The sequence below is a fragment of the Myotis nattereri genome (genome assembly GCF_964212035.1).
Source record: "Myotis nattereri genome assembly, chromosome: 1".
Taxonomy (NCBI): Eukaryota; Metazoa; Chordata; class Mammalia; order Chiroptera; family Vespertilionidae; genus Myotis; species Myotis nattereri.
This window is the reverse complement of record NC_138075.1, coordinates 1,718,814-1,852,706: the sequence shown is the minus strand read 5'-3', so window position 1 is coordinate 1,852,706 and position 133,893 is coordinate 1,718,814. Positions and strand designations below refer to the sequence as shown.

Here is a 133,893-nt window from a genome sequence, read left to right as displayed (position 1 = left end):
CGTGGGGGTGAGTGTGTGCACATGGGGGTGAGCGGGGGTCCTAGAGCTCCAGCCTCTCCCCATCGAGACCCCTTTTCGGCTCTCCCCGCTTCACGGGCCCAGGGCCCTGGAGTAGGTGTCGCTGGTGATGGGGGGGGCGGGGGGGGGGCCAGGCCAGGCTCTGGGCCCTGGTGAGCAGGTGAGACCCATTGCAGTGGCTGGGCCGCTGTCCCCTCTGCCGCAAGGCCTCCTGGGGGGATGGCACAGTGCAGCTTTGGGGGGTGACTGGGCGGAGTGTGGGTGCTGAGCCAGCGGCCAGCCGCAGGGCCAGAGCTGAGGAGGACACCCCCCTCCCAGTGCAGAGTGGGCCCTGCGCTCGGGTCCCGGGGGACGGTGGGTGGGAACGGAGAGCGCCAACAGGCCGTGGTGGGTGATGGGCAGCGGGTCAGACGGAGCACGTGGGCTGGGGGCACAAAGATGACCGCCTGCCCGAGAGGAGGAGGAAGCCCAGTGGGTGGCGTCACAGAGCGATGGGCTGGGGTGGAGGCAGGAGAGATGGCAGCTGCACCAGGTGAGAGGCCCCACCTCCTCGCGCCGCCCGGGGGCTGGTGGGAGCGCCGGCTGGTGCAGAGCTGGGCTGGGAAGAGCCAGTGGGCTGCTGTGCCTGCGGCCGCACCGTGGTCACCCGAGGCTTCGAGCCCATGGCGGGCACTAGGCCACACCCCAGGGGATGCGGACGCTTGGCTCGGCCAGACCTCTGCTCCTGGGGGGGGTCAGGAGCCGGAGCTCCCTGTCCACCCAGAGGTGAGGGTGCCTAGGAGGGGAGAGGCCTCCCCAGGCCAGGCCGGGCGGGTGCAGGGGTGACACTCCGCAGGCCTCCGGCCCTGGAGCTATTTTCCACCCGTTATCACCCATCGGTCACGAGCTGGCCCCGAGCAGAGGGCACTCCTGTTACACGGTCCCTGCCAGGGGCCCAGCCAAGCAGAGGCCTGCGGGGGGGGGCGGGGGGCAGGCGGGAGGCAGTGCTGAGAGCACCAGTGGGGAAACCGAGGCCCAGAGCAGGCGCCCCATTGACTCATCCCCTGTGCACATCACACACGTGCACATCACACACGTGCTCACACCTGTGCACATCACACACGTGCACAAACACACGTGCACATCACACACGTGCACATTACACACGTGCTCACACCTGTGCACATCACACACGTGCACAAACACACGTGCACATCACACACGTGCACAAACACGCACGTGCTCACACCTGTGCACATCACACACGTGCACAAACATGCACGTGCTCACACCTGTGCACACGCTCACGTGGCTGGCCCACCATCCCTGGGGCGGACCCGGGAGCCCACGAGGCTGTGCGCCCAGTAGGACTCCACGTCTGGGCGCTGCCGGCAGTGCCCCCGAGGGTCCGGCCCCCGAGGCTGGGGGTCCCGCGCGTCTCAGGCCTGTGGCCTCACCTGGAAGGTCCCCCGGGGGGAGCCCCGCTGCTGAGCCGCTCGGCCCGCAGGCCTCCCTCAACCTCCTCCCCGCTGGTGGCTCCCGCCACGACCCCATTTGCAATAAAACCCCTGAGGCTGCGACAGGAGAAAATTGTTTCCTTTTGAAATAATTGCGTCCGTCCGCGGGTCCGCACAGACATCATTCATGGGCCCTCTGCACTGTGGGGCTCCTGCCGGGGGCTCCACGCTGCGGCCGCTGCTGTCTCCCCGGGAAGATCGCTGGAGGCCCGAGTCACACGCTCTCCCCCAACCCCAGCCCCTCCCTGCATCTCCCGCTCACCCCCAGAGGCAGCCCGTTCCCTGTGGGGCGGCCCCAGCTTCCTCTGGCCTTGATTGACCCACCTGTGAAATGGGTGTATGCCCCCCACCCCCGGCCAGGCACCCAAAGGACTGACGGTCAGCGCCTGGCTTCCTACCCCTGCGGAGGCCCAGTGGGGTCTGCACCGAGCAGGACTGGCGAGGTCCCAACATCAAGGACCCTTCAAAGGATGTGGAAGGAAACTCACCCCAGAGGGGCCAGGGGAGAGAAAGGGGTGCACAGGAGCCTCGCACAACCAGGGGTCACAGATGACGGCGGGTGCCAGGTCACACCGAGTGCATGAGCAGGGAAGGGGAGGACAGAGAGAGCCAGAGCCGGAGCCTCACTCACCCCACCCCATCGTTCACGTCCTGAGCCTCCCCATGAAAGGAGGCAGCAGGTGTTTACTGCAACTTATCTGTGACCTCGAAAAACTGACAAAAAACGCGAACTTCCTGAGTACGGATGATGGAGTGGGGCTGTGAGTGGGTAGCAGCCCGGGAGTATCCACAACCCTGGAGTAGCACCCAGCCCTGGAGTAGCACATCCCTGGAGTAGCACAGCCCTGGAGTAGCTACAACCCTGGAGTAGCACCCAGCCCTGGAGTAGCACCCAGCCCTGGAGTAGCACATCCCTGGAGTAGCACGGCCCTGGAGTAGCTACAACCCTGGAGTAGCACCCAGCCCTGGAGTAGCACGGCCCTGGAGTAGCACCCAGCCCTGGAGTAGCACAGCCCTGGAGTAGCACAGTCTTAGAGTAGCACAGCCCTGGAGTAGCGGCAGCCACTGAACCTGATCATCAAAACCTGGGCATCGGGAAGCGAGGTGGCTTCCTGGGGTATTTCTCTTCCTTTTGCTTTATTCCCGCTCGTGCTGCTGCTGCAGTACGCGGTGTCTTTGCCTCTCTTAGGACCATGTCACAGTAGATGAGGACGGCAGCACAAGCCTTGAGCCCCGACTCCCGGCCAGAGGCACGACATCAGACCAGAAAGAATGTGGCGGCCGCTCCGGGCTCCTCAGTGCCCAGGGCGGGGAAGGTAAGGCAGTCTGAGGGCCGTGGTCCCCGCCCAGGGCCGCCGGGGAAGGGACATTGAGGGGCGACGGGCAGGCCCAGGGAGGACACGTTGGAGGTTAGATCTGGCAGAGAGGGTGGCAGGCCCCAGGGCGGGGCACAGCGGGACCAAGCTGCACGTGCCCATCCTGGGCCACGGGCAAGGCTGCAGCATGCCAGGGAGCGGGTGAGGGCGGACAGAGGAAGCCAGAGGGATGGAGAGGCAGGGGTGCGGTGAGAGGAAGCAGGGGCCGTGGAGGCTCTGGGGCCGGGCAGCGACCGGTCAGGTACCTCTCTGGCGAGCTCACCCTGGCAGGGGGACAGACGGCGGGGACAGGAGGACCAGAGAGGCCGTCAGGAGGCAGCTGGGACAGGTCTCGGCCTGGGACAAGGAGTCAGGACAGGGGGCACTTGGACAGACAGTGGGGACGAGTCCTGGTCCAGCCGCCCAGCTCACGGCCAGGCCGGGCCGGCTGTAGGCACGGAAGTCCCAGGCGAGGGAGGGCACAGCCGTGAGCTGGGCCACACCCAGGACGGTGGGTCTTGCGCCCACGTGAGATGACCACCCCCCGAAGGCCAGCAGCAGGCTCCGTGCGGCCGGAGGCCCCCGCCGGGCACCGTCTCAGCTGTGGCCCCAGCTCACAGGGTGTTCACACTCCACACAGCCCGTTGTCACCATTTTACCGACGAGAACACAGGCTCGGGAGGCCTGGTCACTGCCACTCCACCTTCCAAAGCCACACCAAGCGTGCGGGCGGCAGGCCCTGGCCGGAGGCCTGTGCTCACACCCCTCACCTGGTCCTGGGGGCAGCGACACGGGCCCAGCATGTGACCCAGGGCACTGAGCTGGGACAGGGCGGGCTTGGGCCCAGCCTCCTCCCTGGTGCTGGGGCAGAGGACCGCCCCCCCCCGCCCCCCGCCCGGGGCAGAGACACCCCCACCCCCACCCCGGGGCAGAGGGCTCCAGGATCAGCGGGTCGGTGGGGACAGATGGGGCAGGAAGACGGCCCCCGTGGGTGCCAGTGGCTGCCGTCCTCACCGTCATTGTTGCCATTATTATTGACTCGTAGGAATGGCGAGGATTCGTGGGGGTTGGTGGGGAGAGAGCCTGGGCAGGAGAGGCGGCCCTTCGCGGTCACGGACCACACCTATGGCAGGCCAACACCATCTGATCCTGAGCAGGGCGTGCGGGGGGTGAGGGGGACACAGGCCCAGGGACCCTGCCCCCATCTGGTCCCCACGGCGGGTCTGGCTGCATAAACCCAGAGGAGCTGCAGGGCGCCTGGCAGAACAGCCCGTCTCCAGCCTGCCAAGGCTGGGGTGGGGGGCGGGACCCCATTACCGCCTCTTCCCTCTGCTTCCCGCCTCTCCCAGGAGGGTGACAGGAAGTGCCCCCCCTCCATCCTGAGACGAAGCTCGCTGGAGGGCCGAGGCCGCCGGGCGGAGCCACAGAGGGCCTCGAGGCGCGTGCGGTTCCAGGAGCCCTTGGAGGTGGCCGTCCACTGTAAGGGGGCGCGGGGCGTGAGGCGAGTGGCCGGGGCTCCTGGGGGGCCTCTACTCAGGGCCTCACGGCCGTGTCGGGCTGGTCTCCTCTGAGCTCGGGGTCTGTCCCAGGCCCACGGGGTTGTGTGCAGCTACGGAACTTACAGCTGCCCGCCCTCGAGGCTGGCGGCCGAGCTCCGACCGCCCGACCTTCTCTAACGCTCTCCCCCAATGGGCCTGGCCGCCCGGCACCTGCAGGACCCCTTCCCCTCTGACTCACTCTGTGGGTGAGGGCTGAGTGGCAGCCCCTCCCCTGAGCGGAGGGGACCCCACGAAGGCAAGGGCCCCGGAGGTGAGAATCATGGGGACACCTTAGCTCCTGCCCACCACAGCCCCCCAGGAAGGGCTTCCTGGGTTCCATCAAGTTGTGCATAAAAAGCGGAAGCAGAGACCCCAGATAGGGAACCAGGCCCAGACAGGCCGAGTTCTGGGCCCGAGTGGGTGGGACCGGGTGGGGGTCCCTCCCCAGGTGCCCACCTCCGCTGCCCCGGGCCCAGGCTGCCTGCGGGTCACCACACCCCAACTCCACAGGCCCTGAGAGCAGCACCCAGCATCCTGGGGCCCCACATTCTGGCCCGAACTGGGAGCGGGGAGGCAGGGCAGAGCCGGTGGTGCCGAGCAGACTGGCCGGTGGGGGTCCTCTGGGTGGGCAGAGTGAGACGGGAAGCCCTGGGTGCCTCCTGCCCCAGCCCACCCTCAGCTCTCCTCCCCAGACATCGCCGGCAGGGAGCACGTGCCCGCCACCAAGGGTGAGTTGTGACCCCCTCCCCTTCCCAGGGGTCCCCAGAACCCCCCCCCCCAGTGCCCAGTGCAGCCCCAGCCCCAGGACACCATGGGACATCCCCCCAGAGGCCGGGCAGGGATGGGGCCTCCACACCCACAGGACCCCACCCCATGGGCAGCCAGGGTGCCAGCCCCGCCCCCTCTGCGCCTCCCGCCAGCCCCCAGGGAGGATGGAGTCCCGGATCCTGGGGGTTGGGGGATGGCGAAGGGGCTCACAGCACCTCCCTCGCCCCCAGCGCCCCGCCGGCCCCGGCCCCGGCCCCGCGGCGGCTCCCTGCTCCTGCGGCTGGGCCTGTGCGCGCTGCTGGTGCTGCTGCTGGGCCTGTACTGCGGCCGGACCAAGCCCCTGGCGCTGGCCCTGCAGGACCTGCGGGCCCGGCTGCTCGCCCTCGCCCTGCGCCTGCGGCAGCTGCTCCTCACCGGCTGGCACTGCCTCCTGCAGCTCTGACGCCCGCGCAGCCCGCAGAGGCCCCCGGAGGGGGTGGAGCAGCGAAGGTGAACCTGGGACGAAGGGGGCGGCAGGCGGGGCCCCCAGGGCTGGAGTCAGCACAGCCCCTCCTGGGTCACAGCCCGGGGTCCACTGGGAGCTGTTAGGAAAGGACCCACCACTAAAATCGGGACCACACGCCCGGCCCGGGCTGACCCCCTCGCCCCTCCCTCGTCCCTGGATGGGCTGGGTGTGGCTCCTGGAGGCAGGGACCCTGCCCTGTACCTGGGGTCCCTGGAGAAGGGGAGCGGCCTGTAGCCTCTTAGGGCCTCGGGGCCGGGACCTGGAAACCCTCACAGCTGGGTCCATGGTGGGAGCGCGGCAGCCCCTCCCCAAGCCCCTCACAGGCCCCCACTGAAGCCGCATGGGGTGGGGGCGCCCAGGTCAGACCCTGCCCTGGGCCCAGCCTGGGCTCCTCCATGCCCCAGGGGAGCGTGTCCTCCGCTCCCGCCCGGCCATCGCCGCCTGGGGTGGGTGGGGCTGGGGGCGCCACAGGCCAGGACCCCCACAGCCTCAGACACGTCCCACACCAGCGCGGGGCCCATGGGGCCCAGGACGTTTGTGGACGGCAGACCGAGGGGAGCCACTCGGTGACAAGCTCCTGGACCGTCGGACCGGCCTGGAGTGGGGAGGCCGGAGCACAGCAGGGCGGCCTGCGGTCAGACACCAGGAGGGACAGGCGGAGCCGCCGGGAAAGCCTGCAGACGGATGGGGGTCACCCTGAAAGCATCTGTCCCCACCTCGTACGTGGGGACACTGACTATTAGAACGCTCCATGGCCCTGTCCCCTGCAGCTCACTCAGAGGGGACACGGGGACCCACCGGCCATAGAACCCCCGTCAGGGCTCAGGCCGAGGTGGGGACACTGGGAGGCCAGCAGAGAGGAGCCTTGGCCCAGCGGGGACCCCGGCCTGGTCCTTGGGGACCCTCAGCATCATAGGCCCCTGACCGTGCACCCACCCAGCCCCCAGGAAGTCACTCGCCTCACTGCCCCCCGGAAGAGGAGGGACAGATTGTCGCCCATTTTCCAGATGAGGAACTGAGGCCCGTGGCCAGCCCAGCTCAGCCCTGCAGCCTGCCCGCTGGGGCCGCACTGCAGGGAGGGAGCAGGCCGGTCCTCTCGCCGAGGCCTGGTCACCGCGGCGCCGCAGACGGACCGGCTGGCTCTGCCGGCCACGGACGCTGACCCGGTCTAGGACAAAACTGCCCACAGTGGACACGGTCAGCCGGAGACACGGACACCCGTCCAGCTCACCCGGGGAAGCCCGCTGGGCGCAGGGAGGGAGCCGCCCGGAGGGTGCAGCCGGGCGGGGCGAGGGGATGAAACACTCACACGGCCGAAACCCGCCCACACCGGAGGGGCGGGATTTGTTTTTATTGTGACTTTGAGAAATAAACACATTTAAGTTGAAGAGCCTTTACTTTCGAGTTTAGCCAGAAGTAGAATTAAAGCACGGAATCCGTTATCAAACAGCAGGGAGAAGCGATGGGTGCCCCCCCGCCCCCCGTCGGAGCCCCGGGACCCACCTCCCCTTCCCGTGTGCGGAGTGGGGGGGGCCCTTCCCTGCCCGAGGCGGGGGCACCGCTCCTGTACAGGCCCCGCTCCGGGCCAGCGCCCCTTCCGGGAGGCGCCGGGTGCAGCCGGCGGAGGCGGGACCTGCAGGGAGTGGACCCGGGGCTCTGCGGGCCGATCGAGGGGCCGCCCAGACCCGCTCCAGGACCCACAGGGCTCCCCGAAGCTTGGGCGGACCCGTGGGTTCCCCCTTCCCGCCCAGCTGGCCGCTGCCTGGATGGGGTGCGGGCAGAGCCCCCCGCCCTCTGCCGGGGACAGACGCGGGGCCGCAGGGGCGGGGAAGGGTCCCCATGGCCGGCGCACTAAGGCTGCCAGGCTGGGCCGGGGCCAGAGATCCGCTCGGGGTTCTCAGGTTCTGCCCAAACCCCTCTCCCAGTCCCGCTGCTCCGCCTGGAACCCAAGCCGGCTCTGCCCCCGGGTCCCTCCTCACCTGGCCCCGCCTCCCCGGGACCCTCCTCACCTGGCCCCGCCTCCCCGGGTCCCTCCTCACCTGGCCCCGCTTCCCCGGGACCCTCCTCACCTGGCCCCGCTTCCCGGGACCCTCCCTCACCTGGCCCCGCCTCCCCGGGTCCCTCCTCACCTGGCCCCGCCTCCCCGGGACCCTCCTCACCTGGCCCCACCTCCCCGGGACCCTCCCTCACCTGGCCCCGCCTCCCCGGGACCCTCCCTCACCTGGCCCCGCCTCCCCGGGACCCTCCCTCACCTGGCCCCGCCTCCCCGGGACCCTCCTCACCTGGCCCCGCCTCCCCGAGACCCTCCTCACCTGGCCCCGCCTCCCCGAGACCCTCACCTCCTGGCCCCGCCTCCCCGGGACCCTCCCTCACCTGGCCCCGCCTCCCCGGGACCCTCCCTCACCTGGCCCCGCCCTCCCGGGACACCAGCCAGCGCAGCAGCATCACGGCAGGTGGCCGGCCGGCACTTCCCCAGCCCAGTCTGCACCGCACCCTCTCCGGCCCCTGACCCAGGCCCAGGCCCACGGCTCTGCAGGCCCCGGGCCCCTCGAATGGGAAACAGACCGTCACCGCATCGAGGGCAGGAGTGGGGAGCGGGTCTTGCTGCCGGGGAGGGAGCAGCAGCGAAGCAAGCTTAGCAGCTCGGGGCAGCTGAGGAAGCTGGCGGTGCTTGGAGCCCGGAGTGGGTGCTCTTACCCCGGGTGCCCTCCTGGGCCGGACACGGAGGAGGGTGGAAGGCGGGAAGCCCCTGGAGCAGTTGCTCCACATGCGCTGTGTGGGCGGTGCTGTGTCCTCGGGGGCGGCGCCTCGGATAGGAAGGCAGCCCCCCGCCCCCCCTACCCCCCCCCCCGCCCCAGGGGCATGGGGCTCCCGGGTGGATGGAGATGCAGGGAGCTGCCCAGCGCACCGCACGTCCACACCTGCTCTGGTCTTGCCCCCTCGTCCCGTGCATGCTCACAGGCGCGCACACTGCACACACAGTGCACATGCACACTCACGGGCACACACACTTGTACATGTTCAATGCTCACTGACTCACACGTGTGCACACTGCACACACACAGCAGTGTATGGCACGCTCATACACGCACACTCTTATGTGCACACACTCATGTCATATGTACACTAATATCACATACATGCACAGCCTCACATGCACACGCAGACATGTGCAGCGGCACCTGGCCCCTCCCTCCAGCACAGGCCCAGCCCACACACAGTGAGGCAAATGCTGGGGCCCAGCCACAGGGGCTCCCCACCCCCAACCCGGCACTGCGGCCACCCCCAGGCCATCACCTGAGTCCAGGCCAACATGCCTGTCCCTGCACTTTCAAAGCCGAGACCAGGCCTGGACACCCAGGGGCCCTGGAGCAGGAACAGAGGACACAGCCCTGGGCGGCCGCCGGGGGGTCACAAGGTGGGGCCACATGTGAGCTCCTTCCTGCACTCGCCCGGCTCCAGGTCATGGGGTGCTTGTCCCCCACACCTCTCAGGAGCCATTGGCAAGGGTGTCCTGTGGGCATCAGGGCTGGTGGGGTCGCTCTGGGGCTGCCACGAAGCAAGCAGTCACACCTCCGCGGGGGTGGGGACAGGACCTGGACCTGAGGGTCAGGGGTCTGAGAAGGTGGGCGCTCCCCCGGCCTCGCCAGCCAGGTCTCACTGGGCAGGTCCTCGGAGCCCCGGCCCTCTGTGCTGCCCGCCCCCCCCCCAGTCACAGTCGGTGGGAGTCGGGGCGCTGGGTGAGCAGGGTCTCTCAGATGCACGTGCCGAGGGGAGACATGCAAGGCTGCAGGACTGGCCCGGGGGGGCCCAGGCAGACCCGCCAGCCGCTCCGGGACCGGGAGAGCGCCCCAGGCAGTGGGGGCGCCGCTCCCCCCGCGCCCCCCTCCAGCCTAGATGACTGCGCTCTTCTCCTCCTGCGCCGGGGTGCGCGCGCCCGGCCGGGCCAGCAGCAGCTCCTTCTCGTGGACCAGGCTGTCCAGCAGGTCCTGCTGGCGGTAGTTGTGGTAGACTTTGACGAAGGCCAGGACGGTGATGGCCAGCCAGGCCAGCCACGAGGCCCAGAGGCCGAACTGCAGAGCCGGAGGCCAGCGTCAGGGGCCGGCCCCCACCGCGCTGGCACCCCGCCCCCAGCCCCTGGGAGAAGGACGGACCTGCTGGGAGGGCGCAGGGACACTTTGGGGTGAGGACAGGGACAAGCTGGGGTGCGGCCTTTTGCTTCCTTCCCCACGACCATCACTCTCCAGCCCACGCGGGGCGGGCGCTTAGGGAACCGCCCTCACCCCAGGCTGGCGCCCCGGTCCCTCAGGCGGGCAGTGGCCGGGTGGCCGCCCAGCGCCCAGGACAGCCGGTCCCTCACGAAGCCTCTGCAGTTGCCACAACAAACACCTTCCTCTGCTGTCCCCAGGCCGTTGAAAGAGGAGCCGCGGACTCGGCCGGGCCTGGGCGTGTCCCGGGACCCCACTCGAGGGGTCTGCCATCAGGACCCCCCAATCTACTCGCCGGGAACTGGGGCTGAAGCCCTCCCTCTAGGTGCCTTGGAAAGCATCCCCGCGGGGTCCGCTCCTCTCGGCAAAGAACCTTCACCCTCCGATGCCCAGACCCCCAGGCCTCCCCCGAGAGAGTCCTCAGGTTGCCCGGCCTGCGCGGCCAGCCTGGGTCCGAAGGGGACCCGGATGCTGGGGAGCCCTGCTCGGGGCTAGAAGGAGCCGCCCCCACCTGGCGGCCCTCGTCAGGGTCCTCAGTGTCCTCCGCTGGGAGGGATGCACATAGTGAGGGACAGGCCATCACTGACCACCACCCTGTCCCCAGATGCCTGGGTTCCAGCAAATCCCCCAGAATCCACCACGGCCTCCAGGTGGGCAGGGCTGGCCCCCCATTCTGCCTAGAAGCCCCGCCTACCCAGAAGCCCCACCCACTTGGGAGCCCTGCCTATCCAGAAGCCCCGCCCACCTGGAGGCCCTGTCTGTGGGGAGCCCCGCTCGCCTGGAAGCCCCGCTCGCCTGGAAGCCCCGCCCACCAGAGGCCCTGCCTGCCTCGAAGCCCCGCCCGCCCATCTGGAAGCTCCGCCCACCGGAGGCTCTGTCTGTGGGGAGCCCCGCCCGCCTGGAAGCCCCGCCCACCTGGGCAATGGCAAACTGGTCATAGAAGGCAGAGTTGTCCAGGTTCAGCTCCAAGTCGATGTCCTGGAGCTCCTCACAGCTGAAATGGCAGCACACGGGGGGCGTGACTCCAGGCCACGGAGCCCAGAAAGCAGCTGCAGCAGCCGAGGGGCAGGGGCTGTCCTCAGGGCGGGGGAGGGGGGCCCACAGGGACCTAATGCCTCCTCTGCAGCCGAGACCTGCAGGCCGCCCCGCCTGGCCCTGGACGGTGGGGGACACCACGCCAGCCTCTGTGGTCAGGGAGACTGTCCCTGCCCCACTGCCCGCCAACGCGGGACCAGCGGGATCCACCACAGGCCTGTGACGGCCACACACCCCATGATGGGCAGCCGGCCGGGCTTGGCCTCAGGGAACGGGGTGAGCCAGGCGGGGCCTCCAGGGCCCGGGGCCTCCTGAGATGTCAGGACAGTGAACCGGAGCGTGAAGCCCCAAGAGAGGGAGGCCAGAGGCCTGGGCGCGCCCTGGAGGGGCTGGGGGAGAAGGGCTGGAATTGGTGTTTGTGAGGGAAGAGAGAGCCCCGATGACCACACCCGCCGGGCCCGCCCCTCGGCTGCGTGGACACACCCAGCTGCCGGACCTGGAGCCCACCCGTCCGGTCAGTCACCCACCCACACGCCAGCGGGCTGAGGCCGCGGGAAGCTCAGAGCCGCCCCAGGTGGGGGTCCTGCTCCGAGTGAAGCTGCAGGCTCCCTTCGGGAGGGGCAGGGACCTCCAGGGGCCGGTCGGTCCTGAGAAGGGGGGCAGGTGCGTGCAGGTGCGGCGTGGGGATGAGCACAGCCGTGGGCGCGGGTGGCGGGCGCACCTGTGGGGCACCGAGCCCTTCTCGGTGACGGCGTCGCACCACATGGTGAAGCCCACGCTCACGATGGTGCTGGCGATGAAGACGAGGAAGACGATGAAGGCGCTGACCAGCAGGTTCAGGAAGGCGTAGAGGAAGGAGCTGCAGGAGGGATGGGAGGGGCGTCACTGCACCCCCCAGGTTCCGCCCACCGCCATCGGGGCGGCCAGTGGGAGGGCACCCCCACCCTCAGGTTTCCAGCTGGGCCGAGTGGGGGTTGCCAGGGGCCACCTCCCTCACCAACAGGCTCTGGTGCTGGCCCCGGGCGGCCCACGCTGTCCGCCCAGCGACCCAGACCTGGGAACCTTGGTCACCCCGTCTCCCAGAAGGGCAGGCCAGACCTCAGCCCCAGGCCACGTGGACCAGCAGCACAGGCGCCGGGAAGACAGGACACCCTTCCAGTCCGTGACCCGCGTGGCCCCCAGTGCAGGCAGTCGGGGCCCATGTCGGGGGCGTGCCCAGGGCCCTGCTCTGCCCTCTCCACTGAAACCTAAAGGCTGAGCTGTGCCCAGGTGGGCGGGAGACCCAGGAGGCAGGGCCCTGAGGGCGGCTCTCGCTCAGGGCCAGTGGCACTACCCGATGGGCAAGGGCCTCCCAGGGTCCCCCCAGACACGGCCCCCTCCCCAGGATGCTGTCACGGCACCGATGGCCAGGGCAGCGGTTGGGACGGACGCTGCACACACAGGGTTAACACCGTCTTTCTCCCGAAGCCTCTCCGGGTGCCCTGCCTGGATGTGCCGTCTCCATGGTGACAGCATCCCGGGAAGCCCTGGGAGGCCCTGGCAGGCAGATGGGTCGTTTTAACCCGGTGCTCCCCAGCCGTCAATCACAAGCCACTGCCACCTGGACGCTCTCGGGGCTCCGCTCAACAAAGCTGCCCAGGCCCCCTGGCCGCCTCCCCCCCCCCCCCCCCCCCGGCCCGTCCATCTGCCCTGAACAGCACAAGAGCCCCGGAAGCCACAGGTGCCAGATCCACACGCCGATTCCTCCAGTCACAGCCAGGGTGCCCCGTGCAGAAAGCTGCCCCTTCAGTCCTGGGCACGAGCTGCCAGGCCCCGGCTCTGCACGGACACACCCCACACGAGGTGGTGGCTGGCACCATGGACACCGCCTGCCCCACAAGCTCAGGGCCTGGCCAGGAGCCCAGCACTCGGCCCAGAGGGTGGGCTCTGCCTTGGTCTCGGTGGGGACCCCGGGTTGTCTGTGAGGTTGGCCTCCGGAGAATCGTGTGTGCACTGACCCTGAGCACGTGGGCCTCTCAGACCCGAGTGTGGTGGGCAGTGGTGCTTTGGGGCCAGACATGAAGGCTGCCGATGGCCCCGAGAGCCGCGTCCATCCCAGAGAGCTCACTCTGATGGCCCCTCTGGCCGCCTGGCTCTCCCGCGCTCCCGGCTGGCCCAGCTTTGCCCGCCTGGTCAATCGTAGACCAGTGGTCGGCAAACTGCAGTCCCTTGAGTGTGGCTCTTCCACAAAATACCACGTGTGGGCGCGCACATACAGTGCGATTGAAACTTTGTGGCCACACTCAAGGGGCCAAAGAGCCGCATGTGGCTCGCGAGCCGCAGTTTGCCGACCACTGGCATAGACTAACCAGCCGCGGGGCAGGAGCTGGCTTCTCTGGTTGACCGTCTTGCCTGTGGCTGGACGAAGCCGACCCCCTTCCCGGGGGCCCAGGGCTCGCGCACACAGCAAGCCTGGAGGCTTGGCCCGAGCCGGCCTGTGAGTCTGGGGCGACATGGGGCCAGTGCATGGCGGGAAGCAGCAGGTCTCAGGCGCAGGCAGCTCTGTCCTTCACTCGACAGACACTGACTCGGTGACTCCCGGTGCCCGGAGCACACGGAGATGAGCAAGGTGCACGCCCCCGGGGGTCGGCCCAGCCCAGGCCCCTCCGAGGGACGGCCGCACCTGGACGCCAGGAGAGCCCCGACCGGGCCCACACCCGGAACTAAGAGGGGCAGCTGGCACGTGGCGCCGACGCCACGCGACTCACTGCCTGCCGACAGGGCCGCGTGGGCGACGGCGGGCAGGCGGCCGCACGGGCACGGGGCCTTGGGCAGCAACTCCTGCGGCCGAGGAGGACTCCGCACAGACGTCTCTGGAGAAGAGAGCAGCCCAGACTTCGCTGCCACACTCGAGGCCTGGACGGAGGTCGCTGGTGGGACAGGAGGGCCCCCAGGACTGACACAAAGGGGCGCAAGACCCAGAATGATCCTCCGCCCAGGCCACATCCCGGAGGACCAGCGCCCGGGGCCTGGGCCGATGAGCGCAGCGACGAGCGCGGGGGGCACAGGCCCCAGCTTTCCGCCTTTATCACGGGGGTGGGGATGACGGCTGCACAGAGCCAACCGCCCCTTTGTATAAGGTGACAAGGACGGCCCGGCCGGCGTGGCTCAGGGGTTGAGCGTCGGCCTATGAACCAGGAGGTCACGGTTCATTCCCAGTCAGGACACAGGCCCGGGTTGTGGGCTTGATCGCCAGTGTGGGGCGTGCAGGGGCAGCCGATCCATGAGTCTCTCTCATCAGTGCTGCTTCTCTCTCTCCGTCTCCCTTCCTCTCTGAGATCAATAAAAATATTTTTAAAAAGAAGAAAAATATTTAAAAAAAAAAAGATGGCAAAGGACGGAGCTGACGTTCTGAATCCCCCGGGTTTGCTGCCAGTTTGCGTGAGGAGGGCAGTCTCTCCCCCCCCCCCCCCCCCGGACTCCGTGACCCGGACTCCTGTCTGCTCCTCGCTCCCCGCCTGCCCCAGGCCCTGGAGGCCGGTGCCAGCTCTGAATCCCCTCACCCTGAGCCGCATGGCCAGGCGCCCTGGACAGCTGCTGCGTCCTCATCAACTGGACCCTGAATGCCTGAGGCCACGCGTCCTGTGGGGACAAGCTGGCATGATGGGCATGAGCTGAGGGCCAAACTGTGGCCCCCACACGGCCTGTGCCCACCGCCCTCAGCTTCACACTGAAGGGGCCTCAACCCGCCCACCCTGCTGACCGCCCCAGCCTCCTCAGACCCCAGCTCGTACTCAGAGACGCATCCCTGCCCCACCCAGGAGGACGCCACCTGGGTGACACCTGAGCCTGGCGGTGAAGGTGCAGGTGACGTCTCAAACGTGTCCTCAGGGCAGGACACCCCCCAGGGACTGGCCTGGGCTCACCTTGGGCCGAGCCCCAGCCTCACAGCCCCTGGAGGCCTCCCCAGGCTGACGTGTGACTCCCTGCACACCCCAAATCCAGAACCTTCATGTCGAGGGCTGAATCGTGTCCCCAGCAACATGTGTCCAGTCCTCACCCCGGCACCTGTGAATGCGACCTTATTTGGAAATAGGGCCCTGTGGCTGTCATTAAGCCAAACATCCCCTAACGGTGGCCTCCTGGGTTTAGGGGGGCTCTGAGCCCAGGGAGGGGTGTCGCTATGAGACTATGAACGACGGAGAGGGAGGCCATGTGCAGACAGACCCGGGGCCTGGAGTGAGCAGCCCTAGGTGAGGACCGGCCGCCAGAGCTAGAACGCGTGGGGCAGGGGCGGGGTCTCCATCCGAGGGAGCCGGCCTTGACCCCTCGACTGTGGACTCCCGGCCTCAGGACTGTAAGAGCGGGTGGCCTTTGTCCCGGCAGCCCCGGGAACCAGATGGGGGCTGCTAGGCTTTCACCCCTCCTCCAGCTGTCTCCCCCACCCCAGGGGAACTGCATCCCACCTGATTCCAGCATAGTGCCCAGCAGGAGGCGGCAAGGAGGAGGCAGGGAGGCTGGAGTTGGGGAGGAGGAGGCAGGAGGTGGGGAGTAAGGGAGGCTGGAATTGGGGAGGAGGAGGCAGGGAGGCTGGAGGCAGGGAGGAGGAGGCAGGAGGTGGGGAGGAATGGGGGCTGGAGGTGGGGAGGAGGAGGCTGGAGGTGGGAAGGAGGACGCAGGAGGTGGGGAGAAGGAGGGAGGGAGTCTGGAGGTGGGGAGGCAGGGAGGCAGGAGGTGGGGAGACAGGGAGGCTGGAGGTGGGGAGAAGGAGGGAGGGAGGCTGGAGGTGGGGAGGCAGGGAGGCAGGAGGTGGGGAGACAGGGAGGCTGGAGGTGGGGAGAAGGAGGGAGGGAGGCTGGAGGTGGGGAGGCAGGGAGGCTGGAGGTGGGGAGACAGGGAGGCTTGTGGAGACAAAGCAGGACCCTCGCACACCTGTCCGCGCCCTCGCACCCCCACCAAGGCCTCCAGGGGTTCCCTCCAGACCCCCTCCGCCAGCCGCCTTCCCAGGACAAAGGGGATGAGGGGAGGGCTCCCAAGTGGCCAGTGTCACAGCGCCTGGCCTGGTCCCAGAGCGCAGGCCCCAGACCAGGGCGTGGCGCTGCCCGCGGTGCTGACGGGTGCGCCCTGGCTGCCCCAGCGCGGGAGGCCCAGGGATGACGGTGCTACACCTACAGCGGGGAGGGGGTGGGGGAGTAAAGGCCCGGAAGCGGCAGGTGAGGCACCTCTGCGGAGGGGCGCACTGGCTCCCGAGGAGGATGCGTGAGCCCGCGGCCCTGGCTCTGCGTGTAGACAAAGGGCCGTGCGCGTGGAAGCGCTGAGGGTCCAGCGCGGACGTGGTCGGGCCTCCGAGCGCCCGGGGAGGGGAGCGCTGTGGGCTCGGGAGGGGCGCCGCGGGGCGAGGGCCGCGTCCCCCACTCACCCCTCGTGGCCCTTGCAGAGGAAGAAGAGCGCGCGCCAGGCGAGCGCGGCGGCGAGCAGCAGCGAGAGGAGGCCGGCGAGCAGGCCGAAGCGGCAGGCGGCCGGCGGGCCCCACTCCTGCACCGTGAAGCGCTCGCGCGCCTGCACCGTCAGGTTGGCGCTGAGCCACAGGCCCTCGGCGAAGAGCAGGCAGCGGCCGCGGAAGTCGTGGCCGTTCTCCGCCAGCGGCACCACCGCCACGAAGCTGAACAGGAAGGCCAAGAGGTAGCAGGCGCACTGCGCGAGCAGGAACTGGTTGAGCGCCATGGCGAGGCGCGGCGCGGCCGGTGGGAGCCGGGAGCCGGGAGCCAGGAGTCGGGAGCCGGGAGCGGGGCGCGCGGGAGGCTGCGCAGTGGCGGCGCCGGGTCCTGCGCGCCCCGCCCGGGACGCGTGCGCAGCGGCCGAGCAAGGGCCGCGCCTGCGGTCAGCACCACGGACAGCTCCCGGGGCGGGCGGCCGCACAGGGGACCAGGGTGCCCCAGGCCCCTGAGAAAGGGGCCAGAGGGGGATATTGGTAGGTCGGCCACCCAGCACCGTCAGAGGCCCCGGGAGCCTGTGTGGCCTCGCCTCCGCTGGTGCTGTGTCCCCAGCTCCCCATCCGCTCAAGGAAAGGAGGCTGGGCCCCCCCGCGTGGCTCCGGGGTTGAGCATCCGCTTATGAACCAGGAGGTCAGGGTTCGATTCCCGGTCAGGGCACAGGCCTGAGTTGCAGGCTCCATCTTCAGTGTGGGGTGTGCAGAAGGCAGCCGATCAATGATCCTCTCATCATTGATGTTTCTATCTCTCTCTCCCTCTCCCTTTCTCTCTGAAATCAATAAAAATTTTTGAAAGAGAGAGAGAGAGAGAGAGAGAGAGAGAGAGGGAGAGAAGGAAGGAAGGAAGGAAGGAAGGAAGGAAGGAAGGAAGGAAGGAAGGAAGGAAAGGAGGCTGGGAGAGAGAGATCCCGGGGTGGGGGGCTGTGCAAGGTGCCACAGTGCCTGTGGGAGTGGGGTTTGCAGTCCCGCGGGCATGATTCTCTGCGGGAGTCCGGGAATGAGAAGGATGGGGCACGCCCTGGACAGTGTTGCTCAGTGGATAGAGCATCGACCTGTGGACGGAAGGGTCCCCGTTCGATTCTGGTCAAGGGCATGTACCTCGGTTGCAGGCTCCACCCCGGCCCGGGCCCAAGTCAGGGCATGTGCAGGAGGCAACCCATCGATGTGTCTCTCTCACATCGTGTTTCTCTCTGTCTCTCCCTCTCTCTTAAAAATCAGTGGGAAATACCCTCGGGTGAGGATTCACAAGAGAGAGAGAGGAGGAGGGAGGAGGGAGAACAGCAGGGGAGCTGGGGCTGGGGGGATGGCTCAGAGGCCGTCCGCGGGGAGGCCGGGCGGTGAGGCCTGGGTGAGCACAGGGGAGGAGGGGGAGCGGGTCCGAGCTCTTTGTGCTTCTGCAGCACGAGCCCTCGGCAGGGACATCTGTTCCACCGCCTGACACCCGCCTGGCCGGAGCCGGCATCTGTAAGATAAACAGTGGCTGCCCGCACCTCATCACACAGCCTGCGGCGGGCCTGCTGGCGCATTCGTTAATGGGATTAGTGCCTTTCCTAATTCCCTTGAAGGCGAAGGCGCACTGAGCCCAATTCCCAGGGCGCGGAGGCCGCGGCGTGGCTCCGTCTGAAAGAAACGGCCGAGCGGTTTAAAACCGCATCAGCGTTCCTGCGGCAAGCGGCGAAGCCAGGTTTCCCTGTTACTGCCCCGCAACACATGCTCCTTTTTTAAATCAAGCCACACGCAGATGTGTGGGATCAAAAGCAAAGTCTTTCTCGTCCCACACCCGCCCCGCCCCCCCCCCGCCCCTTCCTGGGGGCCACTTTGGACAGCCTGGCATCGACCTCTCCAGCCACACGTGCACACCCACCACTTACACGCATGCCTCCCGCCGCACAGGTGGGGCCTTTTATCCACAGCACGTCGCGGACCTGGTCATCCCTGCCTGCACCCAACTTGATGTTGTTGTCCTTAGTGACTGCCTGGCGCACCCAACGGCGGTGACTCCCCATCGGCCGCCCTGGTCCTCCCTGAGGGGGTGCCCGGTGTCTCGGCATTTGCTATGCTCGATGCTCCGGTGTGAACCTCCCAACAGCTGCGCTCGGGCACTGGGGCCGGTGTTTCTTAGAAGAGAATCGCTGGGTCCCGGGGTAGCACCACTGAAGGTTAACAGAGAAGCAGCCGCCCAGCTGGTATCCAAAGATGTTGTGCAAGCCCAGCGGGCGGCGTGGCTCCGTGGTGGAGCGTGGACCTACGAACCAGGAGGCCACGGCTCAATCCCCAGTCAGGGCACAGGCCCAGGTTGTGGGCTCCATCCCCAGTGGGGGGCGTGCAGGAGGCAGCCGATCCATGATTCTCTCTCATCATTGATGCTTCTATCTCTCTCTCCCTCTCCTTGCTCTCTGAGATCAATAAAAATATATTTTTTTAAAGAAGAAGAAATAAAGATGTTGTACCAGTTTAGCTTCATATGGGGCGCAACTGCAGTGTTTGGCCAGGTTCAAGCCTCGGACTAATGAGAGGACAGGGTCCTCTCGTGGCCACATGCAAGTCCCAGCTGGAGGGCAGGGCCCTCCCAGCACCATCATAGCCAACAGCTGTGGTTGTGAGCTTGAACCTGTGGTCCGAACACGTGGCCCCACGTGCCTTGTGCTAGAGTTCAGGTGCATGTAGTTGAGTGGGGTTGGAACTCACGAGAATGCTGTAAACAACGTGATCACGCCCCTACTTTGCCTCGTGGCATCTGCTATAAAATAAAGACACGGCTTGTGGGCGCTGGCTCCTCATCAGGGAGCAGCGTCCCACCGAGACTCAGCTTCCATTCTCTTGTCTATCTTTTCTTAATCCTTCACCCCCCGACTCAGGGTCACCTTGGGCCGTAACAGCTTCACTGCAAAACGGAGACTCTCCGTGGCTTTAAAAGTCTATCATCTCACGCGGAGCAAAGTTCCCCGCGGTGTGTGCACGTGGGTTTCCCTCCTCGTGGCGCCGCGTGTCCCCTCTGATGCTCGTCCCCGTGGATGGCACATTCTGTCTGCGGTCGCTTCAGAGAGGACACGGACGCAGCCCCGCGCTTGGGAAAACACGCGGACACCACTGCTGGGTGCCCCACCCGACCAAAGGGGAGCCACCTGGGAGACGGGGACCCACCTCGGGCAGGAATGGACGTCTGTCCGACCGTCATGCAGAGGTTGACGGGTCTGAGCATTTTGAGGGCGTTACCTGAGGGTTTGGCCAACACAAAAAGACGCCTCGACCACTGAGAAGGAAGTGCCCTGTGGGGAGACCACAGAATAAGACGGGGAGATCCGTGAACGTCCAGGCCACCCCGAGACTCGCCTTCACCCTCAAACGTCAGGGAAGGCCCTGACCTTGAAATAATTCCAGTCTATGAGAAGAGATGTAAAACTCCAAAATTCCTTTTTTAAAAGTCAGCATTACATGAATGCCTAAGCCTCACCAAAACAGCCCTGGCCTGTGTGGCTCGGTGGATAGAGCGTCGGCCTGCGGACTGAAGGGTCCCAGGTTCGATTCCAGTCAAGGGCACGTACCTTGGTAGCAGGGTCCTCCCCCTCTCCCCTCCGCCCCCCCGCCCCGGGCCCTGGTCGGCCGGTTGGTGTGTTTCTCTCACATCGATGTGTTTCTCTCTGTCTTTCCCTCTCTCCCACTCTCCCTAAAAAGCAATGGAAAAATATCCTCAGGATTAAAGAGAAAGAACCCAGCAAGGCCGTGTGGACTAGTACACGTCTTCTCTCTTTGTCGCGGGGAGGTGGGCCCTGGGCTGCGGGTGGGCCCTGGGGTGCGGGTGGCGGGCTGCGCTCCTGCCTGGACCTGCCCTGCCCTGGGAATGAAGGTCCCGCGTCATTGGTCCAGGTGTAGGCAGACCTGCCCAGTGAGCAGGCGTCACTCACCTGTGGGCATTGATTTTTTTTAAGGTGTTTTTTTTAAATCCTCAACTGAGGATATTTTTCCGTTGATTTTTAGAGAGAGTGGGAGGTGGAGAGACAGAGAGAAACATCGATGTGAGAGAGACATGTCGATTGGCTGCCTCCTGCGTGCACCCACACCAGGGCCCAGGCCGGGGAAGAGCCCGCAACCAAGGTACCTGCCCTTGACCAGAATCGAACCCGGGACCCTTCAGTCCGCAGGCTGACGCTCTATCCACTGAGCCGCTGTCGGGCTGTGCACTGATATTTTAAAAGGTGAAGGGAACAGCTGTCCAGGTGAGGAGGGGAGCCTGGGGGAGAGGGAGTGGGAGGGGGGCTGCACCCAGAGGGGCAGGTGTCCCAGGAAGGGGTGTAAGGCTGAGCGGGGGGAACGCAGCCCCCACGCCCTGCACTGAGCCGCTGTGCCTCCTGCACCCTGAGCTCGCCTGGTTAGCTACCTGCACCCGCTCCCCAGGGGGGCCCCTCGGCGCCCACTCGCTGTTCTCAGGGCAGAGGCCACAGGGGGACACGCGCCTGCAGAGCTCCTCCCCGCGGGCCCCTCCCCTTCATGAGGAGAAACCTGTCCCAGGAAACGAGGAGCAGAGCCAGGCCAGCGTCCAGGCAGCCGGCACAGGGCAGCGTCGGGGCAGCCGGCACAGGGCAGCGTCCGGGCAGCCGGCACAGGGCAGCGGCCGGGCAGCCGGCACAGGGCAGCGTCCGGGCAGCCGGCACAGGGCAGCCGGCACAGGGCAGCGTCCAGGCAGCCGGCACAGGGCAGCGTCCGGGCAGCCGGCACAGGGCAGCGTCGGGGCAGCCGGCACAGGGCAGCGTCCGGGCAGCCGGCACAGGCCAGCGTCCGGGCAGCCGGCACAGGGCAGCATCTGGGCAGCCGGCACAGGGCAGCGGCCGGGCAGCCGGCACAGGCCAGCGTCCGGGCAGCCGGCACAGGGCAGCGGCCGGGCAGCCGGCACAGGCCAGCGTCGGGGCAGCCGGCACAGGGCAGCGGCCGGGCAGCCGGCACAGGGCAGCCGGCACAGGGCAGCGTCCAGGCAGCCGGCACAGGGCAGCGTCCGGGCAGCCGGCACAGGCCAGCGTCCGGGCAGCCGGCACAGGGCAGCGTCCGGGCAGCCGGCACAGGCCAGCGTCCGGGCAGCCGGCACAGGGCAGCATCTGGGCAGCCGGCACAGGGCAGCGTCCGGGCAGCCGGCACAGGCCAGCGTCGGGGCAGCCGGCACAGGGCAGCGGCCGGGCAGCCGGCACAGGGCAGCGGCCGGGCAGCCGGCACAGGGCAGCCGGCACAGGGCAGCGTCCAGGCAGCCGGCACAGGGCAGAGGCCGGGCAGCTGAAGTGTGTACCAGACGAAGAAATCAAAGACATCGTTGCTGGGAAAGTGCAAATGGCGACTTGCCTGCATGTAAATGAGCTGCTAATTGCTCTTCCCAAACAGTATTCATGCAAATGGCCCCACCCTGGGGCTGCACAGATGAGGCCCTCAGCTCCCAGGGGTCACTCCTTCCTTTCATCTCTGAGAGGAGCGGGAGCCCCCCCACCCCCCCCAGCCTCCCGTCCCCTCGGCCCCCCTCTGCCCCACGCTCCCCAGGAGACAGCTGGCCCCTGCGTCCCGCCTTCCACACGGGCGTCCCGTCCTCGGGTCCCCTCCGGCCCCACAGGGTGGTAGAGACCCACCGCCCGCCCCGGACGGGACCTGTGGCCCGGCCGCCGCAATCCGGACAGAAAGACTCCAACACAGAAGGGCCACACGTCGAAGAACCCGGTGGAGCAAGAGGAGAGATTATGGAAAATCAGTCCAATGCAGCCTTGGCACAGTGAGCAGGGGGTCAACCGCTCGGCAAGGAAACGGGCACTAATGCCACCCTCCGCGTGGCACGGGGGGGGGGGAGCATCCTGGGTGAGTGCGTCCTGTGGGCGAGGGGTGGATTCCAGGTCCTGCGCATCCCCAGGTGGTGGTTCGAGCCCCAGTCGGCCTGTGTGGGAGGCAGCGCATCGATGCTTGGCTCTCACATCGGTGTCCCTCTCTCTCTGGATCAGTGAAGGCCTGTCCGTGGTGAGGGTGCTCTCACTGTAACCGCCTGAGCGGGTGCCCACACCAGCACTGGCCCGAGTGACCACAGGGCCCGAGTGACCACGGGGCCCGAGATGCAGAGCGAAGGATCAAACCCCACAAGCAGGAGACTGGAGCCCCACCCCAGAGAGCTGCCCTGACAAAGGACGAGGAAGTGGACAGTAATCCCAGCAGGGGGCCCCACCCTCTTTAGAGAGGGGGGGAGAGAGAGGGACAGAGACAGACAGAGAGGGAGGGAGGCACCCAGGAGTCACTGGGCGGGCGGCAAGGAGAGGGAGGGTGGCGAGCCAGGGAACTGTCCCGGAACCGGACAGCAGCCCTGAGTGCGAGCACGGCCCACGGGAGCCGATGGGCCATCGCTGACCACAGGGCCCAAAAGCACGCGCATTCACGGTGGAGCCTTCGAAAAGCAAAACTTCAGAAGCAAAAAGCAGAAAAGGAAGGAAGCAGCCCGCCCTCCGGGAACCAGGCAGCAAAGGCGAAAGGCGTGAGGGGGCTCGGGACCTGTTGGGAAAAGGACCCGAAACTAGCAGGACACACGGCCCCCCACACCCACCACCCCCACCAAGTCGATCATTAAGACGCTAGACCTGCCCAGGAACCAGGAGGTCAGGGTTCGATTCCCGTCAGGGCACAGGCCTGGTTGCGGGCTCCATCCCCAGTGTGGGGCGTGCAGGAGGCAGCCGGTCCATGACTCTCATCGCTGATGTTTCTCTCCTTCTCCCTTCCTCTCTGAGATCAATAAATATATATATTTTTAAATGATAGTGAAGCCACTGCCTATCGGGCCCTGGGATAGAGGCGGTGACAGGGAGAACCCTTCCTCTGACGCTTCCGTCCACAACGTCCGAGTGAGAGGAGCAGGGCCCCCCCCCCCCCCCCCCCCAGCCAGAGAGGGAAGCACAGGCCAGGCCGCAGGCGCACAGGCCGGACACGGACACGATAGAGACAAACGCAGGAGGGGAGAGGGCGGCGAGCAGAAACCCGGCCTCACTGATAACTCAAACCCTGAACTTCTTAATTAACAAAACAGGCAAACCGCTAGGCGACCTCATTATGAACGGAGAACGCTCACACACACAGCGAAGGAAAGGAGAGAGGAAAACCGCTGGGCAGAAGGGACGCCGAGGTCACGGGCTGGTGCCAATGAGATGTGAAGCCTCGATGCTGTGGTTACATGTGCTCCCTGTGAAAGGGGGAGGGAGGGGACGGGGGAGGAGGGAGGGGAGAGGAAGAGGGGAGGGAGAGAGAGATTTGTTGAGGTCCCAACCCGGAGCCCGGAATAGGACCTAATCTGCAAATAGCGTTTTCGCTGAGACCAAGAGCAGGGCCCACTCAGCCCAGCCACGGAGGCCACGGAGGCCCAGGGATGTGTCCACACGGGGACGCCCATGGGGGGGGGCAGCTGGGCCCCGCGGCAGGCAGGGACCCTCTCCCCGTCCCCACGTCCCACTCACGCATCCAGACGACCTCGGCAGAGGCGGGGCTGATGGGGCCGCTGTGGGTGGCTGAGGCCAGCACCCTGATACCCTCAGTGGACCCCATGGCTTCCCATCTCCAAGGACGGCCTTGGGGGGAGGGGTGGGCGTCTGTGCCGCGCTCAGCACGGCCAGGGGCGACCCTGAGAGGGGGCGGTGAAGGGTTAGAAAAGACAGACCCCTGAGAGGGGGCGGTGAAGGGTTAGGAAAGACAGACGAGAGAAGAAAGCTGGGCCCAGGCGGGCTCTGCCCTCTCTGATGGAGACAGCGCCACGGCCTGCGAGCCGAGTCTTTATTTCACAGCAGATTCCACGAGGCACAGTAAGGGCGTGGTCACAACGTTCTCGCGGGTTTTGAATCCACTCAATTACAGGCACCGGGTCCAGCTCTGTTTCCTTGCTGCACCTCCCGCCGCCCACGCCACTCAGCCACGTGGGACCACAGGTGCGGACCAGGAGGTCAAGCTCACAGCCATAGCCTTTGGCTGTAACTGTGCTGGGACTTGCACGTGCCCTCTCATTAGTCCCAGGCTTGAACCTGTCCAGACGCTGTAGCCGCTCTCCCCAGGCGTCCACCTAGGAGCCTGGAGGAGTTCCACCCTCGCCCTCCCGCCCAGTGCCTCTGTGGCACAGCATGGCCCCAGGTGGCCAGCCGCCCGGCACCGCGGGCAGGGAAGCAGGTGGGAGCCCGCGTGCCCCGGGCACACCCACCCGGCACCTGGCACCCAGCACCCAGCAGGACGGACCCCCACACAGGCCACGGGCAAGCGGACCACACAGGAGGGCAGCCCAATGCTGGGGGTTCCCCAGACACCCCACCAGGGACACCCCACTGGGACCTCCAGCCGCTCCCACAGCTGCCACGCACGACCCTGGAGCCCGTGGCCCTGGCCGCACACCTCCACCAGGTGGCCCTCCTGGGGCCCCATCCACCCAGCCGTGGCTGCCTCCTTCTGGGGTGCACGGGGCTCCCAGGGCGGCTGCTCGGTCCACCTGCACCACAGGGAAGGGAACTGCGGCCGAGTCGGGGTCACAGCCTGGCAAGGGGCCCGCCCGCTGCCCCTCCCGCCCACCCGACAGCCAGGACGGAGCCCGCCCGCCCGGGACTCTGAGTGTCACGGCTCACGCGGCTCTCTCGGAGCTGCGCCTTTTGCTTTACGGCTAAATGACTATTATACACACGGAGCCCACGGAGGGGAGGGAGGGCGCCCCCGGGAGCGGGAGTGATGGCCGGGCAGGAGTGTAAATTCCCTGCTGGGCCCCCGTCTCCCCGACCTTTATTCCCGCCCCACACACAGCCCAGCAATTTGCAAGTTCAGCAGAGACAGGCTTCATAACTTTTATATGCAAATCAGTGAAAAGCCTTCGCTATCTCATTTAAATCACTGAATAATTAACCAGGCTGCCCCCCCTCCCAGTTCTCAGCTGACCCCTGGATGTGAGGGGGTAGCCCGGCCGGGAGAGCGGCCCGACCCCCGGGAGTGGCGGCCCTGGGGGTGCTGCCTCCTCACCCGCCGCCTGGTCTGACCCCGACGACGAGGAAAGCGTGACCGATCGACCCGCGGCTGGAACGGGTGCGAGTCACACGCTGAACCACAGGAATCACCGCCTGGCCCTGTGCCAGCGACAGCGCCCGGGAACGCGCCCCGACCCCGGGCAGCACGGCCGGAGCCAGGCGGGGCCCGCAGAGCCCAGAACGCTGCTGCCGGGATGGCGGCTCCTGGGCCGGTGTGCGGGACCCGGCCAGCACCGCCCAGTGTCCTCAGGTTGGTCTGGATTCTCTTCGCCAGCCCAGGTCCCCGCAGGCGTGTCAGGAAACTCGCCGACCCCATCCCAACACGTGGTCCCGGAGGGAGGACCTGCTTTTCTAAAAGGCAGAGAGAGGGAGGGCCCTGACCGGTGTGGCTCAGTGGATAGACCGTCGGCCTGCGGACTGAAGGGTCCCGGGTTCGATTCTGGTCAAGGGCATGTACCTTGGTTGCGGGCACATCCCCAGTGGGGAGTGTGCAGGAGGCAGCTGGTCAATGTTTCTAACTCTCTGTCTCTCTCCCTTCCTCTCTGTGAAAAATCAATAAAATATTATTTTAAAAAATAAAATAAAAAAATAAAAGGCAGAGGAAGGGCCCAAAGCCCCGAGGAAGACCAGCCAGACGGCCATGGCCACGACCAGTGAAAGGGGAGGCGGGCCAGTGCGGGCCGATGGCGGAGCCCGGGGGCCTCGCAGGACTCGGGGCAGGGGGCACCGCTGGGCGCTGTGACCTGGGGAGAGAGGGCTGGACCCAGAAGGAGTGAAGGCGGAAACCGGCAGGAAGATGGGAGCCCTGGGCAGTGTGCTCAGTGGTTAGACCTCTGGCCCATGCACCAAAGAATCCAGGACACATACATGGGCTGCAGGTTCGATCCCCCAGCCCAGTCGGGGCCTGTGCAGGAAGCAGTTAATCAACCTCTCTCTCCTCCCTCCCTCCCTCCCTCTCTAAGCATCCCTGGGGGAGGCATCCCTGGGGGAGGAATAACAAAACGGAAGAACCTGTGGGAGGAGAGAGCGAGCGGCCTGCCTGGGACCGACTCTGACCGTCAGCTCACACAGAGCCCACTGTCCGCTGGTGGTCATGGGAGAAACACGGGGGCCCCGCATCCCCTCTCCCCCCTCTCCCGACGGGTGCCCCCAGATGCAGGCGGGGTCTGGGGGAGGGGCTGTGTGCAGGGCTGGGGGCCGGGGCATCGCACTCTCAAGAGCAGCAGGGCCAGCCCCACCCCTTGCCACCCATCCCCGGGCAGCGGAGGCAGGGGCTCGGGACCCCCCTCGGAAGTGCCCCTGGAGCCCTTCAGACACAGTCCGCTCCCCACCGCCTCACCCCCACCCCCACCTCCCACCTCCCCACCCCCACCCCCGCCCCCTCCCACCCCCGCCCCCCCTCCCACCTCCCCACCCCCACCCACCACTCCCACCTCCCCACCCCCACCCCTGCCCCCCCTCCCACCCCCGCCCCCCCTCCCACCTCCCCACCCCCACCCCCCACTCCCACCCCCCACCCCCACCCCCGCCCCCCTCCCACCCCCCACCCCCCCACTCCCACCTCCCCAACCCCGCACCCCGCCCCCGCTCGCCCGCTAAATCTGAGGCTGGTGACAGAGTCACAGACATGGGCTTTGCAGCCGGACGCAGGACACAGGACACAGGACACAGGACGCAGGACGCAGGACGCAGGACACAGGACACAGGACGCAGGACGCAGGACACAGGACACAGGACACAGGACGCAGGACGCAGGACGCAGGGCAGCTGCACAGCCCGGGACGTTGCAGGGGCCGCTCTGCGGGGCTGGCTGGGCCCCGGACGGAGGTGCTGCTCCAGCCCGGGCCTCCCTGGGGACCCGCTCCGCCCCCACCACCACCTCCCGCTCCAAACAGGTCTTCGTGGGGAGAGGCGATCTGCGCCCCATCAATGTTTAATTGAGATTAATATTCATGAGGCTCCCGGAGGCCGGGCTGCGGCTAATAAATATTCACGAGGACGCGGCTCCCCATCCGCGTTAATGCCTCTGTTTGTGCAGCATCCATTATTCAGCCCAGCCGGGGAGGGGGCTGCCCTGGGGTTCCCGGGGGCTGTGGGGGGGCTGCCCTGGGGTTCCCGGGGGCTGTGTGGGGGCTGCCCTGGGGTTCCCGGGGGCTGTGGGGGGGCTGCCCTGGGGTCCCCGGGGGCTGTGGGGGGCTGCCCTGGGGTTCCCGGGGGCTGTGGGGGGGCTGCCCTGGGGTTCCCGGGGGCTGTGGGGGGCTGCCCTGGGGTTCCGGGGGCTGTGGGGGGCTGCCCTGGGGTTCCGGGGGCTGTGGGGGGCTGCCCTGGGGTCCCTGGGGGCTGTGGGGGGGGCTGCCCCGGGGTTCCCGGGGGCTGTGGGGGGGCTGCCCCGGGGTTCCGGGGGCTGTGGAGGGGCTGCCCCGGGGTTCCCGGGGGCTGTGGAGGGGCTGCCCTGGGGTTCCCGGGGGCTGTGGAGGGGCTGCCCTGGGGTTCCCGGGGGCTGTGGAGGGGCTGCCCTGGGGTTCCCGGGGGCTGTGGGGGGCTGCCCTGGGGTTCCCGGGGGCTGTGGGGGGGCTGCCCTGGGGTTCCCGGGGGCTGTGGGTGGGCTGCCCTGGGGTTCCCGGGGGCTGTGGGTGGGCTGCCCTGGGGTTCCGGGGGCTGTGGAGGGGCTGCCCTGGGGTTCCTGGGGGCTGTGGGGGGCTGCCCTGGGGTTCCCGGGGGCTGTGGGGGGGCTGCCCCGGGGTTCCGGGGGCTGTGGGGGGGCTGCCCTGGGGTTCCGGGGGCTGTGGGGGGGCTTCCCTGGGGTTCCCGGGGGCTGTGGGGGGGCTTCCCTGGGGTTCCTGGGGGGGAGAGGGGCTTGGGTCTGCTCCGCCGCTGGCCACCTCTCCGCGCGCGGGGCTGCGCTCTGCCCACCCACGGCCGGTCCCTCCAAGCACCGCACCACCCACCACCCACCACCCACAGACACCCGCCTCGCAGCCGCCGCGCCCCAGCCCCTGCGGGCCGCTGCCTGCGATGCCGCCTCCCCCAGGAAGCCCTCCAGGCCTCCTCCCTCTGGCCGGCTGGGCTCCTCTCCATCCGCCAGCGAGGGGACCGCGCCGGCCGCTACCCCCGCCCAGCAAGGCCCGGGGCCTTAGAGGACCCCGTTCTCTGATGGGAGGAGTCCCGGGACCCCCAGCCCTGCCGCCTGCACGCCTCGCCGGCCCGGACGCTGTGGCGGAGCTCGCGCGCCCCCGCGTGGCCAGTGCTGGCCCGGCACTGCCTCCCCGAGGGTGGGGCTGGGCGCGGGGACGCAGCAGAAATCAGTCACCAGCCCTGGCCAGGCAGCGCGGTGGTTAGAGCATCGTCCCCATGCCATGGTTGCGGGTCCCCTCCCGGTCCGGGCACAGACAGACTCACCGCCGAAGCGTGAGTGGACAACAAGTCAGTGTTTCTCTCTCTCCAGCCACTATCGCCACCTCCATCGCTCCCTCTAAAACGGCGGTTCTCAACCTGTGGGTCGCGACCCCTTTGGGCGTCGAACGACCCTTTCACAGGGGTCGCCTAAGACCATCGGAAAACACATCTATAATTACATATTGTTTCTGTGAGTAATCACTATGCTTTCATTATGTTCAATTTGTAACCATGAAACTGGGGGTCACCACAACATGAGGAGCTGTATTAAAGGGTCGCGGCATTAGGAAGGTTGAGAACCACTGCTCTAAAAGTATCAATAAAAAGATAAAAAACACACGGACAGCAGTGCGGGGGTCGCCAGAGGGAGGGGGAGATGGGCGGGGCCTCGGCTGTGGGTGGTGAGGGCTCCGTGCAGTGGGCAGACTCGGTGTCACCCCCATACGCTCAACTAACAAATATGCCGAGACTAACAAACCGCACTCCTCGCCCCCCTTCCTGGAGGAACGGGCACTCACACACCAGCAAGTAAATTCACGAAGGTCAGGGGCTGAGCCTCGACCTATGAGCCAGGAGGCCAGGGTTCGATTCCTGGTCAGGGCACAGGCCCGGGCTGCGGGCTCCATCCCCAGTGTGGGGTGTGCAGGAGGCAGCCGATCCATGATTCCCTCTCATCATGGATGTTTCCATCTCTCTCTCCCTCTCCCTTCCTCTCTGACATCAATAGAAATACATATTTTTTAAATATATTTTGTTGATTTTTTACAGAGAGGAAGGGAGAGGGATAGAGAGTTAGAAACATCGATGAGAGAGAAGCATCGATCAGCTGCCTCCTGCACACTCCCTACTGGGGATGTGCCCACAACCAAGGTACATGCCCCTGACTGGAATCGAACCCAGGACCTTTGAGTCCACAGGCCAGTGCTCTATCCACTGAGCCACACCAGTCAGGGCGACATACATACTTTTTTTTTTTTTTTTAAATATATTTTATTGATTTTTTACAGAGAGGAAGGGAGAGAGATAGAGAGTTAGAAACATCAATCAGCTGCCTCCTGCACATCCCCCACTGGGGATATGCCCGCAACCAAGGTACATGCCCTTGACCGGAATCGAACCTGGGACCTTTCAGTCCGCAGGCCGACGCTCTATCCACTGAGCCACACCGGTCAGGGCGACATACATACTTTTTAAGTTCACACAGAAAGTTAAGCATCACAAGGACCCAGCCTGCCGTCCATCCCACACGTAACGGGCTCAGCGCCGGGCTCGGGGTCTGGGTAGCTCACCCGGTGCCTGTGCCTCTCGGGACGACAGAGACGAAGCTGCTCACAGCCGCCTGTGGCCGAGGTGGCCCTGTCCCCGAGGTGCCAGGGCTGCGGGCACGGCATGCCCTCCCTCCGCCGGGGATGCTGCCCAATCCGAGGCTCACAAGACACAGCCCGCGGCAGCCCCGCCCAGGGGACCCCCACGGCCACAGCCCCGGCGGGGACGCAGGCGCCTGGACTCGGCAGCTGCGAGCACCGGAGGCATCGGGTCCGAGTCCCGGCCCCACGGGGTTGGGGACAAGAGGTCCCTGCGGATTATCTGGGACCAGCGCCCCTGGGGCCGGCCCGAGGACAGCCCCACCCGCCGGCATTGGCCCTACTGCTTCCCGGTCTCGAGTCTTCCCACGGGGTGATGGGTCTGTTCTCTGACATCTGAAGGAGAAAGTCCCGCACAGTCTCGTAGGAAATGCGGTTTAGAAAATAGATGCTGGGCTGGCAGAGACGCGCGGAGCCCCACAGGCCGGACTGACGCGGCCGTGAGACCGCCTCGCAGCTTTGACCTCTCGCTCGGAGCAGATGGCGAGAAGCTGCTGGAGGCCCATGGCGAGAAGCTGCTGGAGGCCCGACAGCTGCCCCACGACAGGCACAGCGGGAGCCCCACACGCCTCCCGCACAACCGCCAGGTCCGAGAGTAGAGGGAGGGCAACCACAGGCAGGACAGCTCGGCGCGGGAACGAACAGGCAGGAAGGAGGAAGTGCAGTCCTCTCCGATGCCAACCCACAAACAGAGCGCATGGGGAGCCCCCAGAAAATCTCCTTCGGTTCCCGACAGGCGGAAGCGGCAGGCAGCATCCCGGCACGTTCAACACTCACTCACCCCAGAGAGCCTTCTAAAGTGCCAGCCTCTTATCGCCTGGGCAGAGCAGTGCTCCTCAGACCCGTGCGGCCACCTACGGGCTGGCTGGTCTGCTTCCTCACCTGGGAGGGTCCACGCTGTCACCTGCACATCCTGTGTTCTGACGATGAAACGGGATCCAGCACCAAGAACACGCAGCACACAGACCTCGCGCAGTGCGTGTCGGTGCCCATCACCGGGGCAGCCGGAGCCACACACATTCTTCTGGTTAAAGAGGAAAGGAAGCATCCACTTAAAGACGCTCTTGACGAATTTGATGATGAGGGTGCTGCATTTCAGTGCAGCCAAAGTGGCTCTCTGAGGACAATGGATAGCCTGGAGTGATTTTGATACAAGTTGGGAAGGAGTGAAGCTATGCTTTCCTTGAAGTAGATGTAAAAGGAAAACAAGGTCCCGCCCTCTCTCTCCCCGACCCTTTTGAGTGGCATTTGAGTGACACACTTGTTACCCTGTTGTTAGGGTTTTTATAAGGAACCTGTGTTACTTCTAAACCAGCGGTTCTCAACCTTCTGGCCCTTTAAATACAGTTCCCCATGTGGTGACCCAACCATAAAATCATTTTCGTTGCTACTTCATCACTGTCATGTTGCTACTGTTATGAATCGTCATGCAAATATCCGATATGCAGGATGGTCTTAGGCGACCCCTGTGAAAGGGTCGTTCGACCGGCAAAGGGGTCGTGACCCACAGGTTGAGAACCGCTGTACTAAACTATAAAAGAGCAGAAAGGGACCAGGCGGCGGAACCACTCCAGCGTCTGCAGCCCAGGGCTCCCTCCACCAGGCTCTTCAGACAGCGTCCTCGTCCATTTATGAGGGAGAGTTCCAAGCACACAGCAACGCTGACGGAGCTGCTAGGGCCCCACCGCTGCCCCGAGCCCCCGCCCACGGTGCCGGGCTGTCCCCCCCACCTCCCCGTCTCTCAGCTCCTGTTTTATATTTTCAGTCCTCTTCCGGGGACACGCTTTTCATTGATTTGAGAGAGAGAGAAAGGGAGAGGGAGAGGGAGAGAAACACCGATGTGAGAGAGGAACAGCAGTCCGTTGCCTCCCACGCATGCCCCGACCAGGGATCGAACCCGCAGCCTGGGTATGTGCCCTGACCAGGAATGAACCCATGACCCTTTGGTGTCCAGGACGACGCTCCAGCCACCTGAGCCGCCCCGGCCGGGGCTGGCCTGTCGTTTACCACATTTCAAGTTGCGACATGGGCCCCCCCAGCCCTTCAGCCGGGTCATTACTTAGGGTCCGACGTTGGCTTTGAGTCCGCTGTGTCTTCGAGAGAAAATGTGCACCCAGTGTGTGTCCTGCGCCCTGAGGGGGCGTCCAGCACTGACCCCGGGGCGGAGCCTGAGGCCGGAGGGAAAGGCGCCGGGCGCCGGGGAGCGCCGTGTGGGGCCCGTGCACGGGACACCCAGCCAGGGCCGGACGCAGGCTGTCCCAGTGCCCCCAGGGGTCACGCCGCCAAAGGGGAAGGTGCCCGGGTGAGGCTCCAGGTATGAGGCGGGAGGGGGTGGGGTGCCCCTCTAGGTGAGCCACCACCGTCATCACAGGCCATCCCCTCACGGCGCCCAGTGGGTCCCTGTCCCCCTCACCCCGGCCCGGGACAGGCTTCGGCCGCACAGGCCGCTTGCACCTGCTCAGGGCGCCACACACAGGCCTCCTGCAGAACTCAGGCTTGTGTGTAGGGCTTCCCAGTGCACCCACTCCTGCTGGTTAAACTGAGGATGAAAGATAGAGTGAGCCCTGACCGGTGTGGCTCAGTGGATAGAGCGTCGGCCTGCGGACTGGGGGGTCCCGGGTTCGATTCCGGTCAAGGGCATGTACCTTGGTTGCAGGCACATCCCCAGTGAGGGGTGTGCAGGAGGCAGCTGATCGATGTTTCTCTCTCATCGATGTTTCTAACTATCTATCTCTCTCCCTTCCTCTCTGTGAAAAATCAACAAAATATATATTTTTTAAAAAAGATAAAGTGAGAGGCAACAAGTGTTTATTTGAGACCAGTCAGAACATTCCGGAAGCACTGATTCAGCAGAAGCCCAAAGAGTGTCCAATTGGGAGGCGAAAACCCAGGGGTGATGATGCGAGAGGGAGCGGACAGTGACGCCCACCGAGGGCGGCTGCTGCGGTGCAGGCAGGGGACACAGGGCCCCTCACCTGGGAAGCTGTGCCGTCTCGGTCCAGGCCTGGAATCACCGTGTCTGCTCACTGGTCGCCTTTGCAACGTGTGCGAGCAGCTGCTGGAGAGACGGGGCTGCCCCGGGCCCCGGCCGCAGGCTACTGGCCGCTTAACATCCCAAAGGCCGGAGCCTCAGGTGGGCAAGGCCGCTCCCCTGGGGGCAGCTCCAGATTCGCTTGTTTGATATCTATTTGTATTGATTCCAGCGAGGAAGGGAGAGAGAAACATCAGTGATGAGAGAGAATCATGGGCCAGCTGCCTCCTGCACACACACACACACACACACACGCGCGCGCGCGCACACACACCCCTGGGGATCGAGCCCACAACCCAGGCCTGTGCCCCGACCTCCTGGCTCCTAGGCCGATGCTCAACCATCGAGCACACCGGCCCGGCCAGCTTCATTTTCACGTGGCTCCATTCATATTATTTGTACGCATAGGGCAGCAGTTAAGTTTGGTAATACCTCTTGGGTTGGTCTTTTAAATACATCCAACAAAACCCAGATATCATGGTGGCTTAATACTCAGCACCATCATCTTTAAAAAAGAGAATTCTCTCGCAGGCGAACGTCCCCTTTACCTGTCTCTCCGCCCGCTCTGCCCACAGGGTCTAGTACATTCCGTGCTTAAGAGACTTCCGTCGACCACCCACCACACTTTCCTGCGTGAAACGCGGCCAGGAGCTAATTTACTCTTCGCTTTGGGGGCTCTCCCTTATCCTCAAACGCTTCTCGGATCCCGTCTTTTTACCATTATTAGCTCACGATTCATCCAAGCCACAGAGCTGGATGTCAGTAACTTAAACATTTTGATTAAAAAGCCGTCGGGAGCCGAGACCGGTTTGGCTCAGTGGATAGAGCGTCGGCCTGCGGACTCAAGGGTCCCAGGTTCGATTCCGGTCAAGGGCGTGTACCTTGGTTGCAGGCACATCCCCAGTGGAAGATGTGCGGGAGGCAGCTGATCGATGTTTCTCTCTCATCGATGTTTCTAACTCTCTGTCTCTCTCCCTTCCTCTCTGTGAAAAATCAATAAAATATATTTTTAAAAAATAAATAAATAAATAAATAAAATAAATAAAATAAAAAGCCGTCGGGAAAGCGCATCTCCGCGGGAAGCGCATCTCTCCACGGAACGCATGGCTTGTCCCGTCCGGCCCCTGTCCGGGGTGAGTTTCACTCGCTAAAAGCTCGCAGTGTCCGCGGGGCCGGCTGGCTCGGTGGCTGAGGTCGGCCTATGAACCGGAGGTCAGGTTGCTGGCTCCGTCCCCGGTGGGGGGCGGGCAGGAGGCAGCCAATGATGCTCTCCCATCGGGGATGTTTCTGTCTCTCTCTCCCTCTCCCTTCCTCTCTGACATCAATAAAAATATCTGTTTTTTAAAACGCAGCGTCCAGCCCCAGGCTGACTCCCACTTGGGGGTTTGACGCTGTTCGCGGGAAGCGACTGCGCTGCCCAAGTCAGGGCGCGGGACAGGGAGTTTGTTACGGCGACTGCAGGGCTCGCTCAGATGCGGTACCAACCGGACCTCCGCGCAGCCACCCGCCGCGGAGCCGGGGCGATGCTCCAGGTGCGAGGCAGTGGGGTGCCCTCCATCACGGATGGCCGGGTGCTGGGCTTCATTCCCCCCAAAACCGCGAACGCCCGCCCAGCCCTGGGCGCCCCGAGTTTGGAGACACTCACACACCCGCGCCCTGATTAGGGACCACAGGTCCGCGGAGACAAAGGAGGTGATGCCGGCTCTCGCCACCAGAGGGCGCGCCTCGCCCCCAAACGGACCGGCCCAGCGGCCAGGGAGCTCCCTGCACCTGCCCGCCTGGGTGTGGGGCGCCCGAGCGGGTGGGATCCCGAGCCGGTGGCGTCTCAGGGCCACAGGACCGCCCAGCCGCCCCCGCCCCCCTCCTGGTTGAGAGGCAGGAAAGGGAAGCCGGGCCTGGCAGAGGACCCCCAGGGTGGAGGGGTCGTGCCCACCTGTCCCCCCTCGGATGCTCTGCGAAGCCCGAGCCCCCACCTCCACCTGACCCCGCGGGACCCCACGCCGGCCCCAGCCTGGACCTGGGGCTGGGCACAGCTGTGGCAGGTCCTGCCCCATCGCCCCTCAGGAGCAGGGGGAGGTGGAGAAGCCCTCAGGGGCGATCAGGGCCGGCAGCCGGGCACAGCAGCAGGTGAGAGCGCCAGGCAGGACCGCGGCGCACGGGAGCAAAGAATTTTCAGTAACCACCAGAGGCTCGCCCTGATGACAGCGACCAGCGGGCCCCCACCCCCCACCTGCTCCACCATCCCGCCAGGCCCACGCCCGCCATGTTCTGCACGCCCCCTGGTGGTCAGCGCACGTCATAGCGACCAGTTGTTCGGTTGTTGGGTTGCTCTGCCGTTGGGTCTATTTGCATATTAGCCTTTTATCATATAGGATAACGGTAGCTGGTCCCCAGTATCCTGTTTCCGCCCCAACAGGAAGGCTGGCCGGGATGGAAGGTTCTGGCGAGGGGAGAGCAAGACTTAGGAGTTGGCGCCAGGTGGGGAGGGTCTTACCAGCCTCCTGGGAAGCCAGACCCCGGGAGGGAGGCAGCCACCTCCTTCTACCTGCGGAGGCGAGGGTCGGCCGGGGAGGGTGCTCAGAGGACAGCTGAGGCCCAGTCCCCCCAGCGCTCACCCACGGGGTGTGGCCTGGGCCCCCTCGGCGTGGTGCCTGTGGCTTCCTGACTGTCCAGAGCTGTGGGAGCTGTCAGGTCCGGAATCGGCCATTTCTCCGCTGTCAGCGGGGATGCTCGCGGCTTCCTGTTGCTCAGCCTGCAGACCACAGAGAACAACCAAGATAACCCGTCAGCCCCAGCCGGCGGCTCCTGGTCAGGGTGTCGGCCCACACACCCCCGGGTCTCAGGTTCGATACCGGTCAGGGGCACGTGCCTGGGTTGCAGGTCCGATCCCAGCCGTGCTCGGGGCCTGTGCGGGAGACGCCCACTCACTGTCTCTCTCACGTCGGGGTCCCTCCTCCCTCCCCCAGCTCCTTCCTTCCACTCTCTGAAAATCAGCGAGAAAATACCCGCGGTGAGAGCTCACGGCTTGTCTGTCACACTGCGGAGCTCCGTGCAGAGGGCCCTCCCCCTGCCCCCCGCCCCCCGCCCACGGCGAACCCAGGTCGCCTTTCTGCTTTATCGTTCTGGCTCACCTTGACAGCTCTGGGGAGACTCTGCGATGTCCCGATTACATCCCAGCCGGGAGGCGGCGGGAGACAGGGCAGGCTCCTCGGTGAATCGCCGTGAGCAGAAGGCAGCCGGACCGATACGTTCCCGAATGTGGGTTGGAACTGGGTTTTCGCAACGAGCGAGATAAGAATGACCGCCAGCCGGCCGCATCCTGCCTGCGTGACCTCTGACTGGCCCACACTCCCCGGGCAGACGCTCCTCCTCGGGCCGCACGTACCCGCCTCACCTCGTCTGCTCCTCCCCTACAGCCAGTGTCCATGCTCTCAAACAACTCACATCTGTCTGCCCTGGCTGGTGAGCTCAGTGGTTAGAGCGCCGCCTGCACACGGAAGGGTCCCGGGTTCCATTCCTGGTCAAGGACAGGCACCTGGGTTGCAAGTTCAATCCCCGGCCCAGTCGCTCGGGCCACATGTGGGAGGCCACCAATCGGCGTGCCTCTCTCACACCCATGTGTCTCTCTCTGTCTCCCCCTCACCCCTCCCTTCCGCTCTCTCTAAAAATCAATGGGAAAAAATCCTCGAGGGAGGATTAGCAAACACGCAAAGAAGCTGACATCTTTCTCCCCAAAACGTTTGCTAAAAAGAGCCCATGAGCTCCAGGGGGGGGTGTCTGCCCCGCCTGGTCCTGCTGCTGGCGGTTTGGCCCTCGAGCCGTGACCTCCGGGTTCAGAGGCGGGAGCTCCACCCCCAGCCCAGCCCTGCAACCCGCCACCGAGTGACCGAGTGACCAGCTGTTCTCACCCTCAGCGGGTGCTGGGCGCCCCAGGCAGGGGGAGTGCGGGCGGGCGGCCTGCTGCCCTGGCCACTCCCCTCCCGGAGCCTCCCACCCCGGGTCCGCCTGCAGCTCCCACTGCGCTTCCTATGAAATCGTCCCGCTCCGGAATGGGCCGAGGGCCGCGCCCCGTTTCCCGCCGCCGGGGGGTCCGCAGTCGGGGCCGGGGTGGGGGTGGGGGATCTGTGTTTCCCGTTTGGGTCTAACCCGCACCTGACCCCTCGGAGCTCCAGGTCCCTCGGGCGCTGACCCTGCCTTCGCTGGAGATCCTGCCGCCTGTTCTGTCCTCAGGCCCAGATGCCCCAGCTGCTTCCCGCTTCCCCTGCTCCGAGGTCACAGCTCTGCTAGCGGGGGGCCTTCCTGCCCTGGACACCTGGCGGGTCTGGGAGGCACGTGGCAGATGGGGGGCACCTGGCGGGTCTGGGAGGCACGTGGTAGATGGGGGGCACCTGGCGGGTCTGGGGCACCTGGCGGGTCTGGGAGGCACGTGGCAGATGGGGGGGCACCTGGCGGGTCTGGGGGCACCTCGCTGCTCTGTGCGCGCTGGCCGGGGTTTGGCTTTGCCATCTTGGTGCAGGCGTCGCACACTGTCCGTGTGAAGGTGATAAAAGCTAACCCACACCCCTCCCACCAGGATGTGGACGGAGGGGGGGGAGGGGGGGGTCCTTGGCCACTCGGTCCTGGAGCTCTGGCCCCAGCGGCCCCCGCGGTTTCTCTCACATAAAACAAAGGCAGAGAGCGGCAGGCACACGCTCAGGTGGAGGCCGCTTCCCAGAAAGGCACATCGTGTTGGCTGTGCCGTGAGAAGCGCCCGACTAACGCGTTGAGGCCCAGCGCGGGCGAGTGCCCGTGGCAACACCGCAGGGTCCCCCGCCCCGGGCCTGGCGGCTTCACCGGGGAGCTTAGGACGGGAGCCGTGAGGATAAAGAGTGACTGTTCGCCCCGGCCGGTGTGGCCCCGTGGACAGAGCGCCAGCCTGCGGACCGAAAGGTCCCGGGTTCGATTCCGGTCAAGGGCACGGACCTCGGTTGCAGGCTCCGCCCCGGCCCTGGCCCTGGTCAGGCGCGTGCAGGAGGCAACCCATCGATGTGTCTCTCTCACGTCGATGTTTCTCTCTGTCGCTCCCTCTCTCTTCCACGCTCCCTAAAAACCAACGGAAAAATATCCTCAGTGAGGATTAACCAAGAAAAAAAAGAGTGACTGTCCACACCCCGGACCCTGAGCACAGGCGAGGTCACAGCTTCTCGGGGGGCTCCTGTGGGGGACACTCCTTCCCCCCTTCCCGGCTGCCGAGTGGGGGCTGGGCCAGACACCCACTGCTATGTTTTTTAAAATATATTTTTATTGACTTCTGAGAGGAAGGGAGAGGGAGAGAGAGAGAAACATCAGTGATGAGCGAGAATCATGGATCGGCTGCCTCCTGCACGCCCCCCACTGGGGATGGAGCCCCGCAGCCCCGCACATGCCCTGACCGGGAATCAAACCCGGGACCCTGCAGTCCGCAGGCCGACGCTCTATCCACTGAGCCACACCGGCCAGGGCTGCGATGCCTTGGTGTGCAGCCTGCGCTGACGGAAACCCCACACTGGAGGCCCCCAGCCCCGCGGCGTCCCCAGGTGCCGGCTGTGCCCACCCGGGCTGCCCAGGACGCTGGTGGGCGGTGCCACCACATGGCCGCTGAGGCCCCGGCCGGTGCCCAGATCTGGGACACTCAGCCGGCAGCTGGGAAAGAAAAGCCTTGTGTCCTGGGGCTCCGCCCAGGAATGCAGCCCGCCCCCTCCCACCCCGCACAGAGCAGATGACTCCCAGGACAAAGGCCTTCTGTCCCTCTGGCCAGGTGACCGGGTGACATGGGAGCTGAGAATTGGCAGCCTCGGCGGGTGGGCGGTCACAGCAGCTCCCAGGGCCCCCACTCCCCCTGCACCCAGCCAGAGGCACCTGTGGAGGGGACAGGGCGGCCCCTGGCTGCAGGGCCCGCTGATGAGAATGACCGGGCACAGCCAAGCTGGGACGCCTCTCCTCTAGCTTCAACATTCATCTCTCTGACCATTAGTCTCGACCAAAAAGGGGCACAAGGGGACCTTCTGATGTGGTAGAAATGTCCTCCATATTGTTCGGGATGTGAGTGAGTGAGTGAATGGATGATTGTATGGATGGTAGATGGATGAATGAGTGATGGATGGGTGGGTGGATGTTGATGGATGGATGGATGGTGGATGGATGGATGAATGATGGATGGATGATGGGTGATGGGTGGATGGATGATGAATGGATGAATGAGTGATGGATGGGTGGGTGGATGTTGATGGATGGATAGATGATGAATGTTGGGTGGATGGATGGATGAATGGGTGCATGAGTGGTGGATAGATGGATGATGGATGGATGGTGGATGGATGATGGATGGATGGATAGCTGATGGATGAATGAATGATGGTGGATGATGGACAGATGATAGATGATGGATGGATGGATGGATGGATGGATGAATGAATGATGGATGAATGGATGGATGAATGGATATTGGGTGGATGGATGATGGATGGGTGGATGGATGGATGAATGATGGATGATGGATGGATGGATAGCTGATGGATGAATGAATGATGATGGATGATGGACAGATGATGGATGGATGGATGGATGAATGATGGATGAATGGATGGATGGATGGATGGATGGATGATGGATGGATGGATGGATGGATGATGGATGGATGATGGATGGATGGATAGCTGATGGATGAATGAATGATGATGGATGATGGACGGATGAAGGATTATGGACGGATGATAGATGATGGATGGATGGATGGATGGATGGATGGATGTTGGATGAAGGAATGATGATGGATTATGGATGGATGATAGATGATAGATGATAGATGATGGATGGATGGATGGATGGATGGATGTTGGATGAAGGAATGATGATGGATTGTGGATGGATGATAGATGATAGATGATGGATGGATGGATGGATGGATGGATGGATGGATGTTGACAGAGCCTGGTGGGAGCAAAGGAAGTGCCGACTGCTGGGAAGACAGCCACCACCCCCAGCTCTGACCCATCTCACTGTCTCGCTCGGTCTGTGTCTGTAAACAGGAAGGCTCTGTTGTGCCCCAGATAAGAGGCAGCTCAGTGCACTGGGCACGGGCTCTGGGCCCCTGACCTGGGCCGGGGGGCAGGGCTTGCCGCAGGCCAGGCCCTGTGGGATCCCTGACTTCACAGGAAGGAAGACGGAGGGTGATGGCCAGGAGAAAGGGTGACCTCTCCACCCCAGCACCAAGGAGCTGCCCTGACAGCTGACCACCCCATGGCCAAGCTCAAGCCTCGGGCTGCCCTTCAGAGGCCGCGCAGCCCTGGCAGCCTGTCGGGTGCCCCGCTCCCGCCGGGGGTCCGGAGCCATGGGAAGCCCAGGCCTGACCAGCGTGCCCACCCCCCTGCAGGGAAGGGCTGGGGCCGAGAGCACCTCAGACACAAGCCCGCAGCTCCCAGCCCCTCCCCTGGACACCTGCCCGCCTGGTGGAACGAAGGTCTTCCCTCCCTAGCACCTCACTCCCCTGGCCCTCCGCCACAGAGACGGTGCAGAGGCGGGGGTGGGACCCTGAGTGTCCATGGGAGTGCCCCCCGCCACTCCTCCTGGGGCCGGGGCGTCTCAGCATCATGCCACCTTCCCCCAGACCCCCGGGAGCAGTGAGCCGGCAGGTGTGGGCAGGACGAGGCTGAGACCGAGGGGAGAGGCTGTGCTGACCGGCCCCTGCCACCTCCTCCGGCCATCAATTCCTCCTCCTCGCCCCACCCCCACCCCCAGGCTGGGCTTCTGGCTCCTGCACCAAAGGCTCTGGACTTCCTCCTCGCTGGGCAGGACCCGGGGCTGCCCTCACCAGGACGGGCCGGCCTACAGCGCCTCCACCGCTGACTTCCTGGCCTTGACCTTGACACGGGTCAGGCGCGGCCAGGGTCACCCGCAGCCCCATTGTAGACCAGGAACCCACACCTAGGAAGGTGCTCAAGGGGCGTGCGCGAGGCCAGGCCAGGCTCCGCGATTCGCTAGCGTCTGGACACACCTTCACCCTGGTCAGTGGTTCTCAACCTTCTGGCCCTTTAATACAGTTCCTCATGCTGTGACCCAACCATAAAATTATTTTCGTTGCTACTTCATCACTGTCATGTTGCTGCTGTTATGAATCATCATGTAAATATCTGATATGCAGGATGGTCTTAGGCGACCCCTGTGAAGGGGTCGCGACCCACAGGTTGAGATCCGCTGCCCTGGATGGAAGCTCCTTTAGTGGAGACATGCCCAGTGCTCCCCTCACTGGGGCGCTGGGAGGTGCTGGGAGGCGATGGGAGGCAATGGGAGGCGCTGGGAGGCAATGGGAGGCGCTGGGAGGCCCTGGGAGGTGCTGGGAGGCGCTGGGAGGCGCTGGGAGGCACTGGGAGGCACAGGCCCAGCTGGGAGGGGCCTCAGCTGCCCCATCGAACAGCTCACAGAGGGGGATCTTAGTCAGAGGCTGGGAGGCAGCACAGCCTGGGGTTGCCCCAGCCAGAGGGCACCCCTGCACCCACCCAGCCGTGGAGGGGGCGGGGCTGGAGCCCTGACCAGAGCCCGCAGTGGCCCCATGGCCCCCCAGGGGCAGGTTCTCAGGGGCTGGGAATGGGGGTGGGGCAACAGCTCCAAGGACACTGTGCCAGGGCCGGGGACTTCCCGCTCACACACGTGCACACACACGTGCACACGCAGAGGATATCTGAGCCACTAGGACACGTGACGTGACGGGCAGTGCTGTGCTGGGGTCCCTGACCGGGGCGAGGGGGTCCCTAGAGGCGCCCCCAGGAGCCGCTATGCGGAGCCTGGGGACCGCTCCCCGTGCCTGTGGGCCCCACAGGAAGGAGACCCCACCCCCACCCCACTCAGCCAGCAGGAGGCACGGCCCTGCAGTCGCCCTCTGCCCTCCCGGCTTCCCCTCCTCCTCTTCCCAGGACACAGATGGTGGTGGAAACAGCCTTCTTCATTCTCCGGAGCGTGACTCAGCCCTCAGCTACCTCCTCAGCCCATAGGCTGCAGCCTGACCGCACCCCCGCCCCCAGGCCTCTGAGCCTCCTCCCGCATGGCAGGGCGGAGGGGCGGGCAGCTCTGCCAGGACCCCGCACCCCGTCTGCCCTGAAGCCTGGCCCACCCTGAGGAGGCCCCCCACTTCCTGCCTCCTGGCATCAGCACCCACAGTGAACAGCAGGGGGACAGAGTGTCCAGGGGCTCCCCACGGGGTCCTGGGTGGGGGGGCAGTGAAGGGCCCTGGCCTGGTGCCAGGCTGAGTCCTGGTCCAGGAGCTCTCCGTGGCTCCTAGCAGAGGCTGGTCGCTGGGCCTGCGTCTCAGGTCGGGCACCTCCCGCCCCGATGTGGCCGCGGAGATGAGGGAGCACAGACGCGCCCAGGGCCAGGCCAGGGCCCGTGGCCTTCCCGTGGGATTCTCCCTCCGGGTCCTGAGCCCCAGGACCTCGCAGCTCCCTGGGCCTGGAGAAGCCTGGCCCCCATGCCAGCCTCTCAGAGCCGACTCCCGCCCCAGGCATTGCCTCGTGTTGTCTGTTACGATCACTGGGGTAAGAATCAGCGTCTCAGTGTCAGGTGCCCACAAACCTGGGCTGTGAAGTGACAGTGCTGGGATCGCTCATATCCAGGACGGACACAGCAAGCACAACTGTAAAGTCATTTCGGTAATGACCAGAGCCACTTACAGAAAGCCGAAGGTAAAGGTGTTTGCAACAAATACCAAGGCGTTGTTTAAAGTCCTACTCCCAGCTCCAGGCCGGGCTCTCTGCAGTTTCCACGGGAGAGCTTCCCTACACGCCCTCCGGGGGGCGCCCTGCCCCTGTGGCCAGCGTGGGCGTTCGGTCCCCTGGGCAGGATCTGCACTGGCCCTGCACCTGAAGGACAGTCCTCGGGAGTATTTTGTTCGGTTGTTCCATGGGCTGTGGACATCGTCTCTCAGTGCTCCAGGCGCCCCTGGGCGTGGGGCTGGGGGGCGGGGGCTCTGCCCAGCCCTGGTCTCTGAAAGCTTCAGTCGCCCCGAAGGCCCTGCAGCTCTGCAAGTCCTGGCCAGCCTCTGTCTAATAAGGCGTGTGACGTGCTTCCAGGGTAACAGCACCAGAAATAACACTCCTTAGCGAGCATTCAGATTTGCCTGGAAAAGTCCCCGTTGCCCTCAGACGAGAGCAAGCATGTCAAGCTCACAGCCCGCGGGCGGCACAGCGCGTTCATTCGGCCCCTGTTAGCCTCCGGGTTTGACAGGCTTGGACTAGAGCCTCAAATGCTGCAGACCAAGGTCACTGAGACGCATCTTCGTTCCATGGTACTTGTTTGAAATGCAGTCACTTCCTTTTGTTTCCAGTGATCAATCGCTCGGTTTTCCGTTGGAGACTTGGAAAATTTTCTACTGATTTTAAATATTAACCCTGCCATATATTTTGCAAATGGTTTCCCCTTTTTCTCTGATTGCTTTTGTAAATATTATTTTTATATTCAAAGTTTAACATTTTTATATAATCAAATCGATTGACCTTTTCCTTTCCTATGTTCCCATTAATTCATGTTTCTAGGGGTTTTCCTCGTTGAGTGTAAAAGTCTTTATTCTCACTGACTGTGATCACACAGACACAGAGCTGAAGTCCTGCGTCCTGAGCCACCTCCTCTGGACCAGGTAGACGCATTTCTAACGATTCGTCTTTCTCCTCACGCAGGTGTGGCGGCCCCAGGCTGTGACCCTGGGGGTGACCTCCGAAACCACCATTCTCTGTGACATCTCCCAAGGCCTCTCCTAAGCCAGAGCCTCACCAACTCCGCGGGGTGGCCGGTGCCCCTGCCTCCTGCCATCAGCACCCACAGGCAGACCTTCACTGTCCCCCACTTCTTCCTGGAACCGGGACCGACACTGCGCTGGCTCAGGTGGGCAGCAGCTGGAGATGGCACCTGCCCAGGCCCATGCTCCCTTCCCAGCAGCCTCAGAGACCCTGGGACCCGGCCCGGCCCAGAGGAGGGTTCTCTTAAATCCCTGGCATTCCTTTAAGGCCGTGATATGTTTGGGGTTAGAAAGGGAGCTTAAGCAGGGTAAGCTAAACAAAATCAACACCATGGGAAAATGTACTGTCGGCAGAGAGGTTACAAACCAGGGAATAGCTGGGTGTTCTATGTCCCCAGACCCAGAACCCCAGCTTCATATTAACACACACGGAGGGAAAATGCTTCTGCTCCTGCACCCCAGCCCCTCTGTCCCCAGTGGGCCTGCTGCTCCCAGACCCCAGCCCCTCTGTCCCCAGTGGGCCTCCTGCTCCCAGACCCCAGCCCCTCTGTCCCCAGTGGGCCTCCTGCTCCTGTGCCCCAGCCCCTCTGTCCCCAGTGGGCCTGCTGCTCCTGTGCCCCAGCCCCTCTGTCCCCAGTGGGCCTGCTGCTCCCAGACCCAGCCCCTCTGTCCCCAGTGGGCCTGCTGCTCCCAGACCCAGCCCCTCTGTCCCCAGTGGGCCTGCTGCTCCTGTGCCCCAGCCCCTCTGTCCCCAGTGGGCCTCCTGCTCCCAGACCCAGCCCCTCTGTCCCCAGTGGGCCTCCTGCTCCCAGACCCCAGCCCCTCTGTCCCCAGTGGGCCTCCTGCTCCCAGACCCAGCCCCTCTGTCCCCAGTGGGCCTGCTGCTCCTGTGCCCCAGCCCCTCTGGCCCCAGTGGGCCTGCTGCTCCCAGACCCAGCCCCTCTGTCCCCAGTGGGCCTCCTGCTCCCAGACCCAGCCCCTCTGTCCCCAGTGGGCCTCCTGCTCCCAGACCCCAGCCCCTCTGTCCCCAGTGGGCCTCCTGCTCCCAGACCCCAGCCCCTCTGTCCCCAGTGGGCCTCCTGCTCCCAGACCCAGCCCCTCTGTCCCCAGTGGGCCTGCTGCTCCTGTGCCCCAGCCCCTCTGTCCCCAGTGGGCCTGCTGCTCCCAGACCCAGCCCCTCTGTCCCCAGTGGGCCTGCTGCTCCCAGACCCAGCCCCTCTGGCCCCAGTGGGCCTGCTGCTCCTGTGCCCCAGCCCCTCTGTCCCCAGTGGGCCTCCTGCTCCCAGACCCAGCCCCTCTGTCCCCAGTGGGCCTCCTGCTCCCAGACCCCAGCCCCTCTGTCCCCAGTGGGCCTCCTGCTCCCAGACCCCAGCCCCTCTGTCCCCAGTGGGCCTCCTGCTCCCAGACCCAGCCCCTCTGTCCCCAGTGGGCCTGCTGCTCCTGTGCCCCAGCCCCTCTGTCCCCAGTGGGCCTGCTGCTCCCAGACCCAGCCCCTCTGTCCCCAGTGGGCCTGCTGCTCCCAGACCCAGCCCCTCTGTCCCCAGTGGGCCTGCTGCTCCTGTGCCCCAGCCCCTCTGTCCCCAGTGGGCCTCCTGCTCCCAGACCCAGCCCCTCTGTCCCCAGTGGGCCTCCTGCTCCCAGACTCCAGCCCCTCTGGCCCCAGTGGGCCTGCTGCTCCTGTGCCCCAGCCCCTCTGTCCCCAGTGGGCCTCCTGCTCCTGTACCCCAGCCCCTCTGTCCCCAGTGGGCCTGCTGCTCCTGTGCCCCAGCCCCTCTGGCCCCAGTGGGCCTCCTGCTCCCAGACCCAGCCCCTCTGTCCCCAGTGGGCCTCCTGCTCCTGCACCCCAGCCCCTCTGTCCCCAGTGGGCCTCCTGCTCCCAGACCCCAGCCCCTCTGTCCCCAGTGGGCCTCCTGCTCCTGTACCCCAGCCCCTCTGTCCCCAGTGGGCCTCCTGCTCCTGCACCCCAGCCCCTCTGTCCCCAGTGGGCCTCCTGCTCCCAGACCCCAGCCCCTCTGTCCCCAGTGGGCCTCCTGCTCCTGTGCCCCAGCCCCTCTGTCCCCAGTGGGCCTGCTGCTCCCAGACCCCAGCCCCTCTGTCCCCAATGGGCCTCCTGCTCCCAGACCCAGCCCCTCTGGCCCCAGTGGGCCTGCTGCTCCTGTAGCCCAGGGAGGGAGGACCTGGGAGGGAGCCCCAAGGGAAGAGAAGTTTCCAGAAGCAGAAGGTCCTGCTGCAGGAGCCAGGAGACCAGCCTCCCCAAGGACAGTGTGGCCAGAGGCCCAGCAGGGCGCACCCCAGGGGTCCCCGGGGCACCAACGCCGGACCCACCAACTCGGGGCCTTGCTCTGAGCCCCTCTCCCCTCACACCCACCCCCTGGCAGCCCCCAAAGACACTCTCCACTTGGCCAGCACCCTGGCCACCCCCCTCCCTCTCCCCCTCCTGCTGGGCCATGGGCACTGAGCTGCCCCCTGCTGGGGTCCAACCCCAGCAGGTCCAGGGGTCCCCAAAGGTGTGGACAGAGTCGGTGAAGAAGGAATGACACGGAAACAGCGTTCAGTTGATCAGCAGCCTAGCCAGGATCTCTAGCCAAGTTCTGGTCAGGATCTCCAGCAAAGTTCTGGTTAGGATCTCCAGCCAGGTTCTGTAGCCATGTTTCCTCACTAGGTTCTCCAGCCAGGTTCTGTCCAGGTTCTCCAACCAAGTTCTGTAGCCAGGTTCTGTCCAGGATCTTTTGCCATGTTCTCTCCAGCGAAGTTCTTCTGTTGCTAGGTTCTGTGTAGGTTCTGTGTCTATGTTCTGTGTCTAGGTTCTATGTAGGTTCTGTTCTCCAGGTTCTGTGTGTCCTGTTGTCTTGTTACATCTGTATTTATACCAGTTGATTCCAATCCTATCAATCTCTATTCCAAAGGTTAGGGCGTTTCTTATCTCCATTCCAGGGAGTAAAGATTATGTAGCTTAAGCGTGATTGTTCGTAGTTAAAGTGATTAACTACCCGCCTGGCACTTAGTTAAGGGTTTTTATTCCCTCCCTAACTTCAGGGGAAAATCCCTACCTGGGGAAACAACCTTTCTCAGAGAGGTGACCTTGGTTAAAACACATAGTGCCAAGAAGGTGAGCAAACATATTAAGAACAGTATGCCATATATGCCAGGTCCCTTGAAACAGCAAGGATGGACCAGCTCCCGGCAGCCCCCCAGGACACAGACACACACACATGGACAGACACACATGTGCACACATGTGCATGCACAGATAGACATGTGTGTGCACACGTGCACATATGTGTGTGCACACAGGCACGATGGGAGAGACAGGCTCCTGAGTGTCCCCACCTTTTAAATTGCCAGCTGCCCCATAAGCCTAAGTTGCCCTCCTCCTGAGCTAATGCCCCAGGGGCCTGGCTGCCCTCACGGCCGGGCACGTGCCTCCCACGGTCGTCCCCACAGCAGGTGGTGGCCTGCGCTCCCCTTGCAGAGACCAAAGGCTGACTTTCGACATGTGCACGCGTGCACACACACACACACACACACGTATGCACATCCTCACACTCTTAACCCTCAGCACCGCCTCGCTCACACTCACACATGCACTCACACACTAACACACGCATACTCGAGTCCAACCACCATCGCAGCCTCACTGCCCCCCGCCTTTCCCCCTCCCCCCCACCCCCCCCCGGGTCAGGGGTCTCCCCTCCCTCCCTCGGCGTGTCCAGGGAGCTGCCCTGCCCCCCAGGGTACAGCACCCCCCCCGCCCTGCACTTCAGCTGGTCATTGAGGGTCGGTTGGCGGCCTGGCCTCGTCTCTGGAGGACCTGGTGGTCACTTTCACAGGCACAGACCCGACCAGGCGGCTTCCCACACACCCCCCGGCCCCCCAGCGGCCCTGGGCGGACGTCCTGTCCACCCCACTCCCCAGGGGCCAGCTCCTTGCAGCCAAGGGCCTGCGGGCGGCCGCTCAGCGCAGAGCAGGGCCGGCGGCAGCTCCAGGGCCCGGCTGCTCCCGGCCACGCTGCCCACGGCCCATAGGGCGCACCAGCCTCTCCTGGGGCCTCCCCGGCGGCCGGGCCCATGGCTCTGGGTTGTGGCCCGTGGGTGGCGCTCCCTGCCCGCACAGGGCCCTGCTGGGTGGGGCCAGGCTGCACCTTGGGACTCCTGCCCCCCCCACCCCCCCACCCCGTCCTGGCCACACCCTCTGTCACACCCCAGGATGGTGGCGATGACTCAGGCCTCCCGTCAGCAGCTTAGGGAGGATGCCACCATCCCTGTGCCAATACGGGGGGGGGGGGGGGGCGGGGGGAGGGGTGCAGAAGGGCCCAGGCTCCGCCAGCCGGGTCAGCAGGGACCCCTGGCCAGGACTGAGCCCACACCCCCCGCTGGGGCGCTGGGGCACTGGGGCGGGACGTCTCCTCTCGGGGAAACGCACACAAAACCCACCTCAGGGAGCCGGGGGGGGGGGGGGCAGCCCAGCTGGTGGGAGAGACCCACAGTGAGGTGGGGTCCCCGGGCTGCACCCCGCGTGCCCCCAGCAGGCACGGAGCTACCTGCCAACTCCGCACCCACGCCCACTGCGCCTCAGCCAGGCCCCGCCCTCCCCCCCCCCCCCCCCAGCCAGGCCTGTGCAACCCGACCCCCAGCCAGGCCTGTGCCCCCCCCCGACCCCCAGCCAGGCCTGTGCCCCCCCCAACCCCCAGCCAGGCCTGCACGGTGCCCCCCCCCCCCAGGCCTCACGGACCCACAGAGCCCAGCTGCACCTTATGCTGCTCTGCTCTCCAATCAGAGCTGGGTTTCCAGAGAATTCCACACGCGGCCCAGTGACAGGAGGGGAGGGGAGAGGGCGGTCGCCAGAGGGCCTCCCGGGGAAGGCGTCCTGAGGGCCTAGTGCTGGGCACCCGTGGGGACAGTGGGGTTCATGCTGGCACTCTGGGTAGAGCTCATCCCCACCCCTCTCACCCACGCCCACACCTCATCCCCCACCCCTCACCCCCCACCCCCAACCCTCACCCCCCACCCCCACCCCTCACCCTCACTCCTCACCCCCACCCCTCACCCCCACCCCCACCCCTCACCTCACCCCCACCCCACCCCTCACCTCACCCTCACTCCCACCCCCATCCCCCACCCCCACCCTCACCCCCACCCCTACCCCTCACCCCTCACCCCCACCCCCACCCCCACCCCCACCCCCATGGCTCCTCCCAGGACTGACCTTTGCCAGCCTGGGCCTAGAAGTCGCAGTGTGACCTGGGAAAGAGATGTCGCAACACACAGCCCGGGCCAGGAGAGCCGGGTCAGAGTTCAGGGGGACCCAGGGCAGATGAGATCCTTCGGGGGGGGGGGGGGGGGCAGTGGGAGGAGGGGTCTCCCTGCGGCCAGAGCCCAAGTGTGGCTGCTGTGTTTCTGGGTAGAAACCCCTCTCCGCTGAGTCCTTAACACTGAGCTCAGGGCCTGCCCGGCTCCGGGGGAAGCTGACCTGGGGAGCTCCACCCCCAGACCCCGGCACTGCCGCCTGTACCCCAAGTGCAAACACAGCACCAAGCAGGTCAGGGGAGGACCTGGGCGAGGGCGAGGGGAGGGCAAGGGCCAGGGCGACGGTTAGGGTGAGGGTGAGGGTGAGGGTTAAGGTTAGGGTTCGGATTGGGTTAGGGTTGGGTGAGGGTTGTTGGGTGTCAGCTGGCGTCTCTGACTGCTGCTCTGCACATGTCCACAAGTGGCAGCAGAGCGAGTATTGATTTCAGGGTTTTAAATACATTTTATCGAGTTTGTTAAAAACAAAATCTGCAAGTGAGAGAACCTCCCGTAAGATGATAGTCAGATGGAGAGGCTACCGCCCGCCCCCTGCCTGCCCCCCCCCCCCGCCCCTCCCAGAGCAGCGAGGAGCCGGCTGACCCTCCTTCCGGGCACCGGCAGGCAGAGGCCGGCCCCCAGGGGCAGCAGGGAGAGTCTGGGAAGCCAAAAGCCACCATGAGGGTCGACCAGGCCCCGCGGCCAAGCTGCCGGGACCCAGAGCAAAGGGCTGAGGAGAGGCCGGGGTGTGGGCGGGCGGGCCAGGCCAGGCCAGGATCACAGCTGATGGAGGGGAATGGCTGCCCCAGGTTCCAGAGCTGCTCAGGCAGGGCTGCTGCCCCAGCTCTCACTCCCCAGGTGCAGCTGACCCTGGAGTGCGAGGGAGGGTGTGGGGGGGTCCGTGGGGGGGTTGGGGGGGTGAGTTGATGAGTAGGTGGGTGGGTGGGTGGGTGGGTGGATGGGTGGGTGAGGGGTGGGTGGGTGGGTGAGTGAGGGGTGAGGGGTGGGTGGGTGGATGGGTGGATGGGTGGGTGAAGGGTGGGCGGGTAGGTGAGGGGGGCGGCCACGCTCTCGCTGACTTCATTCTGTAGCAGCACTGGAGGTTGTCCCAGGGCATCCGTGTGGGACACAAAAGGGAAAATGTTTTAGAGGAAAAAGGTGTCGGGTGAGGAACTGATCAAACCGATAAATGAAATGAAACCCTCTCATGGGAAGTGCCTGCCCCCACCCGGTCGCCCTGGCATCACCTCATCTCCTCGCCTCGAAGGCCGCGCTGGGAAGGCCTTTCTCTCTGAGAAGTGCCCACGCCGCCGCCGCCGGCAGGGCTCAGGCTGGCAGTGCCGCCCCCGGCAGGGCTCAGGCTGGCAGTGCCGCCCCCGGCAGGGCTCAGGCTGGCAGTGCCGCCCCCGGCAGGAGGCAGGAGGCAGTGAGAAGCTCCCCCGGCTCACTGAGGCCGGGCCGTGCCCTGTGGGTGGGTGTGGGTGGTGACCTGCCCCCTCAGGGTCCAGGCAGCTGTGCCTCCTCTGGGGCAGGTTCCCAGGCAGTGGCCGGACGGTCTCAGGCTGAAGCTCGAGGTCTGTTTGCTCCCAGGCCCAGGAGGCTGGGCTCAGGGCAGAGGCCCACCCCCAGCAGGACCGTCCTCGCGCCCAGACCAGGCCGGAAGGTCACCCCGTCCTCCCCGGGTCAGCAAGCCACCTACCGACCCACCTACCGACCCACCTACCGACCCACCTACCGACCCACCTACCGACCCACCACAGCCGGCAGCCGGGCGCCAGCGGCCGGGAGGAGTCAGCTGGCCGAGCCTCCCATCCCACTTCCTGGTGCTGCCAGAACAGGGGCCCTGGGGCCAGGCAGAGGCTGGGGCCAGGCAGAGGCCGGAGCCAGCGGGGAGGGCGGGGAGGGGAGCTCAGAAAGGCCGGAGCTGGGGGAGGGCTGGCGGCTCTCCTGGCAGGGGCAGCCCGCACATTCTAAGAACCTGAGTCCCGTCCAGACCGGAGCCACGCTCGCACATCCCGGCTGGAGGGCGTCCCCGAGGCAGCAGCACCTCCTCCGCCGCTTTCCTGGGCACAGCCCTCGCCCTCCATCAGCCTGGCCTGTTGCCAGGCACGGCTCCTGCGCTGGCAGAGACGCTGGCCTTGTTTACAGATGGGGAAACTGAGGCCCGCCGGAGCTGAGAGCCGAGCGCAGCCCTCAGGGCAGGCCTGAACCTCCCCCAGACGGCACCGGGCAGGGGCCCTGGCGAGCGGCCGGGCCGGGCGCAGCTGCTCAGGGAGCCAGTGCCTGCGGGTGCGGTGCCGGCAGGGCTCGGGGCTCGGGGCTCGGGGCTCTCTCCAGCCCCTCCGGAGGGGAGCCCAGGCTGGGCAAGGTGGGGGCACGGACAGGGCGCCCACCAGGTTTGGCAGGACAGGAAGAGTGACAGGGAACAAGGCTCAGGGCTCAGGGCTGGGGGAGGGGGGGCGGGCAGCTCCCCCAGACCTTCTGCCTACACCCCCTCCCCCCAGTCCATCCGGCCCAGAGACCAGAGCCGCCGGGCAGTCAGGGAGGGCTGCGCGGAGGAGGCTGCGGGGCAGGCCTGGGTGACCTGGATGCTCCCCAGCCCAGAAGCCCACGAAGAGCCATCTGCCAGGAGGAAGCCGTGGGAGCTCGCGATCAGCGGCCTGAGCAGGTCCCGCGTGGGGACAGAGGGCGGTGCGCGCCGGGGGGAAGCGGGGCGGCGCAGGGGACCAGGAAGGGCGGGCGGATAACCAGGTGCGTCCGCCCCCCGCGTCCCCCAGGATCCGGCCCGCGGCTGGGCAGGCGCGGAGCCAGCGGGAAGCGGGCGGGCGTTTACAGGCGCGGGGATCCCCGCGCACCCCGAGGCCCGCCGCGACCCCCTCCCGGCTCCGCCCCCGGCCCGCGCCTGCTCCCCACGTGGCGGCGGGCGGGGCGGGGCAGGGCGGCGCCGGGCGGCGCCTCCCCTTCCTCCCGAGCCCAGCCCGAGCCGCCGGAACCCGAGCCCGCGCCGAACCCGAACCGGCCGAGCCGAACCGCGCGGAGCCCGCGGGGGGCCGCTGTCCGCCGCCCCCGCCCCCTCGGACTGAGCGCGGCCGCACCCCGGACCCCTGGCGCCGCCCCCGCCCAGTAAGTTCGCGCCCTCTGGGCCCCCAGGGGCCGGGGGGAAACTGAGTCCGAGAAAGGGAGGGGAGGGGAGGGGAGGGGGCCTGGGCTGTGGGACGGGGTAGGACCAGCGACGCGTGCGCCCCATGCGCGCCCCCCATGCGCCCCCCAATGCGCGCCGCCTGTGGGTGGCGGGTCGGGCCGCCGGGCTGGGCTGGGACTCCGCCCGGTGCCGGTGCCGCAAACTTCCCCGCCTCGCGGCCGCCACATCCTGGCGGTGAATCAGCCGCAGTTGGGAAAATAAACTTGCACTCGGGGTTCGCCGCCTCTGGGCCCGCGAGGCGCGCAGCCTGGGGTCCCCCTGGCCTGTGCTGGGTCCGGGCGCCTCGGAGCAGGTGGGCGCACGCGCAGCCCGGCGCCCCCACAGGTGCCCGCGGAGCAGGCTCCGGGGTGGGGCTGGCGGGCGGGGTGACCGGCTGGCCTGTGCTCCCAGCCCCCCGCCCCCCTCTCTGAGGACCCAGGAGGGACTGGCCCTCAGGAGCGAGGCTGGGGTGGCCGCCGGGGGAGGCTGTGGCCCAGGCCCCGGGCGGCGTGGTGGCCCCCGCAGTTGGGACCCCAGCCTATGGCCCCGAACCAACCCGCCAGGGAGACGAGGACCCCCGCCGTCTGGCACCCCCACGTGGAGCCTGAGTCCTCCAGCAGGCCCCGAGGGCCTGGCCAGGACGCTTGCCTCAGTTTCCCCGCAGGGGCTCCGGCGGGCCCTCCTCCCTGAGACCTGAGCAGGGCAGGGCCATGGGGCGCCTTCAGCGATCGGGGGCTGCAGGCCTGGGGCTGACGATTCGGGGTCTGGGTCTGAGGCGTCTCCCTGTCCCCACCCCTCACAGGTCAGCAGTCGGTGCAGTAGGTGTCCCCGACCGACCGCTGACCAGGCCCTGCCCTCCCACCCGCTCCCTGCCAGCCCCCTGCTCGGGGCTGCCGGCCAGACCGGTCATGAGGGCGCAGGCGGGAGGCGGAGTGCTGGGTAGTGGACTGAGGTGGGCAGGTGGCTGCCTTCCTGCAACTGCAACCACCCAGGCCGCCTGTCTGCCCCCAGCCCCGCCCCCTCACAGCAGCGGGGCGCTTTGTGGAGGTGCTGATGGGCTGTCGACCTAATTGCACACGCCTCACCCCGCACCTAATTGCACACGCCTCACCCCGCATTCCATTCCGGGACCTGGGAGCTCCCGCCTTAAATAGACTGCGCGCCTCTCATCAGAGAGCAGTCTGTTCCAGGTGGAAGTTCGCGCTGGGAAAGGCTCGGGAGGGGTGCAGATGACTGGGGCGCGCCTGTGGGTGCCGCCTGTGGGCGTGGGTGCCGCCTGTGGGTGCAGGGCGCCATGCAGCCAGCCCGGGGGAGTCCCTCTCCTGGCCAGTGGCCTGAGTCCGGACCTGGAGGTGGGCTCAGTCCCTGACTTTTGAGGGGATCCAGAGGAGGATCGGAGAGACTGAGGGGTGAGGCCTGACTCCTCTGCCCGGCCCCTCCCCCACTGCAGTGTGGCACACAGCAGGCGTCTAATGGTTGCATGGCTCAAGGCCCATGGACACAGTGCGTGTGGAGGCCACACTTACCTGTTTCAGGACGGTGGTCAGGAGTGTGTCTGGGGGGACAGGCCAGGGGACGGGGGGCGGTTCAGGCCAAGCAGGAGCCAGTCTGCAGGGCTGTCCCCAGAGGGTGGAGCCAGGCCTGGGGACCCCGAGGTCCAGGCTGAGCAGGCGGCTTCATCCCTTTAGATTCAGTGATTCTCAACCTTCCTAACGCCGCGACCCTTTAACACAGCTCCTCATGCTGTGGTGACCCCCGACCATAAAATTACTTTCGTTGCTACTTCATAACTGTCATGTTGCTACTGTTATGAATCGTCGTGTAAATATCTGATACTCGGGATGTATTTTCATTGTTACACATTGAACATAATTAAAGCATAGTGATGAATCACAAAAACAGTATGTTTTCCGATGGTCTTACGCGACCCCTGTGAAAGGGCCGTTTGACCCCCAAAGGGGTCGCGACCCCCAGGTTGAGAACCGCTGCTTTAGAAGGAGGGAGTGCATGGTAGGGGGTGAGCTCCCGGTCCCCGGAGGTGAGCTCAGCATCCAACCCTCGGTTTCCCGTTAGGGGGGCCCCGCTCCCGCCAGCCTCACCTGTAAGGAGGGTCCTGCCCAGGCCGCCTCTGCACGCCACTCGGCTGCCCTGAGGCCGCCAGGTCTGTGGGCACAGCTGTCCCCGCTGCCCGGCCCAGAGGCCACGTGGTGAGGGGAGCTCCCTGGTGACCGCAGCTGCCTCCCCCGCCCTGAGGGGCCACAGCTGTCCTCTCAGCGCCTCCTGAGGTGTGACAGCCTGGAGCCTGGTCTGTCCCCATCGGCATTCCCACCCTGCCCCCTGAGCAGGCCCCGAACTGAATGAGAGCGTGCGTGAAGGAATGAGTGAACCTGCCTGCAGTCGGCCCCGCGCCCGCCCTCACGCCTGCCGCCGCCAAGGGTCGGGTATGGCGATTGTCACGTCTCACGGGTGACCTGTAACCTGGGGGGCCGGGTTACAGAATCGGCGCCACTGTCTTGCAAGAGGCATTTATAAAGCCCCTACTGTGTGCATAGGCCTTTGCAACTGGGCTAGAGGGTGGAGGGTGGAGGACACCACGCTGGCAGACAGAAGGCGCTTGCCCGGGACCAGGTGAGAACTGGCTGGCCGGCTACCCCTCCCTTGTCACCACTGTAGTGCCCAGGGCCCTGGGTGGAAGGAGGGCCTCGGGGAACCCGCCCTGGGGGGGGGGGCAGACTGTTCCCTTTCTCCAGTGGGTGCCGCTGAGCGCCTCACATCGAAGCCCAGTGCGGAGGCTCACCAAGGGCACGGGGTCCGAGGGGAGGGCCAGGCGGCCGGGTGTCCCTGCGCGGCCCTGGGCCTGCCCTCGGCTGCCCTGGGCTGAGCCCAGCCCCTCCCTGTGCCCAGCCAGTGCCCCACACGCACAGGGAGTCCCCGCAGACCTGGCCCGTGGGGCAGGGTCCTCCCGTCCTGGGCTTGATCTTGGCCCTTGCCAAGTGCTGGTGGGCCCCGGCCAGCGTGTGAGGGCCTCAGTCTCCCCGCCTGTGCCCGGCCCCCGCTCCCCGCTCCCCGCTCCCCGCTCCCCGCTCCCCGATGTGGCCTCGGTGTGCAGCCTGCCTCCCCCGCCATCCGCATCCCGTCCTGCTTTTGCTCCAAGTACAGCTCGGCCCGGCCGCCCGCCCGCGCACAGCAGCAGAGGCAGACATCTGCTCCTCCCCCCGTGTGGGCTGGCTGCTCCCGGTGCGCAGCCCTGAGCAGCCTGAGAAGGGAGCCCCGAGCTCAGATCGGACCCGCCCACTTTGAAGGCACCCTGCCCACCGGGCACTGCCAGGCTGTCCCCTCTGAGAGGAAGTGGGGGAGCAGCCAGGGAGGGGCCGTGCTGGTGATACAGGCTCAACCCACTCAGGCTCCCTGGAGTAGAACACCGTGACCATTTTACAGATGAGGAAAGCGAGTCTGAAATGGGCCTGCTGGCCCCCCCCCACCCCCCCGCCGGCCACCCAGCAAGGAATGCCACCAGCATCCTGAGCCAGATGCCAAGGACCTTGCTGGCCCGGTTGGGTCAGGCTCCTGGCGCTGCCCACGTGGGCGGGGGGTGGGGTCGGCACCCACATGCTCATGCCCCTTGGAGGATGGGATCAGGGCCCGCAGAGCCTGGTCTGACCCAGAACCTGAGCTGCCCCCTGCCCGGCCCAGCCCGGCCCTGGCCACAGCCCCTGGCAGTGCCAGGTTGTGCGGCCCGGCCCCTCCTCCACCCTCAATCTGCTGCTTTGTTTTCTCTGCTCGGGGCGGGCAGCCTGGGGCTGGGGCACAGGACCCGGCTGGGGGCAGGGGCTGCCAGGTCCCACCCGGCCCGGAGGCCTAGACCGCACACCGCAGAGCCCCCCTCGGCCAGTCCCTCTCCCCGGCACTGAGAGTCCTGCGGGACCAGGAGGCACGCGGCGCTGGGCGAGGCGCTGCAGAGCTGCTTGTGGTCGGGGAGAGGGACCCAGCAGCGCGCGCGTCCTTCCTGTGCCCTCGGAGCCTGTGGTGGAAGCTGTGGACGGTCAAACGCTGCCCCTGTGGCCGCCCGGTCCGCCCTGCCCACCCCCCACCATGGTCTGCACACATCATCCCTCCAGTGTCCATGTGGGAACTGACTCAGCCACAGCCGAGCCGGCGGCCACCGCCACCCTTGGCCCCGTGCTGCTCCCCAGGCTGGGCGGCCAGGCTCTGCCCCAAGGGTGTTGGAGGTGCCAGGCCCTCAGGAACTCGCTCCTGCCCTGCTCCTGTGCAGCTGGGGAGGCGAGGGCAGAGGTCGCTGCCAGCCCTGGGTGCAGGTGGAAGCGAAAGCCGGGCTTCCTGGCGAGGCGCCTCCACCCTTCCTGTCCTCCCACTGCCGGGCTTGGCCAGCCGCGGGGGGAGGGGGGGCGCTCCCAGCCCATTCCCAGGAGACAGTGCCGGCCTCGGACTGCGCTGGGAGGACCCCCTGCACGGGGCAGGCCCGTGGTGGCGCTGCCCACCCCTCCCGTAGGTGTTTCCTGTTTGCCCAAGTCCTTTGCCCACCTCTCTGTGCCTTCCACCTGCTCTACCCCTAACCCAGGAGGGTGGGTGCTTGGAGGACGTGGCCGGGCCAGGCCTGGGCACAGCGTGTCTGCCTGCTCCCACATCCTGGGGACACAGTGGTCCAAGCCCTGGCCTGGCTCCCTGACCCACCCCATGCCCCAGCTCTTGGCCCCGCCAGCCCCTACCCCGGCCCGTCTCCCTGTCTGTGCCGTGGAGACCCAGCTCCGGGCTCTTCCCTTGCTCGCTGAGCTGGGGCAGCCACGCGGGAGATGTGTGGGTCCTCTTCGCTCTGTCTTCTCTCTCGTTCTAATTATGAGAGCGGCCATATTCACCCGATGCAACCTCGGTCAGTATTCGTGTGTGTGTGTGTGTGTGTGTGTGTGTGTGTGACGTCATAGTCCCCGCAGCGTGCTGCCCAGCTCGTGCCCTGCTCCTCGTCTCCGTGGTAACAGCACTGCGCCCACGACCCCCCACCTGGGATGAGCCTCTCGGGTGACCCACGGGGCAGTGAGGGCTCGCTCAGGCCTGGTCGGGGAGATGACACGGGTGCCAGAGCTCAGGAGCAGGGATGGTGGGAGGGGAGGAACGGGGTCGTGGCGAGGCTGTCTCCGCCGCAGGGCCTGGGCTGCCCCTGAGCGCCAAGAGCTTCCAGGAACGAAATCCAAGGGTTGCCAGGCAGTGGAAAAATTTGGGTTCCTGGAGGAGCTAAGAATAGAGTGGCAGCCCCTGCTCCCCGATCCGGAATCCCGGCCTGCCATCTGCCCGCCCACCCGGGGAAGACAGGCTTGCTCTGCACCCACCCCGCTGGCCCGGGGCCTAGAGGCACCCAGTGCTGTGAGCACGCTGGCAGGGCCATCCGAAGCTGCCTCCCACCCCAGCAGCCCCCCACCCCCACCCCCGTCCCCTGAGCCCCTCTGCCAACACTGGCAGGGATCCAGAGACAGGAGGCAACACCCCCTTCTCAAGGGGCCATCCTCTGGCCGGGAGGCGGCTTCCCCATCCCACCAGGCTGCCCACAGCGAGGTAGGTCTGTGCCCAGGACACAGCTCCGTGCCTGGTGCCAGCCTCAGAGGCTCACCGCATGACTCAGTTTCTCCATCTGCACAGCAGGGCCCGGGTAGCTGGTCTCTGAAGTCTGGGGGCCCTGTCTCTCCCCCCCTCGGCCACACATACACATACACTCAGCTTGACAGACAACCGCCAGGCAGGGCGGCGCCCTCTGGCTTCCCAGGAGCCCCGCCGCTGCCCAGGCATGTGGGCTCCCAGGTATGTGAGTGACATATGGAGGTGCCCGCATCGCCGCGAGGGCCCCGTGTCCCAGGAGGCGGCTAAGAGGCCCTGGGGCCAGTGTCCTGTCCCGGCTCCTCCAAGCCCAGCCTCTGTCTGGCTCCTGGGCACTGGGCCCCGCCTCAGGACAGCCAGGCCAGCGGGTGACCCAGCACAGCCCGGAGGAAGGCCCTGCCTTCAGGATCCCCCGCTGAAGGGGAGGCACGACCCCACGTTATCGGTAGAAAAAGGTGAACCATCCCACTCGGGTCAGCCTCACAGCATCCACATAGTCCCCCCGAGGTTCCAGGGTGCAGGGGCGGGGTGCCTGCCTAGCGGGCAAGTGGGGGCACTGCAGCGCCGCGGGGTGCTGGGAGCCCCGAGGGCCCGGATGGCCCTGCTCCGCCTGCTTCACCCAGGGGTGCTGGCGCCCAAAGCTCGTGAACGTGAATTCCTGTGCAGGCCCCGCCCGCAGCCGGGGAGCGCTGAGAACAGCCGCATTCCTGAGCTGGGCCCCGCCCCGCCCGCGGGAGGCCACGCCCCTGGGCCCCGCCCCTAGCAGGCTGCCACGCCCCCTGGAGGCCACGCCCCGCCGCTGGGGGAGCGCCGAGAACAGCCGCATTCCTGAGCTGGGCCCCGCCCCGCCCGCTGGAGGCCACGCCCTCGGGGGAGGCCACGCCCCGCCTCGTGAGAGGGAGCCGGGAAAGTCCCTGAGGCCGCCGTCTGGGCGCCAGGCCCAGCTGGGAGCGGACACAGCCCGCAGGCAGGGCCGGGCCGGCCGGGGAAGCGGGTGGAGGCCCAGCGTCCACAGACCCAGCGCAGCCCTGAGCACCTCGCCCACCCGTCCAGTTGCTCCCCCGACACCCTGCTGTCACCCTGGGGGACGCTCGCTGTCAGTCTGCAGAGGGAGAGCCGAGTGGTCCCTTCCAGGGGCCTGCCCGGGAGCCCGGGATTGAGCCCTTCTCCCAGGAGCTGCCTCCAGCGCCGGGCGTGGTCAGGAAGGGCGTTGCCCAGCCCTGCCCCCTGAGCAGCGCAAGCAGTGCCTTAGGGTGCGAGGCCTGGCCTGGGCCGGCTCAGCTCCCGGCCCCCCACCCCCCACCCGGAGGCCTGGCCTGGGCTGGTTCAGCTCTGCCCACTCAGCCCTACCCCCTGCCACCCAGATCCCCAGCTGCTGCGGCCAGGAGTCGCCTCCAGGGCAGGCAGGAGAGGGAGGGCGCTCTGTAGTATTATTGCCTGTATGTATGTTAATTGTTACTATGTACACACAATCACATGCATGTAATATATGTACACGTTACATTATACAGGTGGATAGGTTAAAATACAGAAACAGAAGGGGTGCCCTGAGGGGGCTGGGGTGTCCTGTGTGGCAGTTCGGGGAGCACATTTGGCTGTCCCTGGCGGGTCCTGAGCTGGAGGAGGGGACAGAACTCCGGAAGCCCCGCCAGTGACCCATCAGCCAGGGCGTTGCCCCTGGAGACGGAGGCCTGACTTCCTGCAGGTCCCCTGGAGCGCCGCTTCCGGGTCTGGTTCCTGCCGATGGGGGCCCGCTTCCTGGCGGCCGCGGGTCCGAGCGCTATCTGGACATGTGGCCTGGCCCCACTCCATTTCCAGCTCAGTCTCATCCTGGAAACCGGCGGAACGCTTCTAGCGGGGCGTGCTCTGCCCGGGACCTGCCGGTGGGCACCCCAGCGGGAGAAAGGCTGCCCCCACCCAGCCCGGGTCCCCATGAGCTCACTGACCTGCCTGGACACCCGTCCACACCAGACCCGGCCAGCACTCCCCCTCGGTGTCCGATGGGCTTGGCCAGCGGTGCAATCAGCTCCAGGACGCAGAGCACAGGGTCTTTATGGGCAGATGGGATCGGTCACCTCCCCGCCAGACCAAAGGGACCCCCTAAGTGGGGTCTTTCCACGGAGGGAGCCGTGTCCGGGGACAGGGTCACTGGGCAGGGCCGGTGGGCGGGTCGAGGCGACACTGGCCAGCTTTTCTGCACCCAGGGACCCCTGGGGCTCTCAGCTGGGCAGGTCACTCAGGAGGCCAGCAGTCTGGCCTGGGAGAGTTCTGTGTCCACTCAGCCTGTGCCAAGGAAGCAGGGACTTGGGCCAATGGGAGCCGGGAGGGGAGGGCCAGTTCTGGGCGCCTCTTTAAGCAGCAGCACCCCAGGGGGTGGCCGTGTGCACGCTGGGCCCGTCTGCCGTGCTCTCATGGTGCTGGGAGCGGCCCTTCCCTGCCACCGAGAGGCCGCCGGGAGGGCCCGGGACTGCAGCCATGAGGAGCCAGGAGAGCGTGCGGGGCAGCCCGCGGCCGGGCCCGGGATGGGTGGGCAGAGGCAGCCGGAAGGTCTTGCGCATCTGGGTGAGTGGATGGTGCGGGGCCAAGAGGGCTGGGCCTGGGAGGGGGTGTTATGAGCACCCCAACACCCCCTTTGCTGCCTGTCGGATGCTTCCAGCCGGCTGGTGCCAGAGGTGCAGGGGAGGAAATGAGGCTCAGACGGGGCAGTGACGTGGCCAAAGTCTGTTGGCAAGGGCCAGGGCTGGGCGCCCACCCAGGTCAGCCAGGCCGCCTCCTGGGAGGACCCCGGGGGTCCCAAAGAGGAGGTGACAGGGGTGGGGGGGGCGAGGAGGCGGGGTGCCTCCTGGGAGGACCCACAGCAAACAGGAAGGAGCCGAGGTGCCGGGCCCCCAGGCTGTGGTCTGTGTTCCCAGCAGGCCCCGGGGCGGGCTCCAGGAGCCCAAGGGAGGACACCCACCACCCTCACCCAGGAAGGGGGCAGCGGGGCCTCCTGGAGGGGCAGGCACCTGGGCTCTTGTCCCGGCTCAGCCCCAGTGCCTGCCTGACCTCGGACGGCCCCTGCTCTCCCCTCTGAGCTCCCTGGTGCAGCAGCTATAGAGCCAGGGGGGCCTGGCCGCTCCAGGGCCCCCTGGGGTCCAGGCTCACTTGGCTCTGCCATGTCCAACTCTGGGGCGGTGGGCACATGGCCTGGCTTCTCTGGTGCCCCCTCGAACCCCCTCCTGTAGAGTGGGGTGTACGCTCCTGCCTCCGGGTGGTGGAGGCTGAGGGCTGGGCGTGTGGCCCAGTGGCGTCGCCATGCCGGCCCTTGGGCTCAACCCCAGCGGCTCCACACGGCCCTTCTCAGCCGCTAAATATAAGACCCGAGCCATACATGGCTGCAGCAGAGCGTGGGCCGCCCTGCCCTTTGGGGCCAGTTCCCAGGGGCTGTGGTTGAGGAGCGTCACTGCCGGGGAGGGGGCGGGGTGGTGGTGATGGCACAGAGGCACGTGCTGGGCAGGGTCACACCTGTTGCAGCAGATCCGGGTGGACCTCCGAGAGCCGAGGGGCACCCGGCCCTCCACCCGCCGCAGGTGACACACAGACCCACAGAACCAGGCCTGGCAGGGCTGCTCCCCGCAGGGCCCTGGTCTTGCCCAGAACCGGATGGGCATTGGGCATGACCCTCCCGGCCCACTCACGCACATCGGGCAGCCTGGAGTGCCAGGGCCCGGAATCATCGTGCCCATCTGGCCCATCCAGTGGGCAGGGGCTGTGCCCTGGGGAGATAAGGGCGTCCCAGACACAACACGCTTGTTGCATTGTCACTACTGGTCCGGGGCGTTGCTGCCCGGGTGGCTGTGGGGTCGAGGTGCACATAGCAGGGCAGTGCTGCCGCCTCTGGTTAGGGGTGGGTGCGGGAGCGCCGGGCTCGGGGAGCCTGCACCACGTGCTGCAGGGTGCCCTGGAAGCGCTGGGAACACGTTTGGTGGGTGGGGGTACCAGGCGGAGGACCGAGCCCTGGCTGGGCCCTGGCTGACCCCCGCTACCCTCTGGCCCCGCAGTTCGGCAAGATGTCGGTGAAGGAGGGCGCGCAGCGCAAGTGGGCGGCGCTGAAGGAGAGGCTGGGGCCGCAGGACGCCGACCCCACCGAGGCCAACCTGGAGAACGCGGACCCCGAGCTCTGCATCCGGCTGCTGCAGATGCCCTCGGTGGTCAACTACTCGGGCCTGCGCAAGCGGCTGGAGGGCAGCGATGGGGGCTGGATGGTGCAGTTCCTGGAGCAGAGCGGCCTGGACCTGCTGCTGGAGGCCCTGGCGCGCCTGTCGGGCCGCGGCGTCGCCCGCATCTCGGACGCCCTGCTGCAGCTCACCTGCATCAGCTGCGTGCGCGCCGTCATGAACTCGCAGCAGGGCATGGAATACATCCTCAGCAACCAGGCCTACGTGCGCCAGCTCTCCCAGGGTGAGCCACTGGGCGCCGGGGCGGCGGGCCGCGGACAGGAAGGCCGGCCTCAGCAACTCCGTGTGAGGCTCGCGGCCATGCCAGGCGGCGGGAGGGCTAGGCGCACAGGAGGAGACAGCGGGGCTGGGCAGGCAGGGAGGGCTTCCTGGAGGAGGTGCCAGTTTCCCATTTGCTCCAAGTCTGAGACACCCCTCCCCCCAGCCAGGTCACCTTGGAGCCCTGGTCCCTCCACCAGCTGCACCGAGTTGCCCCCTCTGTTTATGGCTTTGCCCCAATTCTCCACCCAGCCTGTTGCTGGTTCAGGCTCCACTCTGCCTCCCCCCACCTCCCCCATCCACACTGTGGCAGCTGGAGTCACTGGGTCAAAAACAAAAGTGCACCCAAGTGATCCTACACTCCACCTGGCTCCGAGCCCCCGGCCCTAGCCTGCCGGAGCCCTTCAGGTCTGGCCGGCACTGCTGGCGGCATCGTCCACTCCCCCTGGCCCTGCCCCTGCCCCTGGGGGCTTCTGGAATGCGGGCCCCAGGCTCCACCTCCATACCAGGCTGCTCTCCGCTTTGTGTCTGCACAGTCCTGCTCCCCCTGTAAGTTCCAGCTCACTGCCACCTCCTCCAGTGAGTCTCAGGGGTAGTCCTCAGCCCTCGGGACACCCCCAGGTCATTGTGTCCCTGGCCCAGCAGGCCTGCTGCCCCACGGGGTGACCGAGTCCTGCTTGGGGCTCCGGGGGCGGCCGTGAGGGGCGGGTGCCTGTGTGGGTGAGCGAGAGAGCGGTCACCTCATTCCTGTCTGACCCCGTCCAGGCCTGGCCGTGCCCAGCTGTAGAGTCCTCTGTGATGTGCTCTCAGCCGGGCCAGGCGAGGGGCACCCCCAAACTTTCTGGCTCAGGGGATGAGGTGGAAGGCAGGCGGTAGGGTTCAGAGAAGACTCTGTGGGCGGTGGGTGGGTGCAGAGCGCCCCCTGGTGTTTGCCTGCTGCCCCGCGTTCCTGGCTGAAGTGTGGCAGTCCTGGGCAGAGGGGGAGGCCTGGCCTGGATGCCCGGGCCTCCCCCTGAGACACCCCTTCCCCACCCCTTCCCCCGGCCCTCGGCAGCTCTGGACACATCCAACGTGATGGTCAAGAAGCAGGTGTTTGAGCTGCTGGCCGCCCTGTGCATCTACTCGCCCGAGGGCCACGCCCTGGCCCTGGACGCCCTGGACCACTACAAGGTGAGCGGCGGGCGGGCGGGCGGGCGGGCGGGGCGGGGGCAGGGCCTGGGCGCAGGCTGACCCCGCCCCCCCGCAGACGGTGTGCAGCCAGCAGTACCGCTTCAGCGTCGTCATGACGGAGCTGTCCGGCAGCGACAACCTGCCCTACGTGGCCACCCTGCTCAGCGTGGTCAACGCCATCATCCTGGGCCCCGAGGACCTGCGCACCCGCACCCAGCTGCGCGGCGAGTTCATCGGTCAGCCGCCTGCCTGCCTGCGTCCCCCCCCCGGTGGATGCCCAGCGCCCCGACCACCCACCCCCCGGGCCCCCGAGGAAGGCTCCGTTCCGGGCCCTGGAAGCAGCCTGACCCCCCACCCCAGCTGCTCCCTGCGTGGACAGGGGCCTCGGGACCCCGGGCCTGAGCCCTGGAGGCTCTCGGTGGGAGGCAGGGTCCTGCCCCCAGTCCATTGGTGACAGGGACCCCTGGACGGTCACCACGAGTGTCCCCCGAGATGTCTCCCTCTGAGCTTCCTGTCCGGGTGCCCTGTGGGAATGGCAGGGTCCCTCCCACTGCACGCTGGTCTCGGGGTGTCGGGAGGGGCCCAGGGGAAGGATCAGAAGGTACAGTGACTGGAGGATGGGGCCGCTGACCGTCCGTCCCTCCCCAGGGCTGCAGCTGCTGGACGTCCTGACACGGCTTCGGTGAGTCCCCCCTGCTGCTCCTGCTCTGCCCCCCGCCCCAGCTCCCACGCAGCGCCTCTAGGGGGGTAGGGGGCCCAGGGCCCAGCGAGAGCCCAGCCGTTGCTTCCCTGCCCTGGGGGCTGGGCAGCTGCCCTAGAGCTAGGGCTGCCACATGCAGACAGGACACGAGTTGAACTGACTTTAAACAGACAGCGTTGCTGTCGTATAAGCACATCCCAGAGGTGCATGGGACGTACTTACGCTCAAAACCATTCATTGTTTCTCTCTTTTATATAATTGATCTCAGAGAGGGAGGGAGAGGGAGAGAGAAACATCAATGATGAGAGAGAATCGTGGATTGGCTGCCTCCTGCACACCCCCTACTGGGGATCAAGCCTGCAACCCAGGCCTGTGCCCTGACTGGGAATTGAACCGTGACCTCCTGGTTCATAGGTCAACGCTCAACCATTGAGCCCGGCTGGCTGGGCCTGAAATTCAGTTTTAATTGGGTACCTGGGAACCCACATAGCTGAGAACCTCCATCCGTGGCCTCACAGGACCACTTTCCGGGGTGTCCGCTTTGGCTGGGGGGACCCCAGGAGGAAGGGGCGACGCTGGTGTGACTGATGCTGAACTGGGGTGCTGAGAGGGCCTGCCCTGCCGCTGAATGCACAGCTCATTGGCCAGACTAAGATGACTGGCAGGTCCTGGGCCCAATGAACAATCAAGCCCCCCCCCCCGCCCTGCTCTGCCCCAAGTGCCACCCCCCACGGTAACCCCCCCACATCCCTCAGGTGAGGTCTGGTTGCTGACCTCCCAGCCCCCATCCATGAGCCTCAGCCCCGACCGTGCAGCCCAGCCCCACAGACCAGCGGGCCCCTGGCTGCTGTGGCCCTTGCCCTGCTCGGGCGTGGGGGAGGCTGGTGGGGCTCCGGCTCAGCCGCCCGGCCCCCCATCGCAGGGACCTGGAGGACGCAGACGTGCTGATCCAGCTCGAGGCCTTCGAGGAGGCCAAGGCGGAGGACGAGGAGGAGCTGCTGCAGGCGTGCGGGGGCGTGGACATGAGCAGCCACCAGGAGGTCTTCAACTCCCTGTTCCACAAGGTGGGCCCTCCGTGACGCAGCGGGGCCAGGCCTGGAGCCAACCCGGGGAGCAGCCAGGGCTCCAGGATGACAGGACCAGGAGGCCAGGGGGCCGAGGCCAGGGCTGCCCGAGGAGGCTGGGCGGTCCCGGGCCCAGCAGGCTGCCGCCAGGAGGGGCGGGGGACACCTGTGCACCAGGAGGCAGAGTTCTGGTCCAGCCCAGGCCTCTCTGGCGGGTCACCGTCCTCCACGGCAGCCGGTGGTTCTCCGACCCGGGCCCGTGTCCCCAGCGGCCGCCGGAAACGTCTGGAGACTTTGGGTTGTCCCAAGTGGGCAGGGATGCGGCTCCACGTCCCACAGTGCACAGCGCAGCCCCACCCAGAGAGCTGGCCGGCCCTCATGCCACGCGGGAACCCAGGCCCCTGGAGGCACAGACGGTCGTGGGGTGGACACTCAGGCAAACTTGAGGCCGGGGGTGTGAGCCCGCCCCCGGGAGGCCGTGGCCGCTGACCGCACGCCTCTGCCCGCCAGGTGAGCCGCTCCCCGGCGTCCGCCCAGCTGCTGGCCGTGCTGCAGGGCCTCCTGCACCTGGACCCCGGGCTGCGCTCCAGCCAGCTGCTCTGGGAGGCGCTGGAGCGCCTGGTGGACCGGGCCGTGCTCCTGGCCAGCGACGGTGAGCGGCTGCCTTCCTGCCCGCCTCGGGGCACGCACGGGGGTCTGAGATCGTGGGGGTGCCCCTCCTTGACCCCTAACCTGCGACCTGCCGGAGGGAGGGGCCACGCCTTTTCGTCGGCCTCCACCTGCCCCCGCTGACCCCAGCGGTCCCCACCGCAGCCCAGGAATGCACCCTGGACGAGATGGTCGAGCGGCTCGTGTCCGTCAAGAGGCGGCCCCGCCCGAGCTCCCTGGACAAGGCCCACAAGGGCGTCCAGGCCGACCTAGGCCAGAGCCGGAAGGGCAGCTCCCCCCAGAACACGGGCGCCCCGAAGGCAGGGGTGGAGGACCAGCTGCCCGCCGTGACCCCCGCTGGCCTGCGGGCCGTCATCGTCCAGAGTTCCAGCGGCGAGCAGCCAGCAGCCCTGGAACAGCAGATGCCCACCCCGCCCCTGCCAGCACCCAGCTCCCCCAGCTCCACAGCCCAGCCCCCTCCCCCTCCCCCACCACCTCCACCCCCACCCCCACCTCTCCCCGGTCCAGCAACCTCATTCCCCCCACCTCCCCCACCCCCACCCCTGCCAGGTCCAGCGACCTCATTCCCCCCTCCACCCCCGCCGCCCCTACCCCCACCCCTGCCAGGCCTGGGGACCTCGTTCCCCCCACCCCCTCCACCCCCACCCCTGCCTGGCCTGAGCGGGACCCTACCCCCCGCCCCTCCACCACCCCCGGGCATGGGGTGCCCGCCCCCGCCCCCGCCCCTGCCGGGCTTCGCTGCCCCCCCTGCCGTGGGCGGCGTGGAGGAGATCATTGTGGCCCACGTGGACCACAGCCTGGGCTCCGCCCAGGTCCCCAGCCACCGGCGGGTCAACCCCCCGACGCTGCGCATGAAGAAGCTGAACTGGCAGAAGCTGCCGTCCCACGTGGCACAAGGTGAGGACCGGCTCCTTCCGGGCGGGCTGGGGCCACTGGCAGCGTGGCAGTGGTACTTGTGGCACGTGTACTGCCCTGGCCCCTGGGCAGGGCAGTCTGTCCCTGCTCTCCGCTCAGCCCCGGGTGGTCCAGGGCGGGTGGGAGCAGGAGCCGCCCTCCCAGGCACCTTTGAAGCTGGTCTGATGTCACAGCCCTGCCCTGCTCAGGCCCCGGGTGCGCGTCATCCTGGGGGCCAGGGTGCTGTGTGCTCAGAGGTGACAGCCAAGGTCAGCCAGAGGTCGGGCTGCCTGCTGCCTGGACAGGGCGAGGCCAGGGCGGAGCTGACGGGCCTCCCCCGCAGAGCACAGCTCCATGTGGGCCGCGCTGGGCAGCCTGGGCGCCGAGGCGGTGGAGCCCGACTTCTCCAGCATCGAGCAGCTCTTCTCCTTCCCCGTGGCCAAGCCCAAGGAGCCGGCGGCCGCCCCGGCCAGGAAGGAGCCCAAGGAGGTGGGCCGGGGCCTGGGATCGGGAGTGCCCGCTTCTGCCCCCCACCCCCACCCTCGGGGACGCTGACGGGGGTGTTTCCCAGATCACCTTCCTGGACTCCAAGAAGAGCCTGAACCTCAACATCTTCCTGAAGCAGTTCAAGTGGTGAGCCGGGTCAGCCCTCCTGGCGGCCGCCGCCCGCTGTTCGCCTGGGGCTCGGCAGCGCCCTCTGCAGGCCGCCCTGGGCGGTGCACAGCCCGGCTCCGCCGACAGTGGGGTGATAGCCAGACTGTCCCGCTGGGTCCCGAGACCCCCACCCCGTCCAGGCTCCGGGGGGAGGAGACCCGGAAGCCCGCCCCGCCCCCTGTCCCCCCGCAGGAGCCCACGGGCCCTGCGCCTGGTCCCGAGCGGCCGCCCAGGGGGGAAGGAGGGCGCCCTGCCCGGCGTGGGTTTCTCAGCTCCGCCTCTGCTGTGTGACCCGGCGGGTGGTCACCTTCTCGGTGCCCAGACCTCACGGTGGGGGAGGAGCCCGGTGTGACCAGCAGAGGTGTCTGGGCCGAGGGCCGCCCCGCCTGCCTGGCAGGGTCTCTCTTCCACCTCCAACCCCGTCCTCTCGGCCCCCAGCTCCAACGAGGAGGTCACCGCCATGATCCGAGCGGGGGACACGGCCAGGTTTGACGTGGAGGTGCTCAAGCAGCTGCTCAAACTCCTGCCCGAGAAGCACGAGGTCAGGGGGCGGGGCTGCCGATAGGGGGCGGGGCTTCTGGAATGGGCGGGGCTTCCGGAGCTGCCGGGGGCGGGGGCTGCTGGGAGGGGCGGGCTTCTGTGGTGGGCGGGGCTGCCGGAGCTGCTGGGGGCGGGGACTGCCGGGAGGGGCGGGCTTCTGTGGTGGGCGGGGCTGCCGGGGGCGGAGGCTGCCGGGAGGGGCGGGCTTCTGTGGAGGGCGGGGCTGCCGGAGCTGCTGGGGGCGGGGGCTGCCGGGAGGGGCGGGCTTCTGTGGTGGGCGGGGCTGCCGGGGGCGGGGCTGCCGGGAGGGGCGGGCTTCTGTGGTGGGCGGGGCTGCTGGAGCTGCTGGGGGCGGGGGCTGCCGGGAGGGGCGGGCCGGCCCCACTGGCAGCCGCACCCACGCGTGGGCCTCCTTCGCAGATTGAAAACCTGCGCTCCTTCGCGGAGGACCGCGCCAAGCTGGCCAGCGCCGACCAGTTCTACCTCCTGCTGCTGGGGATCCCCTGGTGAGCTGGGCCCAGCCTGCGGGGGTGCAGGGGTAGGGGGGCGTGCGGACCATCCCCGGCTCCCTGCCCACCTCACTCATGCACCCCCTGCCGTGGGACCTCCCAGGACACCTGAGGGGTCAGCAACGCGGGGGACAGGCGGTGGGCAGGGCCCCTGCGGCCTCCCTGAGAGACCCCAGCCATTCTAAGAGGGAGGGATGCCCCCAGGGAGGCCATCGCGCCTCGGCACTGGGTGCTGGTCCGACCCGCCCCTTCCTGGGCCCCGCCCGGACCTGCTGAGGCCTGGCCGAGTGTGACCTGGAGCTGGGGCGGGCGCGGGACCCCCAGCTGTGCCCAGCGGACTGCGGGCCTCACCCCCACACTGCGGGCCAGGGCAGGGGTGTGTCAGGCAGGGCCCTGACCGCCGCTCTGCCCCTAGCTACCAGCTGCGGGTGGAGTGCATGCTGCTGTGTGAGGGCACGGCCGTGGTGCTGGACATGGTGCGGCCCAAGGCCCAGCTGATGCTCAGCGCCTGCGAGAGTGAGTGGCCCGGAGCCCTGGGGGCCACACAGGTGGGGCCCGTCCAGCCCCTGCACCCCAGCACCCAGACTCCCCGAGCGCCTGTGGGTGCTGAGCTTCCTCGTGTCACAGACCGCCCCCTCCCTGGCTCTGAGGCAAACTGCATGTACTTGCGGGCACGCACAGACACATGCCTGTGCACAGACACACGTGCAGACAGGTGTGTGCACGCAGACTTGCATACACAGACACACACACACACACGGGCACACACCACCCCTCTGAGTGAGGAGTCGCGGGGACCTGCCGCAGCCCTGGCCCCCTGGGATGCCGCTCACTCCTGCTGGGGACGCAGCAGTGGATGCCCACGCCCATCTTGGAGACAGGGTCAGAAGGGACACCCTCTGGGAGCCCCCGGGATGGTTTGCTGAGAACCAGGGCAGCCACAGGTTCTGGAAGGTTCTGCTCCGCGTCCTCCCCCTCGGCTGTGGGCTGAGATGGGCAAGCACCAGGGGACCCACCTCCCGAGCCCTCACCTCCCTGAGCCGCCCCCCACCCCCCAGGCCTGCTCTCCAGCCGCCAGCTGCCCGTCTTCTGCCAGCTGATCCTGAAGATCGGAAACTTCCTCAACTACGTGAGCAGCCGCCCCTGCCCCCACCCCCACCCCACCCCACCTCACCCTGCCCCACCGGGAGGCAGGGAGACTCACTCCGTCCTCCCCCCTCGCAGGGCAGCCACACGGGGAACGCCGACGGCTTCAAGATCAGCACGCTGCTGAAGCTCACGGAGACCAAGTCCCAGCAGAGCCGCGTGACGCTGCTGCACCACGTGCTGGAGGTGGGCACGGCCGGCCACGCGTCCCGGCCTCGGGGGGTCCGCACCCCTCACTGCCCCAGCCCCGCTCGGGAGCCTCCCACTCAGGCCCCTGCCTCCCCGCCCCCTCCTCCGGTCCTGAGGTCCAGGCCAGGACCTTCCAGGGGAAGGGTGGAGGCGTGGGCTCGGGCATCCCCAGGGCGGGGCGGCCACGGCCACCTCCCTGGACCCGGCTGTTGCAGGAGGTGGAGAGGAGCCACCCGGACCTCCTGCAGCTGCCCCGAGAGCTGGAGCAGCCCGCCCAGGCGGCAGGGTAGGTGTCTCCTGCCCGCACAGCGTGAGCCCAGCCCGGCTCCGTCCCCACCAGTGAGGGCCGGACCAGGCGGGTCTCAGGCTGCGGCATCCCCGGGGCCCCCAGGAACGGCTGCCCCCCATGCCTGTCCACCGTGACTTAGAGGGAAACTGAGGCCTGAAGAAGCAGGGAATGGCCGGCCATGGTCACACTGGAGGCTAGGCTAACCCCTGAGCAACCTGCATCCCTGCCACCACCCTGTCCAGACGGGGGCCAGGGAGAGGGGCACTTCGGGGGTCCCACCGCCCACAGGGGCAGCTCTGGGAGCAGCGGGCTGTCCAGCTGTGCGTCCGCTGCTGCGGCAGGTCCTGTGGTCCTAGCACTGCAGGCCCAGCACCTGCTGAGGCAGGCACCCGCCCCCCACCTTCCCCCAGCCCGCCCGCCCAGCCCGGAGCTCCGACTGCTTCTGGCAGCCTCGGGTGCAGGGCCAGGGCCCCTCTGTCCGGCGAGGCTGGACATCAGCTGTCACCTGACCCCGCCCGGCCTTTCAGGATCAACCTTGAGATCATCCGCTCCGAGTCCAGCGGCAACCTGAAGAGGCTGCTGGAGATGGAGCGGAAGGTGGCGGCCTCCCAGGAGCCTGAAGTGCGGGAGCAGTACGCCCAGCGCCTGCAGGCAAGTGCTGCGGCCAGGGAGGGGCTTGGCGCTGAGTGTGGCCTCTGGACGGCAGTCCTCCGGTCTGCTGTCTGCCTGCCTGGGGTGCGTTAGGGAGAGGAGAGCCCGGGCAGGGCAGGTGAGGGTGGGGAGAGCCCGGGTGGGATCCCCACAGCAGGTCAGGACCCCTCCTGAGCCCCAGGCCCAGCATCCAGATCCCCAGTCCTGCACAGGGACCACTGTCTGCAGGCCTGGCCCTCATCCTCCCACAACCACGGGCCTGACTCAGGGGTCCTATCTGGGCCGTCGCCCTATGCCCGTGGGTCACCTGCCGTGGGCCTCCCGGGCCCTGACCGTGCGGTGCCCACACCCCCAGGCCAGCATCGAGGCCTCCCAGGCACTGGAGCAGGTGTTCGAGGCCGTGGAGCAGAAGAAGTTGGCGTTGGCCAACTACCTGTGCGAGGACGCCCAGCAGCTGAGCCTGGAGGACACGTTCAGCACCATGAAGACCTTCCGGGACCTCTTCCTCCGCGCCCTGAAGGTGGGCCCCGCCCCTGCAGCCTGGGGGCGTCGGGGGGGGGGGCGGGAGGGCCTGTGGGGTGGTGGGGGGGATCACCGGCTCCGTGTCTGCCCCGCAGGAGAACAAGGACCGGCAGGAGCAGGCGGCCAAGGCCGAGAGGAGGAAGCGGCAGCTGGCGGAGGAGGAGGCGCGGAGGCCGCGGGGCGAGGACGGGCAGCCTGGTGAGGCCGGGCGGCGGCTGCGGGGCTGGGCCGGCCGGGTGGGCTCTGGCCCTGCGAGCCGTGCCTGAGGGTCCTGGCCTCTCAGTCAGGAAGGGAGGCAAGAAGCAGCAGGAGGAGGTGTGTGTCATCGACGCGCTGCTGGCCGACATCAGAAAGGGCTTCCAGCTGCGCAAGACGGCGCGCGGCCGCGGCGACGGGGACGGGGGCAGCCGGGGAGCAGCCGCAGGCCCCCCGCGGGATGCTGCGCCCGGTGAGACCCTCCTCCCTCCTCCGCGTCCCTCCCGCCTTCCCTGCCTGTGCGATCCTTCGGGCCGCACCCCCTTCCTCCGGGAAGCCCTCCCTGGCCTCCCGGGGGAGCCCTCCTCTCCCCTGGCTGCCCTGAGAGGGGACGGCCGTGAGGTGGGGCTGGAGGCCGCTTGCCTGACAGCGGTCCCCCGTGTCTCTGCTGCTGTGACAGCCACCTACCCAGCCCCGGGCTGGGCCCATGACAGCTGCCCTATGGGAGCCGAGGCTTGGAGGCCACCAGGGAAGGCCCCCGGGGGGGGGTCCATTCGGGGGGGGGGAGCTGAGCTGGAGGGGGACCCCCGCTCAGACTGTTCCCAAGGAGGGTGCCACCAGGATGGCTGGGAGCGCCCTGCCCTCCGCCTACACGTGCTCCATCCACAGTGGCCTCCAGCGGCCCCCCAGGAGGCTCCAGGGTTGGCACCAGCAGCCCGGTCTCTGGGTCTGGTCTCGACGTGGTCGACGCCGAGGCAGCCAGGCCGCCCCAGGACTGGGACCTCGCGGACGCCACGGCCCCCAGCCCGAAGCCCCCTGCGGACCCATCGGAGGAGGCCGGCCCCCGGCCCCAGGAGAGGCGGTCCTCCTGGTACGTGGACGCCAGCGATGTCCTGCCCACGGAGGACCCCCTGAGCTCCCAGCCGCCGGCAGCGGCCTGGCCCGTGGTGCTGGGGGACGCGCGGGCCCTGGAGCCCCTCCCGTTCTCCAGTGAGCAGCCCCCCGGGGCCCTGGGCTCGAGCCGGGACGCTGAGGACCCCACAGCCCCCGGGGGCGTCGTCTGGGCCGAAGCTGACAGCACAGGAGAGGGGCCGGCGGCCACGGCTGCCCTCGGCCGAGGAGCCGGCCCTCCCGCCGCAGCGCCCGGCGGGGACGAGGACCCGGAGGACGCCGCCCCCGATTCCGCGCTGGACACGTCCCTGGACAGGTCCTTCTCCGAGGACTCGGTGGCCGACTCCTCGGGGTCCGGCACCCTCCCCAGGGCCCAGGGCCGGGCCTCGAAGGGGACGGGCAGGCGGAGGAAGAAGCACCGGACTCGGGTTCAAGAAGGTAAGGGGGGCCTCCACCTCGTCCCCAGCAGGACCGGGAGAGCGGGTCCACGGGGCTCCGGGCTCCGGGGTGGGGTCCGCTGATCCATTCATGCCAGGACCTGGCCTCTCCCTGCAGCCGGAGGTCCCCCTGCCTCTGAGATGGGGGGCTCCCAGGTCCCCGAGCTGTGCAGGTGAGGGGTCAGTGGCGCCTCCGCCCTGGGAGGGGCAGGTGTGGGGCACCGCCTGCTCGCTGCACCCTAACCCACTCAGTCCAGGGAGGCTGCCCGGCGGGGGGCGGGGCGCAGCCACGCCACAGCTCAGCGTCCACGCCACAGCGCTGTATCCACACAGCCCCGGCTCCGCTCAGGGCCTCGGGGGGACCAGCGGTTGAGTGTGTTTCTTTTATTTAAAAGCAGAGGTTGCCCCCGACTCTGACGATAGTAAACCCAAAAGGTTCTGTGTGATCCAGTAAGGTAGGTCCGCGCCTGGCCTCGCACTAACGCTGGTGGCAGTGGTGGTGGCGCTGGTGGCAGCGGGGACGGCCCTGCCCGGCCCCCCAGACACTAACGAACCCGCTTCAGCCCTCGGCAGCAGCCCCCCCCGCCCCCCCTCCCCCCGCCTGGGCCGCTTGAGTGGGCGTCACCCCACCATCCCCGGGAGGGCAGGAGCCATGCGCGAGGCTGGTGTCCCTCTGCTGTGGCTGGTGCGGCCTCGGAGCTGCCTGCTGGGCAAACAGCCTGAGAGGCGGGTGGACGGGGCTACCTGGGTGCCTCCGGGAGCAAGGCTCCTGGGCCTGGTGTGGGGGGGTGCGGGGCCTCCTGGGCCTGGCGCACAGGCTGAGGTTGCCCCGGGCCTAACCTACCTAATCCTGGGCTTTACTGCCCCCCGTGTCCCCCGGGTGCCACCTTCACTCTGGGTCATCCGCAGGGCACACCCAGCCCCCTCGGCCCTGGTGCTGGCCACCCCTGTCTGCGGGGAGGCCGTGAGGGACAGGACAGCCCCGGGGACAGGCTGCCAGGCACCTGGGGGGGGTCTGCAGCACCCCTCCTGGAGGCCGGTTGTCGGCTGAGAGCTGGGGCCTCCCTAGACCCCCCACCCCTCCCCCTCCGGACAGGCAGGGGCTTTGCCGTGGCCCCAGAGGCTCCCAGGTGCAGCCACACCGACGGGCAGGTCCCTGCCACGTCCTGGCCTTGCCAGGTGGGGACACCCAATGCAGGGGACCCCGCCCCTGCCCCACCTGAGCTCAGGGCCGTCTGTTCCCCACGCGCCTCCAGCTGAGGGGCCCGGGCACAGAGGTGAGGCCCCGCGGGTGCCAGGGAGTGGGAGCAGGGGCGAGGCGAGTGCACCTCTGCCCGACTTGGCTCTGGGGCCACACACCTCGTGCCTCGCAGCAGCGCCTGGCCTGCCCCTTAGGGGCCAGGGGCAGCCTTGTGGCCCCCGGCTGCGGGCTCTGGGTGTGGGGACGGGGGGTCTGGGCTGGCAGCCACGGGTGGCCACTGCCCAGCGAAAGGTCAGTGCGCCCCGGCGGGCCTGTGCCCCCCAGCACTGCTGGCCAGGCGTGCCCCCAGGCTGCGGGTGCGAGGGTTAGGGGAGCCTCCCCTACCACCTCCCCGCCTACCACCCCGTGGCCGAGGGAGGAGGAAGGAACCCCGCTTTTTATTGATGTCAGAGAAGAAGGGAGAGGGAGAGAGAGAGAAACATCCATGGTGAGAGAGACGCATTGATTGGCTGCTCCTGCACGCCCCCCAGGGGGTCGAGCCTTCAAACCATGACCTCCTGGCTCATAGGTCAACGCTCAACCACTGAGCCCCCGCGGCCAGAATCCCTTTTTATTTGGAAAAACTTCAACCCGACAGGAAATTAGCAAGGAGATGAAAATGAGCAGCCCCTGCCTTTCACCTGGAACGGCCCAAACCTGCAAAATACAGCAAACTGTTCCTTTTGGTGCCCGCCCCCCCCCCCCCCCCCCACACACACACACTTTATTGAACGACCTCACAGCTACTTGTAGGCATCACGGAGCTGCCCCAGTGTGTCTCCCAAGCACAAGGCCATGTCCCTGGACCAGAGAGAGCCACGGGTAGTGACGGGCAGTGAGGGGCAGGGGCCAGGTGGGCAGGTGGGTGGGGGGCAGGTGCCAGGGGCCCTCAGGCCCCAGCTGAGGAAGAGGGGAAGGAGGCATTGGCCGGGGCCAGGTGCCTGAGGGAGCCCGGGGGGAGGTGGCCATGGACCGATGGGCGTGGACGGGCAGCCTGGGTCTAGGCAGGGAGGGTAGGACACAGGACCCCACGCCCTCAGGGGAGACGCAGCCTAGACGGGGGCGGGCGCTGCCAGAGGAAGGGCCGGGCCCCGGGACACAGCTCAGCCCCTGGGGCAGTGGCGACAGAAAGCTGGGACCTGGGATCCAGCCGCGGGCGCCCTGGCGCTGCCCAGCAAGGCAGCTCCTCACGGTTCCTGTCCCTCCCACAGGCCTCAGGCCCAAGCCCAGAGCCAAGTGACGCCCCGAGGGCCGGCCTCCACGCAGCAGGGCCTGGGTGTGCTGCTGAGCCAGGAGCCGGGAGCCGGGAGCACCCAGGGCCGGGCTGGGACTGGGCCCTGGGACAACAGAGCTCGTGCCTTACCCAGCCAGGGGTCTCGGGGGCACGGTGGCCGCCTGGCACCCCTGGACTGCCCGCCTGGCACCTTGGATTGCCTGCCTGACACCCTGGACTGCCCTCCTGGCACCCTGGACTGCCCCTCTGGACCCCTGGACTGCCTGCCTGGCACCCTAGACTTTCCGCCTGGCACCCTGGACTGCCTGCCTGGTATCCCTGGACTGTCCACCTGGCACCCTGGACTGCCTGCCTGACACCCCTGGACTGCCCGCCTGGCACCTTGGACTGTCCGCCTGGCAACCTGGACTGACTGCCTGACACCCCCGGACTGCCCACCTGGCACCTTGGACTGTCCGCCTGGCACCCTGGATTGCCCGCACGCCTGGTCTTTGTGGTCCGGCTCTCACGCTGGTGCCGCCCCGCATGCACCTGGCACCCACCCGAGGAGGGTCCTGGCGCGTCCTCAGGCACCTCAGCTTGCACCTACTTTCCAGTGACCTGGCACCCGGATTCCTCTGGGGACGGCCCGTTACAGACCCCCAAACCACGGGAGCCAGGCAGGCTGGAGCCCCGATGCCCGTTCTTGCTCCCCAGCTCGGCCCCTGCGTGCTCGGCTGGGCTGGAACAGGGATTTTAACACAAATGGAACTGTGCATTTTTCATTGTGTGGTGCCTCGGTGGGGTGGGGGGTGAAAGGGCTCTGGGGCCCCGGAGGAGCAGGCTGGCGGGCACTGCTTGGGGCAGGACAGGGCCCCTTGCTCAGCAGAGGGGTGGGGGGCCCCATGGAGTGTCCCCCCCCCCAGTGTGTCTAGGCCTGAGGGTGGGAGGTGCCTGCCCACCCCGGAGCCCGGACCTGGCATCTTGTCCACAGAACCACCCACCCCCTGCTCCTGGGGCCGCTTCCCCTCTGGACAGAGGAGGCCGGGGGACCGGGAGGATGCGGCTGGGGGTTGGGGGCCGCTGCCTGTGCTGACGGCTCTGCCCGTTGTGGCTGGAAGCGCAGGGATGTGGACCAGGCCATCCCAGAGCCGGCGGGGCGGGGCGGGGGCGGGGGCGGGGGCGGGGCGTGCGGTGCTCAGAAGCTGCGGGTGAACGTGGTGGGGCCTGGCCCCGGTGGGTGGGTGATGGGCTGGCGGACAGACAGGCGGAGGGAGGGAGGGCTGGGTCAGCAGGTGGGTGGGGAGGAGGGACTGAGGGTTGGGCCGGAGCCGCTCAGTGCCGTGGACAGGGCAGAGCAGATGGCACATGGCCCACATCAGCCCTCTGGGGCACAATTCACACCCATAAGCTCCCCATCGTGACCTCTGCAGGTGTACAAGGTCGTGAAATTCTAGCCGTGGTCCAGGCTTAAGATATTCCCATCAGCCCTAGCGGGTTGGCTCCGCCGATGATAGAGCATCAGCCCGCAGCCTGAAGGCTCCCGGGTGCGACTCTGGCAGAGCATGTGCCTCGATTGTGGGCTCGATGCCCGGCCCTAGGGGGGGGGCGCGTGGGGGGCAACCGATCGATGTTTCTGTCTCTCCCTCCCTCCCTCCCTCTCTCCCTAAAAGCCAAGGGGAACATACCCTCAGGTGAGGAGTGACCAAAACAATGAAAAGGTACTTCCACCCTCTGCAAGCAGCCATTCCCCGCACCGCGGCCCTCCTCCCCCCCCGCACCCTCCCCCCCGCCCTGTCTGTCCATCTGCTTTCTGGACGCTTCCGTGGCCTTCACCACCCTTCATTCTGCGTGTTTTCCAAGCTCTGTGCCCTGCTGGAGGGTCCCTCGAGCCTCCTGCGAGGTTGGGGGGGGGGGGGCGGGAGGGGCCGGCCGCTCAGTGAGGCTCTGGGAGAGGCTGTGGCCCTGCTCGCTGGCCTTCGCGGCTCCTGTGGTCGGTTCTTGGGGATTCAGGCAGGGGGTCAGAGGCTACGTTTATGTTTAACTATTTTTATTGATTTCAGAGAAGAAGGGAGAGGGAGAGAGATCAAAACATCAATGAAGAGAGAGAATCATGGATGGGCTGCCTCTTGCACGCCCCCCACTGGGGATTGAGCCCACAACCCGGGCCTGTGCCCTGACAGGGAGTCGAACCTGGGACCCTTCCGTCCGCAGTCCAACGCTCTATCCACTGAGCCACACTGGCCAGGGCTGCCAAAGCGGCCACACCCTTCATTCCCGCACATGTTCCAGGTTCCAGGTGCAGGCGGGTGCGGGCTCTGTGTCCTGGTCGCCAGAGGCGATGCCCCACGTGAGCTGTGGCCCCCTAGTGGCCGCGCCCACTTGCTCCCTGACAGCAGCTGGGGATCACAAAGCCAGGCCAGGGGTCACACAGCCATGGGGAGGGGGGGTCACACAGCGGGCCCCAAGCTCCGGGGCCTGTAGTGCCTCGCCCCCCCCCCCCAACCCCAGCCGCCGCAGGGCCGTGGGGGGGGCAGGGAGGGTCTAATTCAGGCTGAGCGTGTGACGACCAGCTGCTGGCGCCAGGGCTGTTTACAGGCCAGGCTCCCGCTGCTATTTATAGACACAGCCTGGGGCCCTGCTGAGCAGTCAAACCCTCTGTTCCCTGGTCCCCGCCTGGGTCTCCCTCAGGGACGGCTCAGCGCCAGCGCCCCCCCCCCCCACCCCCCGTGGGTGGGCGGAGGGAAGCGCCCCTCAGCTGCCACGACCCCAGCAGATCCCTTTTTGCGGCCCTGGGCAGGATGCAAAGCCCAGCTTCTTTCCTCCGGAAACAAGCAAACAGAACCCTCCGGAACTCGGGGTCCCCCCTGCTAAACCCAGCCCCTTCCTCGTCCACACAGCCAGCTATTGCGCCCAAACTCCCTCCCCCCTGAGCCCCGGCCCTGGCACAGCCCCCTGGGCCTCCTCCTCACCCGCTCGGCCTCTGGTGGCGTTCAGAGCCTCACGCGCCCCCTCCGGCCCTGCTCCTGCCCCAGGGCTGGTCCCGGGACCCCACCCTGCCCGTCACCAGGAAGTTGTGGACATGATGCCCGCACCCACACAGTGTGGTGTTTATCCCCCACGGTGCTGAGGGACGGGAACTGTTGGTGTCCCCATGCCCTCAGAGGGCTGGGCCCCGAGGGGCCAGGGGCCGAGTGACCAGCCCAGGGTCAGAGCCCGCTCCCACCTGGAGGAGGAGGGAGGGGAGGAGAGGCGCAGGGCAGCACAGCCCTGGGGCTGGCCCTTACGCTCCGTGATGGCCGGGGTGGCAAGCCCGGTCCACTCCCTTCTTCCTGGGAGTGCCGTCCCCCGTCCAGCCTGGGAGCACCAGGAGCCCCCCCCCTCGGCTCTCCGAGCCCTGGCCAGGGTCAGTGCACGGGCTCTGGGCCCCTCTGCAGCGCAGACCCCAGGGAGGGGAGAGGGGCCCAGGGTGTCCCCCGGGACCCATCGCTGGCCCCTTCTCCAGACCCAAGCAAGAGTCCATTTGGGGCCCTGATCGGTTTGGCTCAGTGGATAGAGCGTCGGCCTGGGGACTGAAGGGTCCCGGGTTCGATTCCAGTCAAGGGCATGTACCTTGGTTGCGGGCACATCCCCAGTAGGGAGTGTGCAGGAGGCAGCTGATCGATGTTTCTCTCTCATCGATGTTTCTGACTCTCTATCCCTCTCCCTTCCTCTCTGTAAAAAAATCAATAAAATATATATATATTTTAAAGAGTCCATTTGGAGCCCGGCCGTCGTGGCTCCGTGGTTGAGCGACGACCTATGAACCAGGAGGTCACGTTCGATTCCCGGTCAGGACACAGGCGGGGGTTGCGGGCTCGATCCCCAGTGGGGGGCGTGCAGGAGGCGGCCGATCCATGATTCTCTCATCGTTGATGTTTCTCTCTCTCTCCCTCCCTTCCTCTCTGAAATCAGTAAAAACATGTTTTTTAAAGAGTCCCTTGGGGAGTGGGGGTGGGGGTCGGGGGTGGCCCAGGCAGGGCACCCAGCTCGGAACTCCTCCGACGGTCCACAGCCTGTGCGGGCACCCAGTCCCTCCACAGGCCGGAGCGGGAAGGAGATCTGGCCTGGGGCACCAGACTCCCTGGCCCTGCGCATCCCGGCTGCCCCCCAGCCCCCCTGCCCCGCCAGGCTGCCCTGCGAGCACCGGTCGGAGGACCAAGGGCAGCCCGCTCTCTCCCGGATGGAGCCCACGAGTGATACCCACAGTGTGTCCTGCGCTGGACGCCTGGCCCGCGCGTGGAGGGGACGCTGTCCTCTCCGCGGCCACCAGAGGGCGCGCGCCAGTCCAGGGGCCGGGCTCGCCGCGGGCGGGCAGGTGCGCGCCCCCAGCCCGGGAGGCGGACCCGCCAGGTGGGGCGCAGGGACCAGGCTCTCCGTCTGCAGCCGCACCCACCCCGCGCTGGAGGGGACACCGCCCGCCGCTTCTGGGTCCCCCCGGTCCCGCTCCGTGGGGGGGGCTCGCAGCGCCCAGGCCTGCCCGGGGCCGGGGGAGCGGACGCCCTGATGACATTCCCGGGGCGCCGGGCCAGGCCCGCGGGAGGGACCCCGCCGCGCGCCGCCTGTCCGTGCGCGCCGTCCGTCCGTGCGCCCCGAGGTGCCCGCGGGCCAACCCGACTCCTGGCGGCGGCGGGGGCGGGACCGGGGCCGGAGGTCACGAGCGTCACGGGGCCCGCCCCCCGCCCGGGGCGGCGCCTTTTAACGGCGGGCGGGCGGCCCTCGGGCGGGCGGGCTCTCGGGCAGCCCAGCGCCAGCGCCGGACGCGCCCCGCCAGCGGCATGGCTGCGACCCGCGCCTCCAACGACCGGCCCCCGGGCGCCGGCGGCGTGAAGCGGGGGCGGCTGCAGCAGGAGGCGGCGGCGAGCGGCTCCCGCGTGACGGTGGTGCTGGGCGCGCAGTGGGGGGACGAGGGCAAAGGCAAGGTGGTGGACCTGCTGGCCACGGACGCCGACATCATCAGCCGCTGCCAGGTGCGCGGGCTCCCCCTCCGCCCCCGCGGGCCCCCCACGACCCAGACTCCGGGCCGGGGGACGGAGCCCTTCCCCCCAGCGCCACCCCCACCCGCCCACACGCGCACTCGGCACCCTCGCAGGCGCTCACGCTCCCCTTCCTGCGCGGACACCCCTTCCCCAGGGACCCCGCCTTCCCACCAGCCCCACCCCCACCCGGCGGACGGGGCAGAGCTATAAATACAAGCCCTGCTGAGTTGGGGACACCGGATCCTCAGGGGGTGGGGTGTGCCCTGGGCATGCCGCTAGCCCTGGGGGGGGCGGGGGACGGAGGCGGGACCCCAGCTCCTGGGTGGTTTGAGGACAACTGGAGACACCCCATTCCTCATTCCGTCTGGGTCTGGGATTGGGCTGGCTGACCCCACACAGGGGTCATGACACGGAGGGGGCTGGGTGCTGGGAAGCCCAGGGGAGAAGCCAGCAAGGAGGGGGTGACCTGGGCCAGGAGGGGGGGGCAGGCCTGGGGGAGGCCCTGAGGAAGGCAGGGCATGGAGGGGAGGGTCTGGCCGGACAGAGGGAGTGGGAGGAGCCACGGACGGCTGGCCTGGGTGGCCAGCGGCTGGCAGTGCCACCGGGAGGCCAGAGCAGGCTTCGTCCCCTGAGCGCCCGGGCGGGGCCTGTGTGCTACTGGGTGACGGACGCGGGGCACGCCCTAGGGCACTGCCGCCGGCCGCGTGCCTGCCTCCTGCTGGGGCTGGCAGGTCAGGGCGCAGGGGGGCCACACTGGCGCTGCCGGGTTTGGAGCCACCGGCCAGGAGGCTGTCGCAAAGGGGAAGGGGCGCCCGCTCCTCCCGGCCTGTGCCTCTCCTGAGCCCCCAGAGGCACCAGCGCCCGCCCGTCACCACCGCTCCCGGGACAGCTGGGCTGGGCTGGGCCTGAGCCGCTGCAAGGGGCGCCCGCCTTTCCTGAGCGCCCGCCTGGAGGCTGGGCTCCGCGCTGAGAGGGGCGGCCTGGTGCTCCGGAGTCAGGGCACCCCACCAGCTGGACCACCTCTGTGAGGCCGACAGTGGACGCCTGGAGCTCCCGGGCCCTGGGAGGTCCCCTCCCTCTCTGTCCTAAGCCATGGGGAGCAAGCCCCCCTCCCCCCCATTCCCAGGCCCCTCCCCCCAGTCCCTGCTGTGTGAGCCAGGAGCCAGGTCCCTCTGTAGCCTAGCAGGGGTGTGGCCTGTGGGCTGCTCCTCCCTCCGGCTCCAGCACAGGGCACCCCTCCAGGGCACCCCTCCTCCTGCTCCAGTGACACGGGGGCGGGGTCTGTCCCTCCTGTCGACACCCTCCTCTTGGCGCCGTGGGGCTCTCCCACCAGCTGCAGAGATGGCTCTGGAACGGAGCTGGGTCTGCAGGCCGAGCCCGCCCACGCCCCTCACTTCCAAGTGCCCCCTGGACAGACCAACCACCGGCCACGCGGGCTGGAGCCAGAGTCTGTCTGGGCGGCTCCTGAAAGGGCGACAGCAGGCAGGCCCCAGGGACTGTGACCAGGTCACCTGGCCTGTCCCTGGGTTGGGCCTTCCCTTGCGGCAACTGCATCCCCACAGCTGTACCCCCACAGCTGCATCCCCACAGCTGCATCCCCCACAGCTGCATCCTCCACATCTGGGTCCCCCACAGCTGGGCCCCCACATCTGGATTCCCCACAGCTGCACCCCCACATCTGGGTCCCCAATCTGCATCCCCACAGCTGTGTCCCCCACAGCTGCACCCCCACATCTTGGCCCCCACAGCTGCATCCCCACATCTGGATTCCCCATAGCTGCACCCCCATATCTGGGTCCCCCACATCTGCATCCCCACAGCTGCATCCCCACATCTGGATTCCCCATAGCTGCACCCCCACATCTGGGTCCCCCACATCTGCATCCCCACAGCTGTATCCCCACATCTGGGTCCCACGGCTGCGCGTTTCGCTCTCATCTCAGTTGTCTGGGGCCTGTGGTCCTGCCTCAGCCTGGGCTCCTCCCGGGCTTTCTTCGCCTCCGGGACTTGTTCCGGGTGGCCTCCCCTCTCCCTGGCCCGAAGGCCTGATGGCCTGCGTCCCTGTGGCCTCCTTCGTCCCAGGCCTTGCTCCAGGGCCTGGCGGGAGGAGAGCGGCTCTTGGTTGGGGTCGAATGAATGAATGAATGGAACCTGCCAGCGGGCCCCACACGAGAGAAGCCTTGCATAGGTGGGGGCTCCCCGCTTCCCCCAGACCCAGGTCACCTGTCCCCACCTGAGCGCCCGCCCTGCTGGGTGGTGTTTGCCGTCTGGTAAACCCGCTGCCGCCCCAACCCAGCAGTCTCCCCGACCAGGGCCACGGCCGCGGCCACGCCGGGCTGGCGGCTGCTCAGACTGGGGAGCTGTCGGCGGGCGCCCCGCCCCCGCCCCCTGCTCACCTCTCGCCTCCCTCTGTCCACTCGTCCTGCACACGGGCCAGGGCTGGGGGTGCACACAGGCTGGAGAGTGGCTCCTGTCCGAGTGAGTGGTGCTGACATCGGGGTGGGGCAGGGGCTGCATCCCAGGGAGACAGGCCAGGCTGGCGCCTCCCGGGAACCTGGGCCAAGTGGGCACTTTGTGGGCTAAGTCACCGTCCAGACATCGCGGAGACCTGTGTGCTGGTCAGAGGAGGATGGTGGGGACGGGCCGCTGAGGGCGGGGGGAGCCTGGTAGGTCAGAGGAGGCCTCCAGCCGATTGTGGGGTACGCAGGGCCAAGACAGACACGAGGGAGCAAGGCTGGGGGCACGGGTGGGGGACAAGACTCGCAGTGCGGCTCCGTCCAGGGACCCCCCCATGTGGAACATGGGGTGAGGAGGGGTGTGGCGCGGTGCCCCCAGCAGGGACATCAGGGCTGGGTGTCAGGGCTGCATGAGCCTTGGGGTGCCAAGGAGGGTGGCAGAGGCCACACAGGGCGGGTAGATGCAGGGGAGGGGGGCGCCTGGGGCCTGGCCCAGAGTCACCAGGCTGCTCCCTGGGGACAGGCTGTGCCGGCCGGATGCCTGCAGGCCCGGGAAAGGTCAGGCTGGTCAGGTTCCTTGGCCCTGGCCCTGGCCTGGTCCCAGGTCTGAGAGTGAGCGGCCCCTTTCCTAGATCCCTGACGCCAGGGAGGCAGCTGTGTCCGTGGGGACTGTGAGCGGCAGGGGCAGGGGGCGTGGCTGAGAGCTGAGCCTGGCCCGGCTCCGCCCCCGGGAGCCTGGAGGAGGCGGGGCCTGAGGGGCCAGGCTGAGTGCCAGTCCCCAGAGGGAAGGTGGGGAGGCAGGACCAGGGCGCCGCTGAGCCGGGTGAGGTCAGGTGAGGGAAGCCCCAGGTCCCGGGTGGTCCGGCTCACCGGCTGGGACAGGAGAGCGGCCCTGGAGGCCAGGCTGGGCCCGGGCCGGCATCACCTGCCCTCCTGCGGGCCCTGGGCAGGCCACCCTCTCCCCGTGGCTTTCTCAGCCGAGCGGCCCTGGCTCCTGCCCTCGGGCGGGGCTGCGAGTGATGCTGCCTGCAGCTGGCAGGGTCGCCCGATGCCCTGGTCCTCAGCAGGGCCTGTGCCTGGGCCTGTGTTTACCCCAAACAAAGGGGTGGGTGCTCAGAGGCGGGCAGGCGGTCACGTGGGCACTGGGCAGGGAGGGAGGGGCGTGCCCTGGGCCTCTGCCAGCTCCCTTCCCTGGGGACCTGTTTCCCCATCTGTCCCTGGGGACCACGCCCCCCCCAGCTGCCCCTCCTTGGGTAGCAGAGCTGACTGTGGGTGTGGCCTCGTGCGCAGAGATGCCCACTGAGGGGGTGACTGCCCCTGTGGGGAGACAGGGCCGAGCAAGGACGCACCCCTGGAAGGTATAGGGACCCCACGACCGGGGTCTGTCAGTCACGGGGGGCTGGTCTGAACTGCCAGCCCCCCCACTCCGGGGGACGGAACCAGCACCCCAGGCCAGGACCCCCGCCGCTGGAAGGCCCATCCCCCGGGGGGGTTCTGATGGTCGGAGCCCATCTCACCCCCTGGCCCCCCTCCTGGCATCTGCATCTCCCCCCCCCCCAGTCCCCTAAGAGGCTCATCCAGTTCCCCTCCCAACACGGGCTCCACCCTGAGCCCCCAAGGCCTGGCATCCTGTCCGCTCTCACTCAGACCCTCCTCGGCCCCAGGCCACCAGCACCCCCTCTCCCTTCCCCTCCCCTCCCCTCCCCTGCACATGCACGGTCCCCGCAGCCAGCACCTGGGAGTCCCAGGGACACTCAGGGCCCGGGGCTGAGCTGTGGGACGGGCAGGGCCCGGGGCGCACACCTGGACATTTTTGCTGACCTGGGAAGGTCACGTCACGGGGGGAAGCCCAGCCCCCACGCCCGGGGTCCCTGCGGGATGGGCTTCTGGCCAGTGGAGGGCTAGGGCTCCAGCCACTTCATTCAGTGGTTCGGGGACTGTCTCCCGTCTGCCCCTCACGGCCCCCAGTTGCCCCCCCCCCCATGTTGGAGGAACTTTGAGACGGGCCAGGAAAGCCAGTGAGCTCCCCCCCCTGCTGGGCCCTGCACGGGGCGGGCGGGGGGGCTGATGCGGGGGCCTCGTAGTCTCAGCCCATGGCCCCCTCCGCCAGAGAGCGTGTGGAGCGGGCCCACGATAAACCCGATAAACCCGTTTTGGGGAGATGGAGGCAGGAGGTGGGGCCCGCTGGGCTCAGGGTCCTGGGGACGGAGTGGACACAGGGACACGTCACGGGCTGGGCACCAGCGGGCCTGTGTCCCTCCCTGGGCTCTGCTCATCCCTGTGGGGACCCAGGAGGCAGGGGCAGCCGGGAGGGGCCCCCCACCCAGGCCCTGGGGACCGAGGAGCCCTCCAGTGGCAGGACAGGGGGCTGCGGCCTGCGTCCCAGAACAGGGCTGGCCGTGAACGGCCTTTTTCTTTTATTCTGCAGTGGATGGAGGGTGTGGACGCTCCAGGGTCCCTGCTGAGGGAAGGCACTGGCCCGGGTGTCACCGTCCCCTCCCCCGTGCACGGCCGTCTGGGCGGCGGGGGCTGAGCCTGGAGTGGGAAGGCTGGGCGCTCCTTTCTCACGAGGGGGCCCCAGCGCCAGGGCTGCACTGAGACGCCTCCTGGGGCAGCAGGGCTGGGCACAGCCGGGTGCCCCGGGCAGGGCTGGTGTGAGACGGGCTCTCCGGGTGGCCCAAGCCCCGAGGCCCTGTGCACTCAGCGGGTTTCCGTCCCCAGGGGGGCAACAACGCTGGCCACACCGTGGTGGTGGACGGCAAAGAGTACGACTTCCACCTGCTGCCCAGCGGCATCATCAACACCAAGGCCGTGTCCTTCATCGGTGAGTGCCCGCCGCCCAGGGGCGCCGTCAGCCCCGGGCTGACCAGGGGGCTGGGCCTCGGCTGTGCCTGCACCACCTGCTCAGCCAGGCCGCGGCCCAGGTCCCGGTCACCCCCAGGGGCCCCGCCGAGTGTCTGACCCAGGAGCCTGCCTTCAGCCTCAGGGGCGGGGGGCGGCCAGGACGCGGCCAGCCTGGCCAGAGGGCGCGAGGGTGCCGGCTCCCTGAGCTCCCCGACTCCCCAGGTGCTGAGCAAGCCCATGTGCATGCCTGGGCATGTGTGTGTGCGTGTGCACGCCCGCGATGGAGCATGCCTGCTCAGGTGTGCGTGTGTGTGAGTGTGCGTGTGTGCACACCCGCGATGGAGCATACCTGCTCAGGTGTGCGTGTGTGAGTGTGCATGGGTGTGTGTGTGCGTGTGCACACCCGTGATGGAGCATGCCTGCTCAGGTGTGTGTGAGTGCGCACGTGTGTGTGTGCGCGCGCCCGTGATGGAGCATGCCTGCTCAGGTGTGCGTGTGTGTGTGTGTGTGTGTGTGCGTGTGCACGCCCGTGATGGAGCATGCCTGCTCAGGTGTGCGTGTGTGTGAGTGTGCGTGTGTGCACGCCCGTGATGGAGCATACCTGCTCAGGTGTGCGTGTGTGAGTGTGCATGGGTGTGTGTGTGCGTGTGCACGCCCGTGATGGAGCATGCCTGCTCAGGTGTGCGTGTGTGTGTGTGTGTGTGTGAGTGTGCATGTGCACGCCGGTGATGGAGCATGCCTGCTCAGGTGTGTGTGTGTGTGCGCGTGTGTGTGTGAGTGTGTGTGTGTGTGTGCGCGTGTGCGCGTACAGGCCTGGCTTCCTGCTGTGGTGGAGCTGAGCCGTGCAGGGAGGCTGAGCTCCGCCTGGCCCTGCGGGAGGTCTGTGCTGCCCAGCGCACTCCTCGCTCCCCCTGCAGTTTCCTGCCCCCCCCCCCAGCCCCTTGCCCTCCCTGCAGCCGCCCTGCCCTTTCAGTGCCCCCGAGAGACAGAGCCGCCTCCAGGACCCTGTGGCTCTCCCCTCCTCCCCTGGTGTCTCCCGCTCTCTGTCCCTCTCGCTCACCCCTCCCTCACCCTGAGCTCCCAGTACTTTTCCTTCCGGCTCCTTCTGTGACTGAGCCACTCTGGTGACTCACTGCTCCCACCCTCCCCGTCAGGAAGTGGGGGAGCTGCAGCAGGCACGTCCCAGCATGGCACGGGGTGGCCCCTGGAAGGGAAGGGGTGGCTGTGAGCAGGGGGCGGAGCAGGAGGTCGCCAGGCCCCGCACGCGGGTGCAGGCTCAGGCCCAGCCTGCGCCCCAGCCTTTCCTGATGGGGCCCCTGCCGGAAGCCCTCTCAGCACCAGCCCGCCCCCCGCCCCACGCCCCCTCGGCAGGAAGCAAGGCCAAGGAGGCGCCCTGGATGGGTGGAGGCGCTCGGTCAGGGCGACACGGTCCGGGGAGGGGGCAGGGCGGCGCCAACAGGGCCAGCTGTCCGTCAGCGTCAGCGTCAGCGTCAGCGTGCGCCCAGACTCACACTCAGCCAGGGCCCAGGGCGCGGGGTCACACTGTCCCGCAGCTTGCGACACCCCAGGCCCTGCCACCTGGCATTTAGGTGACCTTCGTGCTCCGTGCGGCCTGCGTCTGAGTCACTCCCACCTGCACCCACGCCCTGTCTCCCTCGCTGAGCCCCGGCCACTGCCCACCCCGGGGGGGGGGGGGGGGCCGCGCACCGGAGACGGTGTCCTGGCCCAGGGCCTGGGGTCCCGGAGGAAGGGGCAGCGTCCGGCTTCACCTGGACCCCACGGGCCCGTGTGACCGGGGCCGCCTGCTCTGCTGGGAAGCTGGGCTCCGCGCGCCGGCCGACCCTGGAGGGTTCGGGCCCAAGGCCCCGTTTCCGGATTATTAAATAACCCGCGGCGTCCGAGGTCTCATGTGTGCGCCGTGCGTGCCCCGGCGACACCCCAATCAAGAACACTTGTCACCCCAGAAGTTCCCCTGCTGCCTGCTGCCCCCCCCCCCCGCCCCTGCCACTCTGCTGTCGCTGCAAATGCTTCGGGCTGGGCTTGTGTGTATTTGTGTGTGGTTTTTAAAATGTGTTCGTGTTGATGTCAGAGAGGAAGGAGAGGGAGAGAGAAACATCCACGATGAGAGGAATCTGATCGGCTGCCTCCTGCACGCCCCCTCCTGGCCTGCATCCCGGACACGTGCCCTGACGGGAATCCAACCGTGACCTCCTGGTTCATAGGCTGACGCTCACCCCCGGGCCGGCCGGGCTGGGCCTGCTGTGTTTGTACATAAAATGCAGACAGATTAACGTGCCGTCTCAGCCCCTGTGCGTGCGGGTCAGGGGGGGGGCGTGCGTCCGCAGCGCGTGCAGCCCTCCCGCCGTCGTCCCCAGGGCTTTCCCATCTTCCCCGGAGCCTCTGTCCCATTAACCCCCCTCCCCAGCCCCGGCCCCACCATCGCTGTCTGTCCCCGCAGGTCCGGCTCCTCCGGGCCTGTGCGAGGGGTCCCACAGCGCAGTGTCTGTATCGTCACTCACACGACGTCCTCACGTCCATCCGTTCACACGTCCACCCGTCCTCACGTCCATCCATCCTCACATCCACCCGTCCTCCCGTCCATCCGTCCTCACGTCCACCCGTCTTCACGTCCACCCGTCCTCACGTCCATCCGTCCTCACATCCATCCGTCCTCACGTCCATCCGTCCTCACGTACACCCGTCTTCACGTCCATCCGTCCTCCCGTCCATCCGTCCTCACGTCCACCCGTCTTCACGTCCACCCGTCCTCACGTCCATCCGTCCTCACATCCATCCGTCCTCACGTCCATCCGTCCTCACGTACACCCGTCTTCACGTCCATCCGTCCTCCCGTCCATCCGTCCTCACGTACACCCGTCCTCACGTACACCCGTCCTCACGTCCATCGCGTTGTAGCAGGTGTCCGACGTCTGTCCTCTTCGAGGCTGAGTGACGTTCCACGGCGTGGAGGGGCCACGTCAGGGGACGGCTCCGCGTGCGGACACTGGGCTGTGTCCACGTCCCAGCGGCCGTGCCGTTGCCCTGTGAACGGGGCCGTGCCCATCTCTTTCTCTTTTTTAAATATATTTGTGTTGATTTCAGAGAGCTGGGGAGAGAGAGAAACTTCCCTGATGGGAGACTCGTGGATCGGCTGCCTCCTGCCGGCCCCCCCCCCCCCCCCCCCCGGGGATCAAGCCCACAACCGGGCCTGTGCCCCGACCGGGAATCGGCCGCCTGGGTCAGAGGTCGACGCTCAGCCGCTGCGCCCCGGGGGCGGGGGCGATTTCAGGCCATGGCAGCCCGAGTCCCGGCGCCCGTCTCAGCCCGTGTCCGTGTGTTGCAGGCAACGGGGTGGTTGTCCACTTGCCGGGCCTGTTTGAAGAAGCAGAAAAGAATGAGAAGAAAGGTAGGTCGACCCCGCAGACCACCCGGTCCCGGCGCCCGCGGGTCCCTAGCGGCCGTGCTGGCTGGCGCCTCCCGTGGGTTTTCCCTGGTGGCGGCCACGCCTTCAGGGAGAGCTGTGGCTCCTGGGGGCCCCTTGGGGACCGCGGCCGGTGGGCAGTGCCGGGGCCACAGCCAGGGCGTCTGGCGAGGGAGCCCGGTGAGGGCGTCTAGGGGCAGCCTGACCAGGGCGCAGCCGCCCTGAGGCCCGAGAGGGTCAGGAAGGAAGCAGAGCCTGGGCCTCGGGCTCAAGGTCAGGCCTCAAGGTCAGGGCAGGTGCAACACGGCTCGCGGGAACCTGACCCCAGGCCTCCGGCGACAGGAGGTGCCAGAGGAAGGCCTGTGGGGAGGCAGGTGCCGGCGGCGGTGGGTGGGCGTCCCCTGGGGGTGCGGCCTGGGACCCAGCAGGCGGAGAGACCATGAGGGAGGGCCCGTCACTGGCCGAGCACCGGAGACGCTGCTGGTGGCTCTGGCGGGGCGGGGGGTGCGTGGAGGGGCGCGGGGGTGCGGGAGAGCCAGCCCTCAGCCCCGCTCGCCCGCAGGCCTCAGGGACTGGGAGAAGAGGCTCATCATCTCCGACCGGGCCCACCTCGGTGAGTGACGCCCCCCACGCAGCCTCCCAGAGCTCAGGGCGGCCGGGCTCATGGCCCTGGGCAGGTGGGGAGACCAAACCCGGGGGCCCACGGTCCCACAGTCAGGAGTGGAGGCCGGTTCCAAGTTGACCCCTGTCTTTTTTCTAATCCTCACCCGAGGGTCTGTTTTTATTGATTTGAGAGAGTGAAGTGTCGATGGGGTGCCTCCTGTACACGCCCCAATCAGGGATTGAACCTGCAACCTGGGTGTGTGCCGGTCCGGGAGTCGAACCCAAGACCCTTGGGTGCCCTGGGCGATGCTCCAACCACCTGAGCCACACTAGCCAGGGTCCCAGGTGCCCCTTTCATACTGGACGCCACCTTCCCATGGAGGCAGGCGCTGTTGGGGGGCAGTAGGGCCTGTGGGGGAGAGCGGGTCCTGGGGGGGACAGCGGGGCCTGTGGGGGGCAGCGGGGCCTGTGGGGGGCAGCGGGGTCTGTGGGGGGCAGCGGGGTCTGTGGGGGACAGCGGGGTCTGTGGGGGGCAGTAGGGTCTGTGGGGGGCAGTGGGGTCTGTGGGGGGCAGTAGGGTCTGTGGGGGGCAGTGGGGTCTGTGGGGACAGCGGGGTCTGTGGGGGGCAGCGGGGTCTGTGGGGGGCAGTGGGGTCTGTGGGGGGCAGCGGGGTCTGTGGGGGGCAGTGGGGTCTGTGGGGGGCAGTGGGGTCTGTGGGGGCAGCGGGTGCGGCTCTGACTCCGGGCCTGTTGCCTGCCCGGTGCCCCCGCAGTGTTCGACTTCCACCAGGCCGTGGACGGGCTGCAGGAGGTGCAGCGCCAGGCGCAGGAGGGGAAGAAGTGAGTGCGGGCGGCTCCCGGGCGCGGCCACGGGCTGGGTGCTGGGCGCGTCCTGGGCAGCGCGACAGGTGGGGAACCTGGACCCAGAGCCCCTGGGGAGCAGCCCCCTTGGCTCCCCCCGGCCTCTGTCTGGGTCCCGCACTGGCTGCCACCCCGAGGCGGGCACCTGCTGTCCCCATGTCACTGGGCCCCGCGGCCTGGACCCCACACACAGGCCCCGCCCCGCCCGCGCCTGGGCTGTGGAGGCGTCCTCCACAGACACTGTTAGGAGGAGGCGGGACTGGTTCTCAGGTTCGCACACACATGAACACATGTGAACACACATGTGAGAACACACACGCTGACATACGTGCACACACAAGGACACACACAGCCTGGCGGACGCAGGTGGCAGGGCGGGGCTGGGCCCGGGAGGGTGCAGGCGGGCTGAGGGGGGGGGTGGCGCCGGGCCCCAGGGCGAAGCCGGGGGTGAGGGCGTCGCTGGGGCTCAGCTGCCTGCCCAGCCCCGCCCTGCCTCCCAGCCTGAGGCCCTTCCATGGCATCGGGTGGAAATGGGTCGGGGTGCGGGCAGGGACCCCGCGTTCCAGGCGGGCCGCCCCCCCGCCCCCTGCTCATGCTGCCCCCTCCCCCCAGCATCGGCACCACCCGGAAAGGGATCGGACCGGCCTACGCATCCAAGGCAGCCCGCACGGGCCTGCGCATCTGCGACCTGCTGGCCGACTTTGACGAGTTTTCCGCCAGGTACGCGGCCGCCCCCGCCCCGGGGTGGGGGGCCGGCGAGTGGGGGCTCGGGGACCCAGCAGGGCCCAGGGGACCCGTCGCTGTGGCCTCTGCAGGTTCAAGAACCTGGCCCACCAGCACCAGTCCATGTTCCCCACCTTGGAGATCGACGTCGACGGGCAGCTCAAGAAGCTCAAGGTAGAGCGGGGGCCGGGCGGCTCGCGGCTCGGACTCACCTCGCGGGGTGCACCGTTTCGGGGTCATACTGGGGCGGCGGGCCTTCTGGGCCCACAGCCGCCGGTGGGAGCCCCCGGCCGGGCTGGGCCCACGGCCTCTCTGGGGACCCGCCCAGGACACGCTGGGTGGGAGGTGGCGCTGTCCCAGCCGAGGCGGGAGGGGCAGTGGCCCCCTGCTCACTCTGAGAGGGCGGGGGTGGGGGCAGGAAGGCGTCAGCACAAAGCCCTTCTGGAAGTTTCCAGCTGGGATCCCGCTCCTCCCACTGCGTCTGGGCCAAATGAGGACCGAGCGGAGAGCGTAGGGACGCGGTTCTGCTGGATTAGGGCCCCCCCCCCCGACCTCACTTGAGCTTTAATCACCCCCAGCACAGCCCCATCCTGAGGTCCTGGGAGTCAGGCTCCAGCGGATGAACTGGGGGACGCACCTCCCCCCATAGTCACCAAGACCCCCGGCCAGGGTGGGGGGCTGTTGGGGTGAGCCAGGTGGGAGAGCTGGGAGCTGGGGGGCGGCCCGGGCCCCACAGCCGCATCCCCCCCCCACCCCGTGCAGGGCTTTGCCGAGAGGATCCGGCCCATGGTCCGCGACGGCGTGTACTTCATGTACGAGGCGCTGCACGGCCCCCCCAAGAAGATCCTGGTGGAAGGCGCCAACGCCGCCCTGCTGGACATCGACTTCGGTGCGGCCCCCGCGCCCCAACGCACCGCGCTGTCGTGTCTGGGGGGACGGGGCATGGCCTTCATCCTGCCTCGGACTGACCCCCGTGCCCTCCCCCTAACTTAGCCGAGAGGGGGAGGCGGCTGGAGATGAGAGGCCGAGGGCCCAGAGACCAGGACGGGGTGGGGGTGGTTAGAGCCTCGCCCGACAACCTCCCTCCCCGCCCCCCGGGCTCCCAGCGCGGAGGCACCTGCTGCAGAGCGACCTCCCCCTCCCGACCCCCAGACCCTGCGGGGGCCACTCCCCCAGGACGGCCCCTGAGGCCCCACTGAGGGGCTGTGGGGGGCTCACCACCACCGCCCTCCACCCAGAGGGCCCTGGGGGGTGACCTGTGGGGCCCTGACCAGCCGTTTTGCAGGGACCTACCCCTTTGTGACGTCATCCAACTGCACGGTGGGCGGCGTGTGCACGGGGCTGGGCATCCCGCCCCAGAACGTGGGCGACGTGTACGGCGTGGTGAAGGCCTACACCACACGCGTGGGCATCGGCGCCTTCCCCACCGAGCAGATCAACGTGAGTGCCTGCGCCGACGGGACGCGGAGGGAGGCCGTGCCCTGGGTGTGCGCCAGCCTGTGAGGCTGTGGGCCCTGCAGCGAGGCGCCTGGTGGCCTGGTGCTGAGGGCGGGCGGTGCACACGCGTGTCCACGGGGTGCTGCAGGCAGGCGAGTGGGGTCAGGGCCCCCCTTGGCCCAGAAAGGGGTCCTCAGGGTGCCCCAGCCTGCCTTTGTCAGCCTGGCCTTGTGTCTGGTGGCCGCGAGGACAGGAGGCCTCTGTCCTGAGCTGGTGTGTGAGGACGCGGGGGGAGGGGGGGGGCGGGAAGGTGCCGCGTCCGGAAGAATCTCGCAGCTTTGACGGGGCAGGGGACCCAGGGAGAAGTCACCTCACACCGCAGGCCCCAGCTGAGCGACAGGCCAGGCCCCTCACGCCCTGCGCCTGGGCACTAAGGGGGGAGGTGCGCTGGCCGCTGCCTCTCCAGAGGCCTCCGACCCGCTGCCAGCAGGCCGAGCCTCCGCTGGGGCACGTGGCCTGGGAGGAGGGCGTCTGTAGGGGGTGCAGCTTCTCCCGTGGCCCCGGGCCGGTGGGGGGGCGGGCTGAGGGAAGGGCCCCCAGAGGCGGCCAGGCTCCCGTCCTCACGCAGGAGATCGGCGACCTGCTGCAGAACCGTGGCCACGAGTGGGGGGTGACCACCGGCCGCAAGAGGCGCTGCGGCTGGCTGGACCTGATGATCCTGCGATTCGCCCACATGGTCAACGGCTTTACCGCGTGAGCATCCGTTACCGCGTGGCCACGCGGGTGCCATCTACGCCGGGGCCCCCGGGCTCCCAGACCCCGCTGGGTCCCCAGGATCCCAGACCCCACTGGGGCAACCACAGCTGGGCGTGGGGCTCAGGGCCAGTCTCCCCAGCGGGTGTCACTGCACCCAGACCCTCCCTCACGGCGGGGCCACAGTGGGCGGCGAGGCCGAGTCCTGCCCGGGGCTGATGGGGGGAAGGAAAGGGAGCAGCTGGTGTGAGGTCAGGGTGAGGCCTGGTGGGAGGAAGATCCATGAAGTCGGGTGCCACTTGGCATTGGGGGTGCAGGGCTGGGTCTGCATGGGCAGCCCGGCAGGGGGCAGAGCAGGCGAATGAGCCTGGGCACGGGCTCCGGGCTGAGACCCCAGATAAGGCAGCTGAGGGCAGGAGGGCAGTGCTGCCGGGCGCTGAGTGTGCCCGCCTGCCCGCTGCGCTGCCCTTGGCTTGCTGCCCCCCGAGGCGGGGGTGGGCGTGGAGGAGGCCGACAGCGCGAGCACTTGGCCCACAGCCTCTCCACTGTGTCCTCTGGCTCCGACAGGCTGGCCCTGACAAAGCTGGACATCCTGGATGCCCTGGATGAGATCAAGGTCGGCATCGCCTACAAGCTGAACGGGAAAAGGATCCCCTATTTCCCAGGTACGAGGGGAGGTGGCTTCCCGCCCTGGCAGCTGCACTGGCACCTATCAGACGTGCCCGGGGCCCGGCGAGCGTAGAAGCAGCGCTTGTCTGACCTCTGGCCACCCAGGTCCGCGGCTGAGGGCGCGGCCGGGTCTCGGGTGGCTGCAGGGGCGTCCCACGCGTTGGGCAGGGCTCAGAGGGACTGGCCTGGCGGCAGGTGGGAGGCAACTGGGCACCAACCCCGGGCCCTGGGGATCCGCGGGCACCAAAGCCCCGCTCCTGTTAGCAGAGGTGAACCTAAAACTCTGCAAATGGCAAGATGAAAGTGCGACCTAAGAAAACCCTTCAGGTGGCCGTGCGAGGCTCGCTGGGCTCCCACCGCCACACCCCTCCCCTGGGAAGCTGGGGTTCCTGACTTCACACCCAGGCCCAGCGCACCAGCGGCTTCCGCCCTCGCCGGCCGAGGGCGCTGCCCCCTCCCCCGTCTGTGTAGACCCACCAGCGACTCCAGGGTCCCCGACTCGCCCTGCTGGCCCTGACCTTTGAGAGGGCGCAGCACAAGTGTGGCGTGACCCCAGGGTCAGGGTCGGGGTGGCCGCTTGTCCCAGCATCTTCCATCAGTAGCGGATGGCTGGCATCTGTGAGCCCCAGGGTCCCGTCCAGTGGGGCCCCTGCCAGGGGAGGGGCGGGCATAGCTCCTTCAGGATGTCTTAACACGTTAAATCTCAGAGCCAGCTCAGCTGAGCGTCGACCTGTGAGCCAGGAGGTCACGGTTTGATTCCCGGTCAGTGCACAGGCCCCGGTTGCAGGCTCGATCCCCAGTAGGGGGCCTGCAGGAGGCAGCCATCACTGATCCTCTCCGTGCCTCTATTGCTCTCTCCCTCTCCCTTCCTCTCTGAGATCAATAAGAACATGTCTTAAAAAAAAAAAAATAAACAAAATCTCAGAGCCACCGAGCCGCACCGGCCGGGCGCCCGTTCGAATTTCCGAGCAGCGTCCCGGCCTCCTCGCTGAGTCCCGGGGTTGCCCAGCAGAGCCCACGGGAATCCGCGTGGGTGGATGTGGCCCCGTGTGGAGGGGGTCCAGCCAGTGTCCCAGAGCCCCTCTCGGGCCCTGAAAACCAAGTGGGGCAACGGGCCGCTGAGCCCCCAGGGAGGCAGGCCCCGGGCAGGGGTCCCAGCCCCCCGGCCTCTGCCCGCGCTGGATCGAATCCTGAGGGGCACGACCACCCGTGTCCCCAGCGAACCAGGAGATCCTGCAGAAGGTGGAGGTGGAGTACGAGACGCTGCCCGGCTGGAAGGCGGACACCACGGGCGCCAGGAAGTGGGAGGACCTGCCCCCGCAGGCCCAGAGCTACGTGCGGTTCGTGGAGAATCACGTGGGCGTGGCAGGTGGGTGCCCCGCACCCCGCGCCCTCCCCTCCCAGTGGGCCCCCTCCCCGCCCTGCGCCCAGCCTGACCGGCCTTTCCCTTGCAGTGAAATGGGTTGGTGTCGGCAAGTCCCGGGACTCGATCATCCAGCTGTTTTAGGCGGCAGCGGCGCAGGCAGCGGGTCCTGGGCCCTCGGAGGCAATGCCGATGCCCGAGAAGAAGAGACCTGAGGCGGTTTGGTGGACTCTCCTGTTTCCCCGAGGCTGTGGGCGCGACCACTGCTCACTGCAACGCCGGGAGCCAGCCTCGCGCAGCCGCGCGCCCCTGCTGTTTGGAACGAGCCCGGGGCGGGCGGACGGACCGTGGTGGTTCCTCTCTGTCCCGCCTTGTGTCCGGTCGGAGCCGGTCAGCAATAAACATCCGAAGCCGCTGAGCGGGAGTGGTCACGCGAGCTCTGCTCTCACTGTGTCATTTTTTTAAAAAATATATATTTTATTGATTTTTTACAGAGAGGGAGGGAGAGGGACAGAGAGTCAGAAACATCGATGAGAGAGAAACATCGATCAGCTGCCTCCTGCACATGCCCCACTGGGGATGTGCCCACAACCAAGGTACATGCCCTTGACCGGAATCGAACCTGGGACCCTTCAGTCCCCAGGCCGACCCTCTGTCCACTGAGCCAAACCAGCTAGGCTGCTAGGGCCTCGCTGTGTCTTTTATGTTTTTTTAAAAATACATTTTTATTGATTTCAGAGAGGAAGGGAGAGATAGAAACATCAGTGATGGGAGAGAATCATGGATCGGCTGCCCCTGCACAACCCACACTGGGGATGGAGCCCACAACCCCACCATGTGCTCTGGTGGGGAATTGAACCTTGACCTCCTGGGTCATAGGTCGACCCTCAACCCCCGAGCCACGCAGGTCCGGCTGACTCAGTCGTTTTGTGTTGACTTTTAAACACTCGAAGTCACCAGCCATGCTTTGCCGTGACAGTGGTTTCTGGGTGACACCAAGCCAGGCGGTTTATGTGCTCAGAACCAGCCCGTGTAAGAGAGGCCACGGCAGTGAATGTGTTTCCCAAACATTTAAAGGGCTTCGCTCTAGAGCCCGCCCCGCCCGGCCGTCGGTGTCAGCGGGTCCTGCCTGGCCCCTGGGTCTGGGCAGATGGCCGGAGCTGGTCATGGGCCTGTCTCCACTGTGCCCCCCTCGCCTGGCTGCGCAGCCTCCGTCACAGCTCTGCAGGGTTTGGGGGACATTGAGAGCCACACCTGCCCTCTCGCGTCAGGCAGAGAGGAAAGGGTTTCGGTGGAGCAGCCGGAGTCAGCCAGGGTGAGCTGGGTCCTCTGGGCGGGTCCGAGCCTCCGGCCAGCTCCCCCACTGGCCCCGCCCCCACTGGCCCCGCCCCCACTGGCCCCGCCCCCACTGGCCCCGCCCCCACTGGCCCCGCCCCTACTGGCCCCGCCCCTACTGGCCCCGCCCCTACTGGCCCCGCCCCTACTGGCCCCGCCCCTACTGGCCCCGCCCCTACTGGCCCCGCCCCTACTGGCCCCGCCCCTACTGGCCCCGCCCCTAGCTCCTGCCCTAAGCCCTGGGTCCCACCTTCTACTCTGCTTCTGGGTTCCATGACTTCAGACGCCACTTGTAAGTGGTTAAGTTTTAGAAAGGCCATACGGGTGGGTCCTAAGCAGGCTGATGGGTGACCTTATAAGACGAGGAGATGGGACACAGACAGGCAGAGGGGCGGCCTTGTGAGGACCCAGGAGAAGGTGGCCGTCCAACGCCCAGGAGAGAGGCCTCGGGAGCCCGCCTGCGAGACCTGCTCTGGGGCCCACACCTGCTCGGGACTCCGGCCCCAGCACCGGGGACAGGGCCCTGTGAGCCCTCCCTGCAGGCCAGGCGAGAGCTGGCAACGCACCCAGTGGACAAATACGTCTTAAAGTTAGACTGACATGTAGGAGCGGAACTCCCTCTTTAATCAAGTGTATTGGGGTGACATTGGCTAATGGGGTCACATGAGTTCCGAGTCTACTGCGGTATCACTTATTACAACACATCACCCATGTTACACACTGCGCGCCCGGGTGGAGACCCGGCGGACGTGACGTCACGCGTGACGTGCACTCAGACCAAAGCGGCAGCTCGTCACCGGAAGTGCATGACGGAGGAGCCCGACGGAGCGGCTGTGGGGAGGCACTTCCGGATCAGAGCCCCGTGAGGCCGCGCGCGCGCCTCGTGGCTCCGTCGGGACAGCCGCGCCGGCGTCGCAGGGCCGGACGTCCCGGGCGTGTACACGTCACTCTCCACTTCCGTGACTCCGACGAAGTGAAAATTAGGAGAAAGGGAGTCACCCTCTAACTCTGGTGACGTAAACAAGGAAATATTGTTTACCAACAAAATGAAGAGCTGACATCCTGCCCCTGAGGTCGCCTCTGCCCTATCACGCGCCGCGCCTCTCGCGAGTCCCGCCCCCAAGTCTCCTTCGGCCTATCCCGCGCCGCGTGCTCACGACACCGCCCTCTCCCAGCCCCGGCGCGCCCACTCGCCCAGCTTTTTCCCGCGCCGCGCACCAGCCCCGCCCCCTGTACTTCACCGGCCTATCCCGCGCCGTGCTGCACCAGAGCCCCGCCCCTTCCCTCACTCTGGGCCTATCCTGCGCAGCGCCGCAAGAGAACCCCGCCCCCGCCGCGCGCGAGGGTTGGCGCGCGTCTGTGACGTGAGGAGGGCGGCCAGGCGCGGACGCGAACTCGCTGGCCCGTGGCGATGCCCAAGCGGGGCTGCCCCTTCGGGGTCGCGGCCCCGCTGCAGCTCAAAGTCCGCGTGGGCTGGAAGGAGCTGGGCCGCGGCGTGTGCTCCGAGCGTTACTCGCGGGAGATCTACGGTGAGTGCGGAGTGGGGCTTCCTCCCTACGACGCGGGGCTGGGGCCGGCGGTTCCACCGGCCGCGGGGGGGCGGGGGGGCCGGGGGGCCGGAGGTTGGAGCATCGAGCGGGACGGCAATGCGCCCCCGTCCACCGGCGGTGGCCACAGCCCGTACGCCGAGTCCCTGCCTCCCCAGACGAACGGCTTCTGCGAGGTGCGCCCCTGCTCGGCCCTGCGGGAGGCGGGGCTCGCGCACCAGCAGGTCTGCCGGGCCTGGGGGCCCCTCGGGCCCAGCGAGCGGTCAGGGAGTGGACGCCCCGGGGCCCTGAGCGCACAGAACCGCCCGTTCTAACCGGGAGGTGTCTGAGGAGCGCACCCGGGGGCCCCGCCAGGCCCTGCGCTGCGCGGGGCGCCGCCTCCGGGGCTCGGGCTCGGGGAGCGCAGGTGACCGGGCGGCGCTGGTCCCGCAGGGGAGGGGGGCGGGCGGGGGCAGCGGAGGGGGGTCAGCAGGACTTGGCGCGGCCAGAGGGTCCAGTTCAGGGGGGTCTCCGGGGCCGCGAGCCGTCGGAGGCCCTGTCCCGGCGCCGGTGCCGAGGCTGTGGACCGTCTGTTTGGGGGGTGACGGTGCGGGGCGGCGACAGCGTGGCGCTTGCCTTGCCGAGAGGTCGGGCCGGGCACCGTGTACCCGCTGAGCAGCCGGGAGGGGCCGCCCGGGAGGGGCCTGTGTGGCCGAGCGGGAGAGGCCGCCGGTTCCCCGGCCCCAGCTGCTCCGCCCTCCGCCCGGGGCTCGGGCTGTGAACACCGCTGCTTTCCAGGCCGAGGCCGCCCATGCGGTGCAGGGGCCACAGGAGAGCCGGTGGCAGCCCCTGCATCTGAGTCCCCGGTAACGGTGGTCAATTCCATGAGAGCCCCCGCTTCCCGCAGTCGGCCGGCTCTAGGGCCACGGGAGGAAGGGCAGGCCTGGGGGGCTGGCACCTGGCGCCTGGTCGTGTGAAAGCCCCTGGGGCCTGGCGCGTGGCCTGATGGACAGCCCTGCTCCCGCGCTGAGCAGCCACTTCAGCTGGGGATGGGGGTCCAGGGCCCCCAGAGGCCTCTGTCAGGAGTCGCTGCTGCCAGGACTTGGCCTGCCGCTCTGCAGGGGGTGCAGGGGGTGCACACGGCCAGGCTATGGGGGTGGGCTCCATAGCAGGAGCTGGGCCAGTGCTGCAGGGGGCTGGGGCGCTGGGAGGAGGGGAGCAGCACAGCGGCGCCTCTGCCTGGCCTGCGGGGGGCGGTGCAAGGCCCCGGGCTGGACGGGTCATCGGAGGGCTCTGTCTCCCCAGAGCGGACCAGGCAGCTCCTGTTCCGCGGGGCCAAGGCCTGCACGGACCACGCGTGGGAGGAAGGCTGCGCCGTGGTGGACCTGCCAGAGTCCCCGAAGCCGGGCCCCATGGAGGCCCCCCGGGCCACGCGCGGGCAGATGCTGATCGGACCGGACGGCCGCCTGACCCGGAGGGGAGCCCCGGCCTTCGAAGCTGGTGAGTGAGGCCGGCCGCGGCCAGGGACTGAACAGCCTCCCTGCAGGGGCAGGAGCAGACCCCGGGGGCCCGCGAGCCCCCCTGCTCCCCTGCGGCTCCGAGGCCTGTCTGCGTGGGCACAGCCTGGCCGCCTGTCTGTGCGTCTCGGGCTGACACCCCGGGCCGGGCGGGACCCAGGAGCTCTGTTCATCTGTGCCGTGGGCCACACAGTGAGACGCCGGACGAAGGCCGAGACCCGCAGTGCAAGCAGGGCCAGCTGGCCCCCCAGCACAGGCACCCAGAGCTGGGGTTCGGTAGCAGGAGCCCAAACCCCCGGGCCTCCCTCGCGGAGCGGGGCTGTGTGGGGATCTGCTCAGGTGGCCGGGAGGGTCCAGGGCGGTCAGGGCGTGAGGAGGTCGGCCTGCCCTCGGGGAGGCAGTGCCCGGCCCCCAGCGCTGCAGCCCCGCCCGCTGACCGCTGGCACTTCTTCCCACAGACACGCCTGGGGCCACGCGCCGAGCCTGCTCCTCGTGTGTGCGCGCGGCGGACGGCGCGGCCTGCGGCCAGTGTGAGCGCGCCCTGTGCGGGCTCTGCGTGCGCACCTGCGGCAGCTGCGGGGCCGTGGCCTGCGCCCTGTGCGCGCTCGTGGAGTAAGTGTTGGGTGTTGGGGGGGGCAGGGGGGCACAGCGGGGTTGGGCGTGTGAAGACCGTGGTCCTGGTCCGTCACCGGGAAACCGACATCACGGTGGCCGGCTTGTCCCAGTGCAGCCTGGGTCTGAGGCCGCGGGGTTGGTCCTCCAGCCCGGCATGAGGACTGCGCGGCTCCCACGCGGGCTCTCCCCGCTGAGCGCCCCGACCCTGGGCAGCAGGTGCGCGGTGCTTGCCGCCGCCTCTAGGGCGTGGGCTGCGGAGCAGGACGTGGAGTGTGTGAATGCGGGAGTGTCCCGTCGTTGTCCCCGTCCCCCCCCCCCCCCCCCCCCCCCGCGGCTGTGCGGTGAGAAGACACGTCCCCGTCTCGGAGCAGGTCTGTAGGCCTATGAGTAGCTTCGGCCGACAGCCTTGAAGCCAGCCTCGGGGAGTCAGGCTGTCTGACGGCTCAGAAAGCCGGGGTGGCCCCAGGGCAGCTCCCAGGGACAGGACCAGAGACTGGGGCCCTCGCTGGTGTGGCTCAGTGGATAGAGCGTCGGCCTGCGGACTGAAGGGTCCCGGGATCGATTCTGGCCAAGGGCACATGCCTGGGTTGCAGGCTCGATCCCCAGTGTGGGGCGTGCAGGAGGCAGCCGATCCATGATTCTCTCATCATTGATGTTTCTCTCCTCCCTTTCTCTCTGAAAAAAATAAAAATATGTTTTTTTAAAAAGAGAGAGACGGGGGCACTTGCGCCGTCCAGCCTGGAGGCTGGGCTGGTTCTGGCTGGCGAGTATGGCCGTCACTGAGTGGCACCACTTAGTTCTGTTTGTGTGGGAACCAAAGGGCAGGCCTCCTGGCCAGTGGCCTCCTGGCTTGAGGACAGCAGCCCAGCAGAAGGGCAGGTAGAGGGCGACCCCTGGGCTGGAACCTTCCTCCTGCCGCAGTGTCCTCGCCGGACCCCTGCGCATGTCCTGCCAGCCTCTCCTTCCCCTTCCCGCTGCCCACAGAATTCACGCTGCCCGGTCAGCGGGCCTCGTGGCCACAACCAGGGCTGGGCTGTCTGCTCCAGGCCATGAGGCCGACTCCCGTCCCCAGGCTTGGGACCCAGACCGTGGCCTCTGCCACAGCCTCTGCCCCTCGCCAGCTGCTCAGGCGTGTCCCGCCCACACCTCCTAGTCCTGGGGCTCCCAGCTCGGTGGGGCTGGCTGGGGCTGGGCTGGGGCTGGGCTGGGGCTGGGCTGGGGCTGGTTTGTGGCTCCCCAGCCAGCCCGCGGCTCTGAGTTCTCGGTGACGGCTTGGACTCCGCAGCTCTCCTTGGTTTCCTGTAGCCCAGTGGTTCTCAACCTGTAGGTCGCGACCCCTTTGGCGGTGGACCGACCCTTTCCCAGGGGTCGCCTAAGACCATCCTGCATATCAGATATGTACATGACGATTCATCACAGTAGCCACATGACAGTGATGAAGTAGCAACGAAAATAATTTTACGGTTGGGTCACAGCATGAGGAACGGTATTTAAAGGGCCCGAAGGCTGAGAACCACTGCTGTAGCGCGTTGCCAGTCTCTGGCCTTTCGGGACCCCTCTGATGAGTTTCCCCGCCGTTACCTTACTTGATGTGAGCCACCTGGTCCAGTAACCCCTCACGACTCCTGGGAGGTTCTGTGGGGTCCCCATCCCGTTAGACACACAGGTTGGACCCTAGGCAGCTCATTGGCTGTCTCGGTCCACGTACTTGCTGGTCTTTGCCCTCACGCTCTGGGCGGGAAGTCTGGGATGGGTGGCGGGTGGTTCCTCCAGAGGCTGTGGGAAGGGCCTGCTCCCCACCTGTCCCACCTCCCGGGGCTGCCGCACGCTGGGGGCTCCCGCATCCTGGCGTCATCCCCCTCTTCCGTGTGTTTACTCAGGACACCCGCCTGCAGGGGGCCCCGTCCTAGCTCACTACCTCTGCAGCGAACGGCCCCATCTCCCAGTCAGTTCTCTGGCCTGGGGTAGCACCTCCATATGTAAACGGGGGGACACAGCTTAGCCCCTAACCTAACGCCCGCTCTTCTCTCGTCTCCTCCCTGCGATGTTGCAGCTGCAGTGACGTCCACGAGAAAGTGCTCTGCGCCAGCTGTGCCATGTTCGAGGCCTGAGGGCCCAGCGGACGTGGCCTTCCAGGCAGGACGGCCTCCCGGTGCGGACGCAGAGGGACTGGGGGGGCGGGCAGCTTTCTGTTGGATGTTTTGTACTGATGACTGAATAAATGCTATATATTTGGACGGGAGGACTTGCTTATGTTAACAGTCCTGGGGGTGCGGCCTCCTGGTCCTGTGACCAGCAGGTGCTGGAGGGGCCCATGGAGGAGGCAGGGCCTCCGTGCCACTCTGGCAGCTCACTCAGCGCCCGCTGAGCTTCGCGCAAGCCGCGTGCCTGGTCACCCCACTTTACAGACGGGAAATGGAGGTCCAAGTGCACCACCTACCAGCCACCCGCCGGTCCTGGTGAGGAAAGCTTTGAGCCCAGGTCGTCTGACTCCAGAGCGGGTGACATTGTGCCAGCGCAGCCCGGGGAGAGGGTGGGTAACATCCAGACTTCTCCTGAAATGTCACCGTGACACCCCTGGGTGGCCCCCAACGTGGGCAGTCCGGTGCGCAAGACCATCTGTTTCCATTTCCTGCCCCTTGAGGCCGGCCTTGGGGAGGGCAGGTTTGGGTGGGGGACACAGGAGGGACTCCCCCTGCTGGCCCTCACTGCCCGACAGCCCCTGGCCACAAGTCAGCAGGCCTGGCCCTGGCAGCACAGTGCCCAGGAGTTCTCTCTCCCAGGTGCCTGTCTCCCCAGACAGTGCTGCAGGGGGTCCTGCCTGGGAGGGGACACGAAATAAGGTGCTATTGTCCATGCCTGTGACCTGGAAGCCTCCCCAGGCCGGAGGAATATCCCGAAGGCATCTCCCCACCCCAGCACAAAGCGGGTCCTGTGGGAGGGAGCCAATCGCACCCTTGGCCCGGCCAGTGGCCCCCACCTGACCCCCGGCTCCAGCTCTGAAGGCTCCTCCCATTTTCATACCACACCTGCCACCTGCTCGGAGCCTGAAGCTAATGGAAGGGTGTGGTGGTGTGTCCTGTGTCTGCAATGTATCTCCCTTTCCAATGGTGTGAACATACAGAGCACCATCTTCCCATTTGTAAGGGCACAGTCATGCTCCCATCCCCGCGCCCGTCCTGCACAGCTGGCCTGTCCCCGTTACCCCCCACTCCCCCCAGCCCGGCGGCACCACCTGCTGTGTCCCAGTGGCTCTGACCTCCAGGGACCTCACATGAGTGGGTCCCCCAGCACAGGGCCCGTCCTTCTGTGTCTTAGTTCACTGAGCACGACACGGTCCCTCTGGGAGCAGGTGGCGTGTGTCCGTCCTGAGGCTGAGCACTTCCCGGGGTGCGGATGGGCCAGACCGTTACCCAGTCCTCGTCCCAGACACCGAGCTGCATCCACATCTCCGCGCTGAGGCTGCTGCCGCTGTGGACGTGGGTGCAGTGTCTCTGGGGGCCCCTTCAGTTCTTTGGGGGGGCGGGGGCGGCAGAGGTGGGATGGCTGGGTGGATGGTCGTTGAGGTAACTGCCTGAGGGTCCTCGCTGCTCTCGGTGGGCACAGGCCCGGCTGACAGGCGTTTCTTCCCTGGACCCTGGCCTCCCTCACAGCTGTGACCTGCTGCTTGTGGTGGCGTCACTGCTGTGCGGTGACCCACGGCCGGTCAAAGCCGAGGGAAGAGGGCCACCGAGGACTGGGACGCCCCCACCCGGGGCACCCCTGCAGGGGGCACCCACCCACTTAGGGTGAGGAGCCAGGTCCTCTGGGCCCTGCCTGCCAAGCGCTGACATGGTTAGGGCTGGGTGGCGTTCCTCTCCTCGCCACCAGGTGGCGCCCGAAGCCCGCCCTCCTGGGCTGCTCTGCTGGGGGTAGTTGGGGGGGGGGGGCCCAGCCAGCTCTGGGTCCTGCAGGGTCCCTCCTGGCCGTCAGATGACCCCTGGGCACGGGGCCAGGTGGGACAGGGACCGTCAGGACACCCCCTCCAGCAAGTCTATGTGAGCTGGGGAGTCACCTCCCTCAGAAGCTCTCTGGGTGTCAGGGCCCGGACGGGGTGCTCCCCACAAGCAAAACAAGCCACGACGTTGAAAAGCCGTTTTTATTGAGGAATTCGGAGGGAAGTCTCATAATAGTAAAAATACTAAAGTTGATGTAAAAAAACGCCATGGTGCAGCGCAGTGTCTGGCCGGGCGGCGGGGGAGAAGCTAGGAGGACAGGACGGGCGCTACCGGGGAAGCACGGGCGGGGGGCGGGGAGGGGACGGGGGATGGGGGGACGGGGGGCTCTTCTCTAAGATGAGCCCCGAACGCACATGGACAGCGCACACAGTGACGGGCGCAGCCGCCTGCTCCGCACGGTCCTCCGTCGCCCTGGGCTGCCCCTGGCCCACGCGAGGGGAGGGGCTCCTGGTGCCTCCGGGCGGCGGGCGGGGACCGCTGACAGCCAGGGACAGGTGGCGGGAGGGGCCGGGGCGCGGGCAGGGGCCCCCGGACCCCAAAGTGCACGTGGCTGCTGCAGTCCTCAGCGTTTCCTACGGGAATCCGTCCGGAGGCGAGGCCACGTCTGGAGAACTGGATGAAATAAATTAAGAAAAACCGCAGGACCTCCCCTGCGCGTGCGGACAGCCCTGCCCACGGCACCCAGGTCCTCGCGCTGGAGGAGCGTGGTCCCTCCATCGCCTCCAGAGAGAAACATTCGCTCCAGATCGGCGCTGCGGGCCCCTCCCGACCCACGGAGGCGGCGTCCAGCCTGCGGCGCCCCGGGTCACCAGCACCCGGCTGGCCTCCTCAGGCCGTGCCGCTGGCCGAGTAGGAGAACTGCGGGAAGTGGGGCCTCCGCTCGCTGTCCACGCACTCCATGTTGTCGTCTGCGGGCAGGGAGGACAGGGACGCTGAGGCAGGCCCCCGAAGGCTCCAGACTCGCTGACCCCGACCCGCCCACGCCGGGCACAGGGGAGTGGCCCTCCATCCCGCCCCGATCAGCACCCTCCAGAGGGGACCCTTCCCGTCAAAGCCGAGGCCCAGGCCCGGGCAGGGGACCCTGGTTCCGTTGTTTTGGGGGGAGTCGGGGAGAGCGGCCCTCACCTTGGTCCGGGGGCGTGATGGTGATCATCTGGGCTGTGAACTCCTCGTCAAAATACCTGGTGTCCGTCTCCGAGGTGACCTGGGGCTTGAAGGGCGGGCTGAGCTGCGGGGGCAGGTGGGGTGGGGGGCGGGCAGGTCACAGACTGGCCCTGCACCCCCACCGCCACCCCAGGGAGCTGAGCCCACGCACTGTCTCCAGGGCGGAAACTGCCGCCCGCCCACAGCAGGCCTGGGAGCGGGACTGCGGGGAGGGTGGCTGTCCCCGCCCAGGAACCCCTCCTGCAAGGGTAGGGTGAGGCTGCGCACAGCGCCTCTGCAGGCGACGGGAGGTAGTGCAGCCAAGCTCTGCAGCCCACCCCCCCACACCCCCCCCCCCCCCCCCCAGGCTCTCAGGCAAGAGAAGAGCGCCCACTTTTCTTTCCCCCTAACTTTCTTCCTTCCCTTCCTGGTCTTCTTATAAACCGGGAAGGGGACAAGGGCCCCTGGAAAAGGTGTGCAGGGGACGGGCCTGCTTGGCCCAGCTGCCGGGGGCCCCCCTTGATAATCAGGATGGAGGGACAGACATCCCCGTGGTCCTTGACCCACTTGGGCTGTGGAGCGGGGTTCCCGTGTGGGGGCCTTGCCTCCCCCAGGCCCAGGGAGCAGCGGGTCTCCCAGTCACCACGGCACCTTCAGCGCGGCCCCAGGGACGGGCACCCCTCGCAGGCGCACAGCCACCGGCTCCTCCGGGGAACACGGGCCCCGCACAGCGATCGGGGGACCAGTGCAGCCACCCGCCCGGGGAGGCACGGGCGTGAGCAGGAGAGTGGGTGCACAGGCGAGCGGGGGCTGTGGGCGTGTGAGCGGTGGACGCGGGGGGCGTGGGGTGACTGAGCGGGTGGGCGTCACCTTCTTCTCGTACACGTCCTGCCACACGATGCTGGCGAAGAAGCGGTGCTGCATGATCTCCTTGGCGTCCTCAGAGCCGCCGCCGAGCCTGCGGGGCCAGGCCCGGTCACGCACGCCCGGCCCCCCCACCCCCCCCCCCCCGTCGGCACACCCACCAGCCCCCACCGAGCCTGCGGGGCCCAGTCACTCACCGCCCCCCCCCCCCGTCGGCACACCCACCAGCCCCCTCCCGGAGTGAGGCTGGGCCGCCGGACAGCGCCGCACAGTGCGGGCCGGACAGTGCGGTCAGTGCGGGGGACACGCCCGGGGCGGGGGACGCAGTTCTCTGGCTGAGCCCCCGCGGGGACAATGCTGGGGGCAAGAGCTGCCGTGGGTGGAGTGGGTGGGGCTTCCTGAGCAGGTGTGGGGGCCACAGCGGGCCCGGGACCCACCGCCTCCGCCTGCCCGCCGCTGCCCCGCCGTCCTCCCGCGCCCACCTCTGCTTGGGGTCCTTCCTGAGCAGCCCCGACAGCAGGGCCTTGGCCTCGGGGCTGAGCGTGCGCGGGAAGCGGATCTCCTCCATGAGGATGAGCTCGAACAGCTTCTCGTGGTCCTGGTTGTAGAAGGGCAGGCGGCCGCACAGCATCTCGTACATGACCACGCCCAGCCCCCACCAGTCCACGGCGCGGCCGTAGTCGTTGTCCTCCAGCACCTGCCGGACACGACGGCCCACGGTCACGGACGCCCAGACGGCACCGGCGGGGCCCGGGCGGGAAGGGGCGGGGCTCGGGGGAAGGGGCGGGGCTCGGGCGGGAGGGGTTGGGCGGGGCCCGGGCGGGAAAGGGCGGGGCTCGGCGCGCACCTCGGGGGCCAGGTACTCGGGGGTCCCGCAGAAGGTCTTCATGGTAGCCCCGTCCTTGATGCCCTCCTTGCACAGCCCGAAGTCCGTGATCTTGATGTGCCCGTCCTTGTCCAGCATCAGGTTCTCCAGCTGCGGGTGGGGGGGTGTCTCCGGTCAGCACCTGCCGCCCGCGCCCCAGTCCCTCCCGCCCCTCCCCTCCCGCCCCAGCCCCGCCCCTCCCACTCCAGCCCCTCCCCTCCCACTCCAGCCCCGCCCCTCACGCCCCAGCCCCGCCCCTCACGCCCCGGCCACGCCCATCCCTCCCGCCCCGCCCCGCCCACCTTGAGGTCCCGGTAGACCACGTTCTTCTCCGAGTGCAGGTAGTCCAGGGCCGACACGATCTCGGCGCCGTAGAAGCGGGCCCGGTCCTCGGGGAACACCCGCTCGCGAGACAGGTGGAAGAAGAGCTGCGGGGAGCCGAGCCTCGCACCACGCCCGCCGCCCCCCGCCCCTCCGCCCGCCGCCCGCCACCCCGCACAGGCGGGGCCCTAGGGGGGGAGGGGCGGACCCTAAGGGGGAGAGGTGAGCCCCAAGGGGGCGGGGCCCTAGGTGGAGGGCGGGGCCCTAAGGGGGAGAGGTGAGCCCCAAGGGGGCGGGGCCCTAGGTGGAGGGCGGGGCCCTAAGGGGGGCCCGCGGCAGCCCACCTCGCCGCCGTTGGCGTACTCCATGACGAAGCAGAGCCGGTCGTGCGTCTGGAAGGAGTACTTCAGGGCCTGCAAGGGGCACAGGTGGATCCACGCCCGCTCCCCCACAGGCCCGCTCGGGGGATGGGCGATGTGAGGCTGGGCCAGGTTTCGGGGGGTCTCAGAGGCTGGCAAGTTCCCTAAACACGGAGGCTCCCCCATGGGGCCGGCCTCGGCCAGACACGGGAGGGTGCGCCCTCCAGGCACCGCTGCCTCTGGCTCCACCCACTGGGGCAGCCTCGCTCTAAAGGGCAGACGTGCCCACCTCTCACCCTCAGGCGCCGCCCGGGACCCAGTCAGTGCAGAGGAGGCCAGCATAGGGCTGAGCGGAGGGCCAGGGCCCGCGTGGGGCGCTGGGCCCCCAAGACCCTGGAGGAGAGGGGCCGCCCGTGCCCCCAGGAGCTGGCTGAGCTGGGAAACCAACTTCCAGCTGATTCCTTGTCCCACAGGCTAAGGATTTCCCCCAAACTCCTCCTGGGCCAGTACCCCAGCACAGGGGCCCCTGGATGGGACCCCACCCGGCGGAGCAAAGGGGGCCCCAGGTCACCTGCCCCTTCTGCACTCGGGGCAGCGAGCACAGCGTCAGGGAGCGCCCCGCGACCCCCGAGGCCGGCCCACTGCTGCCAGGCTGCAGCCAGGAGGCCCCCAGCTCCCCGGCCAGTCCCCAGCCCAGGGCACAGAGGGCCGCGCTCTGCCCTGGCGCCCAGGTGGCCTCGGGCGGGGGCCACTCACCGTCAGGAAGGGGTGCCGCGAGTTCTGCAGGACGCGGTTCTCCGTGAGCGTGTGCGCCACCTCGTCCTGGAAGACGGGCTGTGAGTGCCGCCCGCCTCGGGGCTCCCCCCCCCCGCCCCCGGGGCAGCACCGACCTTCGCCACGATGACCTCCTTCTTGAGGATCTTCATGGCGTAGTAGCGGCCGGTGGCCTTCTCCTTCACCAGGATCACCTTCCCGAACGTGCCCTTGCCCAGCAGCTTCAGGTACTCAAACTCGTTCATGGTCTGGGGGCGGCGGGCGGAGTCAGGGCACAGGGGCTGGCCCGGGGCTCTGCACCCCAACTCCGAGCCCTGGGGTTCGGGGGATGGTGGGAGTGACAGCGCCCAGGCCTCCTGGAACCCCAGCGCCCTCCCGCTCTACCCAGGGCTCTGGGGGTCAGACTGTGCACAGGAGAAGGGGGGTCCCGGGCGTCGGGCTGCAGAGGGGAGCGGGCCTCACCACCCGGTGCTTGGGTTTGGCCAGGGACACCTCCATCTCCTCAGCCCCCGAGTTGTCGCTGGGCGAGCCCGACCGGAAGTCCATCATCTCCTCCTCCTGCCTCTTGAGCCCATCGGCCACCGTCTGGATGGCAGTCGTCCACTCCTCCCTGCGGGCGGTCAGCGAAGGTCTAGCCGAGCCCTACCCAGGCTGGGCTTCGCCCCCGCCCATCCGAGGCCCCAGGAGGCGGCTGCCCTGGGATCTGCGTCCCCTCCCCCCAGCCTGGGAGCACAGGGAGCGAGGGGCCAGCACCCACCTCGCCCGCCCCCTCCCCCCGCCCCCTCCCCCCGCCCCGTCCCCCCCCTCCGCCCGCGCCCGCCCGCACCCGCTCGCCCTACCGCTCCTCGGGGGTCTCCACGTGGAACGTGCGCTCGATGACCGTGGTCCACTGCAGGCACCGGATGATGAAGGTGTTGGGCCGGGGCCGCTCGGTCTTCATCAGCTGGCATTCTGGGGGCGGGGGCGCAGGTGAGCCCAGACCCCCCCAGTCCTGGGAAGCTCTATCCATGCCCTCGGGGCCCTGACTGGCGCAGGGAGAGGGGTCTGGGGTCCCAGGGAGGGGCCGCAGGGTGGGAACTGGTGAGAGCTGCCTGCCCACTGCCGGCCCCATCTCCCCCCTCCCCACGGCCAGCCCCAGGGGGAGGCTGCCTGTCCTGAGGCGGCTGGGGGACACCACCCCCACCACGATGCCACCCCACGCCCGGGGGCTGGGGGGCGGGACTCACACAGGGGTGCAGACAGGCTGACAGGCCGGGAGCACAGCCACCCGAGCACACGCATGCTGGGCCGCACACGCCAGCAGCACACGCCAGCACCACACGCACAGCGGGAGAGGCAGGCACCGGGGCCATACTCACCGCAGGGTCACGCACCCCTGCAGCCAGGCTCACCCAGGGTCACGCACCCCTGCAACCAGGCTCACCCAGGGTCACGCACCCCTGCAGCCAGGCTCACCCAGGGTCACGCACCCCTGCAGCCAGGCTCACCCCAGGGTCACGCACCCCTGCAGCCAGGCTCACCCCAGGGTCACACACCCCTGCAGCAAGCTCACCCCTGGGCAGTGATGGTGAACCTTCTGAGCTCAGCGAGTCAGCATTTTGAAAAACCCTAACTTAACTCTGGTGCCGTGTCACATATAGAAATTTTTTTATCTTTGCAACCATAGTAAAACAAAAACTTACATTTTTGATATTTATTTTACATATTTAAATGCCATTTAACAAAAAAAAATCAACCAAAAAAATGAGTTCACGTGTCACCTCCGACACGTGTGTCATAGGTTCGCCATCACTGTCCCAGGGTCACGCACCCCTGCAGCCAGGCTCACCCCAGGGTCACGCACCCCTGCAGCAGGCTCACCCAGGGCCACGCACCCCTGCAGCAGGCTCACCCAGGGCCACGCACCCCTGCAGCCAGGCTCACCCAGGGCCACGCACCCCTGCAGCCAGGCTCACGCACCCCTGCGCCAGGCACACCTGCTGTGCAGAGCTGCGGGGATGGTCAGGCTAAGAGGGGTGTGACTGCGTGTGGGGGTCTCTGAGGGCTCCTAGGACAGATCCTGACCCAGCCTGTGAGGCGGGGGGGGGGGGGTTTGGGGGGGAGGGCTTCTACCATCCCAGCGCCTGAGCCCTGGCAACAGAGGGCTCAGCCGGGCCCAGATAGGGAGCGGTCTGCCAGGCTGGGGCGAGAGCAGGGCTCTGGGCTGGCTGGTACGGAGGGGCCGCCATCACCACAGGCTGGGGACAGGCAGGCCTCCTGGGCCTGTGCACACCCCCCTCCCACTCATGTCCCGAGCCCCTGGGCCCAAACCAGGGCCTGGCTTCTCGTCCCCACTACTGACTCCACCCCCAGAGGCCAGGAGCCCCAGCCCCACCCACTCAGGCAGCCCCCTGGCCAGTGCCCACCTCCATCTGCCTCTGAGGTCGCCCCACCTTCGTGCCTCAGCCTGGGGGGCACTCCCGAGGGGTCTCCTCCCCAGCCAGGCCGCCCCCACAGCCATGGGGATGCCAAGGTGGGGATGTCTGCCTCCTGGGTCTCCCCTCACTTGGGCCCCCCCCTCCGCCCCCTGGGGAGACTCACTAGGCGGCAGCTCTGCCACCCCACCCCTGATGCCCTCGGGGGGCAGGGAGCGCTGGCCATGCCCCGGCCCCTGCAGCGGGCGCAGGGCAGGAAGGTGGCTGGGCGCCCCACCTCTGCACACCTGCAGGCAGGGAGCCCACTGAGCCACATCCCCCCGAGACCCTGGGCCAGAACCTGGGGTCAGTGAGGCTGGTGGCTGGAAGGCAGAGCTGGCCGGAGGGTGGGAGCGTGTATAGAGAAACCTGGGGTGAATCCGGGACACCCACAGTAGGCACTGCACCCCGAATCCCAGTCAGCAGCCCAAGACGGGCTTGGGGCTCAGTTAACGAGCCCATCATGCCCCCACCCACCTGGCTGTTAGGGGCCAGCCTCTGGGCAGAGCACAGGGAAGGGCGGCCAGGCGAGAAGCACCCCCCCCACCCCCCCCCCTGGCTCAGCCTCCTCCACCCCCTGCCTCCGCGTCCTCAGCCCCACGGGCAGGGTCACACCTGCCGCCCCCCCCTTCCCGGGTGGAATGACGGAACGAGGCCGGTTTGCCCGGCTTTGCGAGCTCTCCCGGGCCAGCCGTGCCCCCCTCCCCACCAAAGCTGGGGGCAGAGGCACACGCAGCCGGCGGGGGTCCAGGGCCTCTGGCAGCCTTGCGGGGGGGAGGTGGGGGGCAGCCACAGGCTCTCCCTGGGGGTGACAGAGGCTCCCAGAGCTGGGTGCCCCTCATGCACTCTCGTCCTGCCCCCACACTGTTGGGCTCCCTCTGGCCCCCGCTGGCCGCTCCAAACCAGAATCTGCCCCCGACTCAGCCGGCCTTCGCCTGCAGAGCAAGGGTGCCGGGGACAGCTCCGGGGCACGGCCTTGAACTTGGCACAGAGACGCCCACCGGCCAGAGATGGCAGGTCCCGAGGTGACACGGAGCCAGCGCTGCCCAAGCCGGCCCCGGGAGCTGCGGGTCCCAGACAGGGTCCCCGGGCTCACTCACGCGCCACGGAGAAGTTGTTGAGGGGCGACTCGCGCTGCTCCACGTCCTGCGGCCGCTCCTTGTAGCCGATGAAGGTGCCGTCATTCTTGAGCAGGAAGTAGCGGGGCCGCCAGGTCTTGATGTACTCCCCTGGGACACAGGGCTGTGAGGCTGCGCCCACCGCTCCCCACCCTCGGACCCCAGCCCGCAGCGATCAGGCAACTGCCGGTGCCGGGCCAGAGGCACCCAGGACACCCAAATGCGTGAGCGCTGACCCCAATTCCCACAGGAGCGTGTGGGAAGGGGCCAGGTGGGCACCTGGACATGGGGGAAGGCACGGCTGTGGGGAGGCCCAATCTAGAGGGCCTTCCTGGAGGAGGTGGCACCAAGCCAGTGTGACTCTGCAGCAACAGTTGAAGCACTAGCTACAGCCACCTGCTGGGGCCGCAGGGCCGGGAACTCTCCCCCCACTCGGGGCGGCCATTTGTCAGCCGAAAGGGTTACTGCAGTGACGGGGCCAGCGGGCAGCTCCCACGGCCGACCCGGGCGGGGGGGGCGGGGGGGGGGGCCGGAGCCTGGCATCCGCGGAGGAGACAGCACACCCTCTGGCCGGGCACCTGGGACAGAGCCCACCGCCCCGGGACCACGCTCATCGGGCCCAGAGGCCGGACCTGCGCCCCCAACCCCACACCCACCGCGGTCACCCGGGAGCAGGCGGCGGTTCCCCCGATTCGCGACATCAGCCGCACACAGGCCTCCGTGCAGAAGCGAGCAGATGTCCTCTGCGCTGTGCCGGCGACCGTCATTTTTCAAACTGACACCCAGAAAAAACGCCTCATTTCCATTTTGCAGAGCAAGGCGTTTGCGCCGCAGCGAAGGGCTTACTAATTAGGCGGCCGCTCCCGCGGAGGAGCCAGCGGGCGGGGGGCCGGTCCCTAAGCTCAGGGCCAGCGGAGCCCAGGACAAGAGCAAAGGCCCGAAACCACCGCCAATGGGCCCAACCCTCCCCGCCCCCACCCGCCCTTCCAATCCCGTGCAGAGGTCCCGGCAGCCATCACCCGGGCGCCACAGCTGTGGCTTCGGGTGTGGCCTCCAAGGCCCCTCGCCCTCCAGGACCCGGGGCTGCTGGGGAGACAGGGCTCCAGCCACCCCAGGGCCTTTCCCAGGGCGCCCGCCTGCAGGCTGTGTCCCTGGCTCCCGTGGGGTCCCCACCAGGCCCCCTGCCCCACCCACGGCATTTACCGGGTCTCCCGCCAGCTCCCCCTGAGCCCGGGGACAGGCGCTGTGGTCGCCCACGCCCAGGCCCACGCGGTGCGGCCACCCGCTGCCGCTCCCACCCCCTGCGCGCCTGCTGGAGCTGTCGGCCCTGATGGAGGGCCTCGCACCCCGCCAGCTGCCGCTCCCCGGGACGCCAGCTGAGCGGGGAGCGTGATGCGCCCTCGCCGTGCAGCCGAAAATCCATCTTGAGGCACCAACTGTGCTGGCCCCCACCGCGCCCCGCGCCCCGCGCCCCGCGCCCCGCGCCGCACACACACGCAGGGGCACGTGTCGCGGGCTCCACAGCCCACACAGCAGCCGGCCTGTTTCCCCAGTGGGATTCCCTGGAAGGGGGGGCAGAGTTCCCAGGGCCCACCCCAACCACATGACCCTGCACCTGCCCTCAAGCCACCCCCAGGGCCAGGAAGGTTCTGGAACCCAGAGCTAGGGGGGACCCATGGGAGCGACACCCTACCCGGCTGAGCCCAAAGCCAGGCGGCAGCCAGTGGGAGCTCCGTGCAGCCCAGACACCCCTCCAGGAGGCGGAACCCGGGGCCTCGGAGGGCGGGCTGAGGCGCCCGGACACAGAGCCTTTCTCAGTGTCTCAGGTGCCCGCCTAGAGGTCAGGCGGCGGCCACCCAGGGGCTGGGCCGGGGCCGAGCCTGAATGAGCTCAGCTCAGACCGGACAGCAGGCCGGCGGCCGCCCGCACAGACGGGTAGAGCGGACACGGAGCGGGCAGTGCAGGAGGCGGCCACTCCACGGCCGCTGCTGTCCTCTCGGCCACTGGATACCTGTGGGCTGGCCGCTGTCCTGAGGCCCGTGGGCGGGGGGGGGGGGGGCGGGGAGGACACATCGGGGTGCCGGCAACGGGAGGCGCAGAGCCCTCACTCGGGCACAGACGCGGGCAGGGAACAGACGGAAAGCTCGAGTCTGCCCTCAGGACGCGGCTCCCTGAGCGGGTCCCCTGCTCCCCCCTCCCTGGGGCCACACGCCCGCCCACGGCAGGGTGACCTCCGGGCACTCGGGGGGCAGTGGGACCTGGCCCTGCAGCGCCGCCGCTCACACCCAGCAGGCAGCCGGGACACAGGAGGCCCCACTCCCAGCCGGGCAAACACTTGGACGCGCTGCGGCCCACACGGGCCTGAGCACAGCCCTGGGACCACCACGGGGCCCAGGTCCCCCAGCTCGGCTCCCAGCCAAGAGACCAACGGGAGCCAGGGCTGCCCTGGGACTGAGCTGGGACAGGGGCTGGGGCTCTGGCGCCCGCTGGTGCCAGGCGAGCAGGATGGGGCGCTGCACGCTCCCCCGGGCTCTCTCGGAAGCCAGCCCTGGGCAGGCAGGAGGGCAGCACGGCTCCTCCGAGACCGGTCCTGCCCAGCCACCAGGGAGGGGACTGTGCCCGACCTTCCCCCACGCGGTCAGCCCACGTCCGGACCAGGGCTGCCCACCTCTTTCTGCCCCAAGGCCCTCAGCTCTCGGGGTCCCCACCAGGGGCCCCTCCCACTCTCTGGGAAGCCTGCAGGACTCCTGAGGGAAGGACTCCTGGCCAGCAGCCCTGACCTGCCACAGCCAACGTCCCTACGGCCACTCGGCCAGGCTTGGGGGGGGGGCCAGGCACCGTGGGCGCCATGGGTCGGGGGCTCCTGCACACGGCGGAGGGCACTGGGCCCGGCCACGCAGCCGCGCCCGTCCCCTGCGAGCCGGAGCCTGGGAGCCGGGTGCACACTCTGCCGCAGTGCTGGCGGGGCGCCAGGCGGGGCCGGGCTGCTTCTCCACAGCCAAGTGCACCCCAGCAGGCCCGGGGAGCGCCGCCAGCTGACAGCGGCGACTGCGCGGTCCCCCGCCGACCACACATCCATCCCGACAGCTGCCGGGCGCCCATTTACCTTCCCCGGCGCAGCGAGCAAATGGCCTCGCTGACAGCGGCCCATCCATCGCCGCCCGCCACAGGGGTCACCTCGAGGGCCCCCCCTGCCCGGGCCCAGGCGGCTGGACCACGGCCCTGGAGCGGGTGGCGAGGGAGGGCACCCACCCTGTCGGCCGGGTGCTCGCTCAGGACTGAGCTTCCGAGGGCACCGCTCATGGGCCTCGCGGGGCAGGGCACCAACGGCCAGGCGGGCGAGGAGAGGAGAGAGGGCAGGAGCGGCATCTTCTCGGCCAGAGAGGGCAGATGCTCCCCGCACGGCTCAGTCCCGCCAAGGGCACAGGAAGGACCGGGCCTCCTGTGCACCTGCCTCGGGGGAAGGACAGCGGGTGCCCAGCAGCCCCCCCCCACTCCCCGCCCAGGGCCCTGGCTGTCCTGAGCCCATGGGGGCCGGCCACACCCACACCCTCCCCGAGAACCCTCAGAGGTGGAACCACACCCCTGCCTCTAGTGGGCCCAGCCTGTCTCAGGCGGGAACCTTCATCCCCAACACCCCCAGGAAAAGCCCCCCGCATGGGGGAGTGTGGGGGCCAGGCCAGGGGGGACCCTGTCCTCCAGACAGGCCCCCATCTCGCAGGGTCCGCGTCTTAGTTATTTCTGCTCTAACCCACCCACACCCACGGCGGGACGCCCCCCCACCACCTCGCCCTCGGGGACATGGTGGCTGGCCGTGCGCCCCCATCCCCGGCAGCATCGCCCCAAGTCCCTGGCCACACCCACCCTTGCCATCCCTCAGGCCCCCAAACCCAGGCCGGCCACATGCCGTCCCCAGCCCCTCCCCAGCTGAGGGCTCCCCATGTGGGGTCTCTGCCCTGGCTCCCACCAAAGGCATCTTCGGTGCCCGGAGCCCCCACCGCTGATGGCGCTACCAGGACCTCACACCGCGCCCACGGCTTCTCAGCCGAGGCCTGTTTCCTGGGCAGGCGGGGCCAGCGGCAGTGGGCTGAGGGGACCACCTGGGCTCCCACCCAAAGCCCCACACCCGCTCCTCGTCCTGAGCTGCAGGCCGGTTATTTCCTGGTCTTGAGGGAGCACGCATGCCAGCCTGCAGCCCCAGCCCCTCTGCCAGCCTGCCCGGGGCCAGGCCGGGGCTGGGCCCTTCTGGTGGGGCTGCTGAGTAGGGCCCAGGCGGGCAGGGCACGGGCGCGGAGGGGGCAGCGTGTGCCCGCTGTGGGGTGACCCGGGAGTGGGCAGGTCGACAGCAGCGGCTCCGGTTACAGGCAGGCTCCCGGGAGGTGCTGGCCGGCTCCGCTGGGTGTGCCCGGCCCTCGCCTCGCGGCACTTCCAGGAACCAGCCTGATGCAACCCGGGCCCCTGAGCGCTCGCGGCCAGGACCGCTCGCCGCGGCCACCCCTTCTCGGCCGAGGCCTCAGTTTCCCGTCTGCACACCCCGCGCTCTGCTGCCCGAGGTGGCGGTGGTGGCAGAGGCTGTCCGGGGGCCTGGGCCCGCCCTCCGGGGCCCCATCGAGTCTGGCCCCGCGCAGGGCAGCTGTGCTCACAGCACCCGGCACCCAGGAAGGAGACAGGGCTCAGGCCACAAGGGGCCACCTGGGACCCGGCGGGAGGGAGGCAGTGCTCCCCACCCCGCCCCCCTCCCTCGAGGCCCGCGCTTCCTCTTTTTTTATATCTACATGTGCTGCTGCTGCTGTTGTTGTTTTATTTCCGAAAAGGAGAGAAACATCAGTGATGAGAGAGAATCATGGATCGGCTGCCTCCCGCACGCCCCCCACTGGGGATCAAGCCCGCAACCCAGGCCTGTGCCCTTGACCGGAATCGAACCTGGGAACCTGCAGTCCACAGGCCGACTACTGAGCCACACCGGCCAGGGCCAAGCTTCCTCTTTTGTTGTTTGTTTTGAAGGGAGAGCTCAACACACTCACAAAACAGGAAACTCAGCCCCACATAGGCCGGCCCGGCCACGGCCACGGCCACGGCCACGGCCACGGCCAGCTGGCCCAGGAGCCGCCTCAGGGACAGGGCCGCCTCCCAGGCCCCGTCCTTAGCACTGAGGCCCGGCCCCTGCTCTACCGCGGGCCTGACCGCCTGCTCGGACCTGCCCCGGGGCCAGTGCCGGACCCTCGGACGTGGGCATTGCACAAGCCGCCCTGTGGACCGCGGGCACTGCGGGGGGCCGGGGGGTGGGGAGACCCGGACGGGACCTGGGCGCCCGACCCTGCAGCCAGGGCAACAGCAGGCTCCCCGCGGCAGGCACAGGCGGCACCGTGGACGCGGCCCCTCCGGGCCTCCACGGCAGCTGGCGCTCAGCGGTGGGTTACAGGGCCCACAGGCCTGTCCCTGCGTGATGGCTGCCCCTCCACAGGGCCGGCTGCCCCTCCACCCCTCGCCCCGCAGGGCCCAGGCCCGGGACGGAGCAGGGCTGTGTCAGCAACACAGACATCTATCTCCCATCTCAGGGCCACGTGCGGGCACAATGATGCCCGCTCCACGGCGAGAGGTGGGCCGGCCACGCCTGAGGGAGGGAGAGGGAGGGCCCCCGGACGCACTTCCCCGGATGCCGGGACCCCCTGGGCAGGAGGAGAGGGCGCCCTTCTCTGGCCCGGAGCTGGGGGGGGTCAGGCCAGGCCTGAGACCCACCGGGGATTGGGCCCGCGGAGCTCGTGCCCACAGGACCCTCCTGGCGCAGCTCCTGGGGGAAGGTAAACTGAGGCACGGGAACACACCGCCCAGACGCCGGGCAGACCACACCGGCGACCACGTCCAGGCAGGGAGCCTCGCGCCCACAGGGGCTCCCCTCGCGCCGCCCCGCACCCCGGCTGGCCCCCGCACCCCGGCTGGCGGGACCGTGGCCCCGTGAGGTCACCCAGGCCCGCCCCTCCTGGCTCACAGGGCCAGCTGCCGCCTGCACCGGCCCAGGTGCCCCTCCCTCCCGGCCGCCCCCTCCAGCCGGCCCCTCCCTTCACCCTGGGCCTCCGCTCTCAGGGCCCCAGCCCTTTCCTGGCCCACCTGGTCCAGGCGGCCCACCTGGGTTGGGGACACACCATGGGCTCGGAGGGTGGGACCCGGTGGGCGTCAGGGACAGCGGGCAGGAGGGCAGCCTCGGGGTTTGCCCCAAACCAGCCGCGTGGACCGGCCGCGGCCTTAGCGCAGCCTAGACAAGGCCGAGGCCACCGCCAAGCTCAGCCAGACCCACTCCGGACACAGAGCTGAGCGCCAGGGGGGCTCACAGCACAGACCACGGCCTCGAAAACGCAGCTGGGGCCACACCAGCCCACCAGCCCCCCACGGCCGGCCGGCGTGTCTCCCCCACGCGGGGGTCGCGGTCACCCAGGATGTCCAGCTCATGCTCCAAAGCCGGCCCATCGCTGGGGACACCCGCTCGGGGCTCAGGAGGTGCCCCCCCACAGGGACACCTGCCCCACTGCCCCCCAGCACCCGAGCCTCCAGCAGCTGGAGCACTTTCCGGGGACCAGCCCCCCACAGGGCACACGGACATGAGGCCTGAGGGTGCGCTTGGACCCCACGGTCAGTGCAGGCCCAGAACGGGGACTCTGCCCCCGGCTGCTCTGGCTAAAGCAGCGTCAGGACACCCAGAACTCAGCCCAGGGTCCCTCCCCACAGATGGGCGCCCACCGCCCACCTCCCCACGGGGTGGAGGAGCCCGGGCCCAGGGTCTGCCCCGCACAGCCAGCCACCTGCCCCTGCGATGCCACACAGCCCCTGGGCCTGGGGATGGCCGTCTGCCCTGTGCCCAGCCCTGGCGGGATGCAGGACAGCCACTTCCTAACCTACCGGCCAGGGAGGGGGCGGGGCCGGGGCGGGCCTCAGGGGGCGGGCCTCAGGGGGCGGGCCATGGAGAACGGACAGCTCCCACCCCCTCCCATACTCTGAATCCCACCCCGGGCCAGGCCTGAAGGTGGGGCCCTCTGCCTACCCCGGGGCAGATCTGGGACCCCTCCCAGCCCAGAGCTCCCCCCTCCTCGCTGAGAGGCAGCAGGCAGCCCAGAGGGTCAGCCAGGAGCGGGAGGAGGAAGCCTGGGAGGCTTCTCGCAGGGGGTAGCAGGGCAGCGGCCCTTCCTGAACGGCCGGGTGAGACGAGGAAACGAGGCCGGTGCCCCGCTCAGCAGGCCCCCCCCCCCCTCCCGCCATCAGATCTGCACAGGCCGGCCTCCTGCCTCCGTCCACGGCCAGGACGCGATCCTGACCCTCTCCAACCCCAGAGAGTGGTGCTTCCTGTCCACTGGCTCCACGGACCTCAGCCCCACACTGGGGTCCCGAGTCCCCCAACAACCCACCGAAAGCCACCCCTTTCCCAGCATCCCGCCCCAGGACTCCGCCCTCTCACCGGGTCGCCCCAAAGCCCAGTACCAAGGAAGCACCCAAACATTTGTGGGGAGCCAGAGAACATCAGAGGTCCTGGGGTCCCCAGGAACAGGGAGCAGGGGGCATGAGGGCACCCATGTTACAGACCTTCCTCCGCGAGCAGGGCAGGCGGGACTGGGGCCTGGGAGGAGCGGACCCACTGCCCAGAGCAGGGCCCTCCCACCCCCACCGCCCGTCCGGCCCCACCGCCCCCACCCGGAAGAGGAAGAGCATGTTGGGGGACACAGACCCTCTCCTGCCCCGGGTCAGGCCCCACAGCCACATGCCCTACTCCAGGCCTCCCCGACCACCCCTCCCATTACACAGATGGGAAAGCCAAGGCCCGGGGAGCCCAACGGACCGGCCCGGCCCGTGGAGAGGGACACAGGACGGCACTGGGCTCAGACGCCCCTCGGGGCTGACTCAGGCCCCCGGCCTTCAGAAGGCCCCACCCCCTGGGCCACCCCCTGGGCCAGCTCCTGGGCCACCTCCTGGGCCACCTCCTGGGCCACCCCCTGCCCCACCTCCTGGGCCACCTCCTGGGCCACCTCCTGGGCCAGCTCCTGGACCACCTCCTGGGCCAGCTCCTGGGCCACCCCCTGGTCTAACATTCAGTCGACAAACGTTTGCCGAGGGCAAGAGGCACTGGTCCCAGGTGGCAGTTTCTGTGCTGCTGCCGGGCACCGAGGGGGGGGGTGTGGGGGTCCCCGATTCCGGCCCAAGCGGGCTGAGGGGAGGCCGACAGCAGGGCCGGATGGGGGCTCCGCACAGGGAGCAGGACTCCGGGAAGCAGGAGTGGTGAGCCGTGGGGAGGGGACCAAGGAGGCAGGCGGGTGCCGGGGCCTCGCGGGGACCAGGCAGAGGTCTCCCTACGGACCACAGGCCCCTCCGCCTCCTCGCCTCCTTCTCCAGGCCCAGCGAGGACTGCCCCCCGCCCCAGCTGCCCAGGGAGCGCTAACGCTGACCACATCCTCCGCCCCCCACGCCAAGCTCTGCAGCCCCAAGTCGCTGCCATCCCTCTCTGCCTGCACCCCGCTGCTGCAGCCTCCCTGCATAGTGGGGAGCTCCTATGCATCCCACAAAACCCCTCCCACAACACACGCTCTTGCCCCCGCCCTGGCCCTGAGCGTGTGAGTTCTCCCTGTCTGCCCATCAGAGTCTGAGGTTCCCCCCACAACAGCCGGTGGGACCCTGAGGTGGGGAGAGGGACCCCTCGCTAGCGAGAGGTGGCTGGGGGCCGGGGGCTGGGGGCGTGGGGCCACCAGTACTTCCGGAGGAAGGAGGAGGGAGTGGCTGCACAGGGCACCAGGGTGGAAGGCCTGTCACCCCCCCTGCCTGGCCCTGAGCAGCGGGGGCGGCGGGGCTGGAAGGTGAGGGGCAAAGGCCTCAGCTCCCATCTCAGCAGCTCCTGTCCGAGCACCGCCTGGGGCACAGGGCCAAGGGAGTGAGGAAGGGAGGCTGGGCGGGCACCGGGCTGCAGCCCAAACATGCCCGCGCCCGGGGCCCAGTGTGCAGCGAGCTCTCCCACAGCCCAGGCCCAGCCCAGGCCCGAGGTAGGCACCAGGCCAGGCCCAGCCGCCCCGCCCTGCCCTCAGGAGCCCTTGGGCAGTGCCCCGGGCCACTGTGAGCCAGGCCCTGGACCAGCCCCAAGCCCTCACCGCCTTCCAGGAAAGCCGGCGGGAGGTGGCGTGGCTGTCCCGCCAGCAGGGCCCCACCGGGCGGCCATTCATCACCAGCTGCCCTCCAGCCCCGTCTTACCTCCCCCGACCCAGGGGTCCGCCAGGCCGGGCCCTGAACACCATGGAGACGCTGTGCCCGGGACGCTCACCTGGGCCGCCCAGCAGCCTCGGGCTCCCAGCCACCCAGCTGCCAGGCCCCTGCCCCCGAGGGAAGCCCCCAGGCCCCGCCCCGGGCGCTCACCTCGCTTGTGCAACCAGCCCTCCTTCACGATGGCCACGTCGGTCATGGTGCCGGGGGTCGCTCACGCTCCGCTCTCCGCGGTCTCCCCGAGCCCAGCGGTGCCCACGGCCTCTGGGGGAAGCGAAGGGCAGTGTGAGGCCGTGTCCAGCTGGGGCCACTCGCTGACCCAGCGGCGAGCGCAGGAGGCCCGTCCCACCCGGGGCCGAAGCCCGGGCCCACCTTCCTGTGCGGCCGCCCGCAGTCTCTGCCCCTCACCCTCGTCCCCGCCACCTGCTCCCTGGGCCGAGGTCCCCCCACCCTCCCGGACCCCAGGCCCTCGAAGCTTCCGGGGCACCTCCGTGCCCATACCCACTCCCCTGGCCTTTGTACTAACCACTCACATTCCCCAAGGCCCTCCCTAACCTGCCAACCCAGCGAACGCCACCTCCTTCAGGCAGCCCGCGGCTGCGTCAGCCCCAAGCACTTGACCTCCGACCCCCTGCTGAGGATGCCTGCTGCCCCTCTCCGTGGTGTTCGGGTCCCCCGGGACCGGGCACAGAGCCCCTCCCTGCGCCAGGCTGGGAATGGAAGCCAAGCCGCTCAAACTGCCACGGCGGGGCCAGCGTGTGGGTGGCTGGCGCGGGCACCGGGCGCCCTCTAGGGTGGTGTGAACCCTCCCCAAACCCCAGGCGCCTCCTAAACCACAGGCCCCACCAGCCTGAATCTCCATCATTCATCCGGCCCCTGTGGGCCAGCCCCTCTGGTTTAGCCGGGTCGGCCTGGGCACTGGCGACAAAGAAGCTCAGACAGGTCCCGTCTGTAGGGAACCCCCGTCCAGGGTGGTTGCAGACCCCTAATTACAGGGTCCGGGCGGCGACAAAGGGGGGCTGTACGCACGCAGGCCGGACGCCCGCCCCGCAGGGCCCACCAGCAGCCCTCTCTTAAGCAGACACGCTGGCCATTCATCTGGCATGGCCCTCCCCACTGGCCCCTGCTGGGTAAACTCCTAGGCATCCCTCAAAACCCAGTGCCCACATCACCCATTCCGGGCATCCCAGGCCTCTGTAACCCCCCAGACAGGGACTCCAGACGGCAGGCCCTGCACAGACTCCTCTCCGGGACCCCACCCCCCCAAGCCGGGCAGCCCCCCAGGACCCCTGGAATGGATCCCAATGTGGGTCTTTCTCTAGCCGCCCGGCTTCCCTGGCCCGAGGCGGGGGCTGGGCACCCAGAGGAGGTGGCTTTGCACTGACCGAGGCTGAATTTTGATGGGCAGTTAGACCCGCCTGACGCCACGACAGGGAAGACACCCTTTGCCGGAGGAAGTGCCCACGTGCTCAGCTGGGCCCTGGGCACGGAGCTCTGAGCCCCAGCTCGTTGGGCTCGGGGGCTCTGGTGACACTTGGGTGGGCGTGGCCTGGAGGCAGAGGGCTGGCCTCCGGTTGTCCCCCTACCCCCACCAGGGCCCGCGCTGACAGAGCCGGACAGCTGTCCGGAGCCCATGTGTAAAAATATATCTGTGCGCACACGGGGTGTGCGTCCGCAGACACGCACGCCGCGCCCGCCCCCACCTGCCCCGCGCCCGGTGCCTTGGCCGTCGCCGCACACGCCTGTGATTATTATAAAATCACAACTTTCACAGCGGCCTGTCTCTGAGGGCCCTTCCTCTGCCCCAAACACTGGGCTGCGGGCGTACCCTCCGCCGGTGGGCAGGGAACCCAGATGCTGGGACCAGCTGGGGGCTGAGGGGGGCCTGGAGCCGCGGGCCGGGGGAGGAAGAGGCCCTCTGGCCGCAGGGCACAGGCCATGCCCCCGTCTACCCACCCTCCCCCACCTCGGACCGAGACCCAGCGTCCTCCAGGCCCAGGCTGGGGGGGGGAGGGGGGCACACCAGGAAGCAGAGTCGAGCCAGTGGGGGAGCCGTCCTTTGTGGGCGCCTCGAACCACTCTGTCTGCGGGAGGACGGGGTCTCCTTCCCGGCCCCCCTCCAACTTGAACCGTGGCCGGGCCGGCCTCTCCCTAAGGCCCCTGCGTCTCCGGGACCCCGGGCGGCACTGGCCCGGCGCCCGCAGCGCGCCTGGGGAGCCCGGCCTCGGGGCGCCCCCAGCCCCGGCCGCGCCCCTGCGCCCCAGCCCGGGCCTCGCGGGCCGGCGGCCGCCTCCCAAGGTCAAGAGGGAGCCGGGCCGGCCCGCACCCCCGGCCGCCGGCCCGCGCCTCCCCGCCCAGGCGGCCGCGGCCACTTCCTGCTCCCGCGCCTCCATTCCGGCTGCGCGGCCCGGCGGCCGGGAACAAAGCGGCGGCGCGGGGAGGAAATCCGGGCCCCGGCGGGCGGCGGGCGGGACTCACCGGGCGCTGCGTCCGGGCGAGCGCGGGCCTAGCCGGGCCGCGGCCTCCGGCGCCCGCCGCTCCGCATCCCCGCGGGCCGGGCCGGGCGGGCGCTGTCGGGCGGGCCTCGCGCCGGGCCGGGGATCGTGCGCGGCCGCGGCTCGCGTCCCCGGTGCCTGCTGCGCGCGCGCTGGGCCGGCCGCCGCCGCTCCGTCCCGCCGCCGGCCCGCCCCGTCCCCGCCCCGCGCACCCCGCCCGGCCGCCCGCCCACATCCGCCTCCGCCGCCGGCGCCCCCACCCGGGCCGGGAGGGAGGGCGGGGGCCGGGGCCGGGGCCGGGGTGGGCCCACGACCCAGCGCGCGCCGCCGGCCAGCCCCGGCCACGCCCTCCGGCCTCAGTTTCCCGGTTTGTTCCGTGAGCCGCCGCAGCCGGGACGCATCCAGCTGCTGCCTCCCGGGGGTGGGGGTGGGGTGCGGGTCAGTGTGACACCAGAACGCGCCCCTCGTGGGCCGCCCCCCGCGGGGGTAAGGGGGGCGCCGCTGCGATGGCCCGGGAGGACCAGCCGGGACCCTGCCCGGCGCCGAGGCGGGGCGGACGGCGGGGGCCGGAGGCCGGGGGCGGGGAGGCTGCCGCACTGCGGACCTGGAGGGACCGTCCGTGGGTGCAGCCCGGCTGCGGGGCGGCCCGGCCCCGGGGGGCTTCCAGGAACTCCCCGCCCCCAGGAAGACGCGGACACGTGGCGGCTCCGACAGGGAGGAGAGGGCGCGGGGCTGCGCCAGGGCACGCACTGGGCCCGGTGCCCCCGGGGTCGGGCTGTGACCGCGGAGGCCGCCAGGACGCTCCCCGCGGTGCCCACGGGCCCTGGGCCCCCACAGTCCGCTGGGGGCAGCCGAGGGCCGGGGGCAGAGGGGCCCTAACCCCGCAGACACGCCCTCTCTGACCCCCCCCCCCGCGGCGGGGCTGATGGCCACCCCCGCGAAGAAGGAAGACCAGTTCCCTTCCCCGAGGGGGTCCATGGCGGGGAAGGGCGCACTTTTGTTCTTCACGGGTCAGAGTTCAGCGGGCCGTATAGACAGCCATCAGGCGCAGGGGCAGCCCCCACCGCCTCCCACCGGGGAAGCTGAGGCTCAGTCCCAGCCTCTGGGCGGACAGGACAGCCGGTCGCTCCCCAGGGAGGACTGCCTCCCGCTGGGGGACACGCACTCCTGGGCAAGGGGCTCCCAGGTCCCTCGCGGCCTCTCCCCGCGGACCCTCTGGCCGCACCCCCCCACACACACACACACACCCAGTGCGGCGTCCCAGCGTGGCCGGGCACCCCCAGGCAGCGCCCTGCCCCCAGGGCCCAGCGAGAGGCCTGGCAGACGCCTGACCTGAGGGTCACCCCACAACAGTCCGACTCTGTCCATCACTCACCCCACAGACCTTCCCGGGGACCCTCCGCAACTGTCCCACCCACCGCTCTCCCTGGAGGGGTTTCATCCCGCTCCCCATCCTGGACCCCAGACGCTGTGGGGAGGGGAGGGGGAGGGGAGGGGGAGGCAGAGGGCGAGAGATGGTTGGGGTGGCAGCCCGGGCCGCAGGGGCCCGGAGGGCGCCCTCTCGTGGAAGATGGGGGACTCTGTGGGCTGCTCGTGGGCCTGTGGGCTGCTCGTGGGCCTGCGGCCCATTTGAGGAACAGCAGCATCTCGGAGGCTGCACCGAGGCGGCCCAGGTCCCCTGGCTCACTCACCGGGACCCACTATGAGCCCACACCCGACTCAGGGCCGCGCCCAGTCCTGTCCGCACCCCTGTGAGCCGGCCCTGTGACGGGACACCCTGCGGACTGGGCCAGCCCCGCCCCAAGGACCCCCTTCCGCCCCCAGGCAGAATGGTGGGGGAGGGCCCAGCCTGTCGCTGCCGGTCACTGATGCAGCCGCTTTGGGGTCCCTTGGCCAGATGTTTCCAACAAAAAGTGCTGCCTGCTCGCTCGGGGAGCGCGGGCGACGCCAGCCCTGTCACCCCGCAGCTGCCGCCGTCGCCATCCGTGGTGCTCCTCGCCGGGCACCCGGCCGCCTGGTCTCTGCAGCAGCTGCGGGGCGGGGCCCCAGGGCCGCTCCTGGCCAGATGGCCGCCTGGCCCGCGGCACCGGGGAGGCACTGCCCACACCACTGTGATGCCTCCTGTCATCCCAGTGCCCGAGACCTTGCTGGGCAGGCAGGGCACCGAGGGCTGTGGGACTGGCAGTCGGGGTGCCACCTGGGGGCCGCCTGGGACAGCGCCTCCTGGAGACCAGAGGGCTTCGCTCAGACCTGGTGACTGCAGGGCCCCAGGCCCCTCTCAGGGCCGGCCCTCCCCTAGCCCATGCCCCCTGGGCTGGTCTCCAGCCCCACCCTCCCACCCAGCTCTTGCTGGCAGTGTCCTGGCCTGCATGCCCCTCCGCACCCACGGCCTCTGTCGGGTGCCCCAGGAGCTCTCTGTCCCACCAGCCAGGCAAGGCACTCTGCCCGCCCTGGGCCTGGCCCCACCCAGTGCCCCGAGGGGCTGGCCTCCCCTCCCTGCCTCCAGGGGCTCAGGCCCAAGCCAGGGGAGGCCGGGTGGGCAGGCGGGCAGCGCAGAGCATGGGAGATGAGGATGGGGCGCCAGTGTGCACTCATTCTCGAGGCGTTACTGCGGCCCCACTTGGTGCCAGGAGCCCTGTCCCCGCATGGCCACCCCGCACGCTGGCTCTGAAGGGCGGGAACCTGGGCGTGGGCAGGCACTGAGCTCAGGTGCCCACTGCTACAGGCAGGATTGGGGGCGCCAGGGGAGGGCTGTGGGGAGGAGCCCACAGGGCCAGGGAGAGGCCCGGGGTCCTGCGGCTTGGCGGGGGGCGGGTGGGGGGGAGAGGGACATCAGGGTTCAGGGAGATTAAAGGCCACGGGCGGCTGGGAGGCCAGACCTGGGGCGGCCCACCTGGGTCACTCGGACCAGACGTGAATCCGCTGCCCGGCTGGGCGCTGGGGCCAGGGTGGCAGCGGGGTTGGCCCTCCTCGGGGGGTCCCCCCCACCATGGATGGGGCCACGGGAGCCACGAGGTCTCCGAGGCCGAGCCGTAGTGGCTGGGTTTAGGGAAGGAGAATGAAGGATGGCCAGGCAAGTGTGAATTTCAGACAAACAAGGGCTCCTGTTTTTAGTGTAAGAAGTGCTTTTCCTCCCCACGGGCCGTGATCCTATGCAGTGGCCCCGGGCCTCTGACCGGGGCTCCCGGACCCCTGCCCCGCTCGAGGCGGCTCCTCCTGCTCCCACTCCAGCTCGGCCGGCAGAGGCTGCAGGGCTCCCACTGCTCGGCCCAGGACACCTGGCCGGGGCCCCATGCTTTGTACCAGTGCCTCCCCCAGCACCACCCCACCCTAGTCAAGGCCCCTTTCCTACCCGACTCCTCCCCAGGCTCCACGCCCCGCCCCCCCCCCTATCTGGGAGGTGCCGGTGGGGGTCCAAATCCCAGCCCTTAGGTCAGAACTGGGGAAACCCTCCACAGCAGGGTGAGGCACCCCCACACCATCTCTGTTTCTCTGGGGGGGGGGGCAGGGGGTTCCTTCTGGCAGCAGGACTAGGTGTCCGCTCACACCTTCAGCTCTGGCACCTGAAACACAGGTCCTCAGGACCCCAGCCAGGCGCCTCCGCGCCTCTCCCTCCCTGAACACTCCCCACCTGCGCTGGCTCCACGGCCACCCACCCACACCCTCACCACCACGTCTGCTGGGACGTGCCCTGTCCCCGGCCTCAGACACACAGCTCCCCCGGCCAGCGTTGAGCTGGGTCCCTGAGAGAGAGGGAGGCCCCCGCTCTGGACTCCAAGGTCCAATCCCATTGGGTTTTGCAAGAGGGTCCCAGCTACATGAATTCAAACAGCGGCTTCCAACGACAGGGGTGTCATCTTTTCCAAATGTCCGACCCCCTCCGCGCCCCGTCCTCCATCGCACAGCAGGAGGCCAGGGGCCCACTGCGCCCTCGCCCTCGGGCACCTGCCCCAGCGGGGACCAGGAGCGGCGCTGATCCTCCGGAGGGGTCTCTTAGCAGACGGGCGCAGTGGGGACCCCATCGGGCGGGAGGGGGGGACACCGAGAGGGAGCCGGCAAGTATCGCGAGAGACCCCCTCCCCCGCCGCACCCCGCATCGCCTCCCACCCAGCGCCCCAGCTGGCGGCACGCGGGGCCCAGTCGGGTGGGGCGGACAGGGAAGGGGCGGCGAGGGTGACCTCAGCGGTTCCGCGCTCCGGGAAGTCGCCGGGCCCGCCCCCTCCAGCCCCCGCCCGAGTTTCGCTCTCTCCGGGGCGGGGCGAGCGGCAGGCGGTGCCGGGCCGGCCAAGTTGGAGGGCGCCCCGCCCGCCGCCCGGCGCCCTCCCGGCCGGGGCGCGCTGCCCCAGCTCCGCGCTCCGGGCCACACCGGGGAGGGCGCGCGGCGCGGCGCGGCGAAGCCGGAGGGGAGCTCCGGACCGTGAGGTGAGCGCGGGGGGCGGGGGGCGGGCGCCGGCTCTGCCCGCCCCGCCCGCCGGCCCGCTCCCCCGGCCGCGCTGCCATAAATGGGGCCCGCGGCGGCGGCGGCGGCGGCATCTGGCGGCAGCTGGAGGCGCGGACCGGGGCGGCGACGGTGCGCAGACTCGGCGTCGGGGGAGCGGCGGGCGGCCGCCCCGGAGTGAAGTTCAGGGGCGCCCCGGGCGGGGACGCGTGCGGTCCGCGCGGCTGTGCCCCCTCCGCCCGCGCCCGGACCCGCCCCCGCCGCGGAGCGGCTTCTGTTGACTTTCGGTCGAGTTTTTCCTGCCGGGCGCGGGGCAGGTGCCAGGGCGGCTGCGGAGGGCGGGTGCGCGCCCCTCTGCCCGCGGCCGCCCGGGGAGGGAGGGAGGGCGCGTCGGGGCCGGGGCGGCGGCCCGGCGCGCTCACGGCGTCCGTTTGTCCAGGTGATGCGGGCGGCGGCATGGAGTTCCCGGGCCACGGCGGGCGGCTGCTGGGCCGCCTGAGGCAGCAGCGCGAGCTCGGCTTCCTGTGCGACTGCACCGTCCTGGTGGGCGCCGCGCGCTTCCCCGCGCACCGCGCCGTGCTGGCCGCCTGCAGCGTCTACTTCCATCTCTTCTACCGGGAGCGGCCGGCGGGCGGGCGCCACACGGTGCGGCTCAGCGGCGGCGTGGTCACGGCGCCCGCGTTCGCCCGGCTGCTGGACTTCATGTACGAGGGCCGCCTGGACCTGCGCGGCCTCCCCGTCGAGGACGTGCTGGCCGCCGCCAGCTACCTGCACATGGACGACGTCGTCAGCGTCTGCAAGGGCCGCCTCCGGGCTCAGGGCCGCGCGCCGCCCGTGACCCCGGCCTCCGGCGCAGAGCCCGCGCGCCCGCCGCCACGCCCCCTGCCCGCCGGGTCCCCCGAGCTCCGCGCAGCGGCCCAGAAGACCAGGCTGCCCGGGACCGGGCTCAAGGCCACCATCCCTCCAGGGGCGCGGGGGCCCCCTCCCTGGCAGGCCCCGGTGGAGTCGGACCGGGCCCTGGACCTGTCGCTGAAGCCCGGCCGGAGGCGGGAGCCAGGCCGCCCGTCTGCTGTCCTCCAGGCCCCGCCCTGCGGTCAGCGGCCGCGAGGGGCCGGGCCACCGGTGAGGGACCAGCAGGACTCGCCGTCGGGGCCGGACCGCGTGGGCCCCCTGAGCCCCCCCAGCCCCCTGCAGCCTCCCCGCGTTCCTGCCGCCCGGCGCCTGGTGGGAGGCCTGGAGCTGCTGCCCGGAGGGCTGGGTGGCCGGGAGCTGGAGCTGGATGCCGAGCGGGAGGCCGCGGAGGAGGACCCGCTGGCGCCCGGCGGCCGCTTCTGCACGTGTCCGCTGTGCGGCCAGCCTTTCCCCAGCGCCCACGCGCTGCAGCGGCACCTCAGCGCCCACTTCCGCGAGCGCGACGGTGCCCGCGCCCGGCTCTCGCCCGACGGCGCCGTGCCCACCTGCCCGCTGTGCGGGAAGACCTTCTCCTGCGCCTACACGCTCAAGCGCCACGAGCGCACCCACTCGGGCGAGAAGCCCTACGCGTGCGGGCAGTGCGGCAAGAGCTTCCAGTACTCGCACAACCTGAGCCGCCACGCCGTGGTGCACACGCGCGAGAAGCCCCACGCCTGCCGCTGGTGCGCGCGCCGCTTCACGCAGTCCGGGGACCTCTACCGCCACGTCCGCAAGTTCCACTGCGGCCTGGTGTGACCCTCCGCCGCCGGGGAGGCTGGGGCGGCGCTGGGTGCCGTGCGAGGGGCCCGGAGCTGGTCGGCGAGAGCCCCGGGGCTGCCCGCTGCTCCCACCTTGTGCCCTGTCTGTGACACTGTCTTCCTCTCCTCCCAGTTCTGGGGGTGTCGCAAGGGCCCCTGAACTTGGCCCAGGCACCTCGCCTGGGGCACCCCGCGTCCTGCCTTGGGGACTCCCCTGGCCCCCTTAGGGGACCCTTGTGCATCTGGCCCCACTTGGCGAAGGGTGCACATCACAGAAGTTGTCAGTGAGGCCCCTGCGGGGGAGGCCCGCGCACTGGGGGGCCATGAAGCCTGGGGAAGCTGAGCGGCTGGGGGGTGCCAGGCTGCGGGGGGGGGCGGCCATTGCATGTGCTGGCTCAGGGCAGGGCACCAGCCCCCAACGCATGCACAGCCCCCGCCTGTGGACGTTGCTGTGTCCGCGGCGGCTGAGGCCACCCTCCCTGCCCGCCTGCGCGCTGAGCAAATCCCGCTGCTGGAACCCCCGGCTGTGGCCCGCGGCAGCCCCGGGCTGGGGTTCTGCAGGCAGTGACTGGACACGGCGCAGCGTCCAGCAGCTTTAAGTTATTTGCCCTCCTCCTGGCAACACTTGTCCTATTGATTCGTCTTCTGGTCTCGAGTGGAAGGCCCTTTCCCGCAGGTGGACAGAGCCCGGCCCCCTGCCGGCCCTCGGCTCCCCGTGTGGCTCCCCCTGTGGCTGCCTCTGCTGAGCCTAGCGCTGCAGACCCTGGACCCCGTGGGGACCAGGGAGCTGGGTGAGGGGATCCCTCCTTCTGACTGCCCTGCCCTCGGCCCCTCACCTGCGGAAACGCCAGTGTGACTGCCCACTGGGCGTGAAGCGCTCCCTGACCCGGTTCCCCTGTGTGTGGGGGGAGGTACGCACATGGGGGGGGTGTACATGTGTGTGTACGTGTGTGTGGTCATGCGAACCCTGCCAGCAGTGGGGAGCCCCGGGGAGGGGCAGGGTCTGGTTCCCCCAGGTTTCTGGGGGAGAAGTGTACTCTCTGGGCGGGAAGTGGCCGGAGCGCTCAGCACTGGATCCCGGGTCCTCTGCAGCCGTCACTGTGAAGTCACTGCGGAGAGGAGTGGCCGGCCGAACGCGGTGGCCGACAGTTCAGATGGAACGTATTTATATTTCTATTTAAGATGCTGCCGTGTGGGGGCGTGCGGCAGAGGCGTGTGCACGTGCTGTGGGGTCACCCCCGGCCGGCCTCCTGCCTCGCTGCTGTGCTGCCCCTGGAGGGGCCGGGCGCCCGCTGGCGGGAGGTTTGTTGGCTGCACACGCCTGTCTCCGTGCCCGTCCTCGTCTGTGTGGTGACCGTGTTAATAAAGCCACCCCGTGGAGACCTTCCATGACCCCTGGGAAGGGGGTGTGTGCGTCTCCAAGTGTGTGGGGAGCGTGGGCACGCGGGGCTGGGCTGGGGGGCAGGGGGGTGTACCCCGTGGGGCTGTGGGCTCGGGCAGGGCTGCAGACTGCTGGCCCCTCACCCAGGCTGCCCCACCCGCCCTGAGCTTGGAGGAGGGGTGCCCAGGGAGGCAGGCTGTGTTGGGGGCAGGAGGCCGCTGGGGCCCGCCTGGAGGCCTGGCGGCTTCTTGCCCTGGCGGGGGAGGGGGCCTTGCTGAGGGGCCATAGGCCCTGGGACCTGGGACCTGGACCTGAGCTGGGGCCCTGGGTCCTGTGCTTCCCTTCCAGAAGCACCACACTCCTGCCCTCTGCCCGCCCCCCGCCTCTGCCTCCCTCCCCCGCTCCACTCCTCATTTGTCCCCTGGCTCCTCGGTGGGATGGGCCCTCAGAGGCCTGGGTTTGGGCCAGGGGTGGCCAAGGATGGGAAGGGGGTTCCTCCTGCCCCTACCCTCGTCCCGTGGGCCGGACGGACCTGCCGGGACCCCTAGAGGGGCAGGAGGGCAGACCCCCTCATGTATGTCCTGAGCCCAGGCCTGGACCCAAGGGCAGGGGTCCTCAGAGTTTGCCAGGCTGGGCTGCATGGGCGCTGGAGGGGCCCCTGATTCTTGGACCAGCCTTCACGGCCTCTCCCTGTCCTGACCCCAAAGGGGTCCGTCCTCTGGGGGTGGTGCCGGCCCCTCCCTCCCTCGCCTGCCTCCCTCGGAGCCCCTGTCCCGCAGGAAGGCCCAGCAAGTTCCCAGTTGGTCCCATGGCTCCGCCCGGCCTTCTCCCAACTTGGCAGGGAGGAGGCTGTCGTCATGCCAACCTGGGAGGGGAGGAGGGCTGGGAAGAGGCCCCTTGAGGGGAGGGCTGACCCGGAGAGGGGCTTCCGGGGCCCGATCCCACCTGCCCGGCTCTGCCAAGCTGCTCGCTCAGCTCAGGGCTGGAGCCCCGCTCCCGGGCAGGTGACCCTCTGAGTGCCCTCCCTGGACAACCCCTTGGTTGCCCGGTAACTGAGGAGGGAAGGGGCTGAGCAGCACGGGCGGGCGCTGGCCCTCACACCTGCCCTCCCGGGGCCGGGCCCTGCAGGGCAGCCAGAAAGAGCCCACAGGAGTGCAGGGTCGGGTAGGAGGGTCCAGGTGGGCAGAGGTGGCAGCCACTGCAGAGGGGCCAGGCCGGCAGAGTGAGCCGTGGCTGCAGGAGCCGGGCGGCTGGCTGGAGGGCAGGGCAGCTGGTGGGGGAGAGGGGGTGCAGAGAGGCAGACACGCTGCCCCCAGGCGCCGGCTGGGCCGGGCTGGCTGCGGACAGAAGGCAGCGCAGAGGCCAGTCGGGCTGAGCGTGGGAACCGCCCCCCCACACTGTGGTCCCGCAGAGGGGGCGGGCGGGGGGCGGGGCGCGGGCAGGGCTGGGAGGGAGCTGAGACACCTTTTCTTTTCTCCAACGTGAACAGAAGTTGGGTGAGGAGAACCCGCTCCCAGGCCTCCGGCAGGCACCCCGGCTTGTGATCAGGCTGTGGGCCCAGCTCCACTGTGTGCGTGTGCACGTGTGTGTGCGCGCACGTGCGCGTGTGCGCGTGCATGTGTGTGTGCACCCGTGTGCGTGCATGTGTGTGCACACCTGTGTGCATGCGTGCGTGTGTGTGTGTGTGTCTGCGCGCGCGTGTGTGGAGGGGGCGTCCACACACCCAAGAAGCATTCTTCACCAGCCGGGTGGCCTCCAGCTCAGCTCCACTCTGACACTCGCCCAGGACGGCACCCCATCCCACAGGCCAGGGCTCCGCCCGCCGGGACTGCCCACTCCTGACCCCAGGCCACCCACACAGCCAGGCTGTCACCCGGCCTCTGACCTCTGACCAGGTGCCCGGCCGCAGGTGGAGGTTCTGTGACGCCTCCTTGGTTGACGGATTTCCCGGAGCAGCTCACAGGACGCGGGAAGCGTTACCTGCCAGACCACAGGTTCGGTGTGGAAGGAGGTGCCCTCGCCGGTTTGCTCAGTGGATAGCGCGTCGGCCTGCTGGTCCCTGGTCGGGGTGCATCCAGGAGGCAGCCAGTCGATGTGTTCCTTGCACATCGATGTCTCTCTCTCTCTCTCCCACTCTCTCTAAAATCAAGGGGAAAACATCCTCAGG

The 133,893-nt window shown here is 68.4% G+C and overlaps 7 protein-coding genes across 7 annotated transcripts; 5 read left to right on the top strand and 2 right to left on the bottom strand.

Annotated features, from left to right (window-relative positions):
• Nucleotides 1–2,719: 2,719 nt before the first annotated feature.
• LOC308530282 (nutritionally-regulated adipose and cardiac-enriched protein homolog) lies at nt 2,720–5,617 on the top strand (the record flags this gene model as incomplete). The annotated part of the gene is made up of 4 exons (XM_081106834.1): nt 2,720–2,830; nt 4,219–4,348; nt 5,100–5,135; nt 5,406–5,617. 4 exons carry the CDS (start codon nt 2,720–2,722, stop codon nt 5,615–5,617), a joined length of 489 nt encoding a protein of 162 aa, XP_080962960.1.
• Nucleotides 5,618–8,084: 2,467 nt separating this feature from the next.
• On the bottom strand, nt 8,085–16,687 carry TMEM179 (transmembrane protein 179). The gene is made up of 4 exons (XM_081106890.1): nt 16,322–16,687; nt 11,645–11,782; nt 10,804–10,882; nt 8,085–9,753 (listed from the first exon to the last, which is right to left on the bottom strand). Exons 1-4 carry the CDS (start codon nt 16,624–16,626, stop codon nt 9,574–9,576), a joined length of 702 nt encoding a protein of 233 aa, XP_080963016.1. The 5' UTR covers nt 16,627–16,687; the 3' UTR covers nt 8,085–9,573.
• A 35,516-nt stretch (nt 16,688–52,203) lies between these two features.
• INF2 (inverted formin 2) lies at nt 52,204–76,212 on the top strand. Its single transcript, XM_081086667.1, has 22 exons — nt 52,204–52,326; nt 62,029–62,428; nt 63,518–63,633; nt 63,710–63,869; nt 64,282–64,315; nt 65,256–65,397; nt 65,908–66,049; nt 66,211–66,963; nt 67,304–67,449; nt 67,532–67,593; nt 68,053–68,155; nt 68,575–68,660; nt 69,079–69,179; nt 69,722–69,792; nt 69,888–69,995; nt 70,214–70,284; nt 70,815–70,938; nt 71,294–71,458; nt 71,556–71,658; nt 71,744–71,908; nt 72,325–72,984; nt 75,435–76,212. The coding sequence occupies exons 2-22, from the start codon at nt 62,038–62,040 to the stop codon at nt 75,461–75,463; spliced, it is 3,732 nt and encodes a 1,243-aa protein (XP_080942793.1). The 5' UTR covers nt 52,204–52,326; nt 62,029–62,037; the 3' UTR covers nt 75,464–76,212.
• A 3,955-nt stretch (nt 76,213–80,167) lies between these two features.
• ADSS1 (adenylosuccinate synthase 1) lies at nt 80,168–96,020 on the top strand. The gene is made up of 13 exons (XM_081113850.1): nt 80,168–80,445; nt 85,632–85,734; nt 89,098–89,160; nt 89,738–89,788; nt 90,552–90,618; nt 91,252–91,359; nt 91,455–91,536; nt 92,125–92,251; nt 92,648–92,802; nt 93,428–93,552; nt 94,120–94,217; nt 95,441–95,590; nt 95,676–96,020. The coding sequence occupies exons 1-13, from the start codon at nt 80,254–80,256 to the stop codon at nt 95,726–95,728; spliced, it is 1,374 nt and encodes a 457-aa protein (XP_080969976.1). The 5' UTR covers nt 80,168–80,253; the 3' UTR covers nt 95,729–96,020.
• A 2,263-nt stretch (nt 96,021–98,283) lies between these two features.
• On the top strand, nt 98,284–102,813 carry SIVA1 (SIVA1 apoptosis inducing factor). The gene is made up of 4 exons (XM_081085787.1): nt 98,284–98,448; nt 99,751–99,945; nt 100,421–100,574; nt 102,631–102,813. The coding sequence occupies exons 1-4, from the start codon at nt 98,331–98,333 to the stop codon at nt 102,686–102,688; spliced, it is 525 nt and encodes a 174-aa protein (XP_080941913.1). The 5' UTR covers nt 98,284–98,330; the 3' UTR covers nt 102,689–102,813.
• A 1,884-nt stretch (nt 102,814–104,697) lies between these two features.
• AKT1 (AKT serine/threonine kinase 1) lies at nt 104,698–124,377 on the bottom strand. The gene is made up of 14 exons (XM_081087985.1): nt 124,182–124,377; nt 121,857–121,967; nt 112,455–112,583; nt 109,741–109,852; nt 109,364–109,511; nt 109,018–109,149; nt 108,884–108,949; nt 108,113–108,181; nt 107,750–107,875; nt 107,430–107,558; nt 107,065–107,279; nt 106,589–106,676; nt 105,701–105,803; nt 104,698–105,483 (listed from the first exon to the last, which is right to left on the bottom strand). Exons 2-14 carry the CDS (start codon nt 121,900–121,902, stop codon nt 105,404–105,406), a joined length of 1,443 nt encoding a protein of 480 aa, XP_080944111.1. The 5' UTR covers nt 121,903–121,967; nt 124,182–124,377; the 3' UTR covers nt 104,698–105,403.
• A 4,231-nt stretch (nt 124,378–128,608) lies between these two features.
• On the top strand, nt 128,609–131,726 carry ZBTB42 (zinc finger and BTB domain containing 42). Its single transcript, XM_081102373.1, has 2 exons — nt 128,609–128,620; nt 129,076–131,726. Exon 2 carries the CDS (start codon nt 129,093–129,095, stop codon nt 130,341–130,343), a length of 1,251 nt encoding a protein of 416 aa, XP_080958499.1. The 5' UTR covers nt 128,609–128,620; nt 129,076–129,092; the 3' UTR covers nt 130,344–131,726.
• The last annotated feature ends 2,167 nt before the right edge of the window (nt 131,727–133,893 follow it).

What these genes read in the sequence shown, in the direction of transcription:
- SIVA1 (XM_081085787.1), top strand. Translation starts at nt 98,331, where the DNA reads ATGCCCAAGCGGGGCTGCCCCTTCGGGGTCGCGGCCCCGCTGCAGCTC. An exon ending in TTACTCGCGGGAGATCTACG is followed by an intron (nt 98,449 to 99,750) that starts GTGAGTGCGGAG and finishes CTGTCTCCCCAG; the next exon opens with AGCGGACCAGGCAGCTCCTG. An exon ending in GCCCTGTGCGCGCTCGTGGA is followed by an intron (nt 100,575 to 102,630) that starts GTAAGTGTTGGG and finishes GCGATGTTGCAG; the next exon opens with CTGCAGTGACGTCCACGAGA.
- TMEM179 (XM_081106890.1), bottom strand. Translation starts at nt 16,626, where the DNA reads ATGGCGCTCAACCAGTTCCTGCTCGCGCAGTGCGCCTGCTACCTCTTG. An exon ending in CTCTGCAAGGGCCACGAGGG is followed by an intron (nt 11,783 to 16,321) that starts GTGAGTGGGGGA and finishes TCCCTCCTGCAG; the next exon opens with CTCCTTCCTCTACGCCTTCC. An exon ending in ACCAGTTTGCCATTGCCCAG is followed by an intron (nt 9,754 to 10,803) that starts GTGGGCGGGGCT and finishes CCGGCTCTGCAG; the next exon opens with TTCGGCCTCTGGGCCTCGTG.
- ZBTB42 (XM_081102373.1), top strand. Translation starts at nt 129,093, where the DNA reads ATGGAGTTCCCGGGCCACGGCGGGCGGCTGCTGGGCCGCCTGAGGCAG.
- INF2 (XM_081086667.1), top strand. Translation starts at nt 62,038, where the DNA reads ATGTCGGTGAAGGAGGGCGCGCAGCGCAAGTGGGCGGCGCTGAAGGAG. An exon ending in GCTGCGCGGCGAGTTCATCG is followed by an intron (nt 63,870 to 64,281) that starts GTCAGCCGCCTG and finishes GTCCCTCCCCAG; the next exon opens with GGCTGCAGCTGCTGGACGTC. An exon ending in TGCTGCACCACGTGCTGGAG is followed by an intron (nt 69,996 to 70,213) that starts GTGGGCACGGCC and finishes CGGCTGTTGCAG; the next exon opens with GAGGTGGAGAGGAGCCACCC.
- AKT1 (XM_081087985.1), bottom strand. Translation starts at nt 121,902, where the DNA reads ATGACCGACGTGGCCATCGTGAAGGAGGGCTGGTTGCACAAGCGAG. An exon ending in CCAAACCCAAGCACCGGGTG is followed by an intron (nt 109,150 to 109,363) that starts GTGAGGCCCGCT and finishes CGCCGCCCCCAG; the next exon opens with ACCATGAACGAGTTTGAGTA. An exon ending in AGGAAGGACCCCAAGCAGAG is followed by an intron (nt 106,677 to 107,064) that starts GTGGGCGCGGGA and finishes CTGGCCCCGCAG; the next exon opens with GCTCGGCGGCGGCTCTGAGG.
- ADSS1 (XM_081113850.1), top strand. Translation starts at nt 80,254, where the DNA reads ATGGCTGCGACCCGCGCCTCCAACGACCGGCCCCCGGGCGCCGGCGGC. An exon ending in CTCCGACCGGGCCCACCTCG is followed by an intron (nt 89,789 to 90,551) that starts GTGAGTGACGCC and finishes GTGCCCCCGCAG; the next exon opens with TGTTCGACTTCCACCAGGCC. An exon ending in CCTGCTGGACATCGACTTCG is followed by an intron (nt 92,252 to 92,647) that starts GTGCGGCCCCCG and finishes GCCGTTTTGCAG; the next exon opens with GGACCTACCCCTTTGTGACG.